This window comes from Rutidosis leptorrhynchoides, chromosome 10 (assembly GCF_046630445.1).
Source record: "Rutidosis leptorrhynchoides isolate AG116_Rl617_1_P2 chromosome 10, CSIRO_AGI_Rlap_v1, whole genome shotgun sequence".
In the NCBI taxonomy this organism is placed as follows: domain Eukaryota; kingdom Viridiplantae; phylum Streptophyta; class Magnoliopsida; order Asterales; family Asteraceae; genus Rutidosis; species Rutidosis leptorrhynchoides.
In genome coordinates, this window is record NC_092342.1 from 274,253,390 (window position 1) to 274,397,568 (window position 144,179).

Below are 144,179 nucleotides of genomic sequence, written 5' to 3' on the forward strand. Positions count from 1 at the left end.
ATAAATGGTTAAGTGGTTACCAGGTGGCTCACGGTAAATGGAATAATGTTTTTATATGTTTTCTAGCATATAATTTTGTGATCCAAAAAGGAGTTTTTATGTTTTCAAACATAAATTTTTATGGTTTTTATTAAATATTGTTTGCAATATTAAACCTATAATTCACTCAACATTTTTGTTGACAGTTACTCGCATGTTTTATTCTCAGGTTCATGATTGATTGCTTCCGCTGTGCTTAGAGAGTCTGCATATTTATGATGGCAGCTTTTGTTAAACAATAACTTGCATTCTATTTTGATACATTTAATAGTGGATGCTGTTGACTTTGTTTTGGTCAACATTTGGTTAAGTAATATTGTATGGTTTTTCTAAACTTACATATTTTGATAGGTTTCCTTTACAGGAAATCATTTTTAAATAAAGAATGCAAGGTTATTTATTAAATTCATATAGAGTTATGATCAAGCTGTGGGACCAAGATAACGATGGTTGTCAAGTGTACTTTGACGGGTCGTTAAAGTTGGTATCAGAGCTCTGGTTATAGGGAATTAGGCTGCATTGATGTCGTTACCCGAGTCAATAGGGTGCATTTGTGAGTCTAGTCTACAGCCCGGCCTATAAAATATTATTATATGTGACTATTTGTATCTTATTGGTATGTATATTGTTATCATACATACATCTCTATTATGTTCTGAATCCGGGAGGAACTCCCATTCCGATTTAAACGTATTCTCTGACTCATGCGAACTTATCCTTATAAGAACACATCGGGTAGTGAAACCGGGGGGTGTCATTCTTGTCTTCTAAAATTCGCGACATTTCTATGTCATCTATTATGGTTATGTATATATAATGTTTGAGATATCTACCGCGAGATGTCATTCTTGACTTCTAAATGCTCGGCATTTCAATGTCAGCTATTATGTTTAGGTATATAACATTCTTGTTATATTACGTGCCTTTGTGCCGTTGTGCCTATGTGCTTTGGTTTTTTGAACCGGAAGACGTCATTCTTGACTTTTTGAGATTTTTGGCACTTCGAAGACATTTCTATGTCATCATTTACTCCTATTTGTTACTTATGATGTTTTGTCCCTTGTGCTATCCTTAGCACGTTGTTTAAGAAAATGTTTTAGAGAAATTGTGTGGAAATCCGAGGTTGATCGCCTGTCCTGACCTCATGTAGTGCTATTGGAATGGAACTATGAATTAGTAAAATATAATGGCGTCAGGCCAACGTGATTATATTACGTTAATTCATAAAGAAGTCCCAATATTGTAACATGAGGAATAGAAAGCGAGTCAAAGAAAATTTTTACACTACTCATTTAGAAATTCCGATGTATTACGTGGGTAGGGAAGATATTCATTATCTTATTTGTTGATATACGAGAAGCTCGTTTTAACCAGATTATCTATCTCATGCCCAATCCTCCATAACTCGCTTGTTAGCAACTGCTTCGCTCGGGAACAGTTTTGGCCCAAGGACTTCTGTCCTGATAATAGTCAATATAACATTTAACTCATTGGTTTTCATGACCTCGTAACATTTGTTGGTCAAATGTCGCATGACGATACAAGTCATTTACTCGACCTTTCACGATCTTACTTCAACTTGTAACCTCTGAAATACAGATACTCTGCTTATCATCGGGAGTTTTACACATTTGTTTAATTGGGCGGTTCTCACGGAATTTATGGGTGAATAGAAGTAATGAAATATTTTGTCATGTATACAATTTATAAAAATCATATATGTATATATGGATTCAAATGAATAAATTTACCCTTACCTATTTTGGCTAGTATATACTAAATTATACCTACAAAATTATTTTAAGACCACTCATTTATTGAGCTGTTTTAACTAAGTCAATTTGTTTTATATAAAATGGTACACGTTGTACATACTTCTAAATTTACTAAGAACTTCGTTTCGTTTATGTTGTCACATCAAACGTTTAAAGCTTTTTCAAAACTCCTTTGATTGATTTTATCAAATTTTCGCATTACCCTACAGAGTGTTTGGATCACAGTTCTTCTCATCCTCCGTTTAAGGATGAAACTTACCCTTAAGTTCATAGATAGAAACTCTTACACCACTTTGGATTCCGGTTTTACAAAATTTGTAGGAAAGTCTTTGCGCTCATAAAATTTTCCCCTATTATGATTGGACATGGCTGAAACGCGGACCGATAAATCAATTTTCTGGGGTGCATTCGGTGGTCACCCTATTGTAGAAAAGGCGCTAGGTGGGTTTCTACCCCAACTGTTGTTATAGTGGGTATCATGGATATATATTTCACTAGACCGTTTGAGGAGTTTCTACTCTCAATATTCGCTGTCAACCACAACACCCTCATAAACATCAATCCTAGGATTCAATATATTGAGGTGCACGAAATTATTTTTGGAGATTCATCTCACCTGGAGGCAGCCATTATTTATAACCCATGATTCACGTTCTTTTCATCCACACATAAATTTAAGAATACGGATGAATCCTAGATTTCCTCGCTCATTGTACAAGGAAGTACACTCTCGGTGAAATATCACACCTTTCGTACGTCTTCCTTTCGAAAATGTAATGAAAATTTACTTTGAAGTCCATAATCCTCGTTATCTCCTTTGAGAGAATTGCCTTAAATATCTATGCCACCGATGTGACTACTCCATATATTTCTTCCTTCATTGTTGCAACTATATTTCATTCGTCCCAGTTCGTCCCCTTGGGGAGCTCCTGTTTTGTTTGTTAAGAGGAAAGATGGTTCGTTCCGATTGTGTATTGATTATCGCGAGTTAAACAAGCGTACTATTAAGAATCGTTACCCTTTTTCGAGAATTGATGATCTGTTTGATCAACTTCAAGGTTCGTCCATTTATTCTAAGATTGATCTTCGTCTTGGTTATCACCAATTACGCGCTAAAGAAACTGATATTTCGAAAACTGCTTTCCATACCCTTTATGGTCACTGTGAATTTCTTGTTATGCCGTCTGGATTGACTAACGCACCTGCTGTGTTCACGGACCTCATGAATCGTGTGTGCAGACCCTATCTAGACAAATTCGTTATCGTTTTCATCGACGACATCCTTATTTATTCCAAGAGTGATGAAGAGCACGAAGAACATTTGAAGTTGGTGCTTGATTTGTTGAGAAAAGAAGAATAGTACGCTAAGTTCTCTAAGTGTGCTTTCTGGTTAAGAGAAGTTCAATTTCTTGGACATATTATTAGTAAACATGGAATACAAGTTGACCCTGCTAAGATTGAGGCGATTGAAAAGTGGGAAATTTCCGAAAACCCCCACTCAGATTCGTCAGTTTCTAGAGTTGGCAGGTTACTAAAGAATGTTCATTCAAGATTTCTCTCGTATAGCGGAACCTCTGACTGCTTTAACACACAAGGGGAAGAAGTATGAGTGGAAGGATGAACAAGTGACTGCTTTTCAAATTTTGAAGAAGAAGTTGACTACCGCTCCGATATTATCACTACCTGAGGGTAATGATGATTTGTTTATCTATTGTGATGCTTCGTGTCAAGACTTTGGTTGTATTTTGATGCAACAAAAGAAAGTCATTGCTTACGCGTCACGTCAGTTGAAGATTCGTGAATAGAATTATACAACCCATGATGTAGAATTGGGAGCTGTTGTGTTCGCACTCAAGAATTAGAGACATTACTTTTATGGGGTCAAATGTACAGTGTACATTGATCACAAAAGTCTTCAACATAACTTTGATAAAAGACAGTAGAATATGAGGTAGCGAAGATGGGTGGAATTGTTGAACGGTTTTGATTGTGAACTCCTTTAACCATTCCGGGGAAAGGCCAATGTTGTGGCCATTGCATTAAGTCAAAAAGAGAGAATTTAACCTCGTAGATTTAGGGCCTTAGATATGACCATTTGAACAAATCTCGCAAGGCAGATTCTTGCAGCTCAACAAGAAGCCTTGAAGGAGGAGAATTTTGTAACGGGAAGGTCCGAGGCTTGAGTAAACAGTTAGATGTACGAACCGATGGTACTCGGTATTTTGCGGGACATCTTTGGGTTCCGGAGTTTGGTGATCTACGACAACTTGTTTTAGATGAGGCTCATAAGTCTAGGTACTCTATTCATCCTGGTTCAGAAAAGATGTATCATGATCTTAAGGAGCTGTATTGGTGGCCTAATTTGAAAGCTGATGTGGCTACGTATGTGGCTAAGTATTTTACCTGCGCTAAGGTTAAAGCTGAACATCAGGAACTGTCTGGACTTTTGGTGCAACCTGAGATTTCCGAGTGGAAATGGGAAGGGATTACAATGGATTTTTTTACAAAGTTACCGAGAGTTGCGGGTGGCTATGATACCATTTGGGTGATTGTAGATCGACTCACAAAGTCGGCTCACTTTTTGCCTATTAAAGAAACGGATTCAATGGAGGAGCTTACTCGTTTGTATTTGAAGGAGATTGTTTCTAGACATGGTGTTCCCGTGTTATTTCGGACCGAGATAGTCGATTTACATCGAGGTTTTGGCAGTCCTTACAAGATGCTTTGGGAACTAAATTGGATATGAACACTGCTTATCATCCACAGTCAGATGGTCAGAGTGAAAGGACCATTCAAACGTCAGAAGACATGTTACGAGCATGCATCATTGATTTTAGTAATGTTTGGAATAAGTACTTGCCACTGGCTGAATTTTCTTATAATAACAGCTATCATGCAAGTATTAAGCAGCACCTTTTGAAACACTGTATGGTAGATAGTGCTGGTCTCCTGTCTGCTGGAATGAGGTTGGGGATGCTCAACTCACAGGCCCGGGAACTTTTCATGAAACTACCGAGAAGATCGTACGGATTAAGGAAAGTTGGAGAACCGCCAGAAGTCGGCAAAAGAGCTATGCCAATAAGAGAAGGAACGATATTGAATTTCAGGTTGGTGATCGTGTTATGTTGAAGGTACCACCTTGGAAGAGCGTGATACGTTTTGGTAAAAGGGGAAAGTTAAATCCTCGTTTTGTTGGACCGTTTGAGATTATTGAGAGAGTTGGACCCGTGGCGTATCGTTTGAAATTGCCACAAGAACTCAGTGCTGTTCACGACGTTTTTCACGTGTCGAATTTAAAGAAGTGTTTGGCCGAGGCCGATAAGACAATTCCTCTGGAGGAACTTCATGTTGATAAGCAACTTCATTTTATTGAGGAACCTGTCGAAATTATGGATCGAGAGGTTAAGACTCTTAAACAGAGTAAGATTCCTATTGTCCGGGTTAGATGGAATGCCAGACGCGGTCCCGAGTTCACTTGGGAGCGTGAAAATCAGATGAAGCAGAAGTACCCGCATATTTCCCAGATGCTGAGTCAACCCCTGCACCTGCTTGAATTTCGGGACGAAATTTCCGTAACGGGAAGGTACTATAACGACCCTACTTTTTCCGTTATCTTTTATCGTTAATTATTTAACGACCGTTAACTGTTATTCGTGCCACGTCATTTCTATGACCTATATTATTATTTTTTTAATAATATATTAATTATTATGTGTTATATGAATATTTGTATTCATATCTTTAATTGTACGTTTCTACGTGTCGCGGATTTCTATCCGGCGAATCTTTTCGGTTTTCAAACCAACGGTCGAGCTTTTGGGATTTTTAAGTTCTAATTATTTTAAATATGATATTTTAATGTCATATGATCATATTTAGTGTTTATATATTTTATTCGTCGCGTATTTGTTATCTCTCCGAAAAATCAATCGCGTAGTAGCATTTTCGCGTTTCAGGCTTCATTCGAGCTTTCGGGCCACAAGCAATTGCAAGTAACATAAAAATGGGCCAAGAGGGACCCACCCATGTATGGGGGACGGCCTAAATCTCCCAAGGGAGGGGGAGGACTTGTTTTGCCAATTTCTTGAACTTGATTTAATCTTAAACATAAATCACTACTTCATTTTTCCAAAACACATTTTATTTTTTTTCTCTCTTCCTCTCTTTTTCTCTCCGAGGGCCGCCATTTTTCTCATCATCATCATCTTCAATTGATCATCATCTAGAGCTTGGATCAAAGGGCTTTTAACATCAACGCGTTCCTCTCGTTCTCCTCTACATGTTCATATCCTTCAATTCTTGATTAGGGTATAAACCCTAACCCTAACTTTTTGATTTTTCTTTAATTTTACTGTTTTTATATGTTATATTGATAGTATGATGATTATATGTTATTGTATTGTTGATAATATGCGTAGAAATGCTCGTTAATTCATGTTTTCGGTTTGATTGATTTGGGACAGCGGTTTGTTTTATTGTTTCTGTAAAAACAACTGATATAAAAGTGAAATTAAAGTGTCTAGATGAGTTCCTCTCATCAAGACATTAATTTTAGACTCCGGATTCATGTTATTTCGATTCCCGGAACATAAGTTATGATCAAAATGTTGTTTAATTGAAATTAAAATATGAAAACGAATTGGTACAGGTATGGTCTGACTTTGTGACCATTTTTAGAGTCTTTAGGGTGTACTAGTGTGTTATGATTGATGATTGGATAAACATTCATGTTCGGGTCATCGAAATTCGAGCCACGGATCACCCGTTATGACTAAAACATGTTTTTGAACGGATTAAAGATCCATATTGAGTAATGGCTGTAAGTCACGACTTGGTGGCTGTTTTTGAGATTTTATTAAGCACACTAAGGTGTCGGGTGGGTTGGTTAGGCGAAGATATATATAAGACTCGCCGAAAACTGATTCCCGGGGCTCAAGTTATGACCCGATGAACTTTTAATTAAAACTTATGGTTATGGAATAAGACTTATAATAAGAATTAATTGATTATTTAATTATTATAAGATTTAATTATTATTTAATTATAATTTAATTATTAAATACTTATGATTTAATGATTATAATTAGAAACTTATGATATGATTAATAATTCATTATTAATTAATAATACTTATGATATGATTTAAAACCTATTATTAATTAATAATACTTATATTATGATTAATATTTAATTAATTAATTAAATACTTATGTTATATTAATTATAACATTTAAACTTATGTTAACTTTAAAAATTCATTTTAATTTAATTAAACTTATGTTATGATATAATTATACATATTTAACTTTAATTAACATTATAACTTATGGTATTATTACAACTTACACTTTTAAAATTAATGTTGACTATGTTTGACCAAGGTTGACTTTTGCGTTGACTTTCGGTTGACTTTGACTTTCAGTTGACTTTTGTTGACTTTCTAATTAAGGAAACTTCCCTAACTTAAAAACTTTCTAAAAATAGAAACTTTCTAAATATGGAAACTTTCTAAATTTGGAAACTTTCCAAAAATAGAAACTTTCCTAAAATAGAAACTTTCCAAAAATAGAAACTTTCCTAAAATAGAAACTTTCCAAAAATAGAAACTTTCCAAAAATGGAAACCTGCTAAAAATAGAAACTTTCTAAAAATAGAAAGTGTGTGACCGTACGCTGTTCCGATCAAACCGATGCATGTTGAGTGTTGTTCTATGTCTACTTGCAATATATACAATAGCTATCATACTAAGACTTGACCTAAGTTAGTTATTTATATCGACCTGCTTTATTTATAGGTCGGCGTTGTGATCATTCCTGATCACTTTACTTCATTTGATGTTCGCTTATTTGTGTGGTTACTTCGTTTGCTATTAAGGTGAGTTATAGTCCCATTTTTCTATTTTAAATCTTTTGGGATGAGAATACATGCAATTTATTTTATATTTTTGGACACATGTGGAAGTTGGTTTAAATTATTCATTGTGAGTTGAACAAAAATATTCCCTAGTCTGGTAACTGTAATCACTGGTTTCTACTGGTGAACGCGAATCCTATGGATAGATCTATCGGGTTTGACAACCCCATTTCGAGCTAGTCGCGCTAGCAATTTATAATCGGAATGTTTAGTACTTCGTAATTTGTTGTAGATACACTTGTTCGGTGTATATTATTTATTGTGTTTGGCAAGGGTAAATAAATGGTTAAGTGGTTACCAGGTGGCTCACGGTAAATGGAATAATGTTTTTATATGTTTTCTAGCATATAATTTTGTGATCCAAAAAGGAGTTTTTATGTTTTCAAACATAAATTTTTATGGTTTTTATTAAATATTGTTTGCAATATTAAACCTATAATTCACTCAACATTTTTGTTGACAGTTACTCGCATGTTTTATTCTCAGGTTCATGATTGATTACTTCCGCTGTGCTTAGAGAGTCTGCATATTTATGATGGCAGCTTTTGTTAAACAATAACTTGCATTCTATTTTGATACATTTAATAGTGGATGCTGTTGACTTTGTTTTGGTCAACATTTGGTTAAGTAATATTGTATGGTTTTTCTAAACTTACATATTTTGATAGGTTTCCTTTACAGGAAATCATTTTTAAATAAAGAATGCAAGGTTATTTATTAAATTCATATAGAGTTATGATCAAGCTGTGGGACCAAGATAACGATGGTCGTCAAGTGTACTTTGACGGGTCGTTAAATATCCAAACCATGGTTTGGACAACCTCTTAGCATTTTGGAAAATCGATTCCATGCTTCGTACAAGGTTTCCATCGGCTTTTGACAGAATTGGGTAATTTCGTGTTGGAGTCACGCGGACTTAGAAGCTGAAAAATATTTCTTAAGAAATTTTTCCAACATACCATCCCAAGTTTCTATTGTAGCCTCGGCCAATGAATCTAACCAACTTCGTGCTTCCCCGTGGAGTGTCCATGGGAAAAGTCTTAAAAATATGGCCTGGTCAGTGTCGGGTTTAAGTTTGAAAAGAAGACATATCTCTTGAAAAAGACGAATATGTTCGTTTGCATCTTCATTCGGACCACCACCAAATTGACACCTGTTATTAATCATTTGGAGAATAGGTCCTTTTATTTCAAAATTTACCTCACCAGTGGGTGGAGTAATAGTACTACCTTGTCCGGTTCGGGTTGCCTTCATCTTGGTCGCCATTGATTGTCTTGGTACCACCGGTCTTGCTTCTCCTTCCATTTCAAATTTTGGAGGATGAACGGGCTCACCAAATTCAGAATATCTCGGCTTGGTTGTACTTGATTCTGAATCAAAAGTTTCTTGCTTTGATGAAGATTCAAAAAGTTCAAGTACTTATTTTGGGATCCTACCAAGCTTTCTATCAGGTTCTGTAAGTGGTGTAAGTAATGGAGAATCTGAACTTCGGGTATGTGGCATATGCAACCAAAAATTTGTCAATCACACAACTAACAAAACTATTAAATGCACCGATTCTATAAGTTTAAAAATCAAAGACTATTAATAATTAAGAAACTACTTAATCACAAATTAGTTAACAATTCTATTTTGACACAAAACTGTCCCCAGCAGCGGCGCCAAAAACTTGATGTGCGAAACGTGGTATATGAATTGTTATATGAAATAGTATGGAAAAATACCGATTAAAGATTGTTACACACTAACGAGCAGTGTACCCGATCGTGTAGTAGTATAAATAATGATTTAGTTTCGTGTATCGTTCTAAGGACAGTTGGATTAGTCAAACTAAAATTAGAAACTATATTGTGATTAACTAAGTAAACGAAACTTAAAGGTACAAGATATTGTGTTTTATGGCTATTTAACGATTTAGCCAAATCAGAGAAGATTACAAGTAAAAACAATATTTTTGGTCTTTTAAGTTTATATAATGAAAATAAATGCAACGAAAGCAAATAAGATAGTTTGATTAAGATCAAAGATATGAAATGTTTATCTAGATATTTTACCCTCGGTATTGGATGTGAGTTATATTGTTAAGACCTGATTGAATGAATATGTGTGTAAGTTACCTAATAGATTTACCAAGAGTTCTCTTAGTAAACACGCAAACTCGATTACAAGATCAAGGGTTCCCTTTTCTCTATAGTTCTCGTGTTTGTAACCAAATAACTATGATATATATGCTAATCACCCAAATCGACTTGCCAAGAGTTCTCTTTAGCAAGTACTTAAACTAGAATTACTAAGTGGAGGGTTCCCTATCACCTAGACCTTTTCGTTTGTGACTAGTTGATTAGCTAGATCAAAGACTCAAATAATTATTGTCTTTTGCATTCGCTCTACACAATTCATCCCTATATCATCTAATAATTTTGATCTAATTTCCCCCCTTGGTCTTGTTTAGTAAACAATCAATCTAAGACAAGTTGATTGTAAATCAATATGATACATCAACAAGAGTTCTCTTTATCAACAACATATCAATTAATTATATACAAATGATTTAACATCAATAAGCATGGTTCTTTAATTCAAGCTTTAATCTACCACACATAATACATTCAATCCATAAGATTACATCCAATACCTCAGTTATTAATCTAGACACATTATAGAGTTTAGCCAAAAATCATATTAACAAACAAAATAACAATCAATTGATAAGTAGAATTCATTGTGAAGAACAAGAAATCAACCTAATAGAGAATGAATCTTGAATGGAGAAGGTGTTGAATCTTGATTCTTGGATGTTAAGTCTCTTCCAAGAGCTTGGAATTCTCCAATTTTGCTCCTAAAATCGTCTTGGAACTCCTCTGTTTCGTAACTATCCGTATCTCTCTCAATAATACACTTTTAAAGTGGTGAAAGTTGGTCAAAAGCAAAAAGTAGGCTGAAACCTACTTCTGGACGGCGTCCAGTTGTAGAGGCCTGGACGGCGTCCAGTTATGAAGGGCTGGACGGCGTCCAGAAATCTGGACGGCGTCCAGTTGTGCTGAATTATTCTATCTCGTTTTTTTCAAATCTCCCTTCATTTGGACGGTGTCCCAATCATTTTGGACGACGTCCAACATACCTGAAGCCTTGTTTTATCATTTTAGAGCGCTAATTTGACCATAACTTGTATCGGGATCAACTTTGATGAAATCACAACTTATATACTGGTCATAATTCACCAAAACTCTTTATAAACCACTTTCCGATACACTTTTCATACCTTTGTGTATTACTTGTAGAAACCCCCTTAACTATCCTTGATTCGAGAGTATTTTACACGATATTGCGAGATATATATATGATGTAATTGAGCAATATCACCATTACATCACCATGGTTGTTATAACTACAAACCATTTAATCACCACCTGCTCATTTTCTTTTCTTTCTTCTGTTTTATGCTTGATCTCAACAATTTAAAACAACCACCACTTCGTGCCTTTCTATTTACAATGATCACCAATGAAACACCATAGTGTTCTCGTAGTAACCTGTCGAATTCCTATTACCTAGTGTGGATAAACGAAACCAACCATAAACCTCCACCACCACGAAACCATAGTCATACCTGTTATAGCCGCTACCTTGTTTTCACCTTCTGTTACGACGAGCAGCAACAACAGTGAGGAATTACAATGATGATGAAGACTCCAACGATGTTACCATAATAATATTGATAATCTATGATGATTAATCGAAGCTGCAACTGCTACGTTTCTTCTGTTGAACCAAGAACCCACGAGGGAAAAAAAATAGAAATCTTTTTCTTTTTCTTTGGGCTGTATACCTGAGTTATAGGATATTAAATAATGGTAGGTTAACAAATAATCAATTGGAACCAATTACCAATTTGATGATCGACAATCATGGAACCAATAACCCCACTAGTTCATTAAATGAAATAAGAAAATGAGATAGCGGATGATTAGGTCACATATGCTAGTTGTTTTGATCAAGCAATTTGTAGTATGATTGAGTGACTTTTACGTGATCTTACTTTCTTGTGGTGGTCCAACAAAGACATTTAAACGACCCACTTTACACATTAGAATTACATGAATCTCCTTGGGTCATATTAGTGGTGCTGTAGGGCCGACACTCACAATCGATGAACCCCACTCGAACTAACTAGGCATTGGATTTCATTTACTAACGTACATCATGCTTCTTTATTTGAAGCTTACGGCAAAACAAGGGGTCAATTAAAATGACTCTTAGTAAATTGAATTACGGAAAAGCTGGGAAATTAGAAAAGAGGATGATGATCGAGTAGGGACGATGATAGTATTTTGTTTTCGGTGTTAAATGGATGGTATGTTCTCCCTTGCTTTAACGGCTGACACATATAAATCAAATACAACCTTAATAAAAGTTGGGCCGTATTATTATTTTATAAATTGGATTTATCATTTGGGCCGTTTACTTTGATCATTTATCACTTGGGCCGATGATGGTTATTTGTTGTTGGGCCATGATTAAATTGGGACAAGACAGAAAATAGGCTCAATAAGTATGGGTTACAAATTATAACAGAAATATAAGGAACAGATGAATGGTTAAGGCATTAACGGGTTAGCGGGACGTCGCGGGTTCAAACCCGGACTTGGGCATTTTTTTAGGGACTACTTCAGGAGGTAGTTTACTTATTACTCACTTTTATTATTATTATTATTATTACTATTATTATTATTATTATTATTATTATTATTATTATTATTATTATTATTATTATTATTATTATTATTACTATTACTATTATTATTATTATTATTATTATTATTATTATTATTATTATTATTATTATTATTATTATTATTATTATTATCATTTTTAATGTAAGTAGTATTATTATTTAAACTAATTTTCTTTTTATAAAAATTATCATTTTTATTAATAGGACTATCATTATTATTATTATTATTATTATTATTATTATTATTATTATTATTATTATTATTATTATTATTATTATTATTATTATTATTAGAATTATCATTATTTTTATCATTATTACTTTTATTATTTCTAACACTAATATTATCATTTTTATCATTATTATTATTAGTATTATTAATATATCAAATAAAGATTTTTTATATAAAAATATATTATTTACATAAAACATAACTATATTAATATGTTGGTAATAAATATTAATTATCTATTTAATGTATATAAAAAATAAATATAGTTAATTTAGTTATTGATGAAACGTACAAGTTACTAAAATAACAATTAATAATAATACCTAAATTTGTTCGATTACCATTATATGTGTTAATATACATACAATTGATATAGGTTCGTGAATCCGAGGTCAACCCTGCACTGTTCAATATCGTCATATGTATTTTTACTACAAAATACAGTATGGTGAGTTTCATTTGTCTTTTTACCCTTTATATTTTTGGGCTAAGAATATACGCGCAATTTTTATAAATGTTTTATGAAATAGACACAAGTAATCGAAACTACATTATATGGTTGAATGATCGAAGCCGAATATGCCCCTTTTTGCTTGGTAACCTAAGAATTAGTAAACCGATCTACTAATTGACGCGAATCCTAAAGATAGATCTATTGGGCCTAACGAACCCCATCCAAAGTACCGGTGTGACGATCGCTCCAAATCCACTTGGACGAACACGTCATTCATCGATTTCTTTGCGAGGTATTTGACCTCTATATGATACGTTTTGTAAACATTGCATTCTTTTGAAAAGGCACACCATAAATGAATATTTAAATCAAAGGTTTTCGACATCTGATGATTTCTACATATAGACAATCCCCTTAATATAATAGTTTACAATAATACTTCCGTTGACAATGCAGTCAAAATAAGATACATGGTGATGATTTGGTGAATGCAACGTTTCCTTGAAAAATATGCCATGTATGACTCCATGCACATAGCTTGTCTAACATATAAGCAAACAGTTGAAGACTTCTAGGGAACCTGAGAATAAACATGCTAACAAGTGTCAACACAAAGGTTGGTGAGTTCATAGTTTTAATGTTGCGCATAATCTGTATATAAAGGTGGATCACAAGATTTCAGTTGATTCATCCAGAAACGTTTATCAAAATATTCTACGAATTTGAGCACCCTGGTAACTAAACTTAACGTATATATAATTTATACCCTTTGTATAATCATCTTAATAATACACGTAAACCAACGTGTATGCTTCTCAAATAGCATACGTCCGTTAAAAGGCTAGTGCTCTAGCTCGGACGGGGATATCAAGCCCTATGGATCTATATACTACTACTCGCGCCCACCAGTTCTTATAACCGGCAGTTACTAGTTACCAAAGCTAAGGGATTTTTGGTTCAAACTCAGTATAGAATTTAGTATGTACTTGTGTCCATTGTTTAAAATAAATTGCATGTATTCTCAGCCCAAAAATATATATTGCAAAAGTATTTAAAAAGGGAGCAAATGAAACTCACCTTAGCAGCATATAAAGTTGTTCATCAAAATGTGATCGAAACTCGGATTACCAATTAATCGTAGATCTCAACCTAGAGAACATATGTTGGTCAATAAATGTCTATCAAGCTAGGTCAGGTCATAGTGTATCACAATCCTAATGCTCGATATCGATATACAAAAGTTATCCAAAGTCGTTTCAAAAGGTCAATTTTGACACTAGTTCAACAAAACGAGATGTATCTTATATAAGGATTCATTTACTCGGCTGATAATATTTAAAATCCATTTTATCAATCTCGTAAACAAGTTGTTTAAATCTTAATTGCAGATTCAAAAGTAATTTCAATTAGCGTCAATCATAATTCAGTTGATCATATCTTTTAATCCGTTCATCGAAACTATTCGATATCTAAATGAAAAGTTATTGATTTTTCGCCAGCTTTCCGAAAACATGTATATCATATACCTTTTACCAGTAATATATGTATTTAATTCGTGATTCATTATAAACTGTTTAACGACGAAATTTAGTATACAAGTATGTATAAATATATATTCGAGCACTAGACATGGATACACTATTAATATATAATAGATAAGATATAAATGCTTACATATCAATATTGTGATTTAATATTGTAGGAAGGTACGTAGACGTAACGGAGATGACAAACACTAGGTTTGATTCACAAATATACCCACGAACATTACCCATAACCTCCTTGGTAATAACCCATAATTTCCTTAGCCTTATCCCGCTCATAAAACTATTTTGAAAGTGACACGCTCATGACCTCGTCGTAGTATTTTATGTATAATACTAATAATAATACAAATATTACTAATAATAATAAGATTAATAATAATATTAATCTTAATAATAATAATAATAATAATAATAATAATAATAATAATAATAATAAATATAATACGGAGTAATTGAAATGAAATCAAAAGCTGAAAACATCGGGCTTTTATAGATGTGGCCTGGACCAGGCTGCCATGCGATCGCATGGCCTCCAAGACCATTTCCCATGCGATCGCATGGGATGGATTTCCAGCTCATGATCTTTTAACTTATAGTTTGTCGACATATTTTTAATTATAAATATAATATATTTAATTTATATAATTAATTATATATTATATTAAATTCACATACATAGTTGACTTGTAATTTTTGTTTCGATAAGTCGTACGTTATCACTCGACTTATGTCCCGGTTACGGTTTTTCGAACGCCCTTTCGTACGCTGAGAAAACTAGTACTTTTCGTTTCGTGACTCGTACCTTTGTCAAAATATAAACTTAATCATTGATAACTATGTCACTCTAAGTGTAGCTTTAATCAATTAAGTGTTTTGGTTATTTGCTTCTATAAATCATCGTCTCGTAGTATATACATATATATATATATATATATATATATTTGAAATAGTGTTTTACTGTACCACATTTACTATAGCAAAGTCAATTTCACTGTAGCAAATAGTGATTTTCAAAAACACTGTAGCTTTTTAGGTATTGTAGCAATTTGAAAATACTGTAGCAAATTAGTGTTTTACTTGTTCATCTTAAACGTTTTAGTTCACTTATCTAAATACCAATCGAATTAACAAATGAATGTTACTATCGTTTACTAAATAACATGAAATTATATATATGTATATATCTTTATTTGATATACATAAATCAGTTTTTAAATACACATTGGAAGTTATTTATAATTAATTTTAATAATAAATATTTCAACTTATCATATATATTCAAATAGATATTTAAACCAATAAGTTTAATGTATGGTATCAAACAATTAATACATTGTTACTTTTTCAAGTTATAGTATATATGTATCTATTTACATATAATTGTTCGCGAATCGTCGAAAACAACCGAAGGGTATTTAAATATATAAAAGTAGTTCAAAAATTTTGAGATTCAGTTTTACAGACTTTGCTTATCGTGTCGAAAATGTTAATCATACAAAGATTAAGTTTAAATTTGGTCAGAAATTTCCGGGTCATCACAGTACCTACCCGTTAAAGAAATTCTGTCCCAAAATTTGAGTGAGGTCGTCATGGCTAACAATAAAAATGTTTTAATGACGAATATGAGTTGATAATAGAGTTTTATCTATGATTGAATAATATGGATAAAATAATCCAATTACTCGAAGCGTATGAGAGAAGTTATCGTAATCAAGTGAAATGGAGAATAGAGATGCGTATTATCTCTTGATGTAGTAACGATTGATTTCCGGATTTTAAAGAATAGAAAATCTTCATAATTTAAATAAGATTTGATTTTTCGGAATTTGCGAAAATTAGGATTTTCTTTGATTAAATGCGTAATCTGCCTCTATTGCTGCGTCCGATATTTTGCTATAAATTGACCTTTTCCGTTTCATTATTTTCACCACTCCTACATCTTCTTCCTCATTTCATACTTTCGAAAGATTGTGAAATGCTTCATCCAGTTCTGAATCTTGATATTTTCTTGGCTATCATATCATTCATTCTTCTTTTTCATCTGCCACCAGAGGAGGTTATTTTCTTCTACTATTACCTTGGGGTTATATTGTTTTTCATTCTCCCGTGTCTTTATATTGTTATACGCATTGATATACACGGTTTGTAATTTCGGGGTTGTTTTCGGGCTTTATATTTTCCATTATTTTTTGGAGCTTCATGCTTTCGTTTTCTCTTCCCGACTTTAAGTCAAGCGAATAATGGTCCAGAATTCGTAGGTATGAATTTCGGAATGAACATAATTAATGTTCTAAGAAAGAAACGGTAATGGCACAATCTGACTTGTCAAATTACCAGAATATCCGGAAAAGACCGAATCATCAAGAAATATATTTTCTTGATATATTTAGAGATTATATAGAATGAAAGAGTTATGTAACATGGTTTATGATGAGGGTGTGATCTGTGAACCTTTATCACATTCCATTAGAAACTCAGCATGACTTACTGTAATATAATCATGTTGATCAAGTGTCATTATATTATTCTAAATCATGCTTAAATTCCCAACATTACTTCAAAACATCTATATTTTAAACTTGAAAGTTTCAAAATTTAGAACTAAAATAGTTTCTTTTATGGTGTAACACAGATATCGTAAGGAGAAAATTGATTTCCGATAAGAATGATTATGAAATTATCTCCGAAAATATGGAGGATATTTATAATGAAAGATACGATGATATCTTAGAATTTCTAATATCAGAGGATGATGAAGAATATTCTCCGCAAGGGTTTAGATTTGGAAGCAAGGTATTCGTTAATGGTTTCAGCAGATACTGAATCTTTTGGATTCTTTGAAGGCAGGTTTCATCCTTGTGATTTATCCACAGCCTCCTTCATACTTTGCTCAATCCGTTTTTCAGTTCCAAACTTTCTCTTTTTCTGAGCTTTACCAGCACACTATCCTTTATCATCAAACTTTTTACTGTTAAGGTCGTTTACAGTTTTTGCTGATTCATCAGCATTTTTCAAGATTTCGAGAACTATTTCATAGTTTAAGGTGTTTTTCGGAAACTTCACATTCGAAGTATGTAAGTCCAGGAGGTAGACGTTATATGTACACATATAACTATTGGTGTAGACATGCTGCAAGATTTCAAAATACTGATTGCTAACTCCTGATAATTCGTATAGCAATTCTCGTTACAAGATGCAGATGAGTAAATGATAGGGTTTCAATGAGTATAAGGATTTTTTGAATGGTCAAAGATCAATGGAGTTGTTGGTAAATTTACTGCTAATGTGGTGGAACATAAAAGGTTCCCCAGTAACAAGAACGTATATGTCAAGGTTACAATAAGGCTAATCTGACAAAATCAAAGTTTGACTAGTTGAAAGTGTGATAAACTGGATACTTTGAAAAGGGACTGCAAGATTATTTTCGATATTAACAACGCTAAAGGATCTTGTACAGTTTTGAAGTCAAAGTATAGCTTTGAAAGATGTAGAGATCTAAGAATGATGTCACCGCTTCAGAATTATGACTTGGATTCTGATCCGTCAATATCGGAATATGTAATTGAATTTGTATGAAAATGATTGTGTATCACTGTGAAGATAGTGAGTATAATTAATGATTTTTGAATCAAAGTTGAAGAATGTACAGTGTAACATATTAATTGTGAACTTAAATATTTCTCGAGTAGTACCTACCCGTTAAAGATTTCACAATTAATACTTTGTACAAAAGAATTTTTATTACCGTCTTTATGAAAATATATGTATGTATATTTTTTTTCAAATCTAATACAGATTTAATGAGTTAATATCATATTAAGCGCATTTGATTTTCGACTTGACTTAGAAATGATTAATCTCTAAAACATTAAAGATTACCTAATCTTTGCGGAGTATTTCGCTAATGTAATCGATACTTCATTATTTATTCTTATTTCTCGGTGAAGGATGTTGATGCTTGTGGAATCTTTGTGAACCTTACAAGGCACAGATGATGTTTTCTGGAAAGTTTCGAGTACATCGAAAATGAAAATGTAAAATCAATTATGTAATTGAATAATACACTTGGTTTATTATGAAATGGAATTCATTAAGTTGAAACAGAGATTGTAGTTAACAATGGTTAAGTTGTTATGGAAGGATGTACATCATTGCATATTAGTAATATGAACTAACCGAGTAGTACCTACCAGTTAAGATTTACACGTAATAGCTTAGTACAAAAAGATTTATTTTGATTTCAAAATTCATATATATTAAATATACATAAAATTTCTTCAGGGGAAATTAGTTAATACTTCATCGGTTATTGTTGCTGGTATTTCTTGGTAACTACGATGCGTATGACGTTGATGTTCAAGGTACATATTGTGATGTTGAGGCTTGCGGTGCGGATATTGTTGGTGGTGGTAATGGTACTGTTGGTGTTGTTGTCGGTGGTACTGTTGATGCTGGAGATTCTGCTGGTGCTTGTAACCTTTGCACCATATTCTCTAAAGCCACTACCTGAGCGCGAAGCGCGTTGACTTCTTCTACTACACCGGGATGATTGGTGGTTCGGACGAGCGGATGAATAAGATCCAGAATTTGAGAGAGTATATGATCATGACGAGATATTCTGGAGATGAGAGAGAAAATGGTATTACGAACAGGTTCGCCGGTAAGTGCTTCAGGTTCTTCGCCAAGAGGGCAATGTGGTGGATGGAAGGGATCGCCTTCTTCTTGTCTCTAATAATTAAGTAGGCTACGAACCCATCCCCAATTCATCCAGAATAGATGATGGCTAATTGGTTGATCCATTCCGGTTACACTGTCTTCGGAATTCAGGTGAATATCCATATCGGAATAGCTGTCGGAATTTAAGGAATTTGAACTAGATACGGGATCCATCTTGTATAATTAGAGAGATGATTTTTGATATGAAATAGATTATAGAATTTAGATTGGTACTCTTCAATACATAATTTACATATGTATATATAATACCAAAATCCCGTAAATTACGGAGAAATTTTCGGAAGATGGCAGTCAAAGTTTACTGTAATAGATATGCCAAGATATGAATTTTGTCTATACACTATCTATGCAATCAATGCAATAAGACGCGTTTAGACTTAAGATAATATACAGGTAATTTCTGACAAGAAATGATAAGCAAAACTTTTGACATGCAGACACAGTCGAAGTCCAGACTTACGAATGCATCCTAAAATCTATCAGTTAGACACATTAATGCAAGAACTGATTCACTACGACCAACGCTCTGATACCAACTCTGACGATCGCTCCAAATCCACTTGGATGAACACATCATTCATCGATTTCCTTGCAAGGTATTTGACCTCTATATAATACGTTTTGTAAACATTGCATTCTTTTGAAAAGGCACACCATAAATGAATATTTAAATCAAAGGTTTTCGACATCTGATAATTTCTACATATAGACAATCCCCTTAATATAATAGTTTACAATAATACTTCCGTTGATAATGCAGTCAAAATAAGATACATGGTGATGATTTGGTGAATGCAACGTTTCCTTAAAAAATATGCCATGTATGACTCCATGCACATAGCTTGTCTAACATATAAGCAAACAGCGGAAGACTTCTAGGGAACCTGAGAATAAACATGCTAACAAGTGTCAACACAAAGGTTGGTGAGTTCATAGTTTTAATGTTGCGCATAATCTGTATATAAAGGTGGATCACAAGATTTCAGTTGATTCATCCAGAAACGTTTATCAAAATATTCTACGAATTTGAGCACCCTGGTAACTAAACTTAACGTATATATAATTTATACCCTTTGTATAATCATCTTAATAATACACGCAAACCAACGTGTATGCTTCTCAAATAGCATACGTCCGTTAAAAGGCTAGTGCTCTAGCTCGGACGGGGATATCAAGCCCTATGGATCCATATACTACTACTCGCGCCCACCAGTTCTTATAACCGGCAGTTACTAGTTACCAAAGCTAAGGGATTTTCGGTTCAAACTCAGTATAGAATTTAGTATGTACTTGTGTCCATTGTTTAAAATAAATTGCATGTATTCTCAGTCCAAAAATATATATTGCAAAAGCATTTAAAAAGGGAGCAAATGACACTCACCTTAGCAGCATATAAAGTTGTTCATCAAAATGTGATCGAAACTCGGATTACCAATTAATCGTAGATCTCAACCTAGAGAACATATGTTGGTCAATAAATGTCTATCAAGCTAGGTTAGGTCATAGTGTATCACAATTTCTAATGCTCGATATCGATATACAAAAGTTATCCAAAGTCGTTTCAAAAGGTCAATTTTGACACTAGTTCAACAAAACGAGATGTATCTTATATAAGGATTCATTTACTCGGCTGATAATATTTAAAATCCATTTTATCAATCTCGTAAACAAGTTGTTTAAATCTTAATTGCAGATTCAAAAGCAATTTCAATTAGCGTCAATCATAATTCAGTTGATCATATCTTTTAATCCGTTCATCGAAACTATTCGATATCTAAATGAAAAGTTATTGATTTTTCGCCAGCTTTCCGAAAACATGTATATCATATACCTTTTACCAGTAATATATGTATTTAATTCGTGATTCATTATAAACTGTTTAACGATGAAATTTAGTATACAAGTATGTATAAATATATATTCGAGCACTAGACATGGATATAAATATATATTCGAGCACTAGACATGGATACACTATTAATATATAATAGATAAGATATAAATACTTACATATCAATATTGTGATTTAATATTGTAGGAAGGTACGTAGACATAACGGAGATGACAAACACTAGGTTTGATTCACAAATATACCCCCGAACATTACCCATAACCTCCTTGGTAATAACCCATAATTTCCTTAGCCTTATCCCACTCATAAAACTATTTTGAAAGTGACACGCTCATGAGCTCGTCGTAGTATTTTATGTATAATACTAATAATAATACAAATATTACTAATAATAATAAGATTAATAATAATATTAATCTTAATAATAATAATAATAATAATAATAATAATAATAATAATAATAATAATATAATTAATAAATATAATACGGAGTAATTGAAATGAAATCAAAAGCTGAAAACATCGGGCTTTTATAGATGTGGCCTGGACCAGGCTGCCATGCGATCGCATGGCCTCCAAGACCATTTCCCATGCGATCGCATGGGATGGATTTCCAGCTCATGATCTTTTAACTTATAGTTTGTCGACATATTTTTTAATTATAAATATAATATATTTAATTTATATAATTAATTATATATTATATTAAATTCACATGCATAGTTGACTTGTAATTTTTGTTTCAATAAGTCGTACGTTATCACTCGACTTATGTCCCGGTTACGGTTTTTCGAACGCCCTTTCGTACGCTGAGAAAACTAGTACTTTTCGTTTCGTGACTCGTACCTTTGTCAAAATATAAACTTAATCATTGATAACTATGTCACTCTAAGTGTAGCTTTAATCCATTAAGTGTTTTGATTATTTGCTTCTATAAATCATCGTCTCGTAGTATATACATACATATATATATATATATACATACATATATATATATATATATATATATATTTGAAATAGTGTTTTACTGTACCACAGTTACTATAGCAAAGTCAATTTTTAATGTAGCAATTCACTGTAGCAAAGTCAATTTCACTGTAGCAAATAGTGATTTTTAAAAACACTGTAGCTTTTTGGGTATTGTAGCAATTTGAAAATACTGTAGCAAATTAGTGTTTTACTTGTTCATCTTAAACGTTTTAGTTCACTTATCTAAATACCAATTGAATTAACAAATGAATGTTACTATCGTTTACTAAATAACATGAAATTATATATATGTGTATATCTTTATTTGATATACATAAATCAGTTTTTAAATACACATTGGAAGTTATTTATAATTAATTTTAATAATAAATATTTCAACTTATCATATATATTCAAATAGATATTTAAACCAATAAGTTTAATGTACGGTATCAAACAATTAATACATTGTTACTTTTTCAAGTTATAGTATATATGTATCTATTTACATATAATTGTTCGCGAATCGTCAAAAACAACCGAAGGGTATTTAAATATATAAAAGTAGTTCAAAAATTTTGAGATTCAGTTTTACAGACTTTGCTTATCGTGTCGGAAATGTTAATCATACAAAGATTAAGTTTAAATTTGGTCAGAAATTTCCGGGTCATCACAACCGGATGCTTTAGTACTTGGATGTTGTTTTTATCATGTCCGAAGGATTTCCAGGAATGATAGGGGATATTCTTATATGCATCTTGTTAATGTCGGTTACCAGGTGTTCACCATATGAATGATTATTTTTGTCTCTATGTATGGGACGTATATTTATGAGAAACGAAAATCTTGTGGTCTATCAAAATGAGGAATTTTATTATTTTATGATAAACTTATGAACTCACCAACCTTTTAGTTGACACTTGATAGCATGTTTATTCTCAGGTATGAAAGAAATCTTCCGCTGTGCATTTGCTCATTTAGAGATATTACTTGGAGTCATTCATGACATATTTCAAAAGACGTTGCATTCGAGTCGTCGAGTTCATCAAGATTATTAATAAGTCAATTATAGTTAGATATATTATGAAAGGGTATGCATGCCGTCAACTTTCGATGTAATGAAAGATTGTCTTTTCAAAAACGAATGCAATGTTTGTAAAATGTATCATATAGAGGTCAAGTACCTCGCGATGTAACCAAGTGTAATGTATTCGTCCAGATGGATTAGGACGGGTCCTTTCATATGTTATTTAAGTTATATATGGTCGGTTATACCGCCTGAATTATATTTATGTAATCTAGCTTTTATTAACTTCACTAACATTTATATTTATGTTATTTAAGTTATATATGGTCGGTTATACCGCCTGAATTATATTTATGTAATCTAGCTTTTATTAACTTCACTAACATTTATATTTATGTTATTTAAGTTATATATGGTCGGTTATACTGCCTGAATTATATTTCTGTAATCTAACTCTTATTAACTTCACTAACATTTATATTTATGTTATCTAACGTTTATGATTACTTATGCAATTAATCATTATTTATTTCATGCATACTAATGTTTATTCTTAAAATTTATTATTTATGCATAATATGTTTATTCTCTTAATCTTCGTATTTATACTAAACGTATTTGTACTAAATGTATTTATAGTAATCGTATTTATACTAATAAAATTATTTTATTAAAATCTTTATTAATACAATGAGTACATAACAGTCGTTAACGTCAACTAATGACGTTACAACAATCATATATACATAACGGTTGTTAACGTCAACTAACGACGTTACAACGACTATATTTTTTAAATATAAAATAAACATCTCCGTTTTCACATTTTCACAAATCAATCTTCATTTTCTCATATTACCACTCTCAAAAGATTTTTTTGTAAAGATGATTCACACAAGAATGTTTTTTCCTATTGTATTGGTCATATTAACTATCATCATTGTTACTAATATACCACCGGGTGAACCTATATTCTATCATGCTCTTGTGGTTTTATCATTTTCAATCATGCCATTATTATGTTGTTTGCTACTTATGAATTTAAAATGATTCTAATTTCATTTTATTATTTGTCTATGAATAGAAGTTGATTATGATTATGATTTATGTTGTTTATCTTTTGATAATAGAAAATGTCGAATTTGAAAAGGCTTAAATTTGCTCCTTTGGAATCAAGTGAGAACAACTACTTAACATGGGTTATGAATGTAGAAAAACATCTCGAATCAATCGGTATTTTAGAAACCCTGAATGAAAATAACAATTGTTCCGAACAAGAGAAAGCAATAGCAAGTATTTTTCTTAGCAAACATATTGAAGAGTCCTTAGAATCTACATATTATATAATCGAAGATCCAAGTGTATTATGGAAAATACGCAAAGATAGATACGATATTAATTATCAAGAAATAACGGTGATCCATGAAAGAATAAAATTGAAGATGTTAGTAGAAGCTCTTATTAGAATCCTGGAGATTCTTATTAACGATCTGGTAACGTGGATCATTAGTCTAGTATTTCTTGAATACATGAACATCTTGTTTATCTCTACAAATAAGTCCCAAAAGAAAAGAAAACGAGAGTGAATCTGTTAAAAAATCTTGATTAAATGAACCCTGAGCTACCTTGAGACTTGAATGGTTTGAATTTTCTAAAATGCCTATGATGTGTCAAGACGTAACCTTTAAAATGTAGACAATATGCTTAATAATTAACACATAATACAGGTAACTAAAACCCGATCATGCAGTAACTAGCAAGTAAATTGACCAGTTCGATCCACAAGGAGAAGTTTGTTTTAAGGACTTTAAACGATTAATTATTCTAAAGAGGGAGTTTTAATTGTAGAATTGGTTAAGTAACAAACAGGAAATAAAATGAGATAAATAACAAGGATGAGAACGCGGTGTTTACTTCAATGCTTGATAAATGATAGGGATTGTTCTTTTATACTTAAACCCATTATTTTGTAGTTACAAGTAAATGGTTCATATCAATCTCACAATATCTATAAACCGAGAACTATAAACTTAGTAAATTCACATAAACCTTGTCATTAGTTCTTCTTTACCTATGTTTAATCAATAAGACTCTTCCTTGGTTGAATTCACATAAAACCTAGTTTATTAAGATCACTCTAAATAAACTACACTATTGTGAAATCTAGTTACCATTCAATTACCATCCTACACTCACATGTAGATGTCTAAATCACTAAGTGTTGAAGTACAATCCATGAACATTGATAAACTCACATAAATCAATTCATAACTTGTATAATTGAACTAGAGTAAATGGATACTTACAACAATGGATCTATGGAAGAACATAATTGATTTAGATTGATTAGATTAATTAGACCTAACCCGGTTAAACTCACATAAAACCTAAATTACAACAATCACTTGAGGTAAATTCATGACTATGTAGTTCTAGTACCTATTCAATTACCGATCTAACATATAGCAAAGTCGTCAATTAAGTATATGTTTACCCGTCTAGATTACTAGGTGTATTGAAGCATAGATTATGTTTCTAGTGTCACATGTAGTTAACAATCTATGTAATTGAAGGAAAGTACCAAACTAGCATAACTATGGTTCTTTTGGTTGGACATGGTAATTTAATCAATCAAACATCATAGTAACTTAAATAACATTAAAAGATAGAACAATCCCAAACCATAAATCTTACATTAAAGTAAACACACAAGGCTTTAGCCAATCATAATAATGAAAGTTACAACGATACAATCGAAACAATAGGAATTCATAGTCTTATCACTAAAATAAATGAAACCGAGAGTACCTATTGTAGCGTATGATCTCTTCTTCAATCTTGATGTTCAAAAGGGTGAAGAACCCTTTAGAATGGCTAGGGAAACCCCCTTCTCGGACTACTACTGATCTATATTGTGGTGTCTGTTTAGAATGAGTTTAGACCCTTTAAATAGCAAGAAAAGTAGGTATTTCAGCCTCCGATGCGCCGCATCTCTTTGTGATGCACCGCATCACCTTCTCACCTACCACCCAGCTCACGTACAGGTCATTTCCAGCTCATTTTTGACGTTTTATACCCAGATGCGCCGCATCTAAAAGAGATGCGCCGCATCTGACCTTACTGATGCGCCGTATGCCTCTGAAACGCCGCATTTAGTACTTTCGAACAAGAAAACTGCACAGATGCGCCGCATCCCTTGCAGATGCGCCGCATCCCTTGATTTAAATGAGGAAATGTCTAAATGAAAGTTGTAGTTCTCTGAGTTACGGACGTCTGGGCTCCGGATTCACCTTTTTTCGAGTCCGTATGACCAAGTTATGGCCAAAACGGTGCAGGTGCGCAGAATCTTCTAAAATCAGCAATGTTTTCGATAAATCTTCGCTTCAACACTCACAACGGATTATACACACATTTTAACTTATTACAATACACAAGTACAACAATTACATACAAAGTGATACAAAATCGGATAGAAATAACGACAACAAATATGTATAATTTTGGCGTTATCAAATCCCCACACTTAAACCTTGCTTGTCCTCAAGCAAGACTTACAAAAACTAAAATATATTACAATGAATACACACATTTCTGAAAACACATACGAATCACACTCACACTTTTTATTTATTTCACAATGTAACACACGCACGCGTTTTGAGTATACACACACCTTTGGAGTACACACGCGAATTGAAATCACACCAAAGTCGAAAGGTGGGTTTTAAAGTCCCACATTTCTTGAAAATTTGGATCCTTAGGGAAATTAGGACCTTTGTGAAAAACTTTTATGTTTTGAAAATTAGTCATGTTAGTTTTTACACTAATCAAGTTTTCCGGTTTTAACCTCAAAGTCCGGTTGAGGGTTACTGAAAACCGAAGCCTCAGTCGGCGCTTAGCAAGCTACTCGCCCCCATGATTGTAGTATCATGGAACTTGTAACCGGATGTCCTAAAAATGGTTTTACACAATACAGTTCATAAAATAGCATAAGTTTTAGAAGAAACTATATCGTGTCCAAATATCATCGGTGAACCATGAGTTTGCACACCTCAATTTGTTATGGCATATGTATGTTGACCGCGGTCAACATAGATGCAGTTGATCTTTACGGAGATCATCCATCTGGGGATTAGATTCATTAGTCTTAAAACCTAATTTGCAATGTGCCCCCCCCATTATACGAGACAGATCCATCTCATGGTTAGGATAAGTCTGACCACCAAAAACCCTGTTTGATGCTGAGGTGAGGTGGATTTCCAGCCGATGATAGAGATGACTTTTCAAGATTTTTCGTCAACCTACAGCTGTTCTGGACTGCATCTTCTAACATAAGTTAGCAAGTGCGTCATTTTGGAAGACTGGACTTCCTTAATTCAATGAGTATTGGATTTGATTTCCGATTCAACAAAGTACCATAGAATCCTTGTGCGAAGTATGTGATATAGCGTGTTGATCATTTCATTAGTTAGCTATTTCTTGAGTCTTTTATACAAAATAAATTCATGCAAATGAATTTATAAAGTTAAAAATTTTCACATTTTAAGACATTTTAAACCATGTTTTTGTAAAACCCACATTTTAAGCCATTTTAAACCATGTTTTTGTAAAATCCGAAAGAATTTACTCCTTCCCCACACTTAAGATCATGTAATGCCCTCATTACATGAAATCAGAAAAATTGTAAATTCGAGAGGGCAATTAGTATGAAAGAGAGTTAATACTTTCTAGGCTTTAAGCCGGAGATCACGGGACGATGGAGCTAAATTAGCTGTCACGATAAGAACATCATCCATTCCTTAAACGCTATCACAAACCAATCACCATGCAAGTATTTTGTTCAACTTCATGTCAGTCTTTGAAAATTGCGGCACATAGCACAATACTCATTTTATATGGTGCATATTTATTAATGAGTTGTGCACCCAACTTGACCCCTTCTTTTAACACCTAATGGGGTCATTCTTCCCCACACTTATCGGACGACATGTAAAATCAGTGAAAAAAGTTCCACGAATAAGTAACGTGAGCCAGTCATTAACCCCTCGGGTGGTATATAATATATCATATAATTCCTTTTTCAATTTCTTGAAAAAGGAATACCTAACCCTAGAGTCAACACATGACTCTCTCCTATGTGCGGCTTGCAGCAAAAATTTTATTCTTTCAGGTGGATCATGTCCAAATGGATCATCTTTTAATATATTCCAAGTGCTAACCTCGCGAGGATATACAAATTCCACATGAGAAGGTGACTCCTCAAATGGTTCCACTATATTAGACTCCTCATCATCGATGATCTTTGATGACTCCATTTCTTCAACCTCGGTAGTTAAAACGTCATCATCATCACTATCCCATGAATACCAACCTATCGCCCGCAATTCCCCCTCATCAATTCCTGGATTAAGCATTGTAAACGTGGACATAACTGGGGTGGTAGGTGGTATAATAATGGTAGGCTCAACACTCTCCACCTCGGATATCTGCGTATTGTCCCTCGAATCAGCTAGTGAATTAGCCGAAAAAGTGTCCGGCTCCCTTTCTTCAATTTGTTGGAGTAGACAGCTCATGGTCCTCTGTAAACGCTCAATGGATTCTTGTTGGCCCGCTAGTGTTTCTTGCAAATTTTAGCTCCGTTCAGTCTCGTTTCTCATGAAGTCTAAAATTACATCTTCTAAATTTGACTGACTCTCCTCTCCTTGTTGAATTTGAAAGTGTTGTTGAGATGAATCCCAGGATGAGTTACCATTTTCATAATAATCCCATGCTTGGTTCATAGGGGCATAATGATACATAAGACTATCATCACACTCCTCGGGCATATAGTAACCTCCATAAGTCTCACAAACACCTCTTGGTTCAACCCTAGCTTCCCAAGAACCCATATACCAATCATCATTCATACCCATGAAAACTGATGATTCACCGGATTGTTGGACATCATACATGGCTTCCGAAATCATATAATCATACCCAGCCATATTATACCTGTAACCTAGCTGCAATCACACCACAAAAGAAAAATAAAACAAACAAAAGCAAAAACAAAGCAGGTAACTTTCGTGAAAATAACTTCCCACGAAAGGATCGAATAACTAAAAGTCTATTAAAATCTTTTAAACAAAACCGCTCCCTGGCAGCGGCGCCAAAAAGTTGATGTGTCAAGACGTAACCTTTAAAATGTAGACAATATGCTTAATAATTAACACATAATACAGGCAACTAAAACCCGATCATGCAGTAACTAGCAAGTAAATTGACCAGTTCGATCCACAGGGAGAAGTTTGTTTTAAGGACTTTAAACGATTAATTATTCTAAAGAGGGAGTTTTAATTGTAGAATTGGTTAAGTAACAAACAGGAAATAAAATGAGATAAATAACAAGGATGAGAACGCGGTGTTTACTTCAATGCTTGATAAATGATAGGGATTGTTCTTTTATACTTAAACCCATTATTTTGTAGTTACAAGTAAATGGTTCATATCAATCTCACAATATCTATAAACCGAGAACTATAAACTTAGTAAATTCACATAAACCTTGTCATTAGTTCTTCTTTACCTATGTTTAATCAATAAGACTCTTCCTTGGTTGAATTCACATAAAACCTAGTTTATTAAGATCACTCTAAATAAACTACACTATTGTGAAATCTAGTTACCATTCAATTACCATCCTACACTCACATGTAGATGTCTAAATCACTAAGTGTTGAAGTACAAGCTATGAACATTGATAAACTCACATAAATCAATTCATAACTTGTATAATTGAACTAGAGTAAATGGATACTTACAACAATGGATCTATGGAAGAACATAATTGATTTAGATTGATTAGATTAATTAGACCCAACCCGGTTAAACTCACATAAAACCTAAATTACAACAATCACTTGAGGTAAATTCATGACTATGTAGTTCTAGTACCTATTCAATTACCGATCTAAACATATAGCAAAGTCGTCAATTAAGTATATGTTTACCCGTCTAGATTACTAGGTGTATTGAAGCATAGATTGTGTTCCTAGTGTCACATGTAGTTTACAATCTATGTAATTGAAGGAAAGTACCAAACTAGCATAACTATGGTTCTTTTGGTTGGACATGGTAATTTAATCAATCAAACATCATAGTAACTTAAATAACATTAAAAGATAGAACAATCCCAAACCATAAATCTTACATTAAAGTAAACACACAAGGCTTTAGCCAATCATAATAATGAAAGTTACAACGATACAATCGAAACAATAGGAATTCATAGTCTTATCACTAAAATAAATGAAACCGAGAGTACCTATTGTAGCGTATGATCCCTTCTTCAATCTTGATGTTCAAAAGGGTGAAGAACCCTTTAGAATGGCTAGGGAAACCCCCTTCTCGGACTACTACTGATCTATATTGTGGTGTCTGTTTAGAATGAGTTTAGACCCTTTAAATAGCAAGAAAAGTAGGTATTTCAGCCTCCGATGCGCCGCATCTCTTTGTGATGCGCCGCATCACCTTCTCACCTACCACCCAGCTCACGTACAGGTCATTTCCAGCTCATTTTTGACGTTTTATACCCAGATGCGCCGCATCTAAAAGAGATGCACCGCATCTGACCTTACTGATGCGCCGTATGCCTCTGAAACGCCGCATTTAGTACTTTCGAACAAGAAAACTGCACAGATGCCCCGCATCCCTTGCAGATGTGCCGCATCTCTTGATTTAAATGAGGAAATGTCTAAATGAAAGTTGTATTGCTCTGAGTTACGGACGTCTGGGCTCCGGATTCACCTTTTTTCGAGTCCGTATGACCAAGTTATGGCCAAAACGGTGCAGGTGCGCAGAATCTTCTAAAATCAGCAATGTTTTCGATAAATCTTCGCTTCAACACTCACAACAGATTATACACACATTTTAACTTATTACAATACACAAGTACAATAATTACATACAAAGTGATACAAAATCGGATAGAAATAACGACAACAAATATGTATAATTTTGGCGTTATCAGCCTAGCTTGTTATGTATCACTCATAAATAAATGGTTTTAGACCATAACGCATATGTTTATTAAGTGTTATCTTTTATGTACTTCAGATTGAAACTTGTTTGCAGGTAATATAATTTGATTATCTTGCTGAAATATTAGTCATTATTTGTTTATCTTATTTGAAGTTTTAGTATGAATCCTGCTGAAATACAACATCAATTAAATGGTAAAGACCTATGTATTGCAGATAGTGGTAACATACACACTATGATCAAATCTAAGAAATATTTCATTGATTTAAATCAAATGAAGGAATTATAAATACTATATCTGGTCTTGCAAACTTGATATAAGAAACAGAAAAGGCAAAAATTCATATTATCAAATGGTACGAATTTTATGATAAACAATGCTTTGTTTTCTCCCAAATCAAAGAGAAATTTGTTAAGTTTCTCTCATATATATCATAATGGATATGATTATCAGTCAATGATAACCGGAAATGAGAAATACCTATGTAGCACCGAAAAGCGCATATGATAAAAAGCGCATATGATGAAAAGCACAGCACATATGATTAAAATCGCATATGATAAAAGGCGCATATGATGAAAAGCGCAGCGCATATGATTAAAAGCGCATATGATAAAAAGCGTATATGATGAAGAGCGCAGCGCATATGATGAAAAGCGCAGCGCATATGATTAAAAGCGCAGCGCATATGATGAAAAGTGTATATGATGAAAAAAGCGCAGCGCATATGATTAAAAGTGCATATGGTGAAAAGGATATATGATGAAAAGCGCATATGGTGATTAATGAAAAAGCACATATGGTGATTAATGAAAAGCACATATGGTGATTACTGAAAAAGCACATATTGTGATTAATGAAAAGCACATATGGTGATTAATGAAAAGCACATATGGTGATTAATGAAAAGTACATATGGTGATTAATGAAAAGAATATTGAGAAAAAATCACCAATGTTTCTTAAAAAATTTCAAGGTTATATATATGGACCAATTCATCCATCATGTGGACCATTTTGATATTTTATGGTTCTAATAGACGCATCTAGCGGATGGTCTCATGTTTGTGTGTTATCAAGCCGTAATATGGCATCTGCAAAGTTTCTTGCACAAATTATTAAATTGAGAACACATTATTCTGATTACACCATTAAAAGGATGAGACTTGATAATGTTGGTGAGTTAACATCTCAAGTATTTAATGATTATTATATGTCTACAGGGATTGTTGTTGAACATCCAGTTACTCATGTGCATACACAAATTTGGTTTAGCTGAATCAATAGATAAACGCTTGCAGCTAATAACTAGACAATTGGTAATGAGTACAAAACTCTCAATATTTATATGGGGACTTGTAAATTTACATGATGCGACATTAATTCGCATTAAAACAAGTGCAAGTCATAAATATTCTCCATTACCAACTTAATTTTGATCGAGAGCCAAATATTTTCCAACTTAAAACATTTGGTTGTGCAGTGTATTTGTAATTGTACCACCACAACGCATTAAAATAGGTCCTCAAAGGAGGATGGGAATGTATGTTGGATATGAAACATCTTCAATCATAAGATATATTGAACACATGACGGGTGATGTTATTACAACACATTTTGCTGATTGTCATTTTAATGAAATATTGTTCCCTAGATTAGGGGAGAAATGAAATATAAATAAGATGATGTTTCATGGTGTGAACATAAATTAAGGTATGTTGATCCTCGCATAAAAGAATGCGAAAAGAAAGTTCAAAAATAATGCATATGCAATAACTTGCAAATCGATTACTTTATGCATTTAAAGATATAAAAAGATTGACTAAATAACATATAATAGCAAGAAATGCTCCAGCTCGAATTGAAATTCCGAAAGCTGGCAATAATGTCACTCATGAGTCTTTGCCACGTCTGAAACGTGGAAGACCAATTAGTTCCAAAGATAAAAAATCCTTGAAAAGGAAAATCAGCTGATAATGAGGTAAAAGAAAGTGTTCAAGAAGAACCATAAATCAATATTCCTTCTGCAGAGGATATTGATAAATGTAAATACATAAATTGCGATAAATTATGCAATATTATGGAACCGAAATGAAATGAAAAATCTTGATGAGATATTTTCATATAATATTACAATGACATCATGAATAAAGATGATGATCTAGAACCAAAATCTGTCATTGAATATCAAAATAGACATGATTGAGCTCAATGGAAAGGAGCAATACGAGCTGAATTAGAATCGCTCAATAAAAGAAAAGTTTTCGGATCAATCGTTATCACTTTTAAAGATGTGAAACGTATGGAATACAAATAAATTTTTATCCGAAAAAGAAATGTGCAAATGAAGTTACAAGGAAAAACTAGACTTGTAACTCAAGATTTCCCACAAAGACCAGAAATGAATTATGAGAAAAACTTATCCTCCTGTAATGGATACAATTACTTATTAGATAATTAATCAACCTGGTAGTTACTTAAATGCATCTCATGGATGTTGTTACTACTTATCTGTATGGATCACTTGATAGTGATATATATGAATATACCTGAAGGGTTTAAGGTATCATAAGCATCTAATGCAAAACTCAAGGGAATGTATTCCATTAAATCACAAAGATTTTAAATGAGTTTATACAATCGGGACGTATGTGGTATAACCCATTAAATGACTGCTTGATAAGAAAAGGGTATACATATAAACTTATTTGCATGTGTGTTTTATAAAAACAATGTTCGGATATGTGAACATAATTGTTTATATCAATTATCTTAAATAAAGAAATCTATGAAGCCATTCAACTTCTAAAGAAAGATTTTGAAATGAAAAAAAAATCAAGTAATACGTTGATTTACATATTGAGCATATGACTAATGACTTACTTATACATCAAACAACTTATACCGAAAAGATTTTTAAAACATTTTAATATGGACAAGATAAAAACCATTAAGTACTCCTATGGTTGTTAGATCTCAATATTGATACTGATCCATTTCATCCTCTAGAATATCATGAAGATCTTCTTGGTTCAGAAGTTCCATATCTTAGTGCAATTGGGGTTATTATGTATTTTACAAATTGTACAAGACCTGACATTTCTTTTGCAGTTGATTTGTTGACAAGGTTCAGCTCAACCCCTACAAAAAGACATTGAAATGGGATCAAGCAGATATTTTTGATACCCTTGAGGAACTGCTGATTTAAAATTATTTTATTCTAACGCTTCAAAACAAGATTTGGTTGATTATGTATATGCAGGTCATTCATCAAATCCTCATAAAGATAAATCTCAAACTCGGTATGTATTCCTAAATGGGAGTACCACAAAATCATGGCGTTCTTAAAACAAACATTTGTTGCAACATCATCAAATCATGACGAAGTGATTGCATTATATGAAACTACTCGAAAATATGTTTAGTTGAGATCAATGACACAAATCATTATTGATTTTTGTGGACTAGAAAGCTATAAAAGACCAACAACTATCTTCAACAACAACTATATATGAAGATAATGCAGCTTGCATAATACAAATGAAAGAAAAGTATCAAAAGTGACAGAACAAAACATAAATGCTGACGAGGCGCCAAAGCCATAGACGGTCTAAATAGTCATAAGTTTGATGGAAAAGAATGGTATGTTGGTAAGGCTCAGAAAAGACTGAAAGGGAATAAGAATTGAAACAAGGGTTTGAGCAAACCATGAAGGAGACTGTAGACAAATCACATGGGCTAAACTTGTACATAAAAGCTTTAGATGATACAGTTTCAGATGAACAAGATCTCGTAAAAGACAACTAGATTAAAATGAGATACGTTCAATCAACAACTCTGTTGATCTTTATACCAAAGCACTATCAACCGCTGTTTTCAGAATACACGTTCACAATATTGGCATGAGGCAAGTTCAAAAGATGTGACGACTCAGCGATGTCTACTTGAGGGGGAGTCAACTCTATACTGCACTCTTTTTCCCTTGACTAAAGTTTTTATCCCACTGGGTTTTTCTTTAGCAAGGTTTTTAACGAGACAGTACTAGTTGATCTCTAGTGAAACAAAAATTGTCATCCAAAGGGGAGTGTTATAATCATAAAAAGCCAAAAATGGATGTTTGACAATTTATGTCTCCATCACAATAATTCAACTTTAGGAGACAAATTTACAATTCATATCTCGTGATTGATTCTATACAGTTATTATTCTTTTATATAAATAGATGATAAATGTAAGAAAGAACATACACCAATTTCTTACAAGAATAAGAAATATATATTACTATTTCTCTCTACTATTAATTTTTCATACTACAAAGAATTTATCAAAGCTTAGGTCAAAAGTAGTTAAAAACTATTAACTCTTAACAATCTTTACCTAATATTCTTCTAACAAACTTTTGTGGCTAATAAAATACATTTTGTACCGAAATAAATAAATAAATAAATAAATATATATATATATATATATATATATATATATATATATATATATATATATATATATATATATATATATATATATATATGTATCTTGATAACCTCTAACGGACACATAAAAAAATCGTGACTTAATTTGAGTATTAAAAAAGAATATACGGGGACCTTTAAGGATAGAAATGAATAATACAACTTACGTAGCTAATGATAAATATTTAAGGGTAAATAGGCACCTTAAAGGTTACGAACACAGTTAATCAGTCTAGCTATTTTTCACCCATTATACCATTGGACTAATTTTTTTTGAGCAACTCTTTATAAATAAAAATATATTAGAATACATATATACATATATACCGGTCTTAGAGAAATTGGACAAAAGAGGCATCGATTTAAATTCCGTTCGTTGCCCAATTTGCAATGGCGGAATTGAATCGGTTGATCACTCTCTTGTCTTATGTCCTTTAAGCCTCGAGATTTGGACTAAGATTCATGATTGGTGGGGATTTGGCGGAGTGACAAACTTTAGCATCAATGAGTTATTCAAAGGTCAAGCAAACCGTGCGATGTCAACTTTAGGTAAAAAGATATGACAAGCGGTCGTGTGGTTACCTTATTTGGAAAAACCGGAATCACAAGGTTTTCAAAAATAATTGTTGGACGAGTCCGGTGGCACTAAGTGAGATACAAGTCATGAGCTATGAGTGGATCGCGAAAAGATGTATCGAAGCAAATTGATTGGCATACTTGGTTGCATAACCCTTCTAGTTTTCTTGTGTAATGATGTCATTTGTTACTACCTTAGCAACAATGACAGTAGGTATATATTGAGATTAGAGAAGATGAAGGCATGTAATGTGTAACCTTCTGATTTTGTAATTCTTGAGTAATATTAATAAAATGTTTGCTTTTAAAAAAAAAAAAAAAAAAAAAGATAATAATAATAATAATAATAATAATAATAATAATAATAATAATAATAATAATAATAATAATAATAATAATAATAATAATATAATAATAATAATAATAATAATAAAAAATATAAATATACATTTTTTTAAAAATAAAACTCACTCACTCGTACTTTGATACCGTTGGTTAGTGGCCCTTTGGTTCTTAAGTATATAAGTACAGTAAATGATTAGAAATTAATCACTCCCTTAATAAAGTAAAGGTGTCGAGGGTGGGTTTTCTTCCAATGCAGAAACAATGTCTAGGTCGAACAGTGTGCGAAGCTGACGGAGCTTCCTGTTTGTCTTGATACAAACGGGACTGGTTTGGCGGACGAGGGTGCGAGGGTAGCGGGTGAGGTTATGTTGGTGTCGGGTTGTTTTGATGATAACGAGGAGGTTGTCTTTGGGAATAAGAGTATTGATTTGGGTATTGGAAAACAGAAGACTAGGGTGGGCATGGGTTCGGGAGGTGGTTTGGTTAAGATGTCGGGGATTGTTAAGGACAATTTGTCTTGTGATAATGCCGTAGCTAAGAGTAGTTCGTATTCGATCGAGAGGGTTCAATTAAAGTTTGATCAGTTAAGTGTGGGTCCTTTATCAAAGAAGAGAAGACGTGTGGATGTTTTGAAACCGGTGGCGGGTGACGAGGTTAATGTTGAACTTCTAGATAACTTGGCTACAGTTGATACGGGGAATATTGAAGATCGTAAATTTTGTATTTGTGCAGATAAATTTGGCAAAGGTCATCGTACGGGTTGGCATGTACACTCTAGCAAGTTTCGGGTTAATGCGGTGAAAAAGCTTGATTCGAAGAGTAAGTTGAAGATGAAAGGTAAAGCTAAGGATAAGAGCTTAAAGGGTGGAGGTTTTTGTTTGCGTGATTCTAGCGACGAAGAGGATGTCGGACGGGCAAAAGGTGTTCATACTTTTGTGAGTGTAGAAGGAACGCGCATTGGTGTGGGTGCGGGTGAAGTGTTAGAAAATGTTGGGTTCTTTGACTAATTTAGGAATGGTGGTCTCAATTCGGACGGGGTGGTTATCGAGTCTACATTCACGTTCAAGGCGATTGAGGGACATGGCATCAAACCTTGTAACGGCTCTTGATTTGGTTATTGCTTGTTCTGGGTTTGGATTGGTTCTTGTCCCGTTTAGGTGTTTGTGTCTTCTTTGTTTTGGTTAGCACACAGTTTGGCTCGATTTTTGTTAGCGTCTTGGTTAAATTTTGTTTACTGTCATCGAGCCTTTTGTTGTGGTGTGTCCGTTTGTATCTCGGTTTGTCTTCTTTTTGAAGACTAAGATATTAATAGAGTTTTTGTTTTTTTTGCTAAAAAAAATAAAATAAAATAAAGTAAACAAGTGTGGGTTTTTTTTATTTTTATTTTTTCTTTTGACTAGCTTATTAAATAATAATAACAAATGTGCGTCCTATTTACATCGGATTAAAACTAGGCATTCTTTTTAGGTAGTCTAAAAATATTGAATGCTATAATTAAGTTTTTAAATTGTAAATTTAGTTATTTTCTATTTTTTATTTTTATTTTTGGGAAAAAACAGAACCTTCAACAAAACGAGAAACATTTATCAACAACTAAATGGACCCAAAACAAATACAAAGAGAAACCACCCCACAACAAAAAAACAACAAAGACATCCGAAGTAAAAAGAAACCTAAAATGCAACATAACTAAACAGACGAAGATTCAAAACTCAACCTAAAACCATCAAGAAAGCTAAAACTTACAAACTACAAAAACCAGCAAGGCACAAAACAAGCAGAGCTCCATCTGAATCGGGAAAAAAAAAAAAATTTTAACGAACGTACCAAATAGAATAAACAACAACAAAATTACAGGAATATCAAACACGGAAATGGCAAGCTAAACTGATGATCCGTCAACACCTTTGAGACCGTTCATAAGAAAGCCTAACTTCTAGGCTGCTAAACTTGCTTCCTTTAGATAGATGTGTTGGATATATTTGATGCAAATCTACATCGAATGGTTATTATGTGGCTTGCCAAGTTGCAAACTCGGTCAACATTCTCCCTGTTTTTCCTTTTGAGATTCTCTCTTCCAATCATTTATAATTCACCCAACTTGATTTTAAACCAATCACAAAAGGCAATTCATCCAAAAGTAGTAGGTAACATTTTCTAAACAGTCCAAAAATGGACTGATTGTAGATTACAAATCTTGAACTCATAATCATCTATTCTAAAACACTTGGGCCAATACTTAAATCACTAAACTCTACATACAGCCGCTGGTAACTACACTAATTTAGATGCTAGCTAGCCATGTGCTTTAAAGGAATCAAACCTACTTCAATCATATGTCATTTATTTTCAATATTTCAAATCAAATATTCATTAACAATAAACTTATTATTATAAGATTATAAGATACTTGTGTTAGTAGTACTATATATTTAAGCATGTTTTAGCTAGACTTCTACTGCACATTTAAACCATCACACTCAACGAATATGGGCTTCCAAGATTTGATCGAAAAATGTCACAACACAGGCTACAAGAAGCTAACTTTTAGCAAGAAGCCGTTGCGCAGATGTGGAATGTTGAAAAAAGTGAAGAGAAGATTTAAAGGTTTTAGGCTAATGAGCGCACGAAAACTAAAATGGAGAAGTTTTTGGATCGCAATGATGACGTTAAGGAGGACGTTGAGCCTATGTTATGACACGTTGAATCGGTTGAATGTGGATGGAGCTTATCCGGCTATTGTTTTCTCTTCTCAATGGGGACTTCCTGTACTTGCTCATCCAACTTCTAAGTGCAGAAACCCACATGTTTCTAATTATAGAAAGCCTTTAAATCATGTTGTATTTGCTTAATTTCAGTAAGAAAAAAAAGATACATACAACTTGTATAGTATTAAAATGTTTCTTGACTATGCTTTATTTGCCTAAACTATTTTATTTGTCATATGATATCTTGCTGATTTTAGTGTTATTTTTATTGAATGCTTTGTAGATTCTGATTCTAGTTGCGTTCAAATGTCTGTGTGGGGTCGGGTGGGGTCGTCAGAGGGTTGGTTTTATCCTTCTATTTTTTAGTTATGTTCAAATGACCGGGAATCAAACAATAATGCGGAGACCAAGTTAACCATTTTACGAGCTCGCGAAAATGAGTAACTGATGTGTTAAGACGTAACCTTTAAAATGTAGACAATATGCTTAATAATTAACACATAATACAGGCAACTAAAACCCGATCATGCAGTAACTAGCAAGTAAATTGACCAGTTCGATCCACGGAGAGAAGTTTGTTTTAAGGACTTTAAACGATTAATTATTCTAAGAGTGAGTTTTAATTATAGAATTGTTAAGTAACAAACGGAAAATAAAATGAGATAAATAACAAGGATGAGAAGGTGGTGTTTACTTCAATGATTGATAAATGATAGGAATTGTTCTTTTATACTTAAACCCGTTATTTTGTAGTTACAAGTTAATGGTTCATATCAATCTCACAATATCTATAAACCGAGAACTATAAACTTAGTAAATTCACATAAACCTTGTCATTAGTTCTTCTTTACCTATGTTTAATCAATAAGACTCTTCCTTGGTTGAATTCACATAAAACCTAGTTTATTAAGATCACTCTAAATAAACTACACGATTGTGAAATCTTGTTGCCATTCAATTACCATCCTACACTCACATGTAGATGTCTAAATCACTAAGTGTTGAAGTACAAGCCATGAACATCGATAAACTCACATAAACCAATTCATAACTTGTATAATTGAACTAGAGTAAATAGATACTTACAACAATGGATCTATGGAAGAACATAATTAATTTAGATTGATTAGATTAATTAGACCCAACCCGGTTAAACTCACGTAAAATCTAAATTACAACAATCAATTGAGGTAAATTCATGACTATGTAGTTCTAGTACCTATTCAATTACCGATCTAAACATATAGAAAAGTCGTCAATTAAGTATATGTTTACCCGTCTAGATTACTAAAAGTATTGAAGCATAGATTGTGTTCCTAGTGTCACATGTAGTTAACAATCTATGTAATTGAAGGAAAGTACCAAACTAGCATAATTATGGTTCTTTTGGTTGGACATGGTAATTTAATCAATCAAACATCATAGTAACTTAAATAACATTAAAAGGTAGAACAATCTCAAACCATAAATCTTACATTAAAGTAAACACACAAGGTTTTAGCCAATCATAATAATGAAGGTTACAACGATGCAATCAAAACAATAGGAATTCATAATCTTATCACTAAAATAAATGAAACCGATAGTACCTATCGTAGCGTATGATCCCTTCTTCAATCTTGATGCTCAAAAGGGTGAAGAACCCTTTAGAATGGCTGGGGGAAGCCCCCTTCTCGGACTAGAACTGATCTATATTGTGGTGTATGAAAGAATAAATCAAAAGCTCCCTTAAATAAGCTCAAAAGTTAAGCAATCTGGCCAAAATATCATCAGATGCGCCGCATCTTAAAGGGATGCGTCGCATCTCTTTACTTTTAATGGATTCCAGCTCGTTTTAGCACACAAAACTGTCGGCAGGCCTTCAGATGTGCCGCATTTGTATGAGATGCGCCGCATCTGGCTTTGTTGATGTCTGATGCTCCGCATCTGAAACTTTCGGGACTTTTTTGGCCTCAGATGCGCCGCATCTAAAGCAGATGTGCCACGTCTAGTACTATTTATTGGTAATTTTCCAATATGATGTTGTAGAGCTCTGAGTTACAGACGTCTGGGCTCTATATTCACCCTTTTTGAGTTCGTATGACCGAGTTATGGCCAAAACGGTGCAGGTGCGCAGAATCTTCTAAAATCAGCAATATTTTCCATAAATCTTCGCATCAACACTCGCAATGGATTATACACACATTTTAACTTATTACAATACACAATTACAACAATTACATACAAAATGATACAAAATCGGATCAAAATAATGACAACAAATATGTATAATTTTGGCGTTATCAAATAATCCCCACACTTAAACCTTGCTTGTCCTCAAGCAAGACTTACAAGAAATTGAAATTTACTATAGTGAATACACATTGATGAAAACACACTCGAATCACAATATATACACACTCACACTTTTTATTTCACACACGAATCAAACTCACACGTTTTGAGTATACACACACCTTTAGAGTACACACGCTTTTATTTATTTCAAAATGTAATACACACACTTTGAGTACATACACGAAATGAAATCACACCAAAGTCGAAAGGTGGGTTTTAAAGTCCACATTTCTTGAAAAATTGGATCCTTAGGGAAATTAGGACATTTGCGAAAAACCTTTGATATTTTGAAAAATAGTCATGTTAGTTTTTACACTAACAAGTTTTTCGGTTTTAACCTCAAAGTCCGGTTGAGGGTAAGTGAAAAATGAAGCCTCAGTCGGCGCTTAGCAAGTTACTCGCCCTCATGATTGAAGTATCATGGAACTTGTAACTGGATGTCCTATATCAAAAACAGTTTTACACAATATAGTTCATAAAATAGCATAAGTTTTAGAAGAAACTATATCATGCCCAAATATCATCGGTGAACCATAAGTTTGCACACCTTAATTTGTTATGGCATATGTATGTTGACCACGGTCAACATAGATGCGGTTGATCTTTACGAAGATCATGCATCTAGGGATTAGATTCATTAGTCCTAAAAGCTAATTTGCATTGTGCCCCCCATTGTACGAGACAGATCCATCTCATGGTTAGGATAAGTATGACCACTAAAAACCCTGTTTGATGTTGAGGTTAGGTGGATTTCCAGCCGATGATAGAGATGACTTTTCAAGATTTTTTATCATCCTACAGCTGTTCTGGACTGCATCTTCTAATATAAGTTAGCAAATGCGTCATTTGGAAGACTTAACTTCCGTAATTCAATGAGTATTGGATTTGATTTTCGATTCAATAAAGTACCATAGAATCCTTGGACGAAGTATGTGATATAGCGTGTTGATCATTTCCTTATTTGGCTATTGCTTGAGTCTTTTATACAAAATAAATTCATGCAAATGAATTTATCAAGTTAAAAAATTTCACATTTTAAGCCATTTTAAACCATGCTTTTGTAAAACCCACATTTTAAGCCATTTTAAACTATGTTTTTGTAAAACCCGAAAGAATTTACTCCTTCCCCACACTTAAGATCATGTAATGCCCTCATTACATGAAATCAGAAAAATTGTAAATTCGAGAGGACAAATAGTATGAAAGAGATTTAATACTTTCTAGGCTTTAAGCCGAAGACCACGGGATGATGGCACTGAATTGGCTGTCATGATAAGAACATTACCCATTCCTTAAACGCTATCACAAACCAATCATCATGCAAGTATTTTGCTGAACTTCATGCCAGTCTTTGAAAATTGTAGTACATTGCACAATACTCATTTTATATGGTGCATATTTATTAATGAGTTGTGCACCCAACTTTACCCCTTCTTTTAATACCTAATGGGGTCATTCTTCCCCACACTTATCAGACGACATGTAAAATCAGTGGAAAAAGTTTCACGAATAAGTAACGTGAGCCAGTCATTAACCCCTTGGGTGGTATATAATATATCATATAATTCCTTTTTCAATTTCTTGAAAAAGGAATACCTAGCCTGAGAGTCAACACATGACTCTTTCCTAAGTGCGGCTTTCAGAAAAAAGTTTATTCTTTCAGGTGGATCCTGTCCAAATGGATCTTCATACACAGTATCCCAAATACCAATTTCGTGAGGATATATAGAATCCATATGAGGAGGGGATTCCTCAAGTGGTTCCTTTATATCAAGTTCGTCACCCTCTACGATTTCGGATGATTCCACCACTTCAATCTCCAGAATAAAAACTTCATCATTATCAATATCCCATGAATACAAAATTGTATCCCAGGATTCTTCTTCATCAATATCCGACTTAAGCATTTCAAATGTGGACATAACTGGGGTGGTAGGTGGTATAATAATGGTAGGCTCAACACTCTCCACCTCGGGTATCTGCGTATTACCCCTCGAATCTGAAAGGACCCGTTCATATACATTATAAACGATTCACAATAGTTGATTACATTGCGAGGTATTTGACCTCTATATGATACATTTTACAAACATTGCATTCATTTTTAAAAGACAATCTTTCTTTACATTGAAAATTGACAGGCATGCATACCATTTCATAATATCCACTATCCAACTATAAATTGATTTAATAATAATCTTTGATGAACTCAATGACTCGAATGCAACGTTCTTCGAAATATGCTATGAAAGACTCCAAGTAATATCTTTAAAATGAGCAAATGCACAGCGAAAGATTTCTTTAACACCTGAGAATAAACATGCTTTAAAGTGTCAACCAAAAGGTTGATGAGTTCATTAGTTTATCATAATCATTTATTTCCATCATTTTAATAGACCACAAGAATTTCATTTCCAGTTCTCATAAATATACGTCCCATGCATAGAGACAAAAATAATCATTCATATGGTGAACACCTGATAACCGACATTAACTAGATACATATAAGAATATCCCCTATCATTCCGAGATCCTCCTTCGAACATGATATAAATTTCGAAGTACTAAAGCATCCGGTACTTTGGATGGGGTTTGTTAGGCCCAATAGATCTATCTTTAGGATTCGTGTCAATTAGGGTGTATGTTCCCTAATTCTTAGATTACCAGACTGAAACAACCCAACCCGTATTAAAACCGGCCCATAAAAATTTTTCCTTTTAATACGCGTTAAATAATACTTTAGGTCCCAATACACAATTTCCAAAACATATTTGTTACCGAAGTAAGTTCAACGAACTTAAAACATACATTAATAATTTAAACTCCTTAATACAATAATATGTTATTTAAATCATAACCCGAGCATGGTGATTTGGGACTATGCTACCCAAATCCTAATCGAGTCCAAAAGCAAGATCTTCTAAAGCAACCTAGCCAAGATCTCTAATCCCCAAGCTTACCCGAGCCGCCAAGCATGCGAACCTATAAAAATGTAAACAACGAGAGGGTAAGCTAATGCTTAGTGAATGCAATATTTATACGCATACATACATAATCCAATTACTTGCATACACCTACACAACAACACAATATCATTAGCATACCACAAAAAACGAATAAACGAATACACGAATAATCATACGTACAATGCTAGTAGAACATACACAACCCAATATACACAATGTCGACATTCGACTCGATGGTGGCCGACGAAGAGCGGTAGGTCAAATACGTTAACCACTCACCACCCATCGCAACACGTACGTGGTCGACGAAGAGCGGTAGGTCAAATACGTTAACCACTCACCACTACGCACCATGAGGCCGACGAAAAATGCAACCGAAATGTTAACACTTACCTCAATCACAAGGATGGCCGACGAAAAGTGAAACCGCTTACCATCCCACGATAAGTGGCCAACGAAGAGCGAATCCCTAAACGGATAACACTCCCCACTTACCCATACACACATGTGGCCGACGAAGAGCGATAGGTCAAACGTTAATCACTCGCCACAAAACAAAATATACACATGTGACCGACGAAGAGTGATAGGTCAAACATTAACCACTCGTCACATATCCAAACGCACACATGTAGCCGACGAAGAGTGATAGATCAAACATTAATCACTCGCTACATAACCAATACTAACATGTAACCGACGAAGAGCGATAGGTCAAACATTTATCACTCGTCACATGCCTCACCTCCATTTGTGGTCGACAAAGAGTCATTCCTTACGGAAATCACTCCCCACATTCCAAACACACACATACACACGTGGCCGACAAAGAGCGATAGGTCAAACATTTATCACTCGCCACATACACAAAACGAATATAGCCAACGAAGAGCTATCCACACGGATATCACTCACTATATTTTCCCAACTCAAATGTGGTCCACGAAAAGTGAATCCTAACGGATGTCACTTACCACGTCGCACGCAAGCAACCAAATTATATACATAGGCGTATAAATATTCCACTCACTTCGATTACTTGAAAAGCAATCCCGCTTGAGCTCCAAATCGTCCAAATGCAAATCACCTAAGTAATTTACAAACAAATAAGCTAAACATTCTAGCTTATACCCAAAACACCAATAAGTGCAATATTAACCCATTTGCACTTACTTCCAATTTGACTAAGTCAAATCTCGCCCAAAACACCCATAATCACAATCAACTAGTGATTATGTTCTAACACCATATTTTACAAGTCTTACAAGCATAAACTTGCACACCAAACCCAAAACCCGACATTAACAACAATAAACCCGAATCTTGGTGTTAACCTTCAATTAACAACTAAATGGGTTTCACCTATGAATCATACAATCAAAAGCCCTAAACTTGAATGATGAACACGAAAATGAATTTCGGAGTTAGAGCTTACCACTAGTATCACCGTGTAGCTAAGAACGAGGAGAACACACTTGTCAACTACGCCAAAGATCAAAACCCGCTTCTTCCTTTCCAAAATCCCACTTGAAACACTTGGGGTATTTGAGTTTCTTGAGAGAAAATGAAAGAAAAGGAAAAAGAAAATAAGAAATGAAATGGGTGGACCAGATTTTAGATCCCCATCTGGCTCAATCGTGAAATGACCAATTTGCCCTTGAACTTCATTTAAATTTACAAGAATCTGGTGCCAGTTCGCACCATTTGCCGCGCCGCGGCCTAATTCGTCGCGCCGCGACGATTGCCTTGAACTGGGATCACTTTTAAACGAACTTCTGGCCTGGATTTCTTCGAAACGCCGCGCCGCGGCCCTCTTTGTCGCGCCGCGACCTATAACTGGGTCTGGGATCATTCTTTGTCATACTTCTGATCTCAACTTCAGTTCATTGCCGCGCCGCGGCATCCTTTGTCGCGCCGCGACACAAAGCTCGACCTGAGCCCTTCTCTCGTGTATAAGACTTTAACACCCGAACATGTCCTGAACCCTTCATACGCCTATCGTACATACACAATACACTTATAAATCATGTACGGGGAAAAACAGGGTGTTACACAGACTTTAATAAAAAGGGGCATATTCGATTTCGATAATTCAACCATAGAATGTAGTTTCAATTACTTGTGTCTATTTTGTCAAACATTTATAAAAGCGCATGTATTCTCAGTCCCAAAAATATAAAGGGTAAAAAGGCAAATGAAACTCACCATACTGTATTTCGTAGTAAAAATACATATAACGTCATTGAACAAGTGCAAGGTTGGCCTCGGATTCACGAACCTAAATTAATTGTATATATTTATGTGTTGGTCAATATTTGTCTAACAAATTAGGTCAAGTCATAGTGTACCACAATCCTAATGCTCGAGACTAATATGCAAAAGTCAACAAAAGTAAATTTGACTCGAAATAATTTCCAAAAATCTATACATGATTAATATATAGTTTAAATATCGTTGTTTTACATTTTTAAATATTTTTAAAAGATTTATTAGAGTAAATAATATAATTTATTTATTAATAAATAAAATTTTATATTAAATTTATATAATAAAATATACTTTTATATATATTAAGTAATAAAATTTATAGGGTTCATTTAATATCATAAAGATAATATGATAGATATTATTAAAGTAAGTTATTACACGTAGTAAAATACGTTTGTATCACATATTTATTTTATAAAATAATATCTATAATGATAGTAAGTAAAAGTTGTATTATTTTGTAATAATAATTATTATTATAAAAATATCAATATTTATAATTACTAAGATGACGTTATGATAAAACGATAATTCTAATTATGATAACTTTAATATTTACGATAATTTTTAATATTATCTTTAAAATAATAATTCTATTTAAAATAATAATAATAATGATATTTTATAGTAACAATGACATTTCTATTAAAATGATAATTTTTGTTAAAATGATAGTTTTAATACTAACGATACTTTTAATAATAATAGTAATGATAAAAATAATAAGAACGATAATTTTATCTAAATCAATATCTTATAATATTTTAATTTCATCATGATACTCTTACCCATTATTTCCTAATCGTTTCGTTTAATAGCTTTTAATCGTCTTTTATATCGTGTTCATAATAATGATAATAATAGTAATCAAAATAATTAGGCGTTACAAATATTTGTTTTAATTACACTAATATTAATAATGATAGTTACTATAACATTATTAACGATAATACTAATCATTATCTTAATGATAATATAGTAATAATAATAACGACAATAACAATAACCATTTTTAAATAATGATATATATATTAATAATGATAATAATAATAATAATACCAATAATAATAATAATAATAATAATAATAATAATAATAATTGGATAATAATAATAATACTAATTATAACTTTAACGATAATAACGATAGTAATAATAAAAAAAAATAACAATTTTTAATGATAAATCCCTTTTATTGATAAAGATAATAATAATGATAATAATAAGATAAAACTAGAACGACGATAAAAACGACGATAATAATAATCATTTTTAACAAAAATATCGAAAATTCAATTGATTATAACTTCTAATCCGTTCATCGAAACCATTCGATATCTAAAGGAAAAGTTCTTAATTTTTTGCTAGCTTTCCAAGGACATGCATATCTTATACCTTATCTAAACCGCAAGTGTAACTAATTCAACATTCAACCTAACATGTCTAATGGCAATATCAAAAGTACAAGCATGCATAATCCTAAATACTCGAGCACTAGTCAGGGATACACTATTAGTATGTAAAAGTTAAATTATGAGTACTCACGTATCAATATTGAGATTCAATATTGCAGGAAAGGTACGTAGACGCAACGGAAATGATAAACACTATATTGACCTCACGAGCATACCCATGAACCATACTCAATCACCTCCATAGCTATAACCCATAATTTCCTTAATCCTATCCCACTCGAAAAACAATTTCGAAATCACTCGGACAGCACTCCGTCGTAATATTTTATGTATACTAATAATATCTTGAAATAATACGGAGTAAATATATATATGTAAATCGATTGAGAGAGTTTAGAGAAAAATATTTTCAAGTTTCTATGAAATAATGAAACCTATTGAATTCTATTTATAATAGATTTTTAAATTATTAAAGTGAATTATTAAAGTATGAATTATTAAAGTGAATTATTAAAGTATGAATTATTAAAGTGAATTATTAAAGTATGAATTATTAAAGTGAATTATTAAAGTATGAATTATTAAAGTGAATTATTAAAGTATGAATTATTAAAGTGAACTATTAAAGTTAAAGTAAAGTAAAAATAAAGTAAAGGTAAAGTTTAAATATAGTAAAAGTATAAAACTATGTACGTATAATACGCGTATAAATATATAATATTAATTTAAATCGTTATATATATTTAATAAAATAAAATATAAATATCGTTATCTTTATCATACTAGTTAAGTAATGAGTTGTCAAAAGTGGTTCTAGATATTTATAAAAGTTATATACGTTTTAATAATAAAGTTCTTTTTAAACTGAAAACGTTTTTGTACGTTTGAAACTAAATAGATCAATGGAGTCTTTATGAGATTCAATCTTCCACTATCCTTTGTCTAGTTCTCAATGATTGACAATTTGTTCTTATTTATAAATCAGTTTACCATTTTCCGAATATTGTTAAAATGGAAAGATTTCTCAAATCAACGTGGGCCTTTCAACAGAGACTTGTAATCATAATTCAATATATCTGATAATTCAATCATTTGATCTTATCTTCTAATTTCATTGATAAACATTTTGAAACAGATACAATCATATAAAGTATTTAATCTAATATTTTGTTTACGTTTCAAGTTATAATATATATATACACATATACATATATAATCATATTCGTTTAATGGTTCGTGAATCGTTGGAACTTGGTCGAGGTTTAATGAATGTATGAACATAGTTTAAAATTCTTGAAATTTAACTTAACAAATATTGCTTATCGTGTCGGAAACATATAAAGATTAAAGTTTAAATTTGGTTGGAAATTTCTGGGTTGTCACAGTACCTACCCGTTAAAGAAATTTCGTCCCGAAATTTGAGTGGAAAGGTCGTGAATGATAATAAGTATGTTTTCATGATGCATACGGGCTGAAAATTAGAGTTTTATCATCAGCGAATTATTTGGATAAACAATCCATTTATATGAAGAGTACGAATGAAGCTAACATAGAAGAGTGAAATGAGTAAGTTGTAACAACCCAAACCAAACCACGACAATTCCTGTTAAATTTCACAACATAAAAAAAAAAAATTTCTGGTGCAGTTCATTTGCGCGGCGCGCCAGGTGGGTGCGCGGCGCGCCAAACCACCTGGACAGCCCGCTGTCCCCGGAAGTCAATTTAACGAAAATATTTGACTAGTTCCCGACATTTTTAGCCAAAACGCTTTTAACCATAAATTCATATATATAAAACTAGCACGTTTAATTAATAAAATTGAGTTTACAAAGCGGGTCCCACAACGACCCATTTTACCACCTTAAGTACCGAAATACAATATTTGACCAAAAGACTTTTAATACAACAAAGCCGAGCATGGCGATTGGGAATACGCTACCCAATCCTAAATGATCCAAAAGTAAGTCACTAAAGCAACTATGCACGTCTTCTAGTCCTCGCGCTTACCTGAGCCACCAATCCACATGCGATCTATAAAAAGAGTCAACAACGAGAGGGTAAGCTAATGCTTAGTGAATGATAATATACTACATACATATATATGTATAAAATGAATACGCCACGCAAAACAAATACCGCATATCGAAGCATCCAAGTATAAAGCATCTACACTAAGCATACCGTACGATCTAAGCAACGAGCTAAAGATACAACACAAACATGAGTCCACCAACGACAAAGTGAACATCGCCAAATAGCTACACCCGGAGGGTTAGCTACAACACAACAATACATTAATATATATAACAATATAAACGAACAAGGTTAACACCTTAACCCAATACCGAGAACTAAATACCACAATGAAGATTGGCCGAACTACACGAGCCTTAGTAATCCGAACCACACGAGATTACTATCTTCACAACATCGAGGTTGGCCGAACCACACGAGCCTTAGTAATCCGAAACCACACGAGATTACTACCACAACAAGATGACCGAACTACACGAGTCACCATGAATCCGAACTACACGAGATTCATTCGATAAGATGACCGAAACTACACGCGTCATCGTGAATCCGAAACCACACGCGATTCACTTCTCCAACTCAAACCCACGGTCACGGGATTATAAAATCCACCACATCGGGGCCACAACATCCAAATCACAATCATGTGTGATAACGTACACACGAACGAATACTTCGCCAAAGATGGTCAACCAAAACGCACAACTGTGCCAATTGGACTCATACAAAAGTCCATCAAGTCCACCTACATGTGAAGTGAGCTCTATAGCCGAGATTCACTTCACCCGACCAGCACCCATCCTACACATACATATGTACATAGGATAATATCACTCACCTTGAAGTCTTGAAGAAAGCTTCCAAGTAATCCGCAACTCGCCAATGGAAAATACCTATTCCATTATCACAATTACAACAATACAATTAGGATGGATTTACAAACCAACCCAATTCAACACTTAGTGCAATTTCGACCCAATTGCACTTCCAAGCACAAACCGTGCCCGAACTAACCAATAGTCACTAACACAAGTGAGAATGGTCCTAATAAGCCAATTAAACCCGAACTCAAGTGTCAAACACGTGTCATACCCATTTAGACACTTAAACCCTAATTTTGACCCATAAAGGTCAAAATCTCATTCTCTACCAATTTTGACACCAAAACACATTTAACTCGATTTAATATTCCAACTTAATTCATTTTAAGTTCATAAACCTCATTAAGTCACCAAATGGGTCATAATCACCACCAAACCCTAATTTGACCCAAAGTCACAATTAGTCAACCAAATACCCTAAAATGGTTTCCAATACTTCCATAATCACTAATCCAAGTGATTAAACTCATACACAAAGCCTAACCAAGGCCAAACCATCATCCAACCCAAAACCCGCCAAGTGACAAGAATAACTAGTCACCATAAACCCATTTCATCATCTAAGAGGTTTTCACAACAAATCAAACTTAAACCCTAACTTGAATATCAAATCACAAGAATGAAATTCGGAGTTAGAACTTACCAATACCACCACAACGTAGCTAGGAACGAGGAGAACAACTTTAAAACCCGAGACTTTGAACGATTCGAGCTTCTTCCTCGCCAAAACCTTCAATCTCTCTCTAAGCCTCTCTCTCTCTCTCTCTCTAAGAATGGATGAAGATGATGAGTGGATGTGAATGGGATCCAAAACTGATCCAGACTAGCTCATAAGCCTCACAAATCCGGCCCCATGTGATTTTACCCTTTTACCCCACATTAAAGCAATTAAAAATAAAGAGGGTTCTTTCAGCAGCAATCGGCGTGGCGCGCCCCAACCCTGCGCGGCGCGCAACACAGCTGAACCAGATTCCTTTGCATATTAATTCCATATAAATATTAAACGAAGCCCGATCTCATATGTCTTTTATAAACAAGTATACAAAATAAATATTCGGGTCTTACAACTCTCCCCCACTTAAACTCGATCACGTCCTCGTGATCCTCATCACTTGACCAAACGGACTCCACTCTACGGTCCTCAACATAAGTCCAATCCGACTTTCATAAGCAATTTTTCCCAATGAATCGCCTTCCACAAGTAAATCGTCACCCGCGATTTATCAAATCCATAATCCGAGCACTAACACCATGCTCATTCCCTAACACTGGGAAAACCCAACCAATCTCATACCGAGATATTAATTCCTTAGTGTACTATTACCGAGTACAACGCTAAAAGCACCCAAGTCCCAACCTAAGGTCAACAACCCGAACCGATGAAGACCGATCCAAACGAATCCTTACGGATAACACCACTCAATAGACATCCCTTGTAGTGCGCAATACGACCAATACGCAACTACCGTAACATCATAATCCAACGGCTAGAACCGATAGCGCCCAAAACGACTATGGAAACGCAAAACCCAAGGTGTACGAAATCAACCATCGTCACACCCGTAACAAACATGTGAGCGAAACACGGCTATCGCCTCACTAATCCCACAACATGGTCCTCACGACCCCACCATCGACGTATAAAACGACCGATAGTTCCCGCAACATGGTCCTTACGACCCTACCATTGGTGTATCAAACAACCAATAGATCACACGACACGAAGGCTGGCCGAAAACACACGCGCCCTAGTGAATCCGAACTACACGCGACTCACTACCTTCACCACAACAACAATCGGGAATGGCCGAACTACACGCGCCATAGTGAATCCGAACTACACGAGAGTCACTATCCCGGAGGAATGACCGAACTACACGAGTCAATTGTGAATCCGAACTACACGAGACTCACTCCTCAATACAATGACCGAAACCACACGAGTCATTTGTGAATCCGAAACCACACGCGATCCACTTCCACAATATGATGACCGAAACCACACGCGTCATCGTGAATCCGAAACCACACGCGATCCACTACTATGGCGAAGTCAGCGGACCCGAAGATCATGCTTCACCAAATCTCAACACCGGATAAAGTCAGCGGACCCGAAGATCATGCTTCACCGATCACGTACTCCCGTGATGAAGTCAGCGGACCCTAAAGAACATGCTCCATCACTCAACCGTACCATAATGAAGTCAGCGGACCCCGAAGGTCATGCTTCATAAATCATCAATACCACGATGAAGTCAGCGGACCCTAAAGATCATGCTTCATCGATCACATACGCACTTTCGGCCTCAAACAACGAGTAGTGCAACATCGCGCCCTGCTACACTATAGTGAATCCTAACGGATACCACTAACCATCCCCACAATCGAGCAAGAACCACCTATATCAAACATAGGTACCAAACAATGATTCCCCAAAAGAGAATCCGACACACACCTCCCTTAACCGAAGGATTTCACCTTGCTCACCAAACACGTCCATTATCTCTCAACGAGATTTACCACATTACCACCTCAGTGGTAATTCCAATCCAATATCATAAGTACAATTTAACCAAAATTGTACTCTACCACAAGTTGACCAAAACTAGGTCTCGACGAAATTTCCGGATCTACCAAAAACATCATCCGAAATATCACACTAAAACTTCCTCGTGCGGAAATGCGACTCCCCCTCTTGGAACCACGTTCCTATATCACACTCGTACAACCGTACAATGCTACCAAAGGTAGACTTTACCAACGATTGGGTACACACGACCCATCACTACACCTTGCTCCAACCTTGAGCATACGAAGGATTTCAAACAATCCTTAAACATTTCGAACGAAAAGTGTACCACGCATTACACAAACTACACCCTCGCAATCATCCAATTACTATAGTTGTCAATTTCACCGAGTCACTCGTGTACTTAAGGGTTCCTCCCGGTACCCTAAGTACACTGTAACTACAACACAATCGGAGTCGACACCACGCTAGTAGGTATAAAAGAGGCACCTAATGTCGCGTCATAAAGACTCCATTACCAACACACATCGAGATTTTAAACACTCGATCTCAAAGGTTCCAATCACCCGACGAACCTCGTGGTTCATCAACTTCAACACATAAGCGAACACGCGCTTAACAATCGAACACCAAAACCATTTCCGTGGCTTGGTAGAAACATACCCCAAATACTAAGGAATGCTTGGTTGCACCAAGTATTACGCCCTTCGCCCGACAATCAAACATCACCTTAGGGTACTTCCATTAGGAACGTCACCCATAGCATAACATGCACAACAAAGGCATACAACTCAAACTCAACCGGCATTTTATAAATAATCAAAAGACCTATTTATTAAAATGAAACGTACCTTAACGTCTCCTCGCCGCACCCGTCCCCGCTAACTTGGGACATTCCGACTTACGATGTCCTTCCTTTTGGCAATTGAAGCACACCATACTACCACCCTTTGGTACCGAACATTCCCAAGACTTGTGACCCCTTACGCCACAATTGTAACATCTAGCCGCACTAGAATCCGATATACCCGTTCGCGTATCACCCGTGCTCACACTCGGACCCTTAGTCCTCTTACTCGGAGCACCATAAGAAACAACTCTTCTCTCACTTGAAGATTCACCCCTCTTCGATCGTGAATACGACTCGAAACCTCTAGCCAAGTCGAATAATTCCGAAAACGATTTCGCTTGACCCCGACTAATCTTACTTTTCAAGTCATCATTCAAGGTCCGATAGAAATCCCCCATCAACAAACGATCATTCCCCAAATACTCCGGACAAAAATGAGCCTTTGCCATAAAGGTCGCCTTAAGAGTACTCAATTCCATAGATCCTTGTCGCAAATTTCGCAACTCATTACACAATTCCCACAAATCGGCCGAAGTCCGTAACTCCTCAAAGAATTCCTCCTTAAACTCGTCCCACGATAAGGCCATAAACGTCTCGCCACCGACAAGATCAATCTTACCATCCAACCAATCCCTTGCCCTACCACGCAACAAACTCGTAGCGAGTCTCGTCTTCCTCTCGGGAGGGCAATCAATAGTACGAAAACACCCTTCGACATCCGAAATCCAAGTTGTGCTTACCAAAGGATCCGGTTTTCCGTCGTACATCGGGGGTTTAGTCCTCATGAAGCTTTTAAGATAACGCTCCATTTCACTACTACTTTGAAGTTCGGAATACTTCCTTTCCATTCTTTCTTCCAACCCACGCATTTGCTCCGCAACGGCGGCCGCAACTCTAGCGTTAAACTCCGCGTCGTTCGTATCGATCCCACTTCCCGTCGCCATTCTAAGGAATGCAAAACGATTAGATCACGAACGTATAAGTAAACACGCACAACCCCGACCCATCTTGCTAAGCACTCGTCGTACATCACTCGTTAGACACGATTTGCACCCGTAATAAGGTCTGCAAGTTCTTATTACGCACACACGCCGCATCGACTTGTTAGTACAACGACCGCCTCGCTCGATGATATAAACAAACACAACCAAAATTCTACGCGGTACAAACACACGCGAGAATTACTATCACAACACAAGAGCATATTAATAATATCCGCATTACTAATATAAACGTTAGTCAACCTATAAACAAGGCACTAACTAAACCCATTCCGACCCGTAATCCTACTAGTCCCGCAACAAATTAAGCACACACAAAATTCTAAGTCTAGGCACCTATCTCAAGTCACCTAAATCCCTTAGACCATGCTCTGATACCACTTGTAACAACCCAAACCAAACCACGACAATTCCCGTTAAATTTCACAACATAAAAAAAAAAAATTTCTGGTGCAGTTCATTTGCGCGGCGCGCCAGGTGGGTGCGCGGCGCGCCAAACCACCTGGACAGCCCGCTGTCCCCGGAAGTCAATTTAACGAAAATGTTTGACTAGTTCCCTACATTTTTAGCCAAAACGCTTTTAACCATAAATTCATATATATAAAACTAGCACGTTTAATTAATAAAATTGAGTTTACGAAGCGGGTCCCACAACGACCCATTTTACCACCTTAAGTACCGAAATACAATATTTGACCAAAAGACTTTTAATACAACAAAGCCGAGCATGGCGATTGGGAATACGCTACCCAATCCTAAATGATCCAAAAGTAAGTCACTAAAGCAACTATGCACGTCTTCTAGTCCTCGCGCTTACCCGAGCCACCAATCCACATGCGATCTATAAAAAGAGTCAACAACGAGAGGGTAAGCTAATGCTTAGTGAATGATAATATACTACATACATATATATGTATAAAATGAATACGCCACGCAAAACAAATACCGCATATCGAAGCATCCAAGTATAAAGCATCTACACTAAGCATACCGTACGATCTAAGCAACGAGCTAAAGATACAACACAAACATGAGTCCACCAACGACAAAGTGAACATCGCCAAATAGCTACACCCGGAGGGTTAGCTACAACACAACAATACATTAATATATATAACAATATAAACGAACAAGGTTAACACCTTAACCCAATACCGAGAACTAAATACCACAATGAAGATTGGCCGAACTACACGAGCCTTAGTAATCCGAACCACACGAGATTACTATCTTCACAACATCGAGGTTGGCCGAACCACACGAGCCTTAGTAATCCGAAACCACACGAGATTACTACCTCAACAAGATGACCGAACTACACGAGTCACCATGAATCCGAACTACACGAGATTAATTCGATAAGATGACCGAAACTACACGCGTCATCGTGAATTTGAAACCACACGCGATTCACTTCTCCAACTCAAACCCACGGTCACGGGATTATAAAATCCACCACATCGGGGCCACAACATCCAAATCACAATCATGTGTGATAACGTACACACGAACGAATACTTCGCCAAAGATGGTCAACCAAAACGCACAACCGTGCCAATTGGACTCATACAAAAGTCCATCAAGTCCACCTACATGTGAAGTGAGCTCTATAGCCGAGATTCACTTCACCCAACCCACACCCATCCTACACATACATATGCACATAGGATAATATCACTCACCTTGAAGTCTTGAAGAAAGCTTCCAAGTAATCCGCAACTCGCCAATGGAAAATACCTATTCCATTATCACAATTACAACAATACAATTAGGATGGATTTACAAACCAACCCAATTCAACACTTAGTGCAATTTCGACCCAATTGCACTTCCAAGCACAAACCGTGCCCGAACTAACCAATAGTCACTAACACAAGTGAGAATGGTCCTAATAAGCCAATTAAACCCGAACTCAAGTGTCAAACACGTGTCATACCCATTTAGACACTTAAACCCTAATTTTGACCCATAAAGGTCAAAATCTCATTCTCTACCAATTTTGACACCAAAACACATTTAACTCGGTTTAATATTCCAACTTAATTCATTTTAAGTTCATAAACCTCATTAAGTCACCAAATGGGTCATAATCACTACCAAACCCTAATTTGACCCAAAGTCACAATTAGTCAACCAAATACCCTAAAATGGTTTCCAATACTTCCATAATCACTAATCCAAGTGATTAAACTCATACACAAAGCCTAACCAAGGCCAAACCGTCATCCAACCCAAAACCCGCCAAGTGACAAGAATAACTAGTCACCATAAACCCATTTCATCATCTAAGAGGTTTTCACAACAAATCAAACTTAAACCCTAACTTGAATATCAAATCACAAGAATGAAATTCGGAGTTAGAACTTACCAATACCACCACAACGTAGCTAGGAACGAGGAGAACAACTTTAAAACCCGAGACTTTGAACGATTCGAGCTTCTTCCTCGCCAAAACCTTCAATCTCTCTCTAAGCCTCTCTCTCTCTCTCTCTAAGAATGGATGAAGATGATGAGTGGATGTGAATGGGATCCAAAACTGATCCAAACTAGCTCATAAGCCTCACAAATCCGACCCCATGTGATTTTACCCTTTTACCCCTCATTAAAGCAATTAAAAATAAAGAGGGTTCTGTCAGCAGCAATCGGCGCGGCGCGCCCCAACCCTGCGCGGCGCGCAACACAGCTGAACCAGATTCCTTTGCATATTAATTCCATATAAATATTAAACGAAGCCCGATCTCATATGTCTTTTATAAACAAGTATATAAAATAAATATTCGGGTCTTACATAAGTGTAGATTCATCTTATCATTTGACGTAGATATGATTGATTCCCAGATTTCAAGGGATTTAAAGAAAATCTTCTTAATAAGATTTGACTCTCCGGTAATCAAGGGAATTAGGATTCGCTTTAAATGCGATCGTCCATTTTAATTGTTCTGTCGGAGATTTTTTTATAAATTCACCTCCTTCGTTTCCTTACAACTCACACCTTCTGTTGATGCATTTTATGCAAGTCCCTAGACATCTACCCACGTCCATTGCAGGTACAACAGTTTATAGGCCACCATGATTGCTCGTTATTATCCTATCCGTGTTTGTATGTGGTTACAGGAACTGCAGGAACGAGATTTAGATGTTTGACTATGTTAGACTAAGTCAGACGTACGAGTGAAGCCTCACTAGTACGGCTGATAGGCTCATACGCACGGTTGATGCTGAGCTAAGTCACAATTACAACCTAAATGAGAAGACACGAGTGAGTGATCACCCGTACGGCTGATGAAGCCAACTCGTACGTGTGATGAATGAATCGTATGGGTGAGTCAACATCAGGGGTATATAAAGTCTTATGTTCTTCATTTTAGGTTAAGCCTCTCATTTGTTACACACACTCAGATCTAGTGAGCTCCTCCGATTTTCTCTCAGTCCAAATCACCCAGGTGGTGAATAATAGCTCTAGGTGTTGATCTAATCACACTTGATTTAGTTGTGGTTTGACTAAATTAATCAAAAAAAAACTTAACCTATTTACTAGAGGGTTTGATTCACTTATTCCGCCATTGTGTGAGTTAAATCTGTTAATTTCTAAGTTCCTAGTCATGTTTCATCACCTTCTATTCTTTCCCCCTCAACTCATATTTTAAAGTATTCATCAATATGCTCCATCCAGATCTAATTCTCGATATACTTCTAACTTTTATATCGGTCATTCTTCTTTTTCATCTACCGCCGGAAGAATCTATTTACTTCTACTATACTCTTGGGTTTATAGTGTTTCTAGTTCTCTCGTGTCTTTATATTGCTATATGCATCGATATATATGGTTTATAATTTCTAGTTTATCGTTGGGCTTTATATGTTCCCTTATATTTCAAAGTCTCTGCTTCTGTCTTCTATAATCATTATCATTCACAGTTAATGCTCTCTTTTATTTGCTGCAATTTATACCCCAATTTCTATTTCGAAGTTTTGTCCTTTTGTTTCTTCTTCTTGCGATTAAGCACCGCTTGTAATGGTCCAGAATTCACAGATATGAATTTCGGAATGAACATTGTTAATGTTCTAGGAAGGAAATTATGATGGCACGATCTTGACTTGTCAAATTACTAGAATACCTTGGAAAAGGCCGAATCATCAAGAAATATTTTCTTGATATTTTAGAGGTTAAATAGAATACAAGAGTCGTATAACATGGCACATGATGATATTATGATCTGTGAATCATTACGTTCCATTTAGAAACTCAGCATGATTTACTGTAATATAATCACGTTGATCAAGTGTCATTATATTATACTAATTCATGCTTCAGTTCCCAACACTACTTCAAAATATTCCTATTTTAAACTTGAATGTTTCAGAATTTAGAAACTAAAATAGTTTCTTTTATGATGTAATACAGATAGTGCGAAGAGGTAAATGATTTCAAATAAGAAAAATTAAGAAAATATCTTCAGAAATATGGAGGATATTTATAATGAAAGATATGATGATATTTTAGAATTTCTAATATCAGAGGATGATGAAGAATATTGTCCGCAGGGGTTTAGAGTCAGGAGCAAGGTATTTGTTAATGACTTCAGCAGGTACTGAATCATTTGGATCCTTTGAAGTCAGGTTCAGTCTTTGTAATTTGTCCAAAGCCTCCTTCCTACTTTGCTCAATCCGTTTTCCAGTTCCAAAACTTCTCTTTTTCTGCGCTTTGCCAGCACACTTCATCATTATCATCCAGCTTTTACCGTTTAAAGTCGTTTTTAGTTTTTGCTGCTTCATCAGCATTTTTTCCATTTTCGGAGAACCAATTCTTAGTTCGGAGTGTTTTTCAGAAACTTCACATTCAAATTAAGTCCAGAAGATAGACGTTATATATACACATATAACTGTTGGCGTAGACATGCTGCGAGATTTCAAAATACTGATTGCTAATTCCCAATGATTCGTATGGCAATTCTCATTACTAGATGCGAATGAGTAAATGATGGGGTTTCAATAAATAATTATAATGACTTTTTGGAGAGGCAAAAGTCAAAGGGTAATGAAGTTGTTGGTACATCTGCTAATAATGTGGTGAAATGTAAAAGGTTCCCTGGTAACGATGGTGTATATCTCAAGGTTATAATAAGGTTAGTCTGACTGAAAAGTTGAAGTTGACTTGCTGGCGCTGTGACAAAACTGGCTACTTTGAATAGGAGTCGGAAAGTTATTTTTGCTAATAAATGCCAAAGAATCTGACGCGGATACGTTGTTTAAACTTTTACTTTGGTTTCAAGAGTTTTTCGGGTACATAACTGTGGGTAACATGTGGTTGGATCATCATCTCGATTGCTCATCATTCGAAGTGTCTTCAGAAATTTTCGAAGGGTTTGAACACAGATTGTAATCGTTAACATACATTTGATGTTCTAACATAGTTTTGAAGTCAAAATATAGCTTGTGAAAGATGTAAGGATCTAAGAGTGATGATTTTGGTCATATCTCGAGTTGAATTTTGAGATTTCAAAATCAGAATATGTAATTAAATTTTGAATGAGTATGGTTGTTTTGATTTCTATAAAAGAATGTATATTGTTGTGAAAGTAGGGAGTATAATGGATGATTTGCTGAATCAGATTCGAAGAATGTAATATATTATTTGTGAATTTATATATCTCTCGGGTATTATCTACCCGTTAAAAAAAATTTCACAATTAATATTTTGTACAAAAGAATTTTATTACAGTCTTTATGAAAATATATATATGTATATTTTCTTCAGATGTAACATAGATTTAATGAGTTAATGTTAAATTAAACTCATTTGATTTATGGTTGAAACTAGAATTTAATAATCCCTAAAGGCTTTAAAAAGTACATAACTTTTACGCAGTATTTCTTTAATGACATTGAAATTATGAATCAATACTTCGTTATTTATTGATGTATGATGTTCGGTTCGTGGAATTCTTGTGAATTTCGCAAAGTACGAATAATGTTATCTGAAAAGTTTTGGGTACATCGATGATGAAAGTGTAAAATCAAATATATACTTGATTTATTATGAATTGGAATTTGTTGAATTGCGACAGAGATTGTAGTTAACGCTGGTTAAGTTGCGACCGAAGGACGTACATTATTGCATATTTGTAATATGAATTAACTGAGTAGTTAAGATTGCACACGATAGTTTAGCACGGAAAGATTTATTTCAAAATATATATATATATATAATATACGTATAATTTCTTCAGAGGGAATGAGTTAATTCTTCATAACTCGTTGATACAATATACACATTATTGATTCGTAATGATGTCCACAGTGATTCTTGAACTGACGGAGTTTGTGATGTTATCGGTGTTGTTGATTCGGATGTTGACTGTACTGACGATGCTAGTAACTCTGACGGTACTGCTGATGCTGTTGGTAAAGCAAGTTTAGCTTGTTAATCACACACCATTTTTGTCAGGGTTTCTACTCTTCCTTCTATCATTTTTGGTTCGCTTAACTGATTTATGGTTAGGGCTAGATTAGATAATCTCTAAGACTTTAGAGATTACATAATCGCCGCGGAATGTTTCTCCAATGACGTTATGAATTAATACTTCGTCAGTTATTGTTGTTGGTACTCCTTGGTATCTATGGTGCGTATGACGTTGATGCTCGTGGGACAGATTGTGAAGTTGAGGTTTACGACGCGGTTGTGGTTGGAGGTGGTAATGGTACTGTTGGTGTTGATGATGGTGGTACTGGTTATGCTGCTGATGCTGCTGCTGGTGTTTGTAATCTCTGCACCATATTCTCCAAAGCCACTACCCGGGCGCGAAGCTCGTTGACTTCTTCTATTACACCGGGGTGATTGTCGGTTCGGACGAGAAAAAAATAAAATCTAAAATTTGATGTAATATATAATCGTGACGAGATACTCTGGAAATGAGCGAGAACATGGTGTTTCGGACAGGTTCGCCGGTAAGTGCTTCAGGTTCTTCGTCAAGAGGGCAATGTGGTGGATGGAAGGGATCACCTTCTTCTTGTCTCCAATGATTGAGGAGGCTACGAACTCATCCCCAATTCATCCAGAATAGGTGATGACTAATTGGTTGATCTATTCCGGTCACACTGCTTTCGAAGCTTGAATGGGATTCCATTTCGGAATCTGAGTGACTTGAACTGATGACGAATTCCATTTCGTACGATTGGATAAAGGATTTTTTTTTTTTCGATATGAAATGATTTTGGCTAACGGATGGTATTCTAATTACATAGAATATATATATATATATATTTATATATATATATATATATATATATATATATATAGATCAAAAGATTTCGTAGATTACGGAGGACTTTGCGGGATATGTCAGGCAAAGGTTAAAGTAACAGATACGATAAGATATGATTTAGCAGATATGCTAAGATATGAATTTTTGTCTATACACTATTCATGCAATCAATGCAGCAAGACGTGTCTTAGACTAAAAATGATAAGCAGGTAATTTCCTGAGGATGATAAGTAGTTAATTTTCGTCACAAAATGATAAGCAAAACTTTTGACATGCAGACACGGTCGAAGTCCAGACTCACTAATGTATCCTATCGACTTATCAGTTAGACACACTAATGCAGACCTGGTTCGCTAAGACCACCGCTCTGATACCAACTGAAAGGAACCGTTCATATACATTATAAACGATTCACAATAGTTGATTACATTGCGAGGTATTTGACCTCTATATGATACATTTTACAAACATTGCATTCGTTTTTAAAAGACAATCTTTCTTTACATCGAAAATTGACAGGCATGCATACCATTTCATAATATCCACTATCCAACTATAAATTGATTTAATAATAATCTTTGATGAACTCAATGACTCGAATGCAACGTTCTTCGAAATATGCTATGAAAGACTCCAAGTAATATCTTTAAAATGAGCAAATGCACAGCGGAAGATTTCTTTAACACCTGAGAATAAACATGCTTTAAAGTGTCAACCAAAAGGTTGATGAGTTCATTAGTTTATCATAATCATTTATTTCCATCATTTTAATAGACCACGAGAATTTCATTTCCAGTTCTCATAAATATACGTCCCATGCATAGAGACAAAAATAATCATTCATATGGTGAACACCTGGTAACCGACATTAACTAGATACATATAAGAATATCCCCTATCATTCCGGGATCCTCCTTCAGACATGATATAAATTTCGAAGTACTAAAGCATCTGGTACTTTGGATGGGGTTTGTTAGGCCCAATAGATCTATCTTTAGGATTCGCGTCAATTAGGGTGTCTGTTCCCTAATTCTTAGATTACCAGACTTTAATAAAAAGGGGCATATTCGATTTCGATAATTCAACCATAGAATGTAGTTTCAATTACTTGTGTCTGTTTTGTCAAACATTTATAAAAGCGCATGTATTCTCAGTCCCAAAAATATAAAGGGTAAAAAGGCAAATGAAACTCACCATACTGTATTTTGTAGTAAAAATACATATAACGTCATTGAACAAGTGCAAGGTTGGCCTCGGATTCATGAACCTAAATTAATTGTATATATTTATGTGTTGGTCAATATTTGTCTAACAAATTAGGTCAAGTCATAGTGTACCACAATCCTAATGCTCGAGACTAATATGTAAAAGTTAACAAAAGTAAATTTGACTCAAAATAATTTCCAAAAATCTATACATGGTTAATATATAGTTTAAATATCGTTGTTTTATATTTTTAAATATTTTTAAAAGATTTATTAGAGTAAATAATATAATTTATTTATTAATAAATAAAATTTTATATTAAATTTATATAATAAAATATACTTTTATATATATTAAGTAATAAAATTTATAGGGTTCATTTAATATCATAAAGATAATATGATAGGTATTATTAAAGTAAGTTATTACACGTAGTAAAATATGTTTGTATCACATATTTATTTTATAAAATAATATCTATAATGATAGTAAGTAAAAGTTGTATTATTTTGTAATAATAATTATTATTATAAAAATATCAATATTTATAATTACTAAGATGACGTTATGATAAAACGATAATTCTAATTATGATAACTTTAATATTTACGAAAATTTTTAATATTATCTTTAAAATAATAATTCTATTTAAAATAATAATAATAATGATATTTTATAGTAGCAATGACATTTCTATTAAAATGATAATTTTTGTTAAAATGATAGTTTTAATACTAACGATACTTTTAATAATAATAGTAATGATAAAAATAATAAGAACGATAATTTTATCTAAATCAATATCTTATAATATTTTAATTTCATCATGATACTCTTACCCATTATTTCCTAATCGTTTCGTTTAATAGCTTTTAATCGTCTTTTATATCGTGTTCATAATAATGATAATAATAGTAATCAAAATAATTAGGTGTTACAAATATTTGTTTTAATTACACTAATATTAATAATGATAGTTACTATAACATTATTAATGATAATACTAATAATTATCTTAATGATAATATAGTATTAATAATAACAACAATAACAATAACCATTTTTAAATAATGATATATATATTAATAATGATAATAATAATAATAATAATACCAATAATAATAATAATAATAATAATAATAATAATAATAATAATAATAATAATAATAATAATAATAATAATAATAATAATAATAATAATAATAATAATAATTGGATAATAATAATAATACTAATTATAACTTTAACGATAATAACGATAGTAATAATAAAAAAAATAACAATTTTTAATGATAAATCCCTTTTATTGATAAAGATAATAATAATGATAATAATAAGATAAAACTAGAACGACGATAAAAACGACGATAATAATAATCATTTTTAATAAAAATATTGAAAATTCAATTGATTATAACTTCTAATCCGTTCATCGAAACCATTCGATATCTAAAGGAAAAGTTCTTAATTTTTCGCTAGCTTTCCAAGGACATGCATATCTTATACCTTATCTCAACCGCAAGTGTAACTAATTCAACATTCAACCTAACCTGTCTAATGGCAATATCAAAAGTACAAGCATGCATAATCCTAAATACTCGAGCACTAGTCAGGGATACACTATTAGTATGTAAAAGTTAAATTATGAGTACTCACGTATCAATATTGAGATTCAATATTGCAGGAAAGGTACGTAGACGCAACGGAAATGATAAACACTATATTGACCTCACGAGCATACCCATGAACCATACTCAATCACCTCCATAGCTATAACCCATAATTTCCTTAATCCTATCCCACTCGAAAAACAATTTCGAAATCACTCGGACAGCACTCCGTCGTAATATTTTATGTATACTAATAATATCTTGAAATAATACGGAGTAAATATATATATGTAAATCGATTGAGAGAGTTTAGAGAAAAATATTTTCAAGTTTCTATGAAATAATGAAACCTACTGAATTCTATTTATAATAGATTTTTGAATTATTAAAGTGAATTATTAAAGTATGAATTATTAAAGTGAATTATTAAAGTATGAATTATTAAAGTGAATTATTAAAGTATGAATTATTAAAGTGAATTATTGAAGTATGAATTATTAAAGTGAATTATTAAAGTATGAATTATTAAAGTGAATTATTAAAGTTAAAGTAAAGTAAAAATAAAGTAAAGGTAAAGTTTAAGTATAGTAAAAGTATAAAACTATGTACGTATAATACGCGTATAAATATATAATATTAATTTAAATCGTTATATATATTTAATAAAATAAAATATAAATATCGTTATCTTTATCATACTAGTTAAGTAATGAGTTGTCAAAAGTGGTTCTAGATATTTATAAAAGTTATATACGTTTTAATAATAAAGTTCTTTTTAAACTGAAAACGTTTTTGTACGTTTGAAACTAAATAGATCAATCGAGTCTTTATGAGATTCAATCTTCCACTATCCTTTATCTAGTTCTCAATGATTGACAATTTGTTCTTATTAATAAATCAGTTTACCATTTTCCGAATATTGTTAAAATGGAAAGATTTCTCAAATCAACGTGGGCCTTTCAACAGAGACTTGTAATCATAATTCAATATATCTGATAATTCAATCATTTGATCTTATCTTCTAATTCCATTGATAAACATTTTAAAACAGATACAATCATATAAAGTATTTAATCTAATATTTTATTTACGTTTCAAGTTATAATATATATACACATATACATATATAATCATCTTCGTTTAGTGGTTCGTGAATCGTTGGAACTTGGTCGAGGTTTAATGAATGTATGAACATAGTTTAAAATTCTTGAAATTTAACTTAACAAATATTGCTTATCGTGTCAGAAACATAAAAAGATTAAAGTTTAAATTTGGTTGGAAATTTCCGGGTTGTCACAGTACCTACCCGTTAAAGAAATTTCGTCCCGAAATTTGAGTGGAAAGGTCGTGAATGATAATAAGTATGTTTTCATGATGCATACGGGCTGAAAATTAGAGTTTTATCATCAGCGAATAATGTGGATAAACAATCCATTTATACGAAGAGTACGAATGAAGCTAACATAGAAGAGTGAAATGAGTAAGTGTAGATTCATCTTATCATTTGACGTAGATATGATTGATTCCCAGATTTCAAGGGATTTAAAGAAAATCTTCTTAATAAGATTTGACTCTCCGGTAATCAAGGGAATTAGGATCCGCTTTAAATGCGATCGTCCATTTTAATTGTTCTGTCGGAGATTTTCTTATAAATTCACCTCCTTCGTTTCCTTACAACTCACAAACTTCTGTTGATGCATTTTATGCAAGTCCCTAGACATCTACCCACGTCCATTGCAGGTACAACAGTTTATAGGCCACCATGATTGCTTGTTATTATCCTATCCGTGTTTGTATGTGGTTACAGGAACTGCAGGAACGAGATTTAGATGTTTGACTATGTTAGAATTAGTCAGACGTACGAGTGAAGCCTCACTAGTACGGCTGACAGGCTCATACGCACGGTTGATGCTGAGCTAAGTCACAATTACAACCTAAATGAGAAGACACGAGTGAGTGATCACCCGTACGGCTGATGAAGCCAACTCGTACGTGTGATGAATGAATCGTATGGGTGAGTCAACATCAGGGGTATATAAAGTCTTATATTCTTCATTTTAGGTTAAGCCTCTCATTTGTTACACACACACTCAGATCTAGTGAGCTCCTCCGATTTTCTCTCAGTCCAAATCACCCAGGTGGTGAATAATAGCTCTAGGTGTTGATCTAATCACACTTGATTTAGTTGTGGTTTGACTAAATTAATCAAAAAAAAAACTTAACCTATTCACTAGAGGGTTTGATTCACTTATTCAGCCATTGTGTGAGTTAAATCTGTTAATTTCTAAGTTCCTAGTCATGTTTCATCACCTTCTATTCTTTCCCCCTCAACTCATATTTTAAAGTATTCATCAATATGCTCCATCCAGTTCTGATTCTCGATATATTTCTACCTTTTATATCGGTCATTCTTCTTTTTCATCTACCTCCGGAAGAATCTATTTACTTCTACTATACTCTTTGGTTTATAGTGTTTCTAGTTCTCTCGTGTCTTTATATTGCTATATGCATCGATATATATGGTTTATAATTTCTAGTTTATCGTTGGGCTTTATATGTTCCCTTATATTTCAAAGTCTCTGCTTCTGTCTTCTATAATCATTATCATTCACAGTTAATGCTCTCTTTTATTTGCTGTAATTTATACCTCAATTTCTATTTCGGAGTTTTGTCCTTTTGTTTCTTCTTCTTGCGATTAAGCACCGCTTGTAATGGTCCAGAATTCACAGATATGAATTTATGAATGAACATTGTTAATGTTCTAGGAAGGAAATTATGATGGCACGATCTTGACGTGTCAAATTACTAGAATACCATGGAAAAGGCCGAATCATCAAGAAATATTTTCTTGATATTTTAGAGGTTAAATAGAATACAAGAGTCGTATAACATGGCACATGATGATATTATGATCTGTGAATCATCACGTTCCATTTAGAAACTCAGCATGACTTACTGTAATATAATCACGTTGATCAAGTGTCATTATATTATACTAATTCATGCTTCAGTTCCCAACACTACTTCAAAATATTCCTATTTTAAACTTGAATGTTTCAGAATTTAGAAACTAAAATAGTTTCTTTTATGATGTAATACAGATAGTGCGAAGAGGTAAATGATTTCAAATAAGAAAAATTAAGAAAATATCTTCAGAAATATGGAGGATATTTATAATGAAAGATATGATGATATTTTAGAATTTCTAATATCAGAGGATGATGAAGAATATTGTCCGCAGGGGTTTAGAGTCAGGAGCAAGGTATTCGTTAATGACTTCAGCAGGTACTGAATCATTTGGATCCTTTGAAGTCAGGTTCAGTCTTTGTAATTTGTCCAAAGCCTCCTTCCTACTTTGCTCAATCCGTTTTCCAGTTCCAAAACTTCTCTTTTTCTGCGCTTTGCCAGCACACTTCATCATTATCATCCAGCTTTTACCGTTTAAAGTCATTTTTAGTTTTTGCTGCTTCATCAGCATTTTTTCCATTTTCAGAGAACCAATTCTTAGTTCGAAGTGTTTTTCATAAACTTCACATTCAAATTAAGTCCAGAAGATAGACGTTATATATACACATATAACTGGTACCATTCAATTACCATCCTACACTCACATGTAGATGTCTAAATGTAACGTCCTCCAGATAGGGTCTGGAAGAAATGTCACTAATGTCAAATAAACCAACATATTATAATATACGAAAACAATACTACATGATAAAATCAAACTTTATTGAGAGTACGCAGCGAAAAATGAAATATCGTTACAACAATTGAAATTACAATAAAGTAAATGTTTAAAATGCAAGAATAGTAAATGCGATATCTCTTGTTCCTAAGTCCAAGTAGCATCACATAAGCAGTAAGTAAGTAAGTAAGCTTGAATCAATCAGCACCTGAGACAAACATGCTAAAGTGTCAACCAAAAAGGTTGAGTGAAATCATAGGTTTAATAAAAGTAGTTATCGTTGTTTTTAGACCGCAAGATTTAGTTTATAAAGTTGATCTCACAGATCAAAAAGTTATGCCAATGCGTGATATTTAGACTAAACGTTCAAGTTTGCCCCAAAGACAAGTTGTAGTTTATACTTGTCGGTTTAATTTCATTATTAAGTAATACAAAGACTTAGTCAAATGTATCGGGGACGTTACTCCCGATAGGCCTACCCCCAATAATTAAGCATCCATTCATCGAGCAATTAAAAATATCACTGTAGGGACTTAGTCGGACATAGCCGGGTATAGCATAGTTTAGTAGTTTGGTACTTGTGTCTAAGTTGTAAAATGTAAAAATAGCATGTGTCTCACCCCAATAAAAGTAAGTAAGTTTGCTAGCAATAAAGAGTGGGGCTATGAATTCACCTTAGTAAGTAGAGAGAGAGAGAGAGTTATTCCTCGGAATAGAAAGTTGGATGAGTGAGCAGAAAAGTCAACCTATTGACATTTAAGAGTAGTAAGTGTTTTTGCCCAAGTTTAAGTAGATGTTTAAGTATGATAGTGTTGTAAGTATAGTTCATTTTACTAAGTTTCCTTTCCTAGTAAGTTTCTATTTTTAGAAAGTTTCCACTTTTAGTAGATTTCTTATCTTAGTAAGTTTCTATAACTAGAAAGTTTCTACTTTAAGAGTGTTTTCCATTTTAGGATACTTGCTGTATTAGATAAGCTTCCAATCACCCATTTCCCTTCGAATGGCCATTTCAGGTCTAGGGGCTTGAGCTATAGGATCCTTTAAATCGGAAATCCAAACCCTTCCGCCTAGAGTTTTGTAGAAACCATTCGTCAAGAAAGTTCGAAGATCTATACATCTCTAATACATATCCCAAAATGTTTTTATGTGCTATAATATAAGTAGTAGGTTATAGGTGTTAGTAATAGTAATAGTGTATACATGTTAATTAATTGTATAAGTAGTATTAGGATTTCATTAATTAGGGTTAGTTAATTAAAGTAGTATTTTAATGATTAGGGTTTAGGGTTTTGAGGAACTAAATAATATGAATGTTAAGATCATGTACGAATATGATTATGAATATAAACATGAATTGAAAGAAAGATTTAAAAGTTTTAAGATTTTGGATCATACCTTGTTAATGATGATGAAGATTAACAAGAAACAAGAAGAAAACTTGGTGATGAAGATCAAATAACCCAAATAATGAAAACATGCTTGAAAATCTTGATGAACACGAAGAACAAGCTTGAAGATCCGAATATCACAAGAGAGGGAGAGGCAGAGATTGTTTTTTGAGAGAGGATTTTGGTGTGATTTGTGAATGAGAAACTAGGAGTCTAGGGGTGTTTATATAGTGCAAGTATTAGAGTGTTAGTCAACATAAGAATGTTCTAATTAATGATTTTATTTTATTTTATAATTTTTAGTCAACAATAGGTGGTACTAGTTATATATATATATATATATATATATATATATATATATATATATATATATATATATATATATATATATATATATTTTATTTTATTTTTTTAGTCAACATAAGGATGTAATTGTTTAAGATTCTTTACTCTCATTATTATTATTAATATTATTATTATTATTATTATTATTATTATTATTATTATTATTATTATTATTTTTACATTTACTACATGATAAGTATTATTTTCTTTTTACTAATTCATGACTTGTATATATTTTTTTTATTTAGTTCCCAATTATTTTATTATTTATATAAATGTCACTTTTTATTTATTACTTATAGGTTATTAGTTATAATATTACATAAATGCATAAATATTAATTAGCAGTGAGTGTCGACTAACAGTTTATTATTTTCATCTTTATTAACTTGTCAATTATTGCACAAAGTTAATTAATATGTTTTATAACTCTTAACACTTAACAATTGTTGATTAAAGTTTAATCATTAAGTTTTAATTATATTGTTTGGGCATTTAATATTGGAAAAATATAGAATGGAAAAATGAGGGTCGCTATAGTACCTCCCCGTTATTAGAAACTTCGTCCCGAAGTTTTAAGTAGATTTCTCATTTGCATCAGCAGTTGAGAATAGATGGGGGTATTTCCGTATCGTTTAGTCTTCGCGTTCCCATGTATGTTAGGGGATTCTACGCGAATCCCAACGGACTTTAACAATAGAGTTTGATTTTTACGTTCCAGGGTACGGTCGGGGCCAATGAGTGTTAACAATAAGTATATTGTTTTGGTTACATGTTTGATCTCATGATCCTTAACCTTAATAGGTCGTTTACAAGTGAATTAAATGCGGAGAATTTTCCAAGGAATAACAAGAGTGTCGTTTGACTAGTTTTTCTTTAAAAGGAAAGATGATGCTATAACAGCATGAAATGTATTATTGAGCTCGTTAAGATCTTGAGTGTTTATGCCGCAATAGTAGGGCAGATAAAATAGAGTAGAGTACGTAAACATTTTAGTTACGTAGTTTGATGTATGGCTGGTGTTTGTTAGAGATAGTACCAGCTTCAAGTTTCGAAAGGTAACCATAATACCTTTAGTTTTCAAGAGATATCTAATAGACAAATGAGATGTTAGTTGAGAGTTCGTTGATCTCAGGATAATACGAGCGATTAAATTTAAGACATCGTTCAGTATACATGAGAACTTGTCTTTAGAAATAGTTTCAGAATGTAGCTTTAAGATTTATGATTTCAGTTTCATGTCGAATCATAGATTAAAACTTGACTAGAATAACATCTAGTTGCAAACCAAAAAGGAAGAAATGTTTAGAGTATCTTCATAAATGTCTAAGGTAACTCCTTCAGAGTAAGAAAAGTGTTTTCGCACAAATGGCGAGTCGGTCTATTATTTACTTATAAGTTTAAATGTGGATGAGAATAAATGTGAATCATTGATTATAAGGTATTGTTTCTACCATGAAGGAACCTTTGCTTCCTTGTTCAAAAGATCGTAGTTTTGATGTTTACGAGAGCGTCGTGGTTTAGCCGTGAAATACCGGAAGTAGAAACTTCTTAACAAATTACATAGCAAGGAAGAGATGATGTACGTAAAGAGGTAAGTCTCGTTCTTGCATGGAGAATGAGAATAAAGGTGATCCAAACACATTGGAGAGCAATACAAAAGTTTTAATAATAAACCAAAGTAATTTTTGAAAAGTTGCGACATTTGTTATAACAATATAAACGAAGTGGAGCTATTGGTAAAACTTGAGTTATGTACAACACGTACTATTTTATGTGAAATAATTTGAACAATACGAAAAAAAGAGTTGTTTAAAAGAATGTTTAATTTAATAAAACAAAGGTAAATTGCTAAAAATGCTAAAGTGTTTATATAATTAGTGAAAGTAATTTTAGAGGAGGTGACGAAATGATGTTCATAGTACAACTAGGGTTACGTAAAATTTTGTAAAGTAATTTCGATTTAATCAAAGTGGAAATTTGTAGAAGTGAAAGTATAATTTGATATGTACTAGTCAAAGTACGTAAAGTTAAGTTTATGTATAAGGTTTTATAAATCACATAAGTGAAAAATCATTTTTTTATAAATTCCGAGATAGTTTGAAAATAAAGACTCGTGTAAGAAATCTTTGGAAAACAGGATACTTGTATTTAAGAGTTTATTTGTTTGAGAAAAATTGATTGAAGATTTTAAAATTCTGGACAATAATTGTGTAATAATTGTTTCAAGGTAGTGAAAACTAATGGATCGACTTTTATCAGGGCATGAGTCCTTGGACTCGAAATGTTAACATTAAAGTTAGAAGGATGATAATGTGATTATCATCAAATGAGTAAATCCCTTGGATTTAGAGTTATGTTTGAAAGAACTTCAAATAAGATTTTCAACTTTGAATCGTTCGAATGATAGTGAGAGTTCGAGAACTCGGCATGAATAATCTGGCAGTCGCATAGACAAGTATAAATAAATGCTAAAGCAGTGACTTTCAACTATGTAATGATTGTTTGAATTCAGCCTTAATTGTTCTGAGAGGAGGATACGTTAAAGTATGATGGAATCATTTCAATTGTTACAGCAGTTTTTCAGATGAGTTTAGCTCAAGCCACAACTTGAGATAGTGTATTTCAGCTCTGGTTTTCGAGTTGACAATGATCGATTATTGTTTGAGTATGGCACCATTACTTGCATGGTGCCAAGTAGTCTATTATAAGTAGATGTACGAGTACAGAAGTTTCTTGACTATGATAGTTAAAATGATACATGTATGGAGGTTCCATTCTTCAGAAGATTATGCATATGAGATATTTATCATCTCGACATAGATAATGTAATATTAGACATGGTGTTTGTAATATCGACTTTGGAGGGTTCAAATGACATAGGTTTTTGAAAGTCATATGAGATATTACACCGAGAGTGTAATAACAAGTGATGATTATGTATCAATGATCAGGAGATATCCATTTAGGATGAATGAATTTCAAGATTCGATTGCCTACAACTTTTTATGGTACATGAAAGTTTGTTAAATGAGTATGAGATAGATATATAGTTTGATTAGAATGAGTTCTTCGTATCTACTAAATATCAAGATGATTATTTTTCTCTTTTCATGCCCTTGCATTTGGGTTTTTGAACAGATAGCTTGAGAGTTTTTCTTTGATTCACTTTCTATTCCATACGTCATGATATTGGAATATCTCTATGAATTACCGTAATATAATCACGTTGTCCACCGTCATTATATTTCACTAATTAATATTTCCTTTCCAAGGTCACTGCATAAGGTCAGGATATGTGATCAATGATGACTTCTAATATAGTGTGTTAAGGACAGCAATAATCTTAGCTGGATTGACAACATGTCGGTTTTAAGCCAAAACTTGCACTTTGAAAAAGTTTGCGTAGAGTTGTTCTTTTTCTCAAGAATGAATTTGCAAATGTTGCTCACATCCTTTCTCACTCTTGGAGCAGTTCGAAATGTCATCTGTGAAAACAGTTACTAACTTATGGTTGGCTAGTTTTAAGTTGCAGTCTTTATAGACTTGGTTAACCTTCATATCTTTGATAGTTATGGAAGTTGTGGAAGATGTAGTCAGACGAGGAAATTATGAAACATCGTGGTAAGAGTTGGTGTAGTTGGACGAACCATGATTCTTCACTACATAAGGGTGTATAGAAGTTTGATAAATCCGATAGGATAAAGATAAAAATGATATAAACAAAACACTTTATATTATTAAGAACGAGGCATTAAATAAGCCTTTTTAATACATGATTCGGATATAGAAATGGTTTAAGGCATAGCCTTTACATAGATGAGAAATTGGAATAGGATAAACTAGGAAATATTAGGATTGAAGTAGTCTTCATATTTCTTCTTCTCATCCTCAACCTTCTTCATAAACTTCTCAACTTTCTCATTCTTCGCCTTTTGTTTCTCTTGCAGGAACTCGAGGCGGTTTTCCTCCATCTTCAATCTAAAGTTAACATCTTATCTTAGGTAGGCAAGAGATTGCTTCCCCCATCGGGCATTTCTATCACCTTCATACTTCACCAACTTTATCTCCTTCTTTAGCTCAGCATTTTCCTCCATGAGCTTCCTGATCGCTAGGTCTTTTTCCTTCATTTGAACATCGATCCTTGCAATATGATGAATTAGGCCATCGGTAGTTTTTCGCAGATTCATGATCTTGTACTTGGCATCAACTTCTTCGTAGGAAGGAGATCGAGATCTTTTCTTTGACTGGCCATCTTATTTAAAATCAGCAGGGCGTTTCCCTTTACTTTCCGTTCTTGGAGGCGGGTAGTATTCGGGAGAATTAGGTAAAGTATCCGGACTATAGTTTGGTGAGGGAGGACCACCAAAGCCATAAGGTGGACTTTGGACTGGTCTTGCAGTTGAAGGATATCCAGTATCTTCTTCGATAGCAGGTTTAAAGTGAGTCATTACTTCAGATGGTTTGAAAAGAATTGTCTTGTCGTTTTTATTAATGCTTGACATCCTATCATTAGGAAAGAGACTTTGATTAGCATTTTAAGCCAAGATTATCAAGGCAAGGTTGTTAAGATTATAAGGCAATCCTAAGTGCTTTAAAGTCTAAGGCAGGAAAGGTTATAGTTTCCTAGATTGCTAAGGCACCCTAGCTAGCAAGTAAGGCACATATAAAGATGCAATCGTGGTTCTCTATAACAGCCTGGTTTGCTCTGATACCACTCCGTAACGTCCTCCAGATAGGGTCTGGAAGAAACGTCACTAATATCAAATAAACCAACATATTATAATATACGAGAATAATACTACATGATAAAATCAAACTTTATTGAGAGTACGCAGCGGAAAATGAAATGTCATTACAAGAATTGAAATTACAATAAAGTAAATGTTTAAAATGCAAGAATAGTAAATGCGATATCTCTTGTTCCTAAGTCCAAGTAGCATCACATAAGCAGTAAGTAAGTAAGTAAGCTTGAATCAATCAGCACCTGAGACAAACATGCTAAAGTGTCAACCAAAAAGGTTGAGTGAAATCATAGGTTTAACAAAAGTAGTTATCGTTGTTTTTAGACCACAAAATTTAGTTTATAAAGTTGATCTCGCAGATCAAAAAGTTATGTCAATGCGTGATATTTAGACTAAACGTTCAAGTTTGCCCCAAAGACAAGTTGTAGTTTATACTTGTCGGTTTAATTTCATTATTAAGTAATACAAAGACTTAGTCAAATGTATCGGGGACATTACTCCCGATAGGCCTACCCCCAATAATTAAGCATGCATTCATTGAGCAATTAAAAATATCACTGTAGGGACTTAGTCGGACATAGCCGGGTATAGCATAGTTTAGTAGTTTGGTACTTGTGTCTAAGTTGTAAAATGTAAAAACAGCATGTGTCTCACCCCAATAAAAGTAAGTAAGTTTTCTAGCAATAAAGAGTGGGGCTATGAATTCACCTTAGTAAGTAGAGAGAGAGAGAGTTATTCCTCGGAATAGAAAGTTGGATGAGTGAGCAGAAAAGTCAACCTATTGACATTTAAGAGTAGTAAGTGTTTTTGCCCAAGTTTAAGTAGATGTTTAAGTATGATAGTGTTGTAAGTATAGTTCGTTTTACTAAGTTTCCTTTCCTAGTAAGTTTCTATTTTTAGAAAGTTTCCACTTTTAGTAGATTTCTTATCTTAGTAAGTTTCTATAACTAGAAAGTTTCTACTTTAAGAGTGTTTTCCATTTTAGGATACTTGCTGTATTAGATAAGCTTCCAATCACCCATTTCCCTTCGAATGGCCATTTCAGGTCTAGGGGCTTGAGCTATAGGATCCTTTAAATCGGAAATCCAAACCCTTCTGCCTAGAGTTTCGTAGAAACCATTCGTCAAGAAAGTTCGAAGATCTATACATCTCTAATACATATCCCCAAATGTTTTTATGTGTTATAATATAAGTCTAGGGGTGTTTATATAGTGCAAGTATTAGAGTGTTAGTCAACATAAGGATGTTCTAATTAATGATTTTATTTTATTTTATAATTGTTCGTCAACAATAGGTGGTACTAGTTTATATATATATATATATATATATATATATATATATATATATATATATATATATATATATATATATATATATATTTTATATATATATTTTATTTTATTTTTTTTAGTCAACATAAGGATGTAATTGTTTAAGATTCTTTACTCTCATTATTATTATTATTATTATTATTATTATTATTATTATTATTATTATTATTATTATTATTATTATTATTATTATTAGTATTATTATTATTATTATTATTATTATTATTATTATTATTATTATTATTATTATTATTATTATTATTATTATTATTTTTATATTTACTACATGATAAGTATTATTTTCTTTTTACTAATTCATGACTTGTATATATTTTTTTTATTTAGTTCCCAATTGTTTTATTATTTATATAAATGTCACTTTTTATTTATTACTTATAGGTTATTAGTTATAATATTACATAAATGCATAAATATTAATTAGCAGTGAGTGTCGACTAACAGTTTATTATTGTCATCTTTTATTAACTTGTCAATTATTGCACAAAGTTAATTAATATGTTTTATAACTCTTAACAATTGTTGATTAAAGTTTAATCATTAAGTTTTAATTATATTGTTTGGGCATTTAATATTGGAAAAATATAGAATGGAAAAATGAGGGTCGTTATACTAAATCACTAAGTGTTGAAGTACAATCCATGAACATTGATAAACTCACATAAACCAATTCATAACTTGTATAATTGAACTAGAGTAAATGGATACTTACAACAATGGATCTACGGAAGAACATAATTGATTTAGATTGATTAGATTAATTAGACCCAATCCGGTTAAACTCACGTAAAACCTAAATTACAGTAATCAATTGAGGTAAATTCATGACTATGTAGTTCTAGTACCTATTCAATTACCGATCTAAACATATAGCAAAGTCGTCAATTAAGTATATGTTTACCCGTCTAGATTACTAAAAGTATTGAAGCATAGATTGTGTTCCTAGTGTCACATGTAGTTAACAATCTATGTAATTGAAGGAAAGTACCAAACTAGCATAATTATGGTTCTTTTGGTTGGACATGGTAATTTAATAAATCAAACATCATAGTAACTTAAATAACATTAAAAGGTAGAACAATCCCAAACCATAAATCTTACATTAAAGTAAACACACAAGGCTTTAGCCAATTATAATAATGAAGGTTACAACGATACAATCAAAACAATAGAAATTCATAATCTTATCACTAAAATAAATGAAACCGATAGTACCTATCGTAGTGTATGATCCCTTCTTCAATCTTGATGCTCAAAAGGGTGAAGAACCCTTTAGAATGGCTGGGGGAAGCCCCCTTCTCGGACTAGAACTGATCTATATTGTGGTGTATGAAAGAATGAATCAAAAGCTCCCTTAAATAAGCTCAAAAGTTAAGCAATCTGGCCAAAATATCATCAGATGCGCCGCATCTTAAAGGGATGCGCCGCATCTCTTTACTTTTAATGGATTCCAACTCGTTTTAGCACCCAAAACTGTCGGCGGGCCTTCAGATGCGCCGCATCTGGATGAGATGCGCCGCATCTGGCTTTGTTGATGTCTGATGCTCCGCATCTGAAACTTTTGGGACTTTTTTGGCCTCAGATGCGCTGCATATAGTACTGTTTATTGGTAATTTTCCAATATGATGTTGTAGAGCTCTGAGTTATGGATGTCTGGGCTCTAGATTCACCCTTTTTCGAGTTCGTATGACCGAGTTATGGCCAAAACGGTGCAGGTACGCAGAATCTTCTAAAATCAGCAATATTTTCCATAAATCTTCGCATCAACACTCGCAATGGATTATACACACATTTTAACTTATTACAATACACAAGTACAACAATTACATACAAAGTGATACAAAATCGGATCGAAATAATGACAACAAATATGTATAATTTTGGCGTTATTAGTAACAAAGATATGTGGGATCCAATTTAAACATATCAACCTGCATTGCAGCATATCAACCTGATTATATGATTAACATGATTTAGGAGGATATGTGATTTCATGAATCCCTGTGAGTGACTTACAACCCATTTGACCCGTTTTCTTTTGAGCTAACCTATTTATTGACTAGTTTATAGCTAAATGGGTCAAAATGGTCACATCCACATAAATGTTGTTTTAAGTCTACAGTAATACTTATATCTTTATTATCAGCCAAATGCAGTTAAACTGGTTTTAATGTTTCACGCCAAAATTAATTATGCTTATTACTCCGTAAAATGCACACACACGTATTGCAATACCCCCTGTCAGTGGATAGTTGTTCAAAAGGTCCCGGTAACAGTTGTTAAAAAGGTACGTTAAGTCCTGACATTTGTCATGCACGTGAGGGGTATTTTCGTCCTTACATACCTTTTCTTTCATTTCTTCCCCTCTTTTTCATATCTTTAAAAGGTTTTCACATAATTATAAGTCATATTTTTTTGGTTAAGGAATAAAGAAAGGAATACCAGTAAATTTTATGAACTGACATAAGTAAATTTAATGAAGTATATATTTGTGTATTACAAATATGTAGATGTCATCTTGCAAGATTAAAACGCGATTTAATATTATTAAACACATTATTAGAGGCTTATAACAAATGTGTTGGTAAGTTATCCCACATCGGCCATGAGACAAAACAAATGTATATATATAAGTCTAAGGGGAAGTCCCTCTATCACCGATTGGTTTTAGATTGGATGGACTCTTGGACATATATGTTGGACATGTTGTTAGGCTATACGATTTATTAATTCTTTCATGGTATCAGAAACAAATGTATGTATATAAGTCTAAGGGGAAGTCTTGGACATGTTGTTAGGTTATACGATTTATTAATTATGTCAAAATGTGTATAGCTAAAAGTGAATACTAAGAGCACTAGAGCAGGTACCACCAATATTGGCGCCATTGGCAGTAAGCCGCTAAATGTGATTTCTAATCCTTTTTCCTTTTTTGACGTGGTTGTCTCTTTATCTAGTTGTGAGTTGAAAGATGTGAGTGTGTATAAACATACATAGTTAAACTAATAAGATGTTACCAAACTGCGTTTAAGCTAATCTTATATGTAATAGCCATTGCTGGATATAATTTCTTTTTCCACGGCAGCACTCTGTATAAATACTACTACGTACTACATAATATTAATATGTGATAGTCAGTGCTAAACATGTTAAGTGTGTAAAAAAAAAAAAATACTAAATTGATCATAAAGTTACATTTGATCATTTGGGTCAAATTTCCATTGGTCATAAAATTACATTTGGATCAAAATTGCATTGGTCATAAAATTACAATTGGTCATTTGGGTCAACTGCACAATGTATTTTGTACGAGCTTGGTTAGGTTTCGTTTATAGTTTGTTGAGCTCGAATCTTTTTTGGTTGTAATTTCTTGTGAGGGGGAAAGATTGTCTACATCTCACATCTCCAATTCATCACTCATGTTGTATTGGATTTTGTTATTGTTGTTGTTGTTGTGCTTCAATTTTTGTTGATATCGCTTGTTTGAATGATATGGTTGTTTTGCCGAAAAAAATTGGTCATTTGGTAAATAGTGTCTTACAACCCTGCCATAAAGTATCCACCCATGGCACATTTCCCATATTGTTTAAGGGGGTAAAGGGGATAGGGTTTTACTTGGCCGTGCCCTTGGATCGGTTTCAAGGTTTCCTCCCGGGCAGCGATGGGGGCGGGGCTATTATCGCTGCATCGGCATAGTCGAAACGGGAGATGATCGCGATGGGTGGTTTAGTTTCTCTCGGGTGATCCAATCGATGTTCAAAAAAAAAAAAAAAAAAAAAAAAAACAGGTTTGCCTGAATTTATTTATATATTATAAATGTGTTTTAAATTTTTATAATTAATAAATGAGTAGGTCAAGACCATAATGGTGTAGCAAAACATCAGTGAATAAAGTTGTAGCGTACATTTGCAGTATCAATTTGCACTCATTGAAATTACAAACCGATACTAATTGAAACATATCCAAAAAATACAAACCGATACATTTACATTTCATTCATAACTTCTAAAAATTACAAACCGATACTAATTGAAACATATCCAAAAAATACATAAGTTGCAGCATATTCATTTCATTCATAACTTGCATGAAACTTGGATCCGATACTAATTGAAACAAAAGAAATAAACAAAGAAATTAAGCAACCCAACTGGATATAGCAATTAACTTCATTTTTTTTCACTTCAGATTATGCCTTTAAGCAAACCTGGAATTATATTAGCAGAAGGAAGATTCAGTACCGGTAGTTCAACACAATCGAAAAACCTACAATCAGACGACTATACAAACATCTATTAAAATACGATTAAATTAACACCAAAAGACTTCAATGTTAAGTACACATCACACTTTCATATATGATGGTATCAAGATTTAAAACATTAATTTTCATCTAAGGGTCTCTCAAGTAGATTTCTTTCTTTAAACACGTTACACAATCCTCCCTCCTCCTCCTCCTCCTCCTCCTCCTCCTCCTCCTCCTCCTCCTCCTCCTCCTTCTTCTTCTTCTTCTTCTTCTTCTTCTTCTTCTTCTTCTTCTTCTTCTTCTTCTTCTTCTTCTTCTTATTCTTCTTCTTCTTCTTCTTCTTCTTCTTATTATCTTATTGTATAATAATATAGTAGAAGAGATTGGCAATAACACAACATTTCAAGTTCATAATGGAAAACATATAAGTGATTATCAAGGCGTACACTTAATAAATATATTGAATTCATTTATTAATGTATTAAACGTTATAACATATTACATGGTGGTGGTGGTAGCGGTGGACAAGGATAATTACAAAAACATGTGTCACCATCACTTATTCCAACTGCATGAACACCATGTTTCTGGTCACAAATAATAGAACACGCCTCCTGTAAGGGGTAGGTGGTTTGAACTAGTTTGAATATCTCCTGGCCGGCAAAAGACATGATCAGGATAAGCATCAATTCGGAGCATTCCTGCAAAAAATTTACAATTAATTAGTATGTCAAATATATTATCGAAATTTGTTAATGTCCATGAAATCATCTAAAAAACTTTGATCTAGAAAAACAACTTTTAAAGGTACCTATCATCATGAAAGACATAAGAAAAAAAGTGATAACAAGCAACTTTGCCATTTTAATTTGTTTTATTATGAGTTGTTGATTGATTGACGATAGGCTGAATTGAACGTGTTGTAAATCCATCTATTTATATGCAAAAAAAAAAAAAAAAAAAAAAAAAAGATGTGTTTTGCAATGTAATTCATCGAGACTTTACAAAAAATTTAAACACTTTCCATTGATAGTTCCTTTTTAGGTTTATTATTATTAATTATTATTATTATTATTAAATTAATTAATGTAAATGTATGTATTTAATTATATTATTATATTTGTTAATTCTTATTAATTAATCCGTATTGTTAGCTATAATTATTATTACTATTACTATAAATTATAATAATTATCAATAATATTATTATTAAGAATAAAGATTAAGATTATTATGAATATGATTATGATTATTACTATTTTTATGATTATGATTATTATGATTATAATTATAATTATAACTATAATACCGGCAAACTTTTAGTATGATAAGAATAATATATAAGATTTACTAATTACTAATATATTTTACTACACTACAACAAATCAAACAATTGGTCACACATATTTTTACACGCCTTTTTAAAAGCGTGAACTTTTTATTAAATTTGTCACACTTTTAAAAAGGTGTAATTTTATTACATGTATAAGTGTTGAATTTAATCATAGTTTTGCACATAAAATTGTTAAAAAAATTGTTCACACTTTTGAATGTTTACAAAAGCAAATTTAATCACATTTAAATGTGTGAGTAAATTTGTTACATCTCATTTATACATAAAGGGATGCGTGAACAAATCTAGTGCAACAAATTTTACTTAAAACTTTTAAATGTGATTATATTTATGATTGTACACGTCAATAAGTGTGAACTTTTTTTCCTTAAAATTCTATGTGTAAAACTAGGATGATATTCTACGCTTATATATGTAATAAATTACACACATTTATAACTGTGTAGAATTTATAAAAAAAAATACACACTTTTAAAAAGTGTGTAAAAATATGTGTGACGAAATGGTAAATTTGTTGTACTGCTAGTAAATGTTATAGATATTATAGATATAAAAGCAGATTAATTTATGTAAGAAGAGTAATAATTTATTAATAATATATTATTTTGTTAACAATTTGTGAAACGAAATTTGCCTAATTTTTTTTATTTTTTTTGAACGACGATTTTTTGGCATCAGTAGATCATTTCTTTCAACGACCCTCATCAATAACTACAAAAAATGATCCTTTAATTTGCGTGAACCGAAATTGAAGAAATGGAGTAGTAAAATCTGCTAATATGCATCTCCCAATTTAGATGACAAGATTCTTGGTTGTAATCTCTCAAATATAAAAAAAAAGAAAAAAAAAAAAAAAAAAGGTAAAGTATTCAAGTTTGAAGGAAGTATGAGATTAAATTTCGGCTAATATGATTCTCCCAAATTAAGTTGACAAGCTCTTTGTAGTCATCCTCAGTAATATGCAAGTACAATAGTATGGATTGGAATTAAGTAAGTATATTAATAGTAAAATTTACATAGAAAATATCATAAAATATGTTTTTGAAATGCGTGTTTTTGCATTTATATACGATACTTAAAAATGCTACATATTATAGGTATAAACAAAATACAATACAATGTATTAAAATTAGTAGGTTGTGATATATATGAAATTGATTAACATGTCACTACCAACAAGCAAGCCATGCATAGTGATCATTAACGCAAAATTTAAAATTAAGGGTCATCAATAAGAGAGAATCACTTTTTTAAAGAAAGAGAGAAGTAAATTTTCTTTTCATTTAAAAAAAAAATCACAAACATTAAATATTAAGATTAGGTGAAAATATGAATATTTAAAAAAGACACTTTGTGATAAATATTATTATTATGACCAGAAAACGTTCGAAGAAATAACATTCATCGATAAATGTTATTCCTGATAACATTTATCATGAATAATATTCTTCGAACATTTTTTTTTCATCTTCTGTGAAGTCTTTTTCAAAAGTTTTCCCGATTTAGAGTTTAGGATTAGGGTTTAGTGTTTTGAGTTTAGTCCCAAAACCTTAAACTCTAAAACGTGTTAAAAACGTAATCTAAAACCTAAATCTAAAAACCCTAATTTCGAAACTCTAATATCTAAACCCTAAAAAAACGCTCGAAGAATAACAGTTATCTGTTAAATCCACCGTTTGAATTTCCCATGCATGATTTAACAGTTATTCAAATGATGGCGCGTGACTGCGTGAGTACACACACGAATTTTAGTGACCCGGAAAATTTTGACAAATTTTTGAACCAAACTCTCGATACGATTTAATATTTTTAACACAATAAGAAAAGTCCGTTATGTTGCGTCTCAAAATTTTTGAACTGTTTTCATGAATTCATTTACCCTTCGACTTTTTTCGACGATTCATGAACCACTATCTGTAAATAAATACATATATATTTAAATATATATATAAATTTGAAATAGAAACTTATATGATTTAATTCATTTGTGTAAATAAAATAATATATGATATTACTATAAATCTATATTTATATATGAAAAGTATACTTAATATATATATATATATATATATATATATATATATATATATATATATATATATATATATATATATATATATATATATATATATATGATTTAGAATTTATTTAACAAACGCTGGTAGCACTCGTTTGTCATTTTGATAGTTATTAAGCAGGTTAAATTCGAACTTATGTGATTATAAAATAAACGGTGATACGAAAATGAGTTCTATAAATTTTATGCTTATTAAAAATGTATCTAGGAACTATTTGTTAAGTTTTAACACTTTTTATATTTTACCCATAATTGAGAGGCACAGTTGATGTAATTTTTTATTTAATAGTTAATGATCGAATTTTATACCATAATGACCAAAATAAATATACATAGTTAATTTAAAAATATGAGATTTTTCTGAACACTTTTATCCGCCACTGATTTCGCACGATACACAGTCCGTGAAAACTGTCGGTATAATCAAACAAATAATTCGATGGCCTTACTATTTTCAAAGTATCAACCAACTGATAAAGTTTCAATCAATTCACTACAGGTTGCAATCTCATTTGATATGTGATTTTATTATTATATTTATTATTATTATTATTATTATTATTATTATTATTATTATTATTATTATTATTATTATTATTATTATTATTATTATTATTATTATTATTATTATTACTTTATCAATATTGTTATATATAGATAGATATGGATTCATGCACGTATTACAGAAACCATCACCATCTCATATTTCTTTTACTTCCCTTTCTCAATCAAACAACCCACCATTCCATGTGCACTTGAAACAATAATTTGATCGATCATATCACTGTCCTATATTTGATATATATATAAGTTTACTGTTTCTACTTTATTCAATATCTAACTTCATATATATATTCTTACATATTACATATTGATAAGCATATACATATACACGATCATGCGTATATATAATTCAAGATGAAACCTACAACTACCACTGCCACCCTCACCCATGATCAACCACCACTCGCCATCTTCACCGGACAACCATCACCTTAAATCTCACCATCAAAACCGACACCTTGAACCATAAACCACCATGAGACCACCTCACAACCCACCTTATGAAACCTGCAACGAAACCAACAGCCATCTATCAAAATCATTCGATTTCATTATTATTTCTGTTTCGAAATAACAATCAATAACCGACTGTTATAGCCGCGTTCTCTAAATTCTGTTGAAACCTAAAACACCAACAACCGTCCCTCCTGTTTACTTCTATTCCTACTTCATTTACTGCCATTTCAATCACAAAAACACACCAACCACCTTCGTCATTTTTCTGTTTCTTTTCTGCATTTTCTGTCGAAACCAATCACCATCATTGCACCGTCCCTGCAGCTACTATCATTCTGTTAGGATCTAACGATGAAGGAAATGAAACAGTGAGGAAGTTAAATGAAAGTAACGAGGATACGGTGAACATGAGGGTTATGATAATGAAACGATGAGGAAGAAGATGAATAGTAAAAAAATTAAATAAAAATAAAAATGGAGATCGCCAACTAAACTGCTGCTGTACGTTTCCTGCTTCATGTTTCTGCTTCGTGTTACTGTTACAGCAACGAACAAGATAATGAACGAGTATGAGGAGGTCGACTAATGAAGTATGACGATGAGGGTGACGCAAGAATGATGAATGGTGTTTATGATTACGTGAAGAAAAATGATATCGATGATTTATGTTGTGATTATATTAATACATGAAATAATAGAAGTAAACTGAGATGATAGGATGATCATGAAGATTGACGATGATGATTAGGGTTCAATGATTAGATAATTATTATGATGATAATTAGGATAATAGAGATGATGATGAAATGGGTTTTTAGTTTAAGGAGAAAAAGAAAATAGCTTATTATAAGTTACATAATTAAATGTGCGAGATATTTCAAGAAACAATCTAACGGTTCATTGGTTAAGTGGGCGTTTAGAAAACAGGAGGTCCTGAGTTCGAACCTAGGCTAGTGCGTATATTTTTTTTAACAATAGAAGCAGTGTTGCTAAATGGGCTTGGTGGACTAATCTAATCTCACATATGGGCTAGAAGATGAAACTGATAATACGAATTATATTTAAATAGGATGGGTTTAATTACAGAACAATAGAATTGGATGGTTAGTTAAGGATGTATCGGGTTAGCGGGACGTCGCGAGTTCAAACTCGGACTTGGGCATTTTTTTTTAGGACATCATCTTTGAGGTAGATATCTAATTTGTTTACTTATCATTATTATTATTCTTATCATTATAGTTATTAAAATAAATGTTAGTATTGTTAGTAAAATCATTATTTTTATAGTTAGTATTATTAGTAATATTATTATCATTATCATTATCATTAATATATTATTATTATTATTATTATTATTATTATTATTATTATTATTATTATTATTATTATTATGATTACTACTTTTATATTAACAATATTATTACAACAAATAAATATTTTCTGTATAAGAGTATATATATTACAACTACCATAATATTACATATAATTATATATATTAAGATTATTTATATAAATATTTACATATAACAAATTACTGATTTTAAATATAATATTAAACTATATAAATATTAACTATTTTAAATATATACAAATTAAATATATAAGTTACATAATTTAAGATATAATATATGAATTTATTTGATTACAATTATATGTGTCAATAAATATATAAATGATATAGGTTCGTGAATTCGAGGTCAACCTTGCATTGTTCAGTTCCTTCGTATGCATATTTTTACTACAAAATATCGTATCGTGAGTTTCATTACTCCCTTTTTAAATGCTTTTGCAATATATATTTTTGGGACTGAGAATACATGGGCTTTTATAAATGTTTTACGAAATAGACACAAGTAATCGAAATAACATTATATGGTTGAACGATCGAAGCCGAATATGCCCCTTTTGCTTGGTAGCCTAAGAATTAGTAAACCAGTCTACTAATTGACGCGAATCCTAAAGATAGGTCTATTGGGCCTAACGAACCCCATCCGTTGTAGCGGATGCTTTAGTACTTCGATGTTGTTTTATATCATGTCCGATGGATGTCCCAGAATGATAGGGGATATTCTTATATGCATCTTGTTAATGTCGGTTACCAGGTGTTCAATCCATATGAATGATTTTTGTCTCTATGCATGGGACGTATATTTATGAGAACTGAAAATGAAAATCTTGTGGTCTATTAAAATGATGAAAATGATTATTTATGTTAAACTAATGAACTCACCAACCTTTTGGTTGACACTTTAAAGCATGTTTATTCTAAGGTATGAAAGAAATCTTCCGCTGTGCATTAGCTCATTCTAGAGATATTACTTGGAGTCATTCATGGCATATTTCAAAAGACGTTGCATTCGAGTCGTTGAGTTCATCAAGAATATTATTAAGTCATTTATAGTTGGATATATTATGAAATGGTATGCATGCCATCAACTTTCGATGAAATGAAAGTTTGTCTTTTAAAAACGAATGCAATGTTTGTAAAATATATCATATAGAGGTCAAGTACCACGCGATGTAACCAAATGTAATGTATTCGTCCGGATGGATTAGGACGGGTCGCTTCATGTGGTATCAAAGCGGTGGTATTAGCGAACCAGGTCTTGCATTAGTGTGTCTAACTGATAGTTGTTAAGATGCATTGGTGAGTCTGGACTTCGACCGTCTCTGCATGTCAAAAGTTTTGCATATCATTTCTAGTCGAAAATCATCTGCTTATCATCCTTAGAAAATTACCTACTTATCATTCTTAGTCTATGTAGTGACCCGAACTTTTCCATGTTTATATATATTAATTGAGATTGATATTTACATGATTAAATGTTTCCAACATGTTAAGCAATCAAACTTGTTAAGACTTGATTAATTGAAATAGGTTTCATATAGACAATTGACCACCCAAGTGGACCGGTGATTCACGAACGTTAAAACTTGTAAAAAAACTATATGATGACATATATATGGTTATATATATAGTTAACATGATATTATGATAAGTAAACATATCATTAATTATATTAACAATGAACTACATATGTAAAAACAAGACTACTAACTTAATGATTTTGAAACGAGACATATATGTAACGTTTATCGTTGTAACGACATTTAATGTATATATATCATATTAAGAGATATTCGTACATCATAATATCATGATAATATAATAATTTAAAATCTCTTTTGATATTATAAACATTGGGTTAACAACATTTAACAAGATCGTTAACCTAAAGGTTTCAAAACAACATTTACATGTAACGACTAACGATGACTTAACGACTCAGTTAAAATGTATATACATGTAGTGTTTTAATATGTATTCATACACTTTTGAAAGACTTCAAGACACTTATCAAAATACTTCTACTTAACAAAAATGCTTACAATTACATCCTCGTTCAGTTTCATCAACAACTCTACTCGTATGCACCCGTATTCGTACTCGTACAATACACAGCTTTTAGATGTATGTACTATTGGTATATACACTCCAATGATCAGCTCTTAGCAGCCCATGTGAGTCACCTAACACATGTGGGAACCATCATTTGGCAACTAGCATGAAATATCTCATAAAATTACAAAAATATGAGTAATCATTCATGACTTATTTACATGAAAACAAAATAACATATCCTTTATATCTAATCCATACACCAACGACCAAAAACACCTACAAACACTTTCATTCTTCAATTTTCTTCATCTAATTGATCTCTCTCAAGTTCTATCTTCAAGTTCTAAGTGTTCTTCATAAATTCCAAAAGTTCTAGTTTCATAAAATCAAGAATACTTTCAAGTTTGCTAGCTCACTTCCAATCTTGTAAGGTGATCATCCAACCTCAAGAAATCTTTGTTTCTTACATTAGGTTATCATTCTAATACAAGGTAATAATCATATTCAAACTTTGGTTCAATTTCTATAACTATAACAATCTTATTTCAAGTGATGATCTTACTTGAACTTGTTTTCGTGTCATGATTCTGCTTCAAGAACTTCGAGCCATCCAAGGATCCATTGAAGCTAGATCCATTTTTCTCTTTTCCAGTAGGTTTATCCAAGGAACTTAAGGTAGTAATGATGTTCATAACATCATTCGATTCATACATATAAAGCTATCTTATTCGAAGGTTTAAACTTGTAATCACTAGAACATAGTTTAGTTAATTCTAAACTTGTTCGCAAACAAAAGTTAATCCTTCTAACTTGACTTTTAAAATCAACTAAACACATGTTCTATATCTATATGATATGCTAACTTAATGATTTAAAGCCTGGAAACACGAAAAACACCGTAAAACCGGATTTACGCCGTCGTAGTAACACCGCGGGCTGTTTTGGGTTAGTTAATTAAAAACTATGATAAACTTTGATTTAAAAGTTGTTATTCTGAGAAAATGATTTTTATTATGAACATGAAACTATATCCAAAAATTATGGTTAAACTCAAAGTGGAAGTATGTTTTCTAAAATGGTCATCTAGACGTCGTTCTTTCGACTGAAATGACTACCTTTACAAAAACGACTTGTAACTTATTTTTCCGACTAGAAACCTATACTTTTTTGTTTATATTCATAAAATAGAGTTCAATATGAAACCATAGCAATTTGATTCACTCAAAACGGATTTAAAATGAAGAAGTTATGGGAAAAACAAGATTGGATAATTTTTCTCATTTTAGCTACGTGAAAATTGGTAACAAATCTATTCCAACCATAACTTAATCAACTTGTATTATATATTATGTAATCTTGAGATACCATAGACACGTATACAATATTTCGACCTATCATGTCGACACATCTATATATATTTCGGAACAACCATAGACACTCTATATGTGAATGTTGGAGTTAGCTATACAGGGTTGAGGTTGATTCCAAAATATATATAGTTTGAGTTGTGATCAATACTGAGATACGTATACACTGGGTCGTGGATTGATTCAAGATAATATTTATCGATTTATTTCTGTACATCTAACTGTGGACAACTAGTTGTAGGTTACTAACGAGGACAGCTGACTTAATAAACTTAAAACATCAAAATATATTAAAAGTGTTGTAAATATATTTTGAACATACTTTGATATATATGTATATATTGTTATAGGTTCGTGAATCAACCAGTGGCCAAGTCTTACTTCCCGACGAAGTAAAAATCTGTGAAAGTGAGTTATAGTCCCACTTTTAAAATCTAATATTTTTGGGATGAGAATACATGCAGGTTTTATAAATGATTTACAAAATAGACACAAGTACGTGAAACTACATTCTATGGTTGAATTATCGAAATCGAATATGCCCCTTTTTATTAAGTCTGGTAATCTAAGAATTAGGGAACAGACACCCTAATTGACGCGAATCCTAAAGATAGATCTATTGGGCCTAACAAACCCCATCCAAAGTACCGGATGCTTTAGTACTTCGAAATTTATATCATATCCGAAGGGTGTCCCGGAATGATGGGGATATTCTTATATATGCATCTTGTCATTGTCGGTTACCAGGTGTTCACCATATGAATGATTTTTATCTCTATGTATGGGATGTGTATTGAAATATGAAATCTTGTGGTCTATTATTATGATTTGATATATATAGGTTAAACCTATAACTCACCAACATTTTTGTTGACGTTTTAAGCATGTTTATTCTCAGGTGATTATTAAGAGCTTCCGCTGTCGCATACTTAAATAAGGACGAGAATTGGAGTCCATGCTTGTATGATATTGTGTAAAAACTGCATTCAAGAAACTTATTTTGTTGTAACATTTTGTATTGTAAACCATTATGTAATGGTCGTGTGTAAACAGGATATTTTAGATTATCATTATTTGATAATCTACGTAAAGCTTTTTAAACCTTTATTGATGAAATAAAGGTTATGGTTTGTTTTAAAATGAATGCAGTCTTTGAAAAACGTCTCATATAGAGGTCAAAATCTCGCAACGAAATCAATTAATATGGAACGTTTTTAATCAATAAGAACGGGACATTTCAGTTGGTATCCGAGCGTTGGTCTTAGAGAACCAGAAAATTTGCATTAGTGTGTCTTATCGAGTTTGTTAGGATGCATTAGTGAGTCTGGACTTCGACCGTGTTTTCTTTAAAAAAGATTGCTTAACATTTTTGTTGGAAACTATATATTTTTAACATATGAATATTATGTGATATATTAATCTCTTATCGTGTTTGATATTATGTGATAGATGTCTACCTCTAGAACAAGTCCCATTGACTTACCTAATAATAATGAAGAGTCAAATGTAAATTGGAATGATTCGTGGACTGATTCACAAGTTCCCGAAGAGGAACCGGAAGAAGAGTCGGAACCGGAAGAAGAATCGGAACCGGAAGAAGAATCGGAACCGGAAGAAGAAATAGAATCGGTGGGGGAAATAATAAAACGGTTAAGTAAAAGAGAATCCTCAACCAACCGACCAAGGTTAATCATGGTCAATGGTGTTTCCGCCAAGGAAGCAAAATATTGGGAGGATTACCAATTCTCCGATGAATCGGATTCCGACGAGAATTCCGATGATGTTATAGAAATTACCCCAACTGAATTTAAAAAGGCAAAAGAAAATAATAAGGGAAAGGGCATAAAAATAGAGAAATCTAATTCCAACCCCGATGAACTTTATATGTATCGTCAACCCCCGAAGTCCTTAAGTTGTAACAATGACCCGGGAACCTCTAAACCACCAGGTTTTTCTAAACCAATGTGGATAACGACGTCTCGTATTAGGGGAACATCATATATCCCTAGAAACTTGGCAAAACGAACCAAAACCGAACAAGAAGAAATGAGCGAGTCGGAATAAGATAGTTATATTCGTGTGGTGTAATATATGTAATATAGTGTGCTTATGCTTTATGATATATGTAAAAATTGCTTGTATTAATAAGTATTTTTTTTATGAATCTAACTCTTGTCTATTTTACAGTATAAAAACACAAAATGGATAGACAACCCAATATTTTAAGAGACCTACCCGGAGACATGATTGATGAAATCTTGTCTAGAGTCGGTCAGAATTCCTCGGCACAACTATTTAAGGCAAGATCAGTTTGTAAGACATTCGAAGAACGTTCCAAGAATGCCTTGGTTTATAAAAGGTTTTCGCTCGGAAGATGGGGAATATCACATTGGGAAATCCATAAGTTACGATGTGTTTACTTTGACGCATATATTGCGGGGAACCCAAATGCTATTTTACGCAACGGGTTAAGAAATTATTTTGACTCAGTATATCCGAATATAGGACTTCGTGATTTAGAAAAAGCGGCTAACATGCAACATAAAGAAGCATGTTATGCTTACGGGTTAGTAATGTTCGCTTCTCACCAAAGTGAGAACAAGAACATCGGGCTACAACTATTAAACAAAACGTTCCCACAAGTGACGGAGTCGGTAATTGGGGTAAGAAATGAGGTTTTTAGGTTATTACGAGACTGTTGGTCATTACGTAACCCTCGTCCCTTTGATGACGTTACAACACGCTGTCTTATCAACGGCCATAACGGTTATGTTCCACAAGACCAAGGATGGGAAGTAGTCCTAGTAAAACCAGAATGCATGACTTGTTTCTGGACGTATGAATTACATGTCTTTATTGCCTTTGCTGAACGACTTGTGTACTAGCTAGAATTATCTTCACAACTATCTTGTATCAAAGTTATTGTGTGCTATATTTCATGCTTTATGTAAAATAAGCGGTATTGTAAGTTTGTAAAATATTGTATAAAAGTTTGAACGCGAAATATTATTATAATCAGTTTTTCATATAGAATTGTAGTAGTTGAATTGTATATTAGCTACTAAGTATGAACTTAACGGGTAGGTACTACCCGAATTTAAACTTATAAAACGCTAATATGAAGAAAAAGCTTTTATAAATGAGTTCATATTATGCTACGAAATACTATTAACTACTCTTAATATTCTGTATGATTAACTTGTTCCATTTGACTATTTTGAAGGAAATGGCACCGACTACTCGACACACCGTGAATATGAATGAAGAGGAATTCCGTACTTTTCTAGCTTCAAACATAGCCGCAGTACAGGCTGCGCTACATACCAACAATAACCTTGGATCTAGCAGTACAGGAAATCGTGTAGGATGCACCTACAAAGAATTCACTGCCTGCAAACCTTTGGAATTTGATGGAACCGAAGGACCAATCGGATTGAAACGGTGGACCGAGAAGGTCGAATCGGTGTTTGCCATAAGTAAGTGTACTGAAGAGGACAAAGTGAAGTACGCTACGCATACCTTCACAGGTTCTGCGTTAACATGGTGGAATACCTATCTAGAGCAAGTGGGACAAGACGATGCGTACGCACTACCGTGGTCAGCATTCAAGCACTTGATGAACGAGAAGTACCGTCCCAGAACCGAGGTCAATAAGCTCAAGACAGAACTTAGAGGGTTACGAACCCAAGGATTTGATATTACCACGTATGAAAGACAATTCACAGAATTGTGCCTATTGTGTCCGGGAGCATTCGAAGATGAGGAAGAGAAGATCGACGCGTTTGTGAAAGGATTACCGGAAAGAATCCAAGAAGATATAAGTTCACACGAGCCCGCCTCCATACAACAGGCATGTAGAATGGCTCACAAACTAGTGAACCAGATTGAAGAAAGAATTAAAGAACAGACTGCTGAAGAGACCAATGTGAAGCAAGTCAAAAGAAAGTGGGAGGAAAACGGTGATAAGAATCACCAATACAACAACAACAGCAATTACAACAATAATCGCAACAATTATCCCAACAATCGCAACATCAATCGCAACTACAACAAACGGCCCAACTACAACAACAACAACAGCAGCAACAGCAACTACAACAATCATCCCAACAACAATAATAACCGCAACAACAACAACAATCAGAAGCAGCTATGCCAAAGGTGTGAAAAGTATCACTCGGGGTTCTGCACCAAATTTTGCAACAAGTGTAAAAGAAATGGTCATAGCGCGGCGAAGTGTGAGGTCTACGGACCAGGGGTTAATAGAACGAAAGGAACAAATGGTGTCGGAACGAGTAATGGCGGAGCAAGTAGTGTCGGAGCAAGTTATGCCAATGTAGTTTGTTATAAATGTGGAAAACCGGGCCACATTATTAGAAATTGCCCGAACCAGGAGAACACGAATGGACAAGGCCGCGGAAGAGTTTTCAATATTAATGCGGCAGAGGCACAGGAAGACCCGGAGCTTGTTACGGGTACGTTTCTTATTGACAATAAATCTGCTTACGTTTTATTTGATTCGGGTGCGGATAGAAGCTATATGAGTAGGGATTTTTGTACTAAATTAAGTTGTCCATTGATGCCTTTGGATAGTAAATTTTTACTCGAATTAGCAAATGGTAAATTAATTTCAGCAGATAATATATGTCGGAATCGAGAAATTAAACTGGTTAGCGAAACATTTAAGATTGATTTGATACCAGTAGAGTTAGGGAGTTTTGATGTGATAATCGGTATGGACTGGTTGAAATAAGTGAAAGCAGAGATCGTTTGTTACAAAAATGCAATTCGCATTATACGAGAAAAAGGAAAACCCTTAATGGTGTACGGAGAAAAGGGCAACACGAAGCTACATCTTATTAGTAATTTGAAGGCACAAAAACTAATAAGAAAAGGTTGCTATGCTGTTCTAGCACACGTCGAGAAAGTACAAACTGAAGAAAAGAGCATCAATGATGTTCCCATTGCAAAAGAATTTCCCGATGTATTTCCGAAAGAATTACCGGGATTACCCCCACATCGATCTGTTGAATTTCAAATAGATCTTGTACCAGGAGCTGCACCAATAGCTCGTGCTCCTTACAGACTCGCACCCAGCGAGATGAAAGAACTGCAAAGCCAATTACAAGAACTTTTAGAGCGTGGTTTCATTCGACCAAGCACATCACCGTGGGGAGCTCCTGTTTTGTTTGTCAAGAAGAAAGATGGTACATTCAGGTTGTGTATCGACTACCGAGAGTTGAACAAACTTACCATCAAGAACCGCTACCCACTACCGAGAATCGACGACTTATTTGATCAACTACAAGGCTCGTCTGTTTATTCAAAGATTGACTTACGTTCCGGGTATCATCAAATGCTGGTGAAAGAAGATGATATTCCAAAGACTGCTTTCAGAACACGTTACGGTCATTACGAGTTTATGGTCATGCCGTTTGGTTTAACTAATGCACCAGCTGTGTTCATGGACCTTATGAACCGAGTGTGTGGACCATTGTAACGACCCGGAAATTTCTGACCAAATTTAAACCTTAATCTTTATATGTTTCCGACACGATAAGCAAAAACTGTAATGTCAAGTCTAGAAAGTTTAAAAACTATATTCGGATAATTAGTTACCCTGTGACCACGCTCGGCGATTCACGAACAATTCTATGTAAATATGTATGTATATATATATATATATATATATATATATATATATATATATATATATAAATGAAAGTATATATGATAAAATGGGGAATAATAAAATATAATAAAATATTAAATATTACATAATTAGTAATAGGTAATATTAATGTAATAAATTTATGATTATTAAAATGTTTATTATTTTTATTACCATTACCATTAAAATAATTATCAAGATTATTATTAAATAACACAATTTATTATTATTAATATTATTAGTGATATTATTATTTTTTTTTATCATTATATTGGTTATAATTAGTATAATTATATTTACTAATATTTATAAAATTTTTACTATAATTAATATTACTATTATTATTAATTAATAATCTATTTAATTATTTACTAATGTTAAATATATATAAAACCGTATATATATATAAAGATATAGGATTTAGATTTTTCTTTTAAACTCTTCTGTATACCCGTGAACTGAATTTTGTCCACTTCAATTGTATATAAAACAACCTACAATCACATCTTATTTCTATCAGTTAATCCATCTAATTCTGTAATAATTGGGTTCATTGCTTCTTTTTCATTAATAGTCATCTAATATCTCCTCCCTTGAAGAACCTCGATGTTATTGTTATTTTTCTATCGACACACACAATCACAATCATTATCACCTATGAACTACAATCGAATATCATGAACAACAAAACCACTTAGTTTGATCTCCTTAAAACGACCATGAATCGCCATGACCTCAAACCATCTTGAAACCACTAAAACGCCACCAATTTCCTCTCCTTCAACCACCCTCCACCATAGCATCATCACCACCGCTACTATCTTTAAACTTTGAACACCACACAACCATCATTCATTCATGATTAACTAAACCGCTAGTGTTGCGGTTTACTAATTTCTATTTTGTATCATCTCTTTCTGTCAACATAAACCAACACTTTCGAACTTCTGTTATTCGTTTTATATCACCACCTTCCATCGTCACCACACCCCGATAGAACCACCATCATCGACTATAAATAACCACCACAAGTACCTTCGCAAACCCACTTGAACTTTACAAATTTTTTTTTTTTTCGTCCCTACTGCAGCCACTGTTCGAAGTTCTTCTATTTTTATGTGGATTTAAAATGCGAAAGAGAAGCATACAAACATAATTATGTGTGAGGTTTGGTGACTATAAAAGGATGATGAACCGATACCCCACTTCTTTGTTCCTGTCGTCAACCAGAAAAAGCTAGAACCACTTTCTTATTTTTTTTTTCCTATCGATACCCCACAAAGGAAACTAGGGAAAAACCCTCCAGCTTATGTTACGAAGCCTATAATAAAAAAAAAAACTAGGTAATGGACTTGGGCCATTTAAGTTTTAGGATATCTTGAAACATTGGGCCGTAATATAAGTGGTAATGGGTTTGTTTGTTTCAAATGGATCGGGTTATAATATCACTGTGATCGATATATGGTTGCTACGGTTGCAATCATACGAGCATCGATAGATAATTGATTGGGTCATTCGAATTTCTGGAACTGGAGATGGAGAAGAATAGAAAACAGGAAGTATATAGTTTATATTTATTTATGGGGGTACAAATTCAGATAAACTTGTATAGCGTGATGGTTAAGGAGGAGTGTCGGGTATCGAGAGGTCCTAGGTTCGATTCTCGTTTGCTGCATATTATTTCTTTTTAAAACAGTCAGACACCAAGCCAGGCCATTGGACTTGACAAAATAATTTTGTGGGTCTGTTGGGCCGCTGAATACTAGAGGTGATATTAGGCCAATTATATTTAAGTGGACTTGCAACGTCGGGCTAATAATTGGGCTTATAGTTGGTTATGTTGGGCCAAGCTTTGTTGGACTAAAAATAGGAAATTAAATCCGATGGTTATATAGATTTAGGAGTGAATTAAAACAGAAAGAGTCGAGTAGTTCAATGGTTGGGCATGTTTGTGGTCGAGCGAGAGGTCATGGGTTCAAGCCTAGACTGAGGCGTTTTTCTATGTTTTTGGAGGTTTACTCTTTAAGGTAGTTTTTATTATTATTTTTGTTATTATTAATATTATTATTATTATTATTGTTATTATTGTTATTATTATTATTATTATTATTGTCATTATTTTTATTATTATTAAAACTATCATTTTTTTTATGAAAAATAAATACTAGACATGTAAACATATATTTTAGATATTAAACATATTTTTTTATACATATAACAAATTATTAATATAATATTAATTATATATGTATATATATATTGATATAACTATAAACATTAATTATTTTTTTTATATATATATACAGAATAAATATATAATTAAAATAATAAAACTTATAAATTATCCTATACAAATTACATAATTAAATACTTATAAAATTGTTCGATTACAAGTATATATTTTAATAAATATACAGATGATATAGGTTCGTGAATCCGAGGCCAACCTTATACGTGTTCAATGATGTTATATGTATTTTTACTACAAAATACAGTATGGTGAGTATATAGTTCCCTTTTAAACTCTAAATATTTTTGGGCTGAGAATACATGCGCTGTTTTATAAATGATTTACGTTATGGACACAAGTGACTAAAATTACGTTCTACATGGGTTTGAATCAAAAATCCCCTAGCTTGGTAACTTTAACTATTGGTTTATGAACTGGTAGGCGCGAATCCTAAAGATAGATCTATCGGGTTTTACACCCCCACCCAGATGTTGTTCTAGTCACTACTAAACTAGAAGAACGGGTGTTTAGTACTTCGAGGTTAACGGAACGCACTTGATTCGGTGTACATATTATTATAACTCAGGGGTACACACTCTTGTTAAGGCTAGTTACCGGGTGCCCACTGCTTGGAATGCATTTTATACACTTGCGAGTGTATTATATTTTTATATATGAAATCTTGTGGTCCATAGTTATAACGCTGCTAGAATCAAACCTATATATCTCACCAACTTTATGTTGAATTTTTAAAGCATGTTATTCTCAGGTATGAATTAAGTCTTCCGCTGTGCATTTGTTCATACTAAAGACATTACTTGGAGTCGATCATCGCAATGGAACCAGATATTGATGATTTCGTCCAGGGGGACTTGGACGGGGTTTGACAGAATGGTATCAGAGCGTTGGTCTTAGTGAACCAGGTCTTGCATTAGTGTGTCTGACTAATAGTTGTTAGAATACATTAATGAGTCTGGACTTTGACCGTGTCTTTATGTCAAAAGTTTTGCTTATCATATTTAGTCGGAAATCATCTGCTTATCATCCTTAGGAATTGCCTGCTTAGTATTCTTAAGTCTAGACACGTCTTACTGCATTTAGTGCATCGATAGTGTATAGACAAAATTCGTATCCTAGCGTATCTGTTGCTATAGACATTGCCTGACGAATTTCAAAGATTCTCCGCAAATCACGGGATTTTGAGTATTATAAATACATATGTAAGTTATGTATTGAAGAATATCAAACCCAACTCCTATAATTTATCCCAAACCAAAAATTCATTCCCCGACTATACAAGATGAACACCGCGTCCAGTTCGAATTCCTCCGACTCCGACAGCTACGCTGATATGGATTTTCATTCGGGCTCCGAAGGCAGCGTCACTGGAATGGATCAACCAATTTCCCATCATCTATTCTGGATGAATTGGGGATGGGTTCGTAGTGTACTAAATTATTGGAGACAAGAAGAAGGTGATCCCTTTCACCCACCGAATTGCCCTATTGACGACGGCGAACCTGTTCGAGAAACCATTTTCTCTCTCATTTCTCGAGTATCTCGTCACGATTATATCCTATCCCATATTTCGAATCTTGTTCATTCGCTCACCCCAACCGCCAATCATCCTGGTGTACTAGCAGAAATTAACGAACTTCGCGCTCGTGTGACGGCTTTGGAGAACACGGTGCGAAGGTTACAAACATCAGCAGCAGCACCGGCAGCATAATCTGTATCATCATCATCAACGCCGACAATACTCTCAACACCCAACCACAATCACGTCGTAAATCTCAACATCACGATCTGTATTTCGGATATCAACATCACACGCCTCAATATTATCATCTGTACTTCAAGTATAATCCTCGTTCTATATATCATTTTACATCGATCACCTTCGCTTTATATAACGTTCTACCTCATATATCTTCGTTCGACATGGTGACTATGAAATCTCTAATGTTTTAGAGATCATGTAATCCAGTATTAACGATAAATCAAATGAGTTTAATATCTTATTGACTCATTAAATCCATGATTATATCCGATGAAAATATATATGCAAGTATATTTTCATAAAGATTGTAATTAAAAATTCTTTTGTACAAACTGTTAATGATGAAAATATTTTAACGGGTGGGTAGTACCCGAGAAATATTCAGAATTCACAATAATATGTTACACTGTACATTCTTCGAATCTGATGCAACGGTCAATTGCTATTCTATTTACAATCACCGATATACGTATTCGTTCACCACAGAATAATCATTTCTATTCAATTTCATATTTGGATTTTGACCTATCAGAATCCAACAAGTGGCATAATGAAGAAAACATTGGACAAAATAAAATTTGTTAGAAACACACGAATTAACTAATTGAAAATCTGTTAAGGATTCCACGCTAACTGTTCCGGCTAACTGTTCCCAGCTAACTGATTAACATTTAATTTATCGCAATTTACATTCTCGCAATTTTATTCATCGTCATTTAATTTCTGTTATTTACTTTTACGCACTATAAATAACGGGACACGTATGCAAGGTTTCGACTTATCATATCGACCCATCTATATATATATTTCGGAACAACCGTAGACACTCTATATGTGAAGGTGGGAGTTGGCTATACAGGGTTGGAGTTGATTCCAAAATATATATATGGTTTGAGTTGTGATCGACACTGAGATCGGTACACGGGTCACGATACGTATTAATTAATTCGAATATTATATATTTAATTTATATATGAATTTATCGGACTATTGGACTGCTAACTTTGGACAAGTAAAATGAATTAAAATATTGATTATAACATATGAAACTAAACTAATCTTCAAGTTTGCCACTTGATTCTATCATAAATCTCATTCGTATCTTAACAATTACAATTCGCATTCACAACTTTTTATGATTCCTGAAAACACCTCGATCGGAAAGATGAACCAACCGCACTTCATCTACGGAAGAAAAGATTTATGCACCTGAAAAACTTTCGAATCCAAATTCATAGTTTAACACATATCGTGTTGAATCCTTTGCCATTTGTTAGCAAAAACAACCCTACAATTTCTTTTCAGGAAGCTAATTTTGTCACAGCTCCACTTCGACTTCTCAGTGAGATTACTCCTATTATAATCTCGATATTTATACCTTGTCCTTTCGCCGTCGTTACCAGAGAACCTTTTATATTTCACAACATCATCAGCAGACGTACCAGCAATTCGTTATCTCGTTGGCGAAATCCGCAACCAGTATTCTAAAAATCTCGTAGAAATTCTCCCAGTTATATCGAAAACGTTATCCCTAAAAATTTCATATTTCGAATGTGAAGTTTCTGAAAAACACCCTAAACTATGAAGTAATTCTTGAAATGCTGATGAAGCGGCAAAGACTGTAAACGACTTTAACAATCAAAAGATTGATGATAAAGAATGATATGGTGGTAAAGCTAAGAAAAGAAAAGGATTGAAACCGGAAGACGAATTGAGCAAAGTATGAAAGAGGCTGTGGATAAATCACAAGGACTGAACCTGCTTTCAAAAAAAAAAAAAAAATCCAAACGATTCAGTGCCTGCTAAAATCGTTAGTAAGAACCCTATTTCTCATTCCAAACCTTCACAGAAAAATCTTCCTCGTTATCCATCAATATCATCGTGCCTTTCATTATAAATATCCTTAATATTTCTGAAGATATATTCACAACTTATCTGAGATCATGAATCCCTTCGTAATATCTGTGTTACAACATAAAAGAAACTGTGTTAGTTTCTAAATTCTGAAACCTCTGAAGTTAAAATATGAATGTTTTGAAGTAGTGTTGGGAACTGATGCCTGAATTAGTATAATATAATGAAACTTGATCAACTTCATTATATTACAGTAAGTCATGTTAAGTTTCTAATGGAATGTGATGATTTACAGTACCATCATCATGTTCCATGTCACACGACTCTTACATTCTAACCAATCTCCAAACATATTAGAACGTATCACCTCGATAGATCTATTTTTCCGCAATATTCTGGTAATTTGACAAATCAAAATCGTACCATAACCATTTCTTTCTAAGAGCATTAGCTATGTTCATTCTGAATTTTATGCCTACGAATTTCGGGTCATTACTCGCTTGGCTCGAGGACGCGAAGAAGAAACGAAAGGACAAAATCCCAAAATAGAAATTGGAGTATAAATCACAGCAAATAGGCTAGAGTATTAGCTGTGAATGACAATAATTATGGAAAACGAAAGTAGGGACATCGAAATATAAGGGAAGATATAAAACCCAACAACCACCCAGAAACTACAAACCATGTATATCAATACGTATTGCAACGTAAAGACACGGGAGAACTAGAAACACCATCAACGCGAGAGTATAGTAGAAGTAAATAGACACTTCTGGTGGTAGATGAAAAAGAAGGATGGCAGAGGTAAAAATTAAGAGTATATAAAGGATTAGAATGGGATGAAGCATACTGGCAAATGTCTTAAAGTAGGAATTAAGGAGAAAAAGTAGAAGATATGGGATATGGAAATAAGGAAACGAAGGGAGTAGTTTTTATCCGACAAAGAAATCAAAACAGATTTGCCGCATTAACTCAAAGAAGATCATGATCGCCGAAGAACCAAATCTTATTACGTAAGATTCTCTTTAGATCCCTTAAATTTCGGAAATTAATCCTAACCACATCATCGGTTAAAAACGATTCCCTATTTACTCATTTCACTCTTTTGAGATAGCTTCACTTGTACTCTTCGATTAATCGAATCACCCTATCTATATTACTCAATAGTGATAAAACTCTAATTATCAACTCACATCCGTCATAAAAACAATTTTATTGTTAGCCATGACGACCTCACTCAAATTTCGGGGACGAAATTTCTTTAACGGGTGGGTACTGTAACGACCCGAAAATTTCCGACCAAATTTAAACCTTAATCTTTATATGTTTCCGACACGATAAGCAAAAACTGTAATGTCAAGTCTAGAAAGTTTAAAAACTATATTCGGATAATCAGTTACCCTGTGACCACGCTCGGCGATTCACGAACAATTCTATGTAAATATGTATATATATATATATATATATATATATATATATATATATATATATATATATATATATATATATATATATATATATATATATATATATATAAATGAAAGTATATATGATAAAATGGGGAATAATAAAATATAATAAAATATTAAATATTACATAATTAGTAATAGGTAATATTAATGTAATAAATTTATGATTATTAAAATGTTTATTATTTTTATTACCATTACCATTAAAATAATTATCAAGATTATTATTAAATAACACAATTTATTATTATTCATATTATTAGTGATATTATTATTTTTTTTATCATTATATTGGTTATAATTAGTATAATTATATTTACTAATATTTATAAAATTTTTACTATAATTAATATTACTATTATTATTAATTAATAATCTATTTAATTATTTACTAATGTTAAATATATATAAAACCGTATATATATATAAAGATATAGGATTTAGATTTTTCTTTTAAACTCTTCTGTATACCCGTGAACTGAATTTTGTCCACTTCAATTGTATATAAAACAACCTACAATCACATCTTATTTCTATCAGTTAATCCATCTTATTCTGTAATAATTGGGTTCATTGCTTCTTTTTCATTAATAGTCATCTAATATCTCCTCCCTTGAAGAACCTCGATGTTATTGTTATTTTTCTATCGACACACACAATCACAATCATTATCACCTATGAACTACAATCGAATATCATGAACAACAAAACCACTTAGTTTGATCTCCTTAAAACGACCATGAATCGCCATGACCTCAAACCATCTTGAAACCACTAAAACGCCACCAATTTCCTCTCCTTCAACCACCCTCCACCATAGCATCATCACCACCGCTACTATCTTTAAACTTTGAACACCACACAACCATCATTCATTCATGATTAACTAAACCGCTAGTGTTGCGGTTTACTAATTTCTGTTTTGTATCATCTCCTTCTGTCAACATAAACCAACACTTTCGAACTTCTGTTATTCGTTTTATATCACCACCTTCCATCGTCACCACACCCCGATAGAACCACCATCATCGACTATAAATAACCACCACAAGTACCTTCGCAAACCCACTTGAACTTTACAAATTTTTTTTTTTTTCGTCCCTACTGCAGCCACTGTTCGAAGTTCTTCTATTTTTATGTGGATTTAAAATGCGAAAGAGAAGCATACAAACATAATTATGTGTGAGGTTTGGTGACTATAAAAGGAGGATGAACCGATACCCCACTTCTTTGTTCCTGTCGTCAACCAGAAAAGCTAGAACCACTTTCTTATTTTTTTTTTTCCTATCGATACCCCACAAAGGAAACTAGGGAAAAACCCTCCAGCTTATGTTACGAAGCCTATAATAAAAAAAAAACTAGGTAATGGACTTGGGCCATTTAAGTTTTAGGATATCTTGAAACATTGGGCCGTAATATAAGTGGTAATGGGTTTGTTTGTTTCAAATGGATCGGGTTATAATATCACTGTGATCGATATATGGTTGCTACGGTTGCAATCATACGAGCATCGATAGATAATTGATTGGGTCATTCGAATTTCTGGAACTGGAGATGGAGAATGTAGCGACCCCGACAAATCGTCAAGTGACGGCGTCGGCTACGTGGGTCCCATTACCTGATTATAAGTCTTTAAGATAACGTTTGACCAAAATATGTCGCCTTCATTTCAAAATAAAGATTGTTTCAAAGTTTACAAGAATTGTTCAACCAAAAGTTAAGTTACAACGTTATAAGTACGATTGAAATCTAGGCGACACGGTTTAAAGTAAAGTCAAAAGACGCTCCATGAAATGCATGTATACTCGACATCCAATGCAAGTATCAAATAATGAGCGGAAGCATGTATCACATATCGTGCAAGACCTGAGAAAAACATAGAAATCTGTCAACGAAAACGTTGGTGAAATCATAGGTTTAGTAAGTAAATTGTATTGAACCACAAGGTTCTTTAAGAATTGTTCAACCAGAATCGTTCACATTCCAAAATAGTATTTGTATCACGAGCACCCAATTATCAAGGCTTAACCGAATCTTCCCTCTGAATTTTGAATTTAGTGTTAGAACTTACACTATACATTGTTGAAATTATATTTCATTCACTAACGGTAGCGAACCGTCTGAATGAGGGTTTGTTAAACCCGTATGGCCACACAACATAATTACACGCTTACACTTACACCCTGCAAGTGGAACTAATGATAATTGGATTGAGGACTTTTGTTCAAACTCGTATGCATCTTTGTATTCGTATTTGTTCACAGTGTAAAAGCATGAAAAGTAAATAAGTATGAAATGTATGTATTTCTCAGCCCACGATGTAAAGAATAAAAGTGATTGAAAAAGTGGGACTATGATCTCACCTCGAGTGCACGAGTATAAAAGTACTTCAACAAGTAAACGTGTGCATGAAAGTTGCTTAGCCTTGACCTAAACAAGTAAGTTATATCAATTAACCGGTTACGACACAAGGTCGGGTGAAATGTGTTCAATTAGTCCTATGGCTCGTTACGACTCGAATAGTATAGCATGTGAATCACGTTGTCAAGTTTCATGCAAGAATCAAGTATAAAAGCATGTTAGAACGATTGTAATAAAGTTTGAGTTGACATTTCAAAACCTTACCATTAGAAAGGAAATCTTATTACGTTTCCAACGATATTTGATTCATCGAAAACGGAGTTACGGTCAAAAAGTTATGGCCAAAACAAGTTTGCTGAAGTTCGGATGAAACAGGCAATTGTCACGGCGCGACAAATTGCTCCGCGGCGCGACAAATGCCTATGTTGAAGGTCAGAAAGCTTGAAAAACATGTTCTAAAATCACCCTTTGGGCCACGGCGCGACAAATTGCTCCGCGGCGCGACAATGGCCGTGGCCTGGTCCCTGGCCTGTTTCACTTGTTCAAGGCTTGGTAAAATTTCAAACAAACGCAAAACTCAAACCGTAAACAATTAGGAAGCGTATCTTATACCGTTGGAAAGCTCTTTTGACAAGGAACACAACTAAACATGTTTCACCAAACAAAAACATCATTTATAATAGCCGAAAACTCATCAAGTGATCATTAAACGTTCATTTTTAAGGTTTCAAGTTCTTCAAATGCAATTTGAGTTTCGGGAAACCAATTCACACATATAATATGCCGTTTTGAAGGTAATGAAACATACATTACAACTAAACACTAATAATTAACATTCCATGGCATTCAAGCATCCAAAAATTCATGTCAAGAACTATCAAACCCTAGTCAAACATCTCAAAATCAATAATCATGTTTTTGGAGTTTCCTTAATCAACCTATACATCAAAATGAAGCTAATGATACTAGTAACACTTTTAAAACATGCACTTTAACAATCTAACAACATTTGTTCATCCAAAATCAAGGATTTAGCAAGTAATTTCATATTGAACTAGTTACACCAAAAATAACGAATCGAGCATACAAATTACATACACGACATCACAATGAGCCATAGACACTAATTAACAACTTTATAACTCAAAAATCTCAAGAACACATAAAATTAGTGATTTTAGAAAGTTACCCAAATGAGATGAAGTTGGTATCAAATTGAAGAGGATGAAGAGAGGATTCCAAATATGTAATTTGTTTTGTTGTAAGCCTCCTAAATCGAATTTAGATGATGAATGATTGAATTGGGTGTTGTGTGTGTGTGTTCTTGCTAGAGAGAAAGAGAGATGAGGGAGATGGATGGAAATGGATGAAGGAGGTGAAGTGGTTGACTAGTTGACCTAGTCACCACTTTGCCCACTTGTCAACTTAAGTCCCTCATGTTTGTAGTCGGGTGCGGGAATTAACCAAACGAATATTTTTAAAACGCTCGAGTAAACGGGTGATGTCAAAATTAAATAGCGGGAATATAATGAACGTTACTCACGGAAACTATTAGTTTAAATACGAAAGATTATGTTTTAAAAAAAAAAGACGGTGTTAAAATTAAATTTAACGGAAAAACGCGGGATGTTACATTATCCACACCTCAAAAGAAATTTCGTCCCGAAATTTAGTTGGAAGTAGTAGTTGTTGAATCTTCCTCGAGATCTTGCGTTGCCAATTCTACGAGTGAGGGAGAAGTACGTTCTAGGGTATTTCAACGAATTTTGACGGTCGGGATCATACGATGTTTTAAGGTTTGGCTTCACGATTTATGGTTTCAACCGGTCCTCCTAGGAAGTGAGGGTTATCGTCGATAGTGAGTTCATCAAAGGAGATAACAAGTTCTCGTTTCGCAAAACACGTCTTTGAGTTGATACATCGAATGTAGGATAAACGGAGACCCAAAATGAGTCGGAAAAGTCTAAACGGCTAGCGACGGGTCCAAAACACCCCAAGAATTTAAAGGATCAAAATATCGTGGATTTAGCTTCCTACGTTTCCCGAAACGGATTGCACCTTTCCAAGGTGCGACTCTTAACGTGACGCGGTTTCCCACGTGGAATTTGAAATGTTTACGTCTAACATCGGCGTAGCTCTTGGTGATTACGAGTCGCGTAGGGTTTTACCTGAATATGAATAAATTTTCTCGGTTGCTCATGAACAACCTCGGCCCCGGTGAATTGATCATCGTTTACTTGGTTCGACAAGGGAGAATGACGTTTCCGGTCACATGTGGTTTCAAAAGGAGTGACGTTAAAACTTGAATGAAAATCATTGTAGTACGAGGATTCGGTTAAAGGAAAATACTTTTCTCAAGTAAATTTGAAGTTGGTAATACAAACTTGTATTATGGTTTCCAAGGTTTAAATCACATGTTTGTTCGGTCCGTCGGGTTGTGGATGGTACGCGGTACTCATGTCTAAACGCGGTCCCGAGGCTTCTTGTAAAACTAGAAGTGAAACGAGTATTTCGATACGGGATAATTAACAAAGATACACCGTGTTGGAATAGAATCTCTTAAGATATGTTTGAACGAGTCAGTTAGGGTTCGAAAAAAAAAATGTTCGTTAGGACTATTCACCCTCGTGGCGAATACTTATGTAATATGAGGAGTTTCTCTATCCATGGAGAAATGTTACAAGGAGTTTCTTTAAACGGAAATGCGAACGGTAAAGATAGTAGTGAAATGAGGACTTAGAATAGGATGAGTTTACATCTCGAGGTTGCCATAACGTGCCTCTAGTTGTCAAAAGTTGAAGTCTGAAAGAGAAACGAGGTAGTACACGTAGTTGTATAGTTCGGGGTTGAATAATAGTTGACCGATTATCAGAAACACAAGGGCGTTACGTCAAAGAAGAGTGAAGTATCGTTGGATTGTGTGTTATCTTAAATCCCAGTAATATCAGACGGTGACGGTGAAATAACAGAGGTAGGTAGTGTGGTACGGGATGACGAGAAAATTGATCGGATCCACAATTTAGTATTCGAATTCTTCGTGCAAAATAACGAATTTTAGTTATGTTGGTGTGAAGAATCACGCTCAAGATTCGGGCACGTAGAGGTTTATAGTTTTTTTTTTTTTTTTTTTTTTTTCCTTAGTGAGTTAACGAGTTAAAAAGTCGTGTAACACGAGAAAAGTCAGAAATGAATCTTCGGTAATAACAGACGAGATCTAAGATTTTACGAATACAAGTCTGAGTGGGGAGAGTTTCCTGATTACATGTGGCTTGATTTCGAGATTGATTGTAATGCCTTGACCATTAACATTATGGTCTAGAAAATTGGACTTCGTTCAACAGAAATTCTCACTCGGAGAATTTGGTATAAAGTTGCTCTTTTCTCAAAAGTTCGAGCGTAAGATGGTGATGTTGTTCGTTTTCCCTCTTTACTTAAATAAGTTAAGACGTCATCTATAAATACGATAACAGACTTGTCTAGATAAGTTGCATACGTGATTTAGGAGGTTCATGAATACGGACGGAGTCCTAAATAAATCAAACGGTACTAAGAGAGATTTACAACTAACGTTGCGAGTTCGGAAATGGCTTAGGAGACATCGTCTCACTTAACCCCCAATTGATGATAACCGGAACGGAGGTCGTTTTGGAATACACACGGGATTCATGCAAGAAATCATGAGGTCATGGATGCGAGGGAGAGGGTATCGGTTTTCCAACCGAAAATTACCCAGTTCACAATAATCTATACAAGATGAGGGGGAAACAAATTTTTTTTTTTTTTTTTTTTTTTTTTTTTTTAACGAATAGGTTTCGAGCTCCCTAGTTCTATAGGTGTCAAGTCAAAAGTCTTAACGTATATCCTCCAATAAAATTTATAGGCACACAATATTTTCCGTTGGTCACTTAAATTGCCTAAGTAATGTCTAGGGAAAAAAAAAGGTGAAGTGCAAAGAGTATGAGTCAGAGCCTTGTTTATAAAACGTCTAACGGTAACCGAATCGAATAAACATGAAACGTGAGAATTTCGAGAAGAAACATACCCGTGACTAGTCCATCGTCGTCTCGGGCATCCTAGGCGTTGATGTTGAAAGTTTAACGGCGTGCGTTGGGGTTGATTTTCTTATTTGGGCACGCACTCCTAAAATGACCCGGTTGGCCACATTCAAAACAAACACCCGTCTTGGGTGCATTGTGCTCCTTTTGGGCGACGGGAGCGGTATTCCTACAATCGTGGGCTACATGGCCACTTCTTTGACACTTCAAGCAAAATGGTTTGCCACATTCGCCTAAATGATGTTTGTAGCACTCGTTACAATACGGTAGGTGTCCGGTATAACCTTTCTTGCCGTTGGGGATGAAGGGCTTCTTGGCGAGGTTGTTGTAATTGCTTGATTGGGGGGCTTCCCATTTTCTTTTGTTGTCACCCGACTTATCCTCGGCTTTAGGTGCCGGCACTTCAATCTCGTCCACTGTTTCAATCAACTGACGGGCCATATTCAAAGCCTCTTGGTGGTTAGCGGGTTTGGATGACATTACTCCTTGTTTGATGCTCTTGGGGAGACCATCCATGTAAAGTTCAACCCTTAAAGATTCGGGGTTCACAAGATTTGGGCACATCAAAGCAAGTTCGGAGAATCGTTGATTATAGGCCTTAAGGTCGTTCCCGACCGCTTTCAGAGCTCTTAGTTCTTGTTCGAGCCTTCGGGTTTCTTCGCGAGGAAAATATTCGGTGATCATCTTTCCTCTTAAGTCGGCCCAAGAGAGAGCGTGGGCTTCGTGGATACCCACCGATTGTACATACGAATTCCACCATGTGAGAGCGATACCGGCGAAGGTGTGAGTGGAATATCTAACCTTGTCTTGGTCTCGACAACCGCTTATGCTAAAGACGGCTTCCGTTTGCTCAAACCATCGGGTGAGCACAACCGGTCCCCCGGTTCCATCGAAAGTGTGAGGTTTGCACCCCATGAAATTCTTATAGGAGCATCCTTCGTTGGAATTTCTGGCTCCATTGTTGTTGTTACCAACTGTAGCGACCCCATTGTTGTTGTTGTGATGATTGTTGTTATCGTTGTTGTTGGAGGAGTGACCGGCCATGGCCGCATCCACGGCAGTGGCTATCATACGTTGGAGGGCATGTTCGGGAGTTTCGGGAGGAGCGCGTCGACGAGCCATTGTTCCTTCATGACACAAGAATATCGTTGGTTAGTATTCTAAATAATACTAACCGCGATATGGAATAAAGATAAAGAGAAAATTATCCTTGACTCGCCTTAAATTCTTTATGTCATAATGTCGGAACGTCCATGTGAATCACCGTAATATAATCCCGGAAATTATATTACCCTGATCCTCATGTGCATTTAACATTACTTCATAAAGTCAAGGTGGCGCGTCAACAAAATTTATTAACGTAAGATCAAGATCGAATACGAGTTAGATATGATAGAAGAGTTCGAGTATAAATGCACAAATAGTCAAGTAATTCCTACTTCAGTCTATATGCCGGTTGTAGTCTAGATTCACCTATGTACCCTATGACTCGGGGTGGACACAAATGAACTCTAAATCCCTACAACCAAGGCTCTGATACCAACTGTAGCGACCCCGACAAATCGTCAAGTGACGGCGTCGGCTACGTGGGTCCCATTACCTGATTATAAGTCTTTAAGATAACGTTTGACCAAAATATGTCGCCTTCATTTCAAAATAAAGATTGTTTCAAAGTTTACAAGAATTGTTCAACCAAAAGTTAAGTTACAACGTTATAAGTACGATTGAAATCTAGGCGACACGGTTTAAAGTAAAGTCAAAAGACGCTCCATGAAATGCATGTATACTCGACATCCAATGCAAGTATCAAATAATGAGCGGAAGCATGTATCACATATCGTGCAAGACCTGAGAAAAACATAGAAATCTGTCAACGAAAACGTTGGTGAAATCATAGGTTTAGTAAGTAAATTGTATTGAACCACAAGGTTCTTTAAGAATTGTTCAACCAGAATCGTTCACATTCCAAAATAGTATTTGTATCACGAGCACCCAATTATCAAGGCTTAACCGAATCTTCCCTCTGAATTTTGAATTTAGTGTTAGAACTTACACTATACATTGTTGAAATTATATTTCATTCACTAACGGTAGCGAACCGTCTGAATGAGGGTTTGTTAAACCCGTATGGCCACACAACATAATTACACGCTTACACTTACACCCTGCAAGTGGAACTAATGATAATTGGATTGAGGACTTTTGTTCAAACTCGTATGCATCTTTGTATTCGTATTTGTTCACAGTGTAAAAGCATGAAAAGTAAATAAGTATGAAATGTATGTATTTCTCAGCCCACGATGTAAAGAATAAAAGTGATTGAAAAAGTGGGACTATGATCTCACCTCGAGTGCACGAGTATAAAAGTACTTCAACAAGTAAACGTGTGCATGAAAGTTGCTTAGCCTTGACCTAAACAAGTAAGTTATATCAATTAACCGGTTACGACACAAGGTCGGGTGAAATGTGTTCAATTAGTCCTATGGCTCGTTACGACTCGAATAGTATAGCATGTGAATCACGTTGTCAAGTTTCATGCAAGAATCAAGTATAAAAGCATGTTAGAACGATTGTAATAAAGTTTGAGTTGACATTTCAAAACCTTACCATTAGAAAGGAAATCTTATTACGTTTCCAACGATATTTGATTCATCGAAAACGGAGTTACGGTCAAAAAGTTATGGCCAAAACAAGTTTGCTGAAGTTCGGATGAAACAGGCAATTGTCACGGCGCGACAAATTGCTCCGCGGCGCGACAAATGCCTATGTTGAAGGTCAGAAAGCTTGAAAAACATGTTCTAAAATCACCCTTTGGGCCACGGCGCGACAAATTGCTCCGCGGCGCGACAATGGCCGTGGCCTGGTCCCTGGCCTGTTTCACTTGTTCAAGGCTTGGTAAAATTTCAAACAAACGCAAAACTCAAACCGTAAACAATTAGGAAGCGTATCTTATACCGTTGGAAAGCTCTTTTGACAAGGAACACAACTAAACATGTTTCACCAAACAAAAACATCATTTATAATAGCCGAAAACTCATCAAGTGATCATTAAACGTTCATTTTTAAGGTTTCAAGTTCTTCAAATGCAATTTGAGTTTCGGGAAACCAATTCACACATATAATATGCCGTTTTGAAGGTAATGAAACATACATTACAACTAAACACTAATAATTAACATTCCATGGCATTCAAGCATCCAAAAATTCATGTCAAGAACTATCAAACCCTAGTCAAACATCTCAAAATCAATAATCATGTTTTTGGAGTTTCCTTAATCAACCTATACATCAAAATGAAGCTAATGATACTAGTAACACTTTTAAAACATGCACTTTAACAATCTAACAACATTTGTTCATCCAAAATCAAGGATTTAGCAAGTAATTTCATATTGAACTAGTTACACCAAAAATAACGAATCGAGCATACAAATTACATACACGACATCACAATGAGCCATAGACACTAATTAACAACTTTATAACTCAAAAATCTCAAGAACACATAAAATTAGTGATTTTAGAAAGTTACCCAAATGAGATGAAGTTGGTATCAAATTGAAGAGGATGAAGAGAGGATTCCAAATATGTAATTTGTTTTGTTGTAAGCCTCCTAAATCGAATTTAGATGATGAATGATTGAATTGGGTGTTGTGTGTGTGTGTTCTTGCTAGAGAGAAAGAGAGATGAGGGAGATGGATGGAAATGGATGAAGGAGGTGAAGTGGTTGACTAGTTGACCTAGTCACCACTTTGCCCACTTGTCAACTTAAGTCCCTCATGTTTGTAGTCGGGTGCGGGAATTAACCAAACGAATATTTTTAAAACGCTCGAGTAAACGGGTGATGTCAAAATTAAATAGCGGGAATATAATGAACGTTACTCACGGAAACTATTAATTTAAATACGAAAGATTATGTTTAAAAAAAAAAAGACGGTGTTAAAATTAAATTTAACGGAAAAACGCGGGATGTTACAGAGAAGAATAGAAAACGGGAAGTATATAGTTTATATTTATTTATGGGGGTACAAATTCAGATAAACTTGTATAGCGTGATGGTTAAGGAGGAGTGTCGGGTATCGAGAGGTCCTAGGTTCGATTCTCGTTTGCTGCATATTATTTCTTTTTAAAACAGTCAGACACCAAGCCAGGCCATTGGACTTGACAAAATAATTTTGTGGGTCTGTTGGGCCGCTGAATACTAGAGGTGATATTAGGCCAATTATATTTAAGTGGACTTGCAACGTCGGGCTAATAATTGGGCTTATAGTTGGTTATGTTGGGCCAAGCTTTGTTGGACTAAAAATAGGAAATTAAATCCGATGGTTATATAGATTTAGGAGTGAATTAAAACAGAAAGAGTCGAGTAGTTCAATGGTTGGGCATGTTTGTGGTCGAGCGAGAGGTCATGGGTTCAAGCCTAGACTGAGGCGTTTTTCTATGTTTTTGGAGGTTTACTCTTTAAGGTAGTTTTTATTATTATTTTTGTTATTATTAATATTATTATTATTATTATTATTATTGTTATTATTATTATTATTATTATTGTCATTATTTTTATTATTATTAAAACTATCATTTTTTTTTATGAAAAATAAATACTAGACATGTAAACATATATTTTAGATATTAAACATATTTTTTTATACATATAACAAATTATTAATATAATACTAATTATATATGTATATATATATTGATATAACTATAAACATTAATTATTTTTTTTATATATATATACAGAATAAATATATAATTAAAATAATAAAACTTATAAATTATCCTATACAAATTACATAATTAAATACTTATAAAATTGTTCGATTACAAGTATATATTTTAATAAATATACAAATGATATAGGTTCGTGAATCCGAGGCCAACCTTATACGTGTTCAATGATGTTATATGTATTTTTACTACAAAATACAGTATGGTGAGTATATAGTTCCCTTTTAAACTCTAAATATTTTTGGGCTGAGAATACATGCGCTGTTTTATAAATGATTTACGTTATGGACACAAGTGACTAAAATTACGTTCTACATGGGTTTGAATCAAAAATCCCCTAGCTTGGTAACTTTAACTATTGGTTTATGAACTGGTAGGCGCGAATCCTAAAGATAGATCTATCGGGTTTTACACCCCCACCCAGATGTTGTTCTAGTCACTACTAAACTAGAAGAACGGGTGTTTAGTACTTCGAGGTTAACGGAACGCACTTGATTCGGTGTACATATTATTATAACTCAGGGGTACACACTCTTGTTAAGGCTAGTTACCGGGTGCCCACTGCTTGGAATGCATTTTATACACTTGCGAGTGTATTATATTTTTATATATGAAATCTTGTGGTCCATAGTTATAACGCTGCTAGCATCAAACCTATATATCTCACCAACTTTATGTTGACTTTTTAAAGCATGTTATTCTCAGGTATGAATTAAGTCTTCCGCTGTGCATTTGTTCATACTAAAGACATTACTTGGAGTCGATCATCGCAATGGAACCAGATATTGATGATTTCGTCCAGGGGGACTTGGACGGGGTTTGACAACCATACCTTGACAAGTTTGTCATTGTTTTCATTGATGACATACTTATTTACTCAAAGAATGACCAAGAACACGGTGAACATTTGAGAAAGGTGTTAGAAGTATTGAGGAAGGAAAAATTGTACGCTAAGTTTTCAAAGTGTGCATTTTGGTTAGAAGAAGTTCAATTCCTCGGTCACATAGTGAACAAAGAAGGTATTAAGGTGGATCCGGCAAAGATAGAAACTGTTGAAAAGTGGGAAACCCCGAAAACTCCGAAACACATACGCTAGTTTTTAGGACTAGCTGGTTACTACAGAAGGTTCATCCAAGACTTTTCCAGAATAGCAAAACCCTTGACTGCATTAACGCATAAAGGGAAGAAATTTGAATGGAATGATGAACAAGAGAAAGCGTTTCAGTTATTGAAGAAAAAGCTAACTACGGCACCTATATTGTCATTGCCTGAAGGGAATGATGATTTTGTGATTTATTGTGACGCATCAAAGCAAGGTCTCGGTTGTGTATTAATGCAACGAACGAAGGTGATTGCTTATGCGTCTAGACAATTGAAGATTCACGAACAAAATTATACGACGCATGATTTGGAATTAGGCGCGGTTGTTTTTGCATTAAAGACTTGGAGGCACTACTTATATGGGGTCAAAAGTATTATATATACCGACCACAAAAGTCTTCAACACATATTTAATCAGAAACAACTGAATATGAGGCAGCGTAGGTGGATTGAATTATTGAATGATTATGACTTTGAGATTCGTTACCACCCGGGGAAGGCAAATGTGGTAGCCGATGCCTTGAGCAGGAAGGACAGAGAACCCATTCGAGTAAAATCTATGAATATAATGATTCATAATAACCTTACTACTCAAATAAAGGAGGCGCAACAAGGAGTTTTAAAAAAGGGAAATTTAAAGGATGAAATACCCAAAGGATCGGAGAAGCATCTTAATATTCGGGAAGACGGAACCCGGTATAGGGCTGAAAGGATTTGGGTACCAAAATTTGGAGATATGAGAGAAATGGTACTTAGAGAAGCTCATAAAACCAGATACTCAATACATCCTGGAACGGGAAAGATGTACAAGGATCTCAAGAAACATTTTTGGGGGTCGGGTATGAAAGCCGATGTTGCTAAATACGTAGGAGAATGTTTGACGTGTTCTAAAGTCAAAGCTAAGCATCAGAAACCATCAGGTCTACTTCAACAACCCGAAATCCCAGAATGGAAATGGGAAAACATTACCATGGATTTCATCACTAAATTGCCAAGGACTGCAAGTGGTTTTGATACTATTTGGGTAATAGTTGATCGTCTCACCAAATCAGCACACTTCCTGCCAATAAGAGAAGATGACAAGATGGAGAAGTTAGCACGACTGTATTTGAAGGAAGTCGTCTCCAGACATGGAATACCAATCTCTATTATCTCTGATAGGGATGGTAGATTTATTTCAAGATTCTGGCAGACATTACAGCAAGCATTAGGAACTCGTCTAGACATGAGTACTGCCTATCATCCACAAACTGATGGGCAGAGCGAAAGGACGATACAAACGCTTGAAGACATGCTACGAGCATGTGTTATTGATTTCGGAAACAGTTGGGATCGACATCTACCATTAGCAGAATTTTCCTACAACAACAGCTACCATTCAAGCATTGAGATGGCGCCGCCGTTTGAAGCACTTTATGGTAGAAAGTGCAGGTCTCTAATTTGTTGGAGTGAAGTGGGGGATAGATAGATTACGGGTCCGGAGATTATACAAGAAACTACCGAGAAGATCATCCAAATTCAACAACGGTTGAAAACCGCCCAAAGTCGACAAAAGAGCTACGCTGACATTAAAAGAAAAGATATAGAATTTGAAATTGGAGAGATGGTCATGCTTAAAGTTGCACCTTGGAAAGGCGTTGTTCGATTTGGTAAACGAGGGAAATTAAATCCAAGGTATATTGGACCATTCAAGATTATTAATCGTGTCGGACCAGTAGCTTACCGACTTGAGTTACCTCAACAACTCGCGGCTGTACATAACACTTTCCATGTCTCGAATTTGAAGAAATGTTTTGCTAAAGAAGATCTCACTATTCCGTTAGATGAAATCCAAATCAACGAAAAACTTCAATTCATCGAAGAACCCGTCGAAATAATGGATCGTGAGGTTAAAAGACTTAAGCAAAACAAGATACCAATTGTTAAGGTTCGATGGAATGCTCGTAGAGGACCCGAGTTCACCTGGGAGCGGGAAGATCAGATGAAGAAGAAATACCCGCATCTATTTCCAGAAGATTCGTCAACACCTTCAACAGCTTAAAATTTCGGGACGAAATTTATTTAACGGGTAGGTACTGTAGTGACCCGAACTTTTCCATGTTTATATATATTAATTGAGATTGATATTTACATAATTAAATGTTTCCAACATGTTAAGCAATCAAACTTGTTAAGACTTGATTAATTGAAATAGGTTTCATATAGACAATTGACCACCCAAGTGAACCGGTGATTCACGAACGTTAAAACTTGTAAAAAAACTATATGATGACATATATATGGTTATATATATAGTTAACATGATATTAACCTGAGTAAACATATCATTAATTATATTAACAATGAACTACATATGTAAAAACAAGACTACTAACTTAATGATTTTGAAACGAGACATATATGTAACGTTTATCGTTGTAACGACATTTAATGTATATATATCATATTAAGAGATATTCGTACATCATAATATCATGATAATATAATAATTTAAAATCTCTTTTGATATTATAAACATTGGGTTAACAACATTTAACAAGATCGTTAACCTAAAGGTTTCAAAACAACATTTACATGTAACGACTAACGATGACTTAACGACTCAGTTAAAATGTATATACATGTAGTGTTTTAATATGTATTCATACACTTTTGAAAGACTTCAAGACACTTATCAAAATACTTCTACTTAACAAAAATGCTTACAATTACATCCTCGTTCAGTTTCATCAACAATTCTACTCGTATGCACCCGTATTCGTACTCGTACAATACACAGCTTTTAGATGTATGTACTATTGGTATATACACTCCAATGATCAGCTCTTAGCAGCCCATGTGAGTCACCTAACACATGTGGGAACCATCATTTGGCAACTAGCATGAAATATCTCATAAAATTACAAAAATATGAGTAATCATTCATGACTTATTTACATGAAAACAAAATAACATATCCTTTATATCTAATCCATACACCAACGACCAAAAACACCTACAAACACTTTCATTCTTCAATTTTCTTCATCTAATTGATCTCTCTCAAGTTCTATCTTCAAGTTCTAAGTGTTCTTCATAAATTCCAAAAGTTCTAGTTTCATAAAATCAAGAATACTTTCAAGTTTGCTAGCTCACTTCCAATCTTGTAAGGTGATCATCCAACCTCAAGAAATCTTTGTTTCTTACACTAGGTTATCATTCTAATACAAGGTAATAATCATATTCAAACTTTGGTTCAATTTCTATAACTATAACAATCTTATTTCAAGTGATGATCTTACTTGAACTTGTTTTCGTGTCATGATTCTGCTTCAAGAACTTCGAGCCATCCAAGGATCCATTGAAGCTAGATCCATTTTTCTCTTTTCCAGTAGGTTTATCCAAGGAACTTAAGGTAGTAATGATGTTCATAACATCATTCGATTCATACATATAAAGCTATCTTATTCGAAGGTTTAAACTTGTAATCACTAGAACATAGTTTAGTTAATTCTAAACTTGTTCGCAAACAAAAGTTAATCCTTCTAACTTGACTTTTAAAATCAACTAAACACATGTTCTATATCTATATGATATGCTAACTTAATGATTTAAAACCTGGAAACACGAAAAACACCGTAAAACCGGATTTACGCCGTCGTAGTAACACCGCGGGCTGTTTTGGGTTAGTTAATTAAAAACTATGATAAACTTTGATTTAAAAGTTGTTATTCTGAGAAAATGATTTTTATTATGAACATGAAACTATATCCAAAAATTATGGTTAAACTCAAAGTGGAAGTATGTTTTCTAAAATGGTCATCTAGACGTCGTTCTTTCGACTGAAATGACTACCTTTACAAAAATGACTTGTAACTTATTTTTCCGACTAGAAACCTATACTTTTTTGTTTATATTCATAAAATAGAGTTCAATATGAAACCATAGCAATTTGATTCACTCAAAACGGATTTAAAATGAAGAAGTTATGGGTAAAACAAGATTGGATAATTTTTCTCATTTTAGCTACGTGAAAATTGGTAACAAATCTATTCCAACCATAACTTAATCAACTTGTATTATATATTATGTAATCTTGAGATACCATAGACACGTATACAATATTTCGACCTATCATGTCGACACATCTATATATATTTCGGAACAACCATAGACACTCTATATGTGAATGTTGGAGTTAGCTATACAGGGTTGAGGTTGATTCCAAAATATATATAGTTTGAGTTGTGATCAATACTGAGATACGTATACACTGGGTCGTGGATTGATTCAAGATAATATTTATCGATTTATTTCTGTACATCTAACTGTGGACAACTAGTTGTAGGTTACTAACGAGGACAGCTGACTTAATAAACTTAAAACATCAAAATATATTAAAAGTGTTGTAAATATATTTTGAACATACTTTGATATATATGTATATATTGTTATAGGTTCGTGAATCAACCAGTGGCCAAGTCTTACTTCCCGACGAAGTAAAAATCTGTGAAAGTGAGTTATAGTCCCACTTTTAAAATCTAATATTTTTGGGATGAGAATACATGCAGGTTTTATAAATGATTTACAAAATAGACACAAGTACGTGAAACTACATTCTATGGTTGAATTATCGAAATCGAATATGCCCCTTTTTATTAAGTCTGGTAATCTAAGAATTAGGGAACAGACACCCTAATTGACGCGAATCCTAAAGATAGATCTATTGGGCCTAACAAACCCCATCCAAAGTACCGGATGCTTTAGTACTTCGAAATTTATATCATATCCGAAGGGTGTCCCGGAATGATGGGGATATTCTTATATATGCATCTTGTCATTGTCGGTTACCAGGTGTTCACCATATGAATGATTTTTATCTCTATGTATGGGATGTGTATTGAAATATGAAATCTTGTGGTCTATTATTATGATTTGATATATATAGGTTAAACCTATAACTCACCAATATTTTTGTTGACGTTTTAAGCATGTTTATTCTCAGGTGATTATTAAGAGCTTCCGCTGTCGCATACTTAAATAAGGACGAGAATTGGAGTCCATGCTTGTATGATATTGTGTAAAAACTGCATTCAAGAAACTTATTTTGTTGTAACATATTTGTATTGTAAACCATTATGTAATGGTCGTGTGTAAACAGGATATTTTAGATTATCATTATTTGATAATCTACGTAAAGCTTTTTAAACCTTTATTGATGAAATAAAGGTTATGGTTTGTTTTAAAATGAATGCAGTCTTTGAAAAACGTCTCATATAGAGGTCAAAACCTCGCAACGAAATCAATTAATATGGAACGTTTTTAATCAATAAGAACGGGACATTTCAGTCTAGACACATCTTACTGCAATGATTGCATGAATAGTGTATAGACAAAATTCGTATCTTAGCGTATCTGCTAATTCATATCTTAACATATCTGTTACTGTAGACTTTGCCTGACAGCTTCCGTAGATTCCTTCCGTAACTTATGGGATTTTAGTATTATATATGCATATGTAAATTATGTATTGCAGAGTACTAATCTACATCCTATAACCCATTTCTTATCGAAAATCTTTCATCTGATCGTACGAAATGAATCCCTCAACCAGTTCGAGTCCCTCAGATTTCGATAGCTATTCCGATAGTTATTCCGACAGCTATTCCGACATGGATGTTCACCTAAGCTCCGAAAGCAGCGTCACCAGTATGAATCAACCAATCAGCCATCCCCAATTCATCTGATGGGTTCGTAGTCTACTTAATCATTGGAGACAAGAAGAAGGTGATCCCTTCCATCCACCACATTGCCCTCTTGGTGAAGAACCTGAAGCACTTACCGGCGAACCTGTTCGAAACACCATCTTCTCTCTCATTTCCAGAGTAGCTCGACACGATTATATTCTACCCACAATTTTAAACCTTATTCATCCGCTCGTTCCGATAAACAATCATCCCGGAATAATGGAAGAAGTCAACGAGCTTCGCGCTTGAGTAATCAATGTGCAGAATATGGTGCAAAATTTACCAGCTTCAGCAACTGGCACCAACAGTACCACCAACATCAGTACCGGCAGCACCAGCACCACCAACAGCAACATCCGCATCCCACACCTCAACATCACAATTTGTACCTCGAGCGTCAACGTCATAAGCACCATAGATACCAAGGAGTATCAACAACAATGAACGATGAAGTATTGATCCATAACTTCATTGAAGAAATATTCTGCGAAGAATATGTGGATCCTAATAGTTTTAGAGATTACTTATTCTAGCTCAAACCGAAAATCAAATGAGTCTAATATTATATTGACTCGTTAAATCCATAATTACATCTGAAGAAAATATATATGTATATATGTTTTTTCATAAATCTGTAATTAAAAAGTCTTTTGTACAAATTGTTAATGGTGAAAATATTTTAACGGGTAGGTAATACCCGAGGAATATTTAGATTTCACATTAATAAGGTATACTGTACATTCTGCGAATCTAATTCAACAGTAATTACTATCCTACTTACATCTACAGATATACGAATCCGTTCACAGCAGAATAACCATTTTCATCCAATTTCATATTTGGATTTTGATTTACCAGAATCCAACAAGTGGCATAATAAAGAAAACATTGGACCAGAATCAAATTTCATATATATAAGTTTACTGTTTCTACTTTATTCAATATCTAACTTCGTATATATATTCTTACATATTACATATTGATAAGCATATACATATACACGATCATGCGTATATATAATTCAAGATGAAACCTACAACCACCACTGCCACCCTCACCCATGATCAACCACCACTCGCCATCTTCACCGGACAATCATCACCTTAAATCCCACCATCAAAACCGACAACTTGAACCATAAACCACCGTGAGACCACCTCACAACCCACCTTATGAAACATGCAACGAAACCAACAGCCATCTATCAAAATCATTCGATTTCATTATTATTTCTGTTTCGAAATAACAATCAATAACCGACTGTTATACCCGCGTTCTCTAAATTCTGTTAAAACCCAAAACACCAATAACCGTCCCTCCTGTTTACTTCTATTCCTACTTCATTTACTGCCATTTCAATCACAAAAACACACCAACCACCTTCGTCATTTTTCTGTTTCTTTTTTGCATTTTCTGTCGAAACCAATCACCCTAATTGCACCGTCCCTGCAGCTACTATCATTCTGTTAGGATCTAACGATGAAGGAAATGAAACAGTGAGGAAGTTATACGAAAGTAACGAGGATACGGTGAACATGAGGGTTATGATAATGAAACGATGAGGAAGAAGATGAATAGTAAAAAAATTAAATAAAAATAAAAAAGGAGATCGCCAACTAAACTGCCGCTGTACTTTTCATGTTTCATGTTTCTGCTTCGTGTTACTGTTACAGCAACGAACGAGATAATGAACGAGTATGAGGAGGTCGACTAATGAAGTATGACGATGAGGGTGACGCAAGAATGATGAATGGTGTTTATGATTACGTGAAGAAAAATGATATCGATGATTTATGTTTTGATTATATTAATACATGACATAATAGAAGTAAACTGAGATGATAGGATGATCATGAAGATTGACGATGATGATTAGGGTTCAATGATTAGATAATTATTATGATGATAATTAGGATAATAGAGATGATGATGAAATGGGTTTTTAGTTTAAGGAGAAAAATAAAACAGCTTATTATAAGTTACATAATTAAATGTGCGAGATATTTCAAGAAACAATCTGACGGTTCATTGGTTAAGTGGGCGTTTGGAAAACGGGAGGTCCTGAGTTCGAACCTAGGCTAGTGCGTATATTTTTTTTAACAATAGAAGCAGTGTTGCTAAATGGGCTTGGTGGACTAATCTAATCACACATATGGGCTAGAAGATGAAACTGATAATACGAATTATATTTAAATAGGATGGGTTTAATTACAAAAAAATAGAATTGGATGGTTGGTTAAGGATGTATCGGGTTAGCGGGACGTCGCGAGTTCAAACCCGGACTTGGACATTTTTTTTAGGACATCATCTTTGAGGTAGATATCTAATTTATTTACTTATCATTATTATTATTATTATTCTTATCATTATTATCATTATAGTTATTAAAATAAATGTTAGTATTGTTAGTAAAATCATTATTTTTATAGTTAGTATTATTAGTAATATTATTATCATTATCATTATCATTATCATTATCATTATCATTATCATTATCATTATCATTATCATTATCATTATCATTATCATTATCATTAATATATTATTTTTATTATTATCATTATCATTATCATTATCATTATCATTAATATATTATTATTATTATCATTATCATTATTATTATTATTATTATTATTATTATTATTATTATTATTATTATTATTATTATTATTATTATTATTATTATTATTATTATTACTACTACTACTACTACTTTTATATTAACAATATTATTACAACAAATAAATATTTTTTGTATAAGAGTATATATATTACAACTACCATAATATTACATATAATTATATATATTAAGATTATTTATATAAATATTTACATATAACAAATTACTGATTTTAAATATAATATTAAACTATATAAATATTAACTATTTTAAATATATACAAATTAAATATATAAGTTATATAATTTAAGATATAATATATGAATTTATTTGATTACAATTATATGTGTTAATAAATATATAAATGATATAGGTTCGTGAATCCGAGGTCAACCTTGCATTGTTCAGTTCCGTCGTATGTATATTTTTACTACAAAATATCGTATCGTGAGTTTCATTACTCCCTTTTTAAATGCTTTTGCAATATATATTTTTGGGACTGAGAATACATGCGCTTTTATAAACGTTTTACGAAATAGACACAAGTAATCGAAACTACATTATATGGTTGAATGATCGAAGCCGAATATGCCCCTTTTGCTTAGTAGCCTAAGAATTAGTAAACCAGTCTACTAATTGACGCGAATCCTAAAGATAGGTCTATTGGGCCTAACGAACCCCATCCGTTGTTGCGGATGCTTTAGTACTTCGTTGTTTTATATCATGTCCGATGGATGTCCCGGAATGATAGGGGATATTCTTATATGCATCTTTTTAATGTCGTTTACCAGGTGTTCAATCCATATGAATGATTTTTGTCTCTATGCATGGGACGTATATTTATGAGAACTGAAAATGAAAATCTTGTGGTCTATTAAAATGATGGAAATGATTATTTATGTTAAACTAATGAACTCACCAATCTTTTAGTTGACACTTTAAAGCATGTTTATTATCAGGTATGAAAGAAATCTTCCGTTGTGCATTAGCTCATTCTAGAGATATTACTTGGAGTCATTCATGGCATATTTCAAAAGACGTTGCATTCGAGTCGTTGAGTTGATCAAGAATATTATTAAGTCATTTATAGTTGGATATATTATGAAATGGTACGCATGCCGTCAACTTTCGATGTAATGAAAGTTTGTCTTTTAAAAACGAATGCAATGTTTGTAAAATATATCATATAGAGGTCAAGTACCTCACGATGTAACCAAATGTAATGTATTCGTCCGGATGGATTAGGACGGGTCGCTTCACGAATGTGGCAGGCCCTTTACGTCAAATCATCGCCAGATACGCCGTTTTGATTTGATTGACATTTAATTCCACATTGATTCGCGAGCAGGGCATTAAATGACCTCCGTTTTTTTATCTTTTTTGTTCTTTGGAAGATTTTTATTGTTTTCAGAGTTCAATGTCATTCGCTTCATTACGTATAACACTGAGCTGGGGGAACTTAATCATACGCATATCCGCAACCGCGAGTTCACGCATATAATTGCGCTATTACGCGAGGACTATTTAAAGTCAATGCGCATTTAATGCAGAATCATCGACTGAATCCATCTTCGCGTGGCATGCGCATGGCACGTGCGCTATTCTCAGGTCGGTTATCAATTCCTTGTTGACCAAGGATAATAATTTATCCATAACTATATCCGAAATTTTGGAAAGTTAGCTATGAAAATGATTAACACAATCTTACAATCTTAAATGATTCTAGAATTATAGTTTGTCTATAAATACAAACCCTAAACCTTTATAATAACACACGATATTACGTAGCCAATACTATGTCGATTTGTTCACACTGGAGTTACGTAAACAATCAACACTCCTATTCGTTCATCTTTAAGGTTAACAGGTCAGTCACTTCGACGGTAACCTACAACCTTCTGGGGCCATCGATCGACCAACGTCATCGATGGGGGATTTAACCATTTAGTCATCTCATCGATATCATCATATCGATATGGGTTATTTACGGTAGCCGGACCAGAGAGCTAAAAACTAAAATCTTTAAACCCCAGATTATTAATAACATTCCTTATGAAAAATCTATGCGCGTTCATTAATATTTTGTTCATTAATATTTTTTTCAGTTTACTAATATTGGCTCTTATACAACAAACCTCTAATTTAATAGTTACTCAGATTTAATTTATTTTTGTACTTTAGTAATGATTTGGCACTGGTTTGGATTTAATATTTCATTTGAATTTAGATGATTTAGATTATTTAAATTATGATTTAATGAAATGTTTGAAAGCTAATACATTAGGGTTTGTAAATTTGAACGTGGATAAAGATGGAAATGAAGGAGCAAGATCAAAAGACTCAAAAATTACCCTCGTGTGCATTATACATGTCATGATTTAAGAGACTATTTTAACGTTTGAAAGCTATGTAACTTTTGCACCACAATGATTAATCACCTTAAAAAAAGCAGTAACTTTACACCACAGTAAATAATCACGTTAAAAAAACATTAACTTTTGCACCACAGTGACTAATCACGTTAAAAAAGGCAGAGGGACCACCCCCACATAATATGAGGTAAACCGAAGAGACCGAGACCAATCGCGTAATTTTTCTTCTATTTATAAAAATTCTTAATTATGCAATTTTATATTTTTAGAAATTTTCAAATTATTTAGTTTTAAATATAAATTAATGTAACCTTTTATTTAAATTATTTATATTTAATTGATAATAATATGTTAATATTTAATGAATATAAAATTCCAAATCAGCAAGTCGAAAGCCATGTTTTATCATATTAATTTTAGAGTTAATTACACCGATGGTCCCTGTGATCTTGGTTAAATTACGTCTCTAGTCCTTAACTCTTAAAATTTATATGCTTCGTCCCAGTGGTTGTAAGTCCAAACGGAGGTGGTCCCTGTGGTATTGGTTAAATTACGTCGCTAGTCCACGACTCTTAAAAATTATATGCTTCGTCCCTGTGATTTTAAAACCGGGTCAGGTTGGCTTAACCAGCAATACTAAAGTTTTAAACATGTATTGTAAAAACAATGTGTGCGGTTACTTTCAAAATTAACCTATGATACAACGATTTAATACAACGATTTAGTAAATTGTAAGCAATAAAAATACACTCAACGGAGCAAATCGTATGAGCCTCGTTTGCTTGTATCTTTTTAGCTAAACAAGTTAGCTTAACCAGTTTGACACCATTATAAGGGATAACCTACTACAACGTTATAAAATTATTATCAGGTTGTATTACGGCTCAACAATAATGAATCAACATCATATAATCCTACAATCTACACCTTATTTAACTTATTTTGACATGGAAGACCATAAAGCTATGATTTACCTCCATGCTAAGAATCTTGATATATTTAAAGTAAACAAAGTTCCAACTTGATATGAGACCAAGAAAATTAAGACAGGAAGTGATCTCATCATATATGAGATTCATATATGTTCAGGAAATCAACACGAGAAGCAGATAATAATATGAGTAGAACACCATTACCAAATCACTATTTCTCTACTTTTTTTAACCTTCACATTTCATGATGGATGCCTTTTTTTTAACCTTTAAATTTCAGATAGTAATCAACTCTTAATTTTATTATATTAAAAGTAAATAAAATAAAATTGCTTAGTGTAAATGGTTGAGCCCATTTAAGTAGGCATTTATATATATATATATATATATATATATATATATATATATATATATATATATATATATATATATATATATATATATATCGAAAATTGGACCATCAGTGTAATTAACTCTTAATTTTATTATATTAAAAGTAAATAAAATAAAATTGCTTGGTGTAAATGGTTGAGCCCATTTAAGTGGGCATCCAAAAATTGACGGGCAAGCCCGCCTAAAGTAGAATTAACTCTTAATTTTATTATATTAAAAGTAAATAAAATAAAATTGCTTGGTGTAAATGGTTGAGCCCATTTAAGTGGGCATCCAAAAATTGACGGGCAAGCCCGCCTAAAGTAGAGCAGGCTCACTCGCCTTTATAATAAGTGTGTTCATTGTCTTAGGCGTCGGCACGACCTACCGTCTCTATACGATCATTGATAGGTCGCCTCTCACCCTGACAGGACGGGTTAAAAAACAGCACTTCTCCCTTAACATCCCTATTTATTCTTCACATCACCCACTCACATTTCATCACCTCTCCGATGTGGGAACAAAATAAATGCCATCCCCTTTTTCTAAAATAAAAATATTTCCACTAGCCCCTTTTTAGCTACGGAGTATATATTTTAATATTTTTACATCTATCGGATATAACAATTCGACTAACTTTTTATTTTTCTTTTTCAGTTTACCAAAAACACTAGCATTCGATTAATCAATTATTTGTGATTATCATAATATGCATAAGTCAGTTGTTTGACATAACATATGAAACAGAAACGTTGCAACATAATGGGACTGAAAATAGAAAGAGGTGCCCTCTGAGAAAGAAACTACTTCAATTACACACAAACATTAAAAACTTGAAATTGTTCATCTTTAAGGCTCAAATGTCAGATTCTCAGCCTCTTTTCGCACCGACTCAAACAGCACGGAAGATAAGTATCGTTCCCCGAAACTTGGGAAGATAACCTGCATTTAGTTGCACGTAAATAAAATCTCATCAGCTACTACTGATGCCACATAGAACTAAGGCTTCGCAAAAATGGATGGGTTGGTTAACGGGTCAAAACATGCAGGTGGTTGCATTGACCCGAAATCCAATTCTTACAATTTATAACCGTATTATTTATGACCATCAAAATATGAACAAGTAACTTCGATAGCGAATTTGAAACTTACAACAATCAGTTTTCCAGCACTTTCTGGCCTCTTTGCAATCTTGATTGCAGCTGCCGCTGCAGCACCAGACGATATCCCCACCTGTAACAGTTGAGGCTGACATCAGAATCTCAACTAGAAGATAATCTGATCACGAATAACATCGGACACTTAAGGATAAAAATGCCATCTTAGATCACTAAGTAAAGCAGTTTTACATGTTCTGAGACGCATGTGATGAGTAAATATAACTTACAAGTAATCCTTCTTTGAGGGCAAGAAGCTTTGCAGTTTCAATGGCTTCCTCACTTGAAACCTTTAACATTATACATATATAAATATAAATCAGTTTAATGATGGAACAAACCAGGAAAGCCTCCAATTGTGGAAGACGATGAAAGTGACAAAAGAAATGTTTACAAAATAGATGGAGTGGGACTTACTTGAACAACTTCATCAATGAGATCGACTTCTAAAACACCAGGAATAAAACCAGCACCAATCCCTTGTATCTTATGCGGACCTTAGGCATCATAAATATAATAAATTTACTATGGTCAATAAAGCAAAATTCTTTACAAGTAAAAAGTCCAACTGACACAATTATATCAATTTATTTACTAAAGAGGATATAGATGATGCCACTTGCTGTCACAATTCATGTATGCTTTGATGACAAACTTTGACAGTTCATGTTGGTTTCATTGGCTAGTTCAAATTGCATGAATAAAAAAATTTAACGTCTGATTGTGATGTAAATATTCTGGTACATTCTAGAAGATGATAAAATCGCTGGTTGAAATGATTTACGATAGAAGTCTTGTAGTTGGAACAAATCCGAACTGTCTCGGTTCGACAAAGACATTTATTTATCTAGAACTTCTCTAAAAATGGTTCCAAAACAAATGTCTTATTTTAAAAAATAAACATCAGAAGTTAATAATGTAAATATAAATATGAATCCCCTAAACTCTCAGTATGTCATTGCAAGCCGTTATAGGAAGAAAAATATCAAGGAAAAGTAAATAAATATCATCTGTATATCTTACCGGGCTTTCCTCCAGACAAGATAGGACTTTCAGTGGGCTCAATACCATAAAGCTGAGACCAAAAAAAAAAAAAAAAAAAAAAAAAAAATCACTTGATCAATCGGAGTTATTCAAAAGAGGACAAGTGCACGCGAAAAAACAAAAACGTAGTATTACAGAAGACCGAGTACACCAAATAGAGGTGGAAATTATGATTTATGACCACTTGCAACCGGAATCAGGGTTTTGTATGTAAATTCAGCAAAGTTTCACTTGTCATGACCATATGTACATCAATTTTAATAAAGTTTTAAAAATAGTAGAAAATTTGTTGGTTGGTTTGCTCATTTTGCTACCTCTAATGCCAACGTTGAACCTAGCAAACTAAATATGGATAAGCAAAAATCAAACCTTTATGTTAGGGTTTTGCTCTTTAAGATATTTCCCTGCACCTGTAATCGTACCACCAGTGCCAATGCCAGAAACAAAAGCATCAATTTTCCCATCCGAACCTTTCCAAATTTCCGGTCCAGTTGTTTCATAATGAATCTAAGAAGTACAAAGGTAAATAGAGATTAAACATAATACATAAATACAAAAAAAAAAAAAATAATAATAATAATAATAATAATAATAATAATAATAATAATAATTATTATTATTATTATTATTATTATTATTATTATTATTATTATTATTATTATTATTATTATTATTATTATTATTATTATTATTATTATTATTATTATTATTATTATTATTATTATTATTATTATTATTATTATTATTATTCCCTACATACACTAATAACCACCCAAGTTCTTGTAGTTTCAATGTATTTGTAATGTAGTTTTGCGATTGCGTTCACACTACATCCGGTCCCTCATCTTTGCCTCAATTTACACAAGGACCCCTCAAACTTACTTTTTCTTGGGGGTAAAAAGTGTAAATATACAATTTTATTAAAATAAAAAAAACTAACTCCACCCGAATTTTTAACGGGCCCTATCTTTTCGCTCGATGCGGGTTAAATTTTTCCGAGCCCACCGTTCAACTCAAAAAAATCCTACGAACACAACGGGACTAACTATACGCGAAACGGACACTAAAAAAAAAACGTTCAATACCTCGGACTATATTCAATACATATACACACCTATAACACGCTCCGTTAACTATAAATACGCAACCCAAAGGCCCCGCGGCATCGCGCGGGCTCATTTTTCTAGTTGTTATTATTATTATTATTATTATTATTATTATTATTATTATTATTATTATTATTATTATTATTATTATTATTATTATTATTATTATAAAACTACCTTTGGGTTGGCAGGATTCTCAAACTGTTGAAGAATGTACGAATTTGGTGTTTTAGCCAATATTTCTTCGGCCTTTGCGACAGCACCTTTCATTCCTTTGGCTGGATCAGTAAGGACCAACTCCGCACCAAACGCACGGAGAATAATTCGTCTCTCTAAGCTCATTGATGCAGGCATGGTGATTATAAGCTTGTAACCCTTTGCTGCAGCCATAAACGCTAGTCCAATGCCGGTGTTACCGCTTGTTGGTTCAATAAGGACACTCTTTAAAGATTAATGTAACAAAACATGTCAGATGATGTCAAAAATTTCAATTTTACTATGATAAAGAAGCATGAGTTAAGAATCATAAACTTTTTAGATAGTAAAAGACACATAATAATGTCACACATAAGAAGTAGTCAACAGTAGTCAACCCATAGCAACATTTAACAGCTTTTAGTAACACCGATTATCATATAAACATAATTATGTACCACTAAAACTAATAAATGCATGTATAATTTCTATTATCTATTAACGATGTGAGCAAACCTCTCCAGGTGTTATGAGCCCCTTAGCCTCAGCATCTGCGATCATACTATAACCAATCCTGCACACCAGAAGCAAACAAAATCAGACCATACACAAGTAAAATAGTCAATTAGTAGTAATCGGCAATTCGGATATTAATCAGATTGTACTTTTATATATTTAAAAATTAAATTTCAAAATTATATGTGTAAATATAAAAGTATAACTATGAACATAAATTTTAACATAATTGTTTAAAATCGTTCATTTTGTTCAAAAACACAAATTCTAGTTTAAATTCATGTTAAAATGCTGATCAAATTTAATTTTGACCGACTTTGATTAACAAATCCAATTTAGCAACCTAATAATGAAATCAATTAAGCAAAATTATGTAATAAACACCTGTCTTTAACACTAGAACAAGGCTCCATCATTTCCAATTTAGCTGCAATTCTCCCAACACATCCATCCACAACATTATTCAAATAAACCAAAGGTGTATTACCAATCAACTGCAGATTAGTATAAAAATATAAAAATATATATGATTATGATATATGATGTAAATTAAAAATAAAACTTATGAACAGTTACACAATATAACAGACTTACTTCAGTAACATCCTTAGCAATTGAAATTTTTCCTTCCGCCATAACTTCAAAAACCTAGCTGAAAATCAAAATTGATAAAATGACTTCAAGTTACCGATCTTAAACAATGAATCTATTGGCTGGCCTGCATAATAAAATAATTGAAAAGAATTAAAGATCAGAAATATTATTATTTAATTCGCTACGTGATACTCGAAGTTGAGTAACGCAATTTTATATCATTTTATGAACAACGATTAACTTAATTTGTTAATCAAGTGTCGACAAATGTCGATTAGCTAAATTGAATGAAATGTTACCTTCGTCAACTGCGATCACAAGAACAAGGTGTATTGAAGAGGTATTTTTGTATTTTTGATATATTTTATGTATATAAAAATAAAATTAACAGATAATAAATGAGAAAATGGAATTTGGTGAAGTTGAAGAGATAATAAACCTTGGATAGAGTCAAAATAGTTTGGGCCAGGTGAGACTGAGAACAGTCTAGAATGTGTTAAATATAAAACGTTACATAGATGGTCCTTACACTATGGGCCTATGCCTACTTTGTTAAAATAAACGTTATCTACAGAAAAATCAATCGACTTTAACAAAAAAAAGAGGATAATATAAATACGGGATCCAAAATTCAACAAGCAACAAAATCTATACAACCTTAACAAAAAACTAACCTAGTCAACAAATACAATCAACATCAAACAAACTAGTTAACTTAAACATGACATAATCATCAACAGGGTGAATAAATTTAAACTAAGCTAACAAACATAACAGACTAAGACTACACTAGAACCCAAAGTACCCAGATCAACTAAAACCATTTCCGAATAACACATTGAAAAGCCAGAGAACTCGAAGCTCGTCGTACTTGATCATTAATCAATCTACTATTCCACTGTCATAATTAATCTAAAAAGCGTTGAGAACATTATATAAACATAAACAGAATTACACTTAACATGATTTAATAAACCACTTTAAGATTAAATTGTACCCCTAATGTTTGGTTATAACGCCTAATGACAACATAAAGAAAAAACATATGTAACAAATGATATAAAAAGAAATTATCATATTATCATTGTGACGCAATGTTGACGTTAGCATACGGCAACAAATTGCAATATTATATTATCATTGTTTAAATATCGCCCATATAAACCAATCAAATTCCACCTAATCTCACGATCATTAATATACTACTCCCTCCCCCGTTCCTTATTAATATTCATGTATTAAGTGTAGAAATATTTTCTTTTCAACTTTGACTTTATATCATCTTTTATGTGTTATATAATACTTGATTAACAATATACCGGTAGAGGTGTAAACGAGTCGAGCTGTCGAGCTCATCTCGTTTAAATTTCAAAGGGCTCGGGCTCGAGTTCAGCTCGGTTCAAGCCTAATATCTTACACTCGAGTTCGGATCGTTTGATTTTTTACAAGCTCGGATCGTTTGATATTTTACAAGCTCGAGCTCGACTCGTTAACTACATAATATTATTTTTCTTTATATTATTAATTTAATTCTAATTAATATTTTTTGTTTTCTAATTTTATCCACTTATATTCATATATAATAATATTATTTTAACTATTATTTATATAAGAATAATTATAATATACTTATCCACTATATTATTATGAAAATAATATTTTAGTGTATATAAATAAAGCTCGTTTAGGCTCGCGAGCACGTTCGAGCTCGAGATATAAAGCTCGAGCTCGGGCTTGTTTATCAAACGAGCTTCAAAATAAGTTCAAGCTCGAGATCAAGATCGTTTAGGCTCGATTCGAATCGATTTTTTAACGAGTTGAGCTCGGGTAGATCGCGAGTAACTCGGTTCATTTACATCTCTAGAGTTGACTATAACGAGATATTTTCACCGGTTGACAACTATTCAATTGGTACGCTACCGAGGACTTACATCTTGAATAATTCGAGGTGAAAACCTCATTCTTACATGGATATTTCTTGATGAGGAGACCTATATGGTGCACCCCTAGGGCTTCAATGTAAACGGTAAAGAGAAATGGGTTTGTAAGCTACGAAAAAGTCTGTATGGGTTGAAGTAAGCACCTCAGTAATGGTACTTGAAGTTTGATAATGTTATGAAAATGAGTGGATTCACTAGATGCGAGATGGATCATTGTTGTTACTTGAAGAAATTCGAATCCTCTTTTCTCATATTAATGTAATATGTTGATGACATGTTACTTGCGTGTTTAGACATGTCCGAGATCGACAATTTGAGTTATCTCTCGAGTTCGAGATGAAAGAGCTAGTTGATGTGTAACGACCCTGAATTTTCCAACGTTTAATTAATAATATTTATTATTAATGCTTGTGTTTAATGAATGTATTTTTATACATTTACTTGCTACCGTACTTGACTTTACATGCCCGACTCGTCTTTGTGACACACGTACTTTTCACGAATAATATTTTCGAATATTATTTACATTCATGATTAATTATTATTAGTCATTTTAATTAACTAAGGTTACTAGTTAATTACTTGGGCTTTATTTGATTAATTGCATACTTACTTGAACTTGGGCTATTATTATTTGATTTGGACTTGGAAGCCCACCCTACTTTTTAATGGATTAATTAGCCCATTACTATCATGCAAGTATTACATTAAAACTAAACTAGATTGATTAGTTCTTGAAGAATCTAGTTACAAGATACTTACACCATCTTTCCCATGCCACTTTACTTTATTACCATTCTAGGCTAACACCACCTCCCCATGCATGAAAACAAGCTTGTGACCCTTCCTCTTTTTTCCCCTAAAACCGTCGGCATTGCTAGGAGTGGGGGAGTTCTTTTTTTAAATTTTTGTTGCATATTTACACGTGTTACTACCTCACTTCTTCACATACACATACTTACACTTTCTCACAAAATTTCTCTCATTTCTTTTTCTCTCATTTTCTCTCAAATATTGTAAGTAACATGAGCTTTTCTTCTTCTTTTCTTCTTGTCTTAAAACCAAAATATATACATATACATCATCATCATTTGCTTGTTTTGATTACTTGTTCTTTGTTGATGATTACTTACTTATTGTTTATCTTTGTTAAAGATCAAGTTCTATAACTTGTATCTTCATCTAATCTTGGTTACTTTCATCTTTTGTTGTAAAGAACCAAGAACAAAGAATCTAAACTTTCTAGTTTATGGTTCTACACTTAATGTTTTAAAGATTTAAAGTTCATGAGTTGTAAAAATCATACTTGAATCCATGTTTGTAAACATAAAGTTTACTTTCTTAAAGATCAAAGCCTTGGCTTGAATCTTTAAAGTATGAACAACCATGAACTTGTTACTTGTAGATTTAACTTATTTCTTCATTTTATGTACTTTAAAGTTGAAATGTTGTTAATTTGGTCAAGTATTACTAGTTAATCTTGATCTCATATTTCTTGAAACTAAAAGTTAACTTTATAAGTTCAAGAACATGGAAGTATAACTTTCTAGTTATAACTGAAATGTCCCGTTCATATTGATTATAAACGTTATATATTAATTGATTTCGTTGCGAGGTTTTGACCTCTATATGAGACGTTTTTCAAAGACTGCATTCATTCTTAAAACAACCATAACCTTTATTTTATCAATAAAGGTTTTAAAAACATTACGTAGATTATCAAATAATGATAATCTAAAATATACTGTTTACACACATAATGATTTACAATAGAAATATATTACATCGACATATGTTTCTTGAATGCAGTTTTTACACAATATCATACAAACATGGACTCCAAATCTTGTCCTTATTTTAGTATGCAATAGCGGAAGCTCTTAGTATTCACCTGAGAATAAACATGCTTTAAACGTCAACAAAAATGTTGGTGAGTTATAGGTTTAACCTATATATATCAAATCGTAACAATAGACCACAAGATTTCATATTTCAATACACATCCCATACATAGAGATAAAAATCATTCATATGGTGAACACCTTGTAACCGACATTAACAAGATGCATATATAAGAATATCCCCATCATTCTGGGACACCCTTCGGATATGATATAAATTTCGAAGTACTAAAGCATCCGGTACTTTGGATGGGGTTTGTTAGGCCCAATAGATCTATCTTTAGGATTCGCGTCAATTAGGGTATATGTTCCCTAATTCTTAGATTACCAGACTTAATAAAAAGGGGCATATTCGATTTCGATAATTCAACCATAGAATGTAGTTTCACGTACTTGTGTCTATTTTGTAAATCATTTATAAAACCTGCATGTATTCTCATCCCAAAAATATTAGATTTTAAAAGTGGGACTATAACTCACTTTCACAGATATTTCCTTCCTCGGAAATAAGACTTGGCCACGGATCGATTCACGAACCTATACAAATATGTACATATATATCAAAGTATGATCAAAATATAATTACAACCATTTTTATTATGTTTTAAAGATTTGAGTGTATTAAGTCAGCTGTCCTCGTTAGTAACCTACAACTAGTTGTCCACAGTTAGATGTACAGAAATAAATCGATATATATTATCTTGAATCAATCCACGACCCAGTGTATACACGTCTCAGGCTAAATCACAACTCAAAGTATATATATTTTTGGAATCAACCTCAACCCTGTATAGCTAACTCCAACATTACTGCATATAGAGTGTCTATGGTTGTTCCAAATAATATATATACATGGGTCGATATGATATGTCAAAACATTTGCATACGTGTCTATGGTATCCCAAGATTACATAATATATTAGAATACATGTATAATACAATATAAGTTAGCTAGGATATGATTTGTATAGATTTGTTAAACATTTCCCGTAGCTAAAAAGATCAAAAATATTCAATCTTGTTTTACCCATAACTTCTTCATTTTAAATCCGTTTTGAGTGAATCAAATTGCTATGGTTTTATATTGAACTCTAATTTAAGAATCCAAACAGAAAAAGTATAGGTTTATAGTCGGAAATTTAAGTTACATGTCAATTACTAAAGAGGTAGTCATTTCCATCGAAAGAACGACATCTTGATGACCATTTTGAAAAACATACTTTCACTTTGAGTTTAACCAAGATTTTTGGATATAGTTTCATGTTCACATGAAAAATCATTTTCCCAGAAGAACAACTTTTAAATCAAAGTTTATCATAGTTTTTAATTATCCAAACCAAAACAGCCCCCGGTTTCACTACGACGGCGTATATCCGATTTTATGGTGTTCATCGTGTTTCCAGGTTTTAAATCATTAAGTTAGCATATCATATAGATATAGAACATGTGTTTAGTTAATTTTAAAAGTCAAGTTAGAAGGATTAACTTTTGTTTGCGAACAAGTTTAGAATTAACTAAACTATGTTCTAGTGATTACAAGTTTAAACCTTCGAATAAGATAGCTTTATATGTATGAATCGAATGATGTTATGAACATCAACACTACCTCAAGTTTTCTGGATAAAACTACTGGAAATAAGAAAAATGGATCTAGCTTCAATGGATCCTTGGATGGCTTGAAAGTTCTTGAAGCAGAATCATGACACGAAAACAGTTCAAGTAAGATTTTCACTTGAAATAAGATTGTTATGGTTGTAGAAATTGAATCAAAGTTTGAATATGAATATTACCTTGAATTAGAAAGATAACCTACTGTAAATAATAAAGGTTTCTTGATCTTAGATGATTACTTGGAATGGATTAGAAAGCTTGGAAGTAGACTCCCAAACTTGGAAGTATTCTTGATTTTTATGAAACTATACTTATGGAATTTATGAAGAACACTTAGAACTTGAAGATGGAACTTGAGAGAGATCAATTAGATGAAGAAAATTGAAGAATTAAAGTGTTTGTAGGTATTTTTGGTCGTTGGTATATGGATTAGATATAAAGGATATTTAATTTTGTTTTCATGTAAATAAGTCATGAATGATTACTAATATTTTTGTAATTTTATGAGATATTTCATGCTAGTTGCTAAATGATGGTTCCCACATGTGTTAGGTGAAATGTCCCATTCTTATTGATTAAAAACGTTCCATATTAATTGATTTCGTTGCGAGGTTTTGACCTCTATATGAGACGTTTTTCAAAGACTGCATTCATTTTTAAAACAAACCATAACCTTTATTTCATAAATAAAGGTTTAAAAAGCTTTACGTAGATGATCAAATAATGATAATCTAAAATATCATGTTTACACACGACCATTACATAATGGTTTACAATACAAATATGTTATATCGAAATCAGTTTCTTGAATGCAGTTTTTACACAATATCATACAAACATGGACTCCAAATCTTGTCCTTATTTTAGTATGCAACAGCGGAAGCTCTTAGTATTCACATGAGAATAAACATGCTTTAAACGTCAACAAAAATGTTGGTGAGTTATAGGTTTAACCTATATATATCAAATCGTAACAATATACCACAAGATTTCATATTTCAATACACATCCCATACATAGAGATAAAAATCATTCATATGGTGAACACCTGGTAACCGACATTAACAAGATGCATATATATAAGAATATCCCCATCATTCCGGGACACCCTTCGGATATGATATAAATTTCGAAGTACTAAAGCATCCAGTACTTTGGATGGGGTTTGTTAGGCCCAATAGATCTATCTTTAGGATTCGCGTCAATTAGGGTGTCTGTTCCCTAATTCTTAGATTACCAGACTTAATAAAAAGGGGCATATTCGATTTCGATAATTCAACCATAGAATGTAGTTTCACGTACTTGTGTCTATTTTGTAAATCATTTATAAAACCTGCATGTATTCTCATCCCAAAAATATTAGATTTTAAAAGTGGGACTATAACTCACTTTCACAGATTTTTACTTCGTCGGGAAGTAAGACTTGGCCACTGGTTGATTCACGAACCTATAACAATATATACATATATATCAAAGTATGTTCAAAATATATTTACAACACTTTTAATATATTTTGATGTTTTAAGTTTATTAAGTCAGCTGTCCTCGTTAGTAACCTACAACTAGTTGTCCACAGTTAGATGTACAGAAATAAATCGATAAATATTATCTTGAATCAATCCACGACCCAGTGTATACGTATCTCAGTATTGATCACAACTCAAACTATATATATTTTGGAATCAACCTCAACCCTGTATAGCTAACTCCAACATTCACATATAGAGTGTCTATGGTTGTTCCGAAATATATATAGATGTGTCGACATGATAGGTCAAAACATTGTATACGTGTCTATGGTATCTCAATATTACATAATATACAATACAAGTTGATTAAGTTATGGTTGGAATAGATTTGTTACCAATTTTCACGTATCTAAAATGAGAAAAATTATCCAATCTTGTTTTACCCATAACTTCTTCATTTTAAATCCGTTTTGAGTGAATCAAATTGCTATGGTTTCATATTGAACTCTATTTTATGAATCTAAACAGAAAACGTATAGGTTTATAGTCAAAAAAATAAGTTACAAGTCATTTTTGTAAAGGTAGTCATTTCAGTCGAAAGAACGACGTCTAGATGACCATTTTAGAAAACATACTTCCACTTTGAGTTTAACCATAATTTTTGGATATAGTTTCATGTTCATAATAAAAATCATTTTCGCAGAATAACAACTTTTAAATCAAAGTTTATCATAGTTTTTAATTAACTAACCCAAAACAGCCCGCGGTGTTACTACGACGGCGTAAATCCGGTTTTACGGTATTTTTCGTGTTTCCAGGTTTTAAATCATTAAGTTAGCATATCATATAGATATAGAACATGTGTTTAGTTGATTTTAAAAGTCAAGTTAGAAGGATTAACTTTTATTTGCGAACAAGTTTAGAATTAACTAAACTATGTTCTAGTGATTACAAGTTTAAACCTTCGAATAAGATAGCTTTATATGTATGAATCGAATGATGTTATGAACATCATTACTACCTCAAGTTCCTTGGATAAACCTACTGGAAATGAGAAAAATAGATCTATCTTCAAAGGATCCTTGGATGGCTTGAAAGTTCTTGAAGCAGAATCATGACACGAAAACAATTTCAAGTAAGATTTCCACTCGAAATAAGATTGTTATAGTTATAGAAATTGAATTAAAGTTTGAATATGATTATTACCTTGTATTAGAAATATAACCTACTGTAAGTAACAAAGGTTTCTTGATCTTGGATGATTACTTGGAATGGATTTAGAAAACTTGGAAGTAAACTTGCAATCTTGGAAGTATTCTTGATTTTATGAAACTAGAACTTTTGGAATTTATGAAGAACACTTAGAACTTGAAGATAGAACTTGAGAGAGATCAATTAGATGAATAAAATTGAAGAATGAAAGTGTTTGTAGGTATTTTTGGTCGTTGGTGTATGGATTAGATATAAAGGATATGTAATTTTGTTTTCATGTAAATAAGTCATGAATGATTACTCATATTTTTATAATTTTATGAGATATTTCATGCTAGTTGCCAAATGATGGTTCCCACATGTGTTAGGTGACTCACATGGGCTGCTAAGAGCTGATCATTGGAGTGTATATACCAATAGTACATACATCTAAAAGCTGTGTATTGTACGAGTACGAAAACGGGTTCATACGAGTAGAATTGTTGATGAAACTGAACGAGGATGTAATTGTAAGCATTTTTGTTAAGTAGAAGTATTTTGATAAGTGTCTTGAAGTCTTTCAAAAGTGTATGAATACATATTAAAACACTACATGTATATACATTTTAACTGAGTCTAAGTCATCGTTAGTCGTTACATGTAAATGTTGTTTTGAAACCTTTAGGTTAACGATCTTGTTGAATGTTGTTAACCCATTGTTTATTATAACAAATGAGATGTTAAATTGTTATATTATCATGATATTATGATATATAATATATCTTAGTATGATATATATACAGTTAAATGCCGTTACAACGATAATCGTTACATATATGTCTCGTTTCGAAATCATTAAGTTAGTAGTCTTATTTTTACATATGTATTTCATTGTTAATACACTTAATAATATATTTACTTATCATTTAACATAATTAACCAAGTGTATCAATATCTTAATATGATTCATATGTACCTAGTAAGATGTTGTTATAACGATAATCGTTATATATATCGTTTTCGAGTTTCTTAAATTAATAGTCTCATTTTTATGTATATAACTCATTGTTAAAATACCTAATGAGATACATACTTATAATAAAATCATGTTAACTATATATATAACCATATATATGTCATCGTATAGTTTTTACAGGTTTTAACGTTCGTGAATCACCGGTCAACTTGGGTGGTCAATTGTCTATATGAAATCTATTTTAATTAATCAAGTCTTAACAAGTTTGATTGCTTAACATGTTGGAAACACTTAATCATGTAAATAACAATTTCATTTAATATATATATAAACATGGAAAAGTTCGGGTCACTACATTAGGTGACTCACATGGGCTGCTAATAGCTGATCATTGGAGTGTATATACCAATAGTACATACATCTAAAAGCTGTGTATTGTGCTAGTACGAATACGGGTGCATACGAGTAGAATTGTTGATGAGACTGAACGAGGATGTAATTGTAAGCATTTTTGTTAAGTAAAAGTACTTTGATATGTGTCTTAAAGTCTTTCAAAAGTGTAAGAATACATATCAAAACACAACATGTATATACATTCTAATGGAGTCGTTAAGTCTTCGTTAGTCGTTACATGTAAGTGTTGTTTTGAAATCTTTAAGTTAACGATCTCAATTAATGTTGTTAATCCAATGTTTATTATATCAAATGAGATGTTAAATTATTATATTATCATGATATTATGATGTATGAATATCTCTTAATATGATATATACATTAAAATATCGTTACAACGATAATCGTTACATATAAGTCTTGTTTCGTAATTCTTGAGTTAGTAGTCTTGTTTTTACATATGTAGTTCATTGTTAACACAATTAATGATATATTTAAATATCATTTTATCATATTAAATATAGTGTATCAATATCTTAATATGATACATATATATTTAGTAGACGTTATCATAACGATAATCGTTATATATATCATTTCGAGTTTCTTAACTTAGTAATCTCATTCCTTATGTATATCACACATTGTTAATATACTTAGTGAGATACTTACTCATCATAATCTCATGTCAACCATATATATATGTCTATATATACCATAACATGTAGTTTTTACAATTTTGTAACGTTCGTGAATCGCCGGTCAACTTGGGTGATCAATTGTCTATATGAAACTTATTTCATTTAATCAAGTCTTAACAAGTTTGATTGCTTAACACGTTGGAAATATTTAGTCATATAAATATCAATCTCAATTAATATATATAAACATGGAAAAGTTCGGGTCACTACAGTACCTACCCGTTAAATAAATTTCGTCCCGAAATTTTAAGCTGTTAAAGGTGTTGACGAATCTTCTGGAAATAGATGCGGGTATTTCTTCTTCATCTAATCTTCATGCTCCCAGGTGAACTCGGGTCCTCTACGAGCATTCCATCGAACCTTAACAATCGGTATCTTGTTTTGCTTAAGTCTCTTAACCTCACGATCCATTATTTCGACGGGTTCTTCAATGAATTGAAGTTTTTCATTGATTTGGATTTCGTCCAACGGAATAGTGAGATCTTCTTTAGCAAAATATTTCTTCAAATTCGAGATGTGGAAAGTGTTATGTACAGCCACGAGTTGTTGAGGTAGCTCCAGTTGGTAAGCTACTGGTCCGACACGATCTATAATCTTGAATGGTCCAATGTACCTTGGATTTAGTTTTCCCCGTTTACCAAATCGAACAACGCCTTTCCAAGGTGAAACCTTAAGCATGACCATTTCTCCAATTTCAAACTCTATATCTTTTCTTTTATTGTCCGCGTAGCTCTTTTGTCGACTCTGGGCGGTTTTCAATCGTTGTTGAATTTGGATGATTTTCTCGGTAGTTTCTTGTATTATCTCCGGACCCGTAATCTGTCTATCCCCCACTTCATTCCAAAAAATCGGAGACCTGCACACTACCATAAAGTGCCTCAAACGGCGCCATCTCAATACTAGAATGATAACTGTTGTTGTAGGAAAATTCTGCTAACGGTAGGTGTCGATCCCAACTGTTTCCGAAATCAATAACACATGCTCGTACCATGTCTTCAAGCGTTTATATCGTCCTTTTGCTCTGCCCATCAGTTTGTGGATGATAGGCAGTACTCATGTCTAGACGAGTCCCCAATGCTTGTTGCAACGTCTGCCAGAACCTTGAAACAAATCTACCATCCCTATCAGAGATAATATAGACGGGTATTCCATGTCTGGAGACAACCTCCTTCAAATACAATCGCGCCAACTTCTCCATTTTGTCATCTTCTCTCATTGGCAGGAAGTGTGCTGACTTGGTGAGATGATCAACTATTACCCAAATAGTATCATAACCACTTGCAGTCGTTGGCAATTTAGTAATGAAATCCATGGTAATGTTTTCCCATTTCCATTCCGGTATTTCAGGTTGATGTAGTAGACCTGATGGTTTCT

General features: G+C 33.3%; 1 protein-coding gene across 2 annotated transcripts; it reads right to left on the reverse strand.

The window, feature by feature from the left end:
- Positions 1–128,692: 128,692 nt before the first annotated feature.
- LOC139871894 (cysteine synthase-like) lies at positions 128,693–131,747 on the reverse strand. Of its 2 annotated transcripts, none has more exons than XM_071859646.1 (7): positions 131,496–131,747; positions 130,582–130,719; positions 130,192–130,243; positions 129,586–129,665; positions 129,399–129,458; positions 129,164–129,244; positions 128,693–128,953 (listed from the first exon to the last, which is right to left on the reverse strand). In XM_071859646.1, exons 1-7 carry the CDS (start codon positions 131,706–131,708, stop codon positions 128,861–128,863), a joined length of 717 nt encoding a protein of 238 aa, XP_071715747.1. In that variant the 5' UTR covers positions 131,709–131,747; the 3' UTR covers positions 128,693–128,860. The 2 variants fall into 2 exon arrangements, with proteins under 2 accessions (XP_071715747.1, XP_071715748.1); XM_071859647.1 differs by having other exon boundaries at positions 129,586–129,660; positions 130,190–130,243.
- Between the last annotated feature and the right edge of the window lie 12,432 nt (positions 131,748–144,179).

Coding starts and splice junctions, on each gene's coding strand:
- LOC139871894 (XM_071859646.1), bottom strand. CDS start 131,708: ATGGCTGCAGCAAAGGGTTACAAGCTTATAATCACCATGCCTGCATCA. Junction 130,244..130,581: donor AGCAAAACCCTAACATAAAG/GTTTGATTTTTG, acceptor TTTTGGTCTCAG/CTTTATGGTATTGAGCCCAC. Junction 129,666..130,191: donor CTTGTCTGGAGGAAAGCCCG/GTAAGATATACA, acceptor ATGATGCCTAAG/GTCCGCATAAGATACAAGGG.